This window comes from Heterodontus francisci, chromosome 1, assembly GCF_036365525.1.
Source record: "Heterodontus francisci isolate sHetFra1 chromosome 1, sHetFra1.hap1, whole genome shotgun sequence".
Lineage (NCBI taxonomy): Eukaryota > Metazoa > Chordata > Chondrichthyes > Heterodontiformes > Heterodontidae > Heterodontus > Heterodontus francisci.
This window is the reverse complement of record NC_090371.1, coordinates 255,599,832-255,744,010: the sequence shown is the minus strand read 5'-3', so window position 1 is coordinate 255,744,010 and position 144,179 is coordinate 255,599,832. Positions and strand designations below refer to the sequence as shown.

The 144,179-nt window shown below is 43.9% G+C and overlaps 1 protein-coding gene across 2 annotated transcripts; it reads left to right on the top strand.

Moving 5' to 3' along the window:
* Positions 1-73,421: 73,421 nt before the first annotated feature.
* On the top strand, positions 73,422-141,026 carry il15l (interleukin 15, like). Of its 2 annotated transcripts, none has more exons than XM_068043264.1 (8): positions 73,422-74,517; positions 103,614-103,723; positions 119,995-120,100; positions 120,192-120,218; positions 129,685-129,717; positions 132,408-132,440; positions 134,293-134,433; positions 136,030-141,026. In XM_068043264.1, the coding sequence occupies exons 1-8, from the start codon at positions 74,443-74,445 to the stop codon at positions 136,129-136,131; spliced, it is 627 nt and encodes a 208-aa protein (XP_067899365.1). In that variant the 5' UTR covers positions 73,422-74,442; the 3' UTR covers positions 136,132-141,026. The 2 variants fall into 2 exon arrangements, with proteins under 2 accessions (XP_067899365.1, XP_067899358.1); XM_068043257.1 differs by having other exon boundaries at positions 73,431-74,517; positions 119,992-120,100.
* The last annotated feature ends 3,153 nt before the right edge of the window (positions 141,027-144,179 follow it).

Here is a 144,179-nt window from a genome sequence, read left to right as displayed (position 1 = left end):
CCCGGGTTCAATTCTGGGTACTGCCTGTGTGGGGTTTGCAAGTTCTCCCTGTGTCTGCGTGGGTTTCCTCCGGGTGCTCCGGTTTCCTCCCACATGCCAAAGACTTGCAGGTTGATAGGTTAATTGGCCATTATAAATTGCCCCTAGTATAGGTAGGTGGTAGGGAAATATAGGGACAGGTGGGGATGTGGTAGAAATATGGGATTAGTGTAGGATTAGTATCAATGGGTGGTTGATGGTCAGCACAGACTCGGTGGGCCGAAGGGCCTGTTTCAGTGCTGTATCTCTAAACTAAACTAAACTAAATACTATCAAGTTAGTCCTGTTCCCTCAATCCTATTCCCAACAAACTGCTGATCACCCAACTTCCCCTCCTGGTCCCCATGGTAGCCAATATACAAACATACGAACATACAAATTAGGAGCAGAAGTAGGCCATTCGGCCCCTCGAGCCTGCTCTGCCATTCAATAAGATCATGGCTGATCTGTTCCTGTTTCAAATTCCACACTCCCATCTACCCCCGATAACCCTTGATTCCCTTAGCTAACAAGAATCTATCTACCTCCGCCTTAAAATTATTCAATGACCCTACCTCCACCACCTTCTGAGGCAGAGAGTTCCAAAGTTACACAACCATCTGAGAGAAAAAAATTCTCGTCATCTCTGTCCTAAAAGGGCGACCCCTAATTTTAAAACAGTGCCCCCTAGTTCTGGACTCACCCACAAGAGGAAACATCCTCTCCACATCCAGCTTGTCAAGACTGTTCAGGATGTTATAAACTTCAATCAAGTCTCCCCTCACTCTTCTAAACTCCAGTGAAAACAAGCCCAGTCTGTCCAACCTTTCCTCATAAGACAACCTGTTCATTTCAGGTATCAATCTTGTAAACCTCCTCTGAACCACCTCCAATGCATTTACATCCTTACTTAAATAAGGAGACCAAAACTGCACACAGTATTTGAGATGTGGTCTCACCAATGCGCTGTATAACTTTCATTTTCAATTCCTCTCGTAATAAAGGATAGCATTCCATTAGCCTTCTTTATTACTTGCTGTACCTGCATACTAACCTTTTGTGACTCGTGCACTAGAACACCTAGATCCCTCTGTACCTCAGAGTTCTGCAGTCGTTCTCCATTTAAGTAATACTCTGCTTTTTTATTCTTCCTGCCAAAGTGAACAACTTCACATTTTCCCACATTATACTCCATCTGTAGATTTTTGCCCAATCTCTCCACCAATCTATATCAGTCTGCAACCTCCTTATGTTCTCTTCACAACATACTTTCCTACCTATCTTTGTGTAATCTGCATATTTAGCTACCATGCCATCGCTCCCCTCATCTAAGTCATTGATATAAATTGTAAAAGGTTAAGCCCCAGCACAGACCCCTGCAGGACTCCACAGACACATCCTACCAGTCAGAAAAAGACCCATTTATGCATACTCTCTGTTTTCTGCCAGCCAGCCAATCTTCTATCCATGCTAATATGTTATCCCCTACATCATGAGCTCCTACTTTTTGCAATAACCTTTAATGTGGCTTCTTGTCAAATGCCTTCTGGAAATCCAAGTACAGTACATCAACGAGCTCCTCTTTATCCACAGTACATGTCATTCCTTCAAAGAACTCCAACAAATTGGTTAAACATGATTTCCCTTTCACAAAACCATTCTGACTATTCCCGATTACCTTGAGTTTTTCTAAGTGCCCAGCTAAAACCTCCTTCATGATCGATTCTAACATCTTTCCCACGACAGATGTCAAGCTAACTGGCCTATACTGTTTTCTACCTCTCCCTATTCTTGAATACAAGGGTTACATTTGTTACTTTCCAGTCTGATGAAACCTTTCCAGAATCTAGTGAATTTTGTAAAAGTAACACCAAAGCATCTACTCCCTCATTAGCCACCTCTTTTAAGACCCTATGATGAAGTTCATCAGGACCCGAGGACTTGTCAGCCCGCAGCTCCATCAGTTTGGTCAGTACTGCTTCCCTGGTGATTGTAATTTCACCAAGTTTCTCTCTTCCTTTCACCTCCTGATTTATTGCTATTTCTGGAATGTTTTTGTCTCATCTATAGTGAAGACAGAAGCAAAATATTTGTTCATTGCATCTACCATTTCTTTATTATCTACTATTAGCTCCCCATTCTCACTCTCTAGAGAACCAACAATCACTTTACTTACTCTTTTCCTTTTCAAAAACCTGTAGAAACTCTTGCTATCCGTTTTTACATTTCTAGCTAGCTTCCTCTCATACTCTAATTTCTTTCTCCTGATTAACCTTTTTGTCATTGTCTGCCGTTCTTTATATTCTGACCAATCCTCTGAACTGCCACTCATCTTTGTGCAATTACATACCTTTTCCTTAAGTTTGATGCTTTCCTTAACTTCTTTAGTTAACCATGGTTGGTGGGTCCTCCCCTTAGAATTTTTCTTTATAGTAGTAATATACTTATTCTGAGTATTCTGAAATATCCCCTTAAATGTCTGTCATTGCTTCTCTATTGATCCAACACCCAGCCTAGTAAACAAGTTCACTTCAATATTGCAAATGCTTCTCTCTCTTCAGGTGCTGTCCCTCTCTCCTTTAAATCTGCCGTCATCACCCCTCTCCTCAAGAAAACAACCCTTGACCCAATCTTCCTGCAATCTATTGTCCCATCTCCAACCTCCCTTTCATCTCCAAAGTGCTTGAATGTGTTGTCGCCTCCCAAATTGGTTCCCATCTTCCCCGGAACTCCATGTTTGAATCCCTCCAATCAGGTTTCCGCCCATGCCACAATACTGTAACAGCTATTATTAAAGTCACAAATGACATCCTATGTGAATGTGACAAAGGTAAACTTTCCCTCCTTGTCCTTCTTGACCTGGCTACAGTTTTTGACACAATTAACCACACCATCATCCTCCAACACTTTTCCACTGTCATCCAGCTAGGTAGGACTGCACTTATCTGGTTTCATTCTTATCTATCTAATTGAACCCAGAGAATCATCAGAAATGGCTTCTCTTCCTGCTCCTGCACCATTAGCACTATTGTCCCCCAAGGATCTATCGCCCTCCTATTTCTCATCTACATGCTGCCCCTCGGTGACATCATCTGAAAGCACAGCATTAGTTTTTACATGTACGCTGACGATACACAGCTCCACCTCACCACCACTTCTCTCGACCCTTCCACTGTTGCTAAATTATCAGGCAGCTTATCTGACATCCAGTACCGGATGAGCAGATATTTCCTCCAATTTTCGGTCCTCGCTCCAAGCTCCGTACCCTAGTTACTGACTCCAGTCCTCTCCCTGGCAACAGTCTGAGATTAAATCAATCTGTTCTCAACCTTGGGGCTGCATTTTATTATGGAAACAAGGGGAACCCCAACCCTTCTAGGAGGCCACAGGCTTTACCTGGCGGCATTCCCCGCTGCGGCGGGCCCATCCGCCTTCCGCAAAATTGAGGTGGTGGCAGGAAGAGCCCCTTAAGTGGCCATTAATTGGCGACTTAAGGGCCTCAATCGGCCTGGGGTGGGAAGGCTGTCCTCGGTCTTCCCAGTCTCGGACAAAATGGCATGAGACCCGGGCACTGTCGGGAATGGTGCCCTTTGCCATTTTGTTCCCCCCCCACCTCTGTGCCTGCCCTCCAAAAACAGAAGAAAATTCTGCCCGTGGTGTCACATTTGACCCCAAGATGAGTTTCCGACCTCATATTCATGCCATCACTAAGACTGCCTATTTCCTCTTCTGTGACATTGCCCGACTTCTCTCCTGTCTCAGCTCACCTTCTGCTGAAACTCTTATTCATGCCTTTGTTACCTCTAGGCCTGATTATTCCCAGCTGGTCTCCCAGATTCTACGCTTGGTAAACTTGAGGTCATTCAAAATTCTGCTGCCCATGTCTTAACTCGCACTGAGTCCTATTCCCTATCACCCCTATGTTCCCTGACCTACATTGTCTCCCAGTCAAGCAATGACTGGAATTTTACACGCCCACAAAGAGCGGAATGGTGGTGGGTGGGGGGGTTACGTAAAATGGGGCGGCAGGCTCGTGAGGCCCTTCCTGACCCGCTTCTGCCTCCGCCACCACTTTACGCAGGGCGGCGGTGGCGATAAAATTGTCCCAGGCCAATCAAGACCCTTAAGTGGCCAGTTAATGGCCACTTAAGGGCCTCCACCTGACACTACGGGGATTTTACCCTTGGCTGGCGGGCGGCCCAGGCCCGAGAAAAGCCACCTGTTCAAAATAGGTGGCTTTCCAACGGCCTTGGGGGGGAGAAGCGGCGGCCTCCTGATTGGACACTTTGTACCCAACAGAGGGCTGCCCCCAATGCCCCAACCACCCCCAACGCCCAACACGCCCCCTCATCTCCCCCAATCGTCACCCTTGCCTCGCTGGGGCCTGACCGATTGTCCCCGGCAAGGCCCCAAAAACTTATCTGTTCTCTGTGGCTCCCTGACATCTTCCATTTTCAGCTGGGTTGCAATCCCAGCAGTGGCCACCGCTCCCGGTGGCGCTGCTGGGACAGAGAGCTGCCAATTGGCCAGCAGCTCCATTAGGCGGGACTTCCTGTCTCAATGAGGTGTAAGTCCTGCCTCAGACCAATTAAAGGCCTGGGAACTGAAAAATACGGTCTGGATCCCCAGGCCAGGCAGAGGCAGAGGGAGAGGCAGGTTCGCCACTGACTTTTAAGTCGGTGGATGGCTTTCGGCCGCCGCAGATAAAATTCCAGCCAATGTCTTGATTTTAAAATCCTTATCCGTGTTTTCAAATCCCTCCATGGCCTTGCTCCCTCCCTGTCTCTCCTCCAGCCCTGTAACTCTCCATGATATCTGCGTTCCTCTAATTCTGGCCTCTTGTTCATCCCTGACATTAATCACTCTACTATTGGTGGGTGCACCTTCAGTTGCCTAGGTTCCAAGCTCTCCCTAAATCTCTTTGCCTCTCCACCTCGCTTTCCTCCTTTAAGGCACTCCTTAAAACCTACCTCTTTGACCAAGCTATTAGTCATCTGAGCTAATATCTCCTTTTGTGGCTTGGTGTCATATTTTGTTTAATAATGCTCCTGTGAAGTGCCTTGGGACATTATATTACATTAAAGGTGCCATATAATTATAAGTTGTTTTTGTTGTTAGTCAGCCATAGCCAATTCTTAATAAATCCATGCTGACTGTCCTTGAATAATCCATGTCTCTCTAAATAAGGTTTTATACTGTCTCTCATAATTTGTCCACCACCGAGGTTAGGCTGACTGGCCTGTAATTACTCGGTCTATCTCTTCCTCACTTCTTAAACAATGGTGCAACGTTAGCTGTCCTCCAGTCCTCTGGCACTATGCCTGTAGCCAGACAGGATTGGAAAATGGTGGTCAGAGTCTCTGTTATTTCTTTTCTTGCTTCCCTTAGAATACATTTCATTTGGGCTTGGTGATGTATCCACTTTCAAAGATGCTGAAAACCTTCATAATTCTCCCTTCACTATGTTTATCACAGACAATATTTCACATTCTTCCTCCTTAATTACAATGTCTGCTTCATCTCTTTCTTTTGTAAAAACAGCCGCAAAGTATTCATTAAGAACCGGGTCCACATCTTAGATCTCCACACACAAGTTAATTTTTTGGTCTCTAATTGGCCCGACTCTTTCCTTAGTAATCCATTTGCTCTTTATGTATTTACAACATCTTGGGGTTTTCCTTGATTTTGCTTGCCAATATTTCTCATAATCTCTTTTTGCTTTCCTAATTTCCTTTTATTTCACCCCTGCATTTTCTATACTCCTCTAGGCTTTCTGCAGTATTGAGCTCTTGACATCTGACATAAGCTTTTTTTTTCCTAATCCTAATCTGTATGCTCCTTGACATCCAGAGTGGGTGGGGGGGGGGGGGGGGGGGTGGGTGGTGTCTAGATTTGTGAGTCCCACCTTTTTTCTTTGTGGGCACATATTTGTTCTGAACCTTCTTTAATTCCACCTTGAACTGCTCTGACACTGATTTGCCTTCAAGTAGCTGTTTCCATCCACTTTTATCAAATCACATCTCAGTTTAGTAAAATTGGCCTTTCCCCAATTTAAAACTTTTACTCTTGATCTATTTCTATCCTTTCCCAGAACTATTCTAAATGTAACTGAATTATAATCACGACCGCTCAAATTCTCTCCCATTGATACCCCTTCCAACTGCCCAACTTCAATCTTTCAAACTAAGTCCAGAACTACCTCTTCTCTTGTTAAGCTTGCTACATACTGGCTATAAAAAGTTCTCCTGAATATATTTGAAGAATTCTGCACCTTTTACACTGAATTTATCCCAGTTAATATTAGGGTAGTTGAAATTCCCTACTATTACTTCCCTTTTGTTTCTGCACTTCTCAGCAGTCTTCCTACATATTTGCTCTTCTATCTCCAAAAGACTGTTTCAGGGTTTGTAGTATTCTTCCAGCACTGTGTTTGCCTCTTCTTTGTTCTTCACTTCAACAGTATGGCTTCATTTGATACTTTGTCTGGCATCTGACTCCTCCTCACAGCTGTGATTTTTTCTTTACCCAAAATTGGGATCACCCCCTCCTTTTTTATCACCCTCTTTATCTCATCTGAAAACTCTGTGACCAGGAATGTTGAGCTGCCATTCCTGCCCTTCTTCAAGCTGTATGAGAAATGGGAGGGGAACAAGGATAGATCCTTGGGGGGCACCAGAGATGATGGTGCGAGAGCAGGAAGATAAACCATTGCAGGTGATTCTCCGGCTATGACTGGATAGATAAGAATGGAATCAGACGAGTGCAGTCCCACACAACGGTGGAAAGGCATTGGGGACTCACACTCCCAGAGAATACATCACAGAAAACTGTGGATTTGCAGCCAGTGATTTTCTGCTCCCCAAATGGTCCTGGCCTCCCAGCTCACTCTCGGCGACACACCGCTCAGCCCCTCACTCCCGAGCAGCTGTCTTACTCCCAGAACAGGGATAGTACCAATGGGATAGTGTAGCACAACACCATCCTCCATCGATCAGGATCCACGACGTGACCTTGAAAAATGTAGACCATTTTCAATATCTCGGGAATCTCCTTTCAATGAAGGCAGACATAGATGGCGAAATCCACCACCAGCTTTAATGTGCCAGCTCTGCCTTCGATCGACTAAGGAAGAGAGTATTTGAGGACAGGAGCTCAAAGCCGGGACTATGGTCATAGTGTACCAGGCAGCAGTGATCCCTGCTCTCTAATATGCTTCAGAGATTTGGACAATCTATAGCAGGCACTTCAGGGCACTGGAGAAATATCACCAACTCTGTCTCCACAAAATCCTTCACATTTGTTGGCAGGATAGTCAGTCTAATGTCAGCATCCTCTCCCAAGTCAACATACCCAGCATCAAGGTACTAATCAGCCAAAACCAGCTTCACTGAGTGGACCACATCACTCGCATGCCTGGCACCAGGCTCCCGAATCAACTGCTCTACTCTGAGCTTCATCACAGCAAAAGACTCCCAGGAGAACAGAGGAAACGCTTTAAGGATGTTCTCAAGGCATCCCTGAAGAAATCCAACATACCCACCGACTCAAGGGAGTCTCTGGCCCTTGACTGCTGAAAGTGGAGAAGGTGCATTTGGAAAGGCACTGAGCAACTTGTGAGATTTCGACAGGAGCACATGGAAGCCAAGTCCAGGCAGCAGAAGGAGTGCACAACCCCCCCCAAGTAACTATCCAACTCTTCAAACTATCACCTATCCAACTCTTCAAACACCACCTGCCCCACATGTGGTAGAGTCTGCGGTTCACGTATCGGACTCGTTCGTTATGTTGGAACTCACTGAACCGGAGTGGAAACAATTCATTCTCGGTCTCGAGGGACTGCCTAGGAAGAAGAGGAAGGCTCCCTAAATGCATGCCAGTGATTTCTTACAATGCTATCCCTTTGAGTGCAGTTCCCCATTGGGATTGTGGAATAAGTCATTGAATACAAAAGAAGTGAATGAGAAGTGGCTTGGTGTATTAGAACATTGGACTTTAATCAAGATGATAGTGGTGTGCATTTATATGTGTACTGGTAAACTTTGCTCTAGAGGAAAATTGGGGTGGGAGCAGTTAAGATTGACCCCAGAGCCTGTTTTTCCCAGGAGTGACACAATTATCTGTAGGCAACATGAAGATTTTGATTACACACAAGTTGAAGCATGGGAATTAATTTCAACTGTCCCCACTCAGTGGGAAGCAGATGGCAGCGAGTTGGCGCAGCTCGATTTTCCTAAATTCAATGCTGGTCCACTGCTGCCTGCTTCTGCCTTGTGGGAACAGTTGACATTGAGCCCATGTTTTCATAACCTGCAGGCTTTGAGATACATTTAGCATTAATACTAACTTGGCCCGCACAACTCTTTTCATTCATGTATTAGTCATTTGAGCATGGGAGAATCTGTAGCAACATTATGAAATTCCCCTCGAGCACATGATCAATGATTAAAAAATGTTAATGCGGTCGGCATTGCATTTTACCAGTATTTGTCACATGGATACCAAATAGCAAAACAGTAGTGTGCTTAGGAACTGAAAGCAAACAACCACACATAAAGATACAAGCCCCCGATATTAATCTAAGGGCAGCTTCCGAGTGGGGGGAGTTGGTGCCTTTGTGTGGGTGAAAACCAGGAAACCAACTCAGCGAACTGGATTGTGCATCGGGCAGACGGGAGTTGGCCACTGACGTAAAAGTCGATGGAAAGCCTGCTTCTGCCCAGCCCAGGGATCTGTCCCGCATTTTACGGGTCCCCGGGCTTTAATTGTTCTGAGGCGGGACTTCCACCCTCTTGAGGGAGGAAGTCCTGCCTCATTGAGCTGCAGGACAATCATCGGGCCAGCAGCTCTTAGTCCCAACAGCGCCACTGGGAACAGTGGCCACTGCTGGGACTGCAGCCCAGCTGAGGACATGGAGCCAGGAGGCCAGGCAAGTTAGGGTTGCCTCGCTGGGCGAATCGGTCGCGCCCCGGCGAGGTAAGGATGGTCGTTTGAGGGGTGTGGGGGGGGGGGGGAGGTGTCTCGGGTCCTGGAGTGGTTGGGGAAGTGGGGGCGGCCCTCAATCGGGCACCCTGTGCCTGTTTGTCTGGGCCCCCCTCCCAGTGTGCTGAGGCCACCAGGTTTCACTGGGTGGCCTTTCACGTCTCCCGGGCGCCCATTAGCCATGGGTAAAATCCCCATGGAGGCAGGCTATTAAATGGCCACTTAAGGTCCTTGATTGGCCTGGGGTGGATGGCCCGTTTCTCGCAGCCCCTGCTCCCGGCTACGTAAAGTGGGGTGGAGGCGGGAGCAGGTTGGGAAGGCCTCCCAGAGCCTCCCGCTCAATTTTACGCCAACCCCCTGCCATCATCTGGCTCGCCAGACCTTAAATCTATGCCCCCTGGTTATCACATCCTTACTACTGACATTAAACTAACAGGTCTGTAGTTCTCCCTCTTCTCTCTCCCTCCCTTCTTCAGTAGTGGGGTTACATTCGCTACTTACCAGTCTGCAGGAACCTTTCCAGAATGTATAGAATTTTGAAAGATAACCGCCAATGCATCCACTATCTCTGTAGCCACCTTCTTCAATACTCTGGGATGTAGCTCGTCAGTTCCATGGGATTTATCCTCAATCCAGTTAATGTTTTGAGTACTAACTCTTTATTAATACTAATTTCTTTCAGTTCCTCATTTTCACAAGGCCCTTGGTTCCATAGTATTTCTGGGAGATTTTCAGTATCTTCCTTCATGAAGACAGACACAAAGTAATTGTTCAGTTTCTCTGCCTGCTTTGCCTGTGCTGGGATGAGGGAGCAGTACCACAGGACATGCACGATGCCAATATCATCACCCTCTATAAGAACAAGGGTGACCGCGGTGACTGCAACAACTACCGTGGAATCTCCCTGCTCAGCAGAGTGGGGAAAGTCTTCACTCGAGTCATTTTAAACAGATTCCAGAAGCTGGCTGAGCGTGTCTGCCCTGAGGCACAGTGTGGCTTTCAAGCAGAGAGTTCCACCATTGACATGTTGTTCTCCCTTCGCCAGCTACAGGAGAAATGCCGTGAACAACAGATGCCCCTCTACGTTGCTTTCATTGATCTTACCAAAGCCTTTGACCTCGTCAGCAGACGTGGTCTCTTCAGACTACTGGCAAAGATCGGATGCCCACCAAAGCTACTAAGTATCATCACCTCATTCCATGACAATATGATAGGCACAATTCAGCATAGTGGTGCCTCATCAGACCCCTTTCCTTTCCTGAGTGACGTGAAACAGGGCTGTTTCTCCCTGCTGCTCTCACATGCGTTCAAGTCTTCAGAAGAAGGAATTTTCCTCCACACAAGATCAGATGGCGGGTTGTTCAACCTTGCCCGTCTAAGAGCGAAGACCAAAGTACGGAAGGTCCTCATCAGGGAACTCCTCTTTGCTGACGATGCTGCAGTAACATCCCACACAGAAGAGTGTCTGCAGAGACTCATCGACAGGATTGCGGCTGCCTGCAACGAATTTGGCCTAACCATCAGCCTCAAGAAAATGAACATCATGGGACAGGACATCAGAAATGCTCCATCCATCAATATCAGTGACCACGCTCTGGAAGTGGTTCAAGAGTTCACCTACCTCGGCTCAACTATCACCAGTAACCTGTCTCTCGATGCAGAAATCAACAAGCGCATGGGAAAGGCGTCCGCTGCTATGTCCAGACTGGTCAAGAGGGTGTGGGAAAATGGCACACTGACACGGAACACCAAAGTCCGGGTGTATCAAGCCTGTGTCCTCACTACCTTGCTCTACGGCAGTGAGGCCTGGACAACGTATGCCAGCCAAGAGCGATGTCTCAACTCATTCCATCTTCGCTACCTCCGGAGAATCCTTGGCATCAGGTAGCAGGACCGTATCTCCAACGCAGAAGTCCTCGAGGTGGCCAACATCCCCAGCATATACACCCTACTGAGCCAGCAGCACATGGAAGATGGCAGGATCCCCAAGGACGCATTGTACAGTGAGCTCGTCACTGGTATCAGACCCACCGGCCGTCCATTTTTCCGTTTTAAAGACGTCTGCAAACATGACATGAAGTCCTGTGACATTGATCACAAGTCGTGGAAGTCAGTTGCCAGTGATTGCCAGAGCTGGCGGGCAACCATAAAGGTGGGGCTAAAGAGTGGTGAGTCAAAGAGACTTAGCAGATTGGCAGGAAAAAAGACAGAAGTGCAAGGAAAGAGCCAACTGTGTAACAGCCCTGACAACCAATTTTATCTGCAGTGCCTGTGGAAGAGTCTGTCACTCTAGAATTGGCCTTTATAGCCACTCCAGGCGCTGCTTCACAAACCACTGACCACCTCTAGGCGCTTACCCATTGTCTCTCGAAACAAGGAGACCAAAGAGATTAGATTAGGTCTCAAGGGCTCCTTTACAGCAAGGTTGTTAATTAGGCCTTTGTCATTACATAATACTAAATCTAAAATAGCCTGATCAAAGAACAAAGAACAAAGAACAAAGATAATTACAGCACAGGAACAGGCCCTTCGGCCCTCCAAGCCTGCGCCGATCCAGATCCTCTCTCTAAACATGTCGCCTATTTTCTAAGGTTCTGTATCTCTTTTCTTCCTGCCCATTCATGCATCTGTCTAGATACATCTTAAAAGACTCCATCGTGCCCGCATCTACCACCTCCGCTGGCAATGCGTTCCAGGTGCCCACCACCCTCTGCGTAAAGAACTTTCCACGCATATCCCCCCTAAACTTTTCCCCTTTCACTTTGAATCCCCCCTAGTTGGTTTTTCAACATACTGCTCTAGAAACCCATCCAGGAATTCAACTCCATAGCATTAGTGCTGATTAGGTTTACCCAATCTATATGTAAATTGAAGTAACCCATTATTACTGCATTACCCATGCTACATGCACCTCTAATTTCCTGATTTATACTATGCCCAACATTACCATAATAGTTTGGTGGCTTATAAACAACTCCCACCGATGTTTGCTGCTCCTTACTGTTTCTTAGCTCCACCCAAATTGTTTCGACATCTTGATCCTTCGATCTAAGATCCTCTCTCACTAATATACTGATCTTGTCCCTTGTTAAGAGTGCTACCTCACCTCCTTTTCTTTTTTGCCTATCCTTCCTAAATTATGAATATCCTTGAACATTCAGCTCCCAGTCTTGGTCACCCAGTAACCACGTCCCTGTAATAGCAATTAAATCATAACCATTTCCCTCTATTTGTGCCTTCAAATCATCTACCTTGTTGCGAATGCTGCATGCATTCTGATAACTTTGGCTTTTTAACATTATTCCGCATTCTGATCCTATTTTGATGCTTGCCTTCACTTCCTCTGTTTTCTAATTTTGCTTACTACTTTTCTACTTCCTATTACCAGTTTTGCTTCCCTCCAATCTTCCCTTCCTGCCACACTCAGATTATCAGTTCCCTTATTGCAATCTTGCTCTCTTGCCTTCTCCTTGTCTCTAAATTATCACATTTTCCCTCACTTGATCCCTCGCCCCCACTATTTGGTTTATACCCCTCTCTACCAGCCTAGTTATTGGACTCGCAAGAACACTGGTCCCAACATGGTTGAGGTGAAGACCGTCCCAAGGCACAGCTCCCACTTTCCCCAATACTGGTGCCAGTGCCCCATGAATTAAAACCCATTTCTCCCACACCAATCTTTCAGCCACGCATTTAATTCTCTAATATCTTTTGCCCTACTCCAATTTGCTCGTGGCTCAGGTAATAATCCAGAGATTATTACCTTTGAGCTTCTGCTTTTTAATTTTGCCCCTAACTGCTCATACTGTCTATACCTCTCTCCGAGTCCTATCTATGTCATTGTTATCCACATGGACTATGACAACTGGATCCTCCCCCTGCCACTGCAAGTTCCTTTCCAGCCATGAGCAGATATCTTGAGCCTTGGCAGGCAGCAGAGCCTTCTGAACTTTTCACTCTCGGCTGCAGAGACCTGTGTCTATCCTCCTGACTCTACTATCCCCTACTACCACTACCTTCCTATTTACTACCCCACCCCCCAAACTCATCTGAATGACTTCCTGTACCATGGTGCCATGTTCAGTTTGCTCATCCACCCTGTAGCTCTCACTCTCATCCATAAAAGCTGAAGGAACCTAAAACCTGTTGGACAATAGCAAGGCTGAAGCTCCTCCACTTCTTCCTTCTGTATCCCCTTACCTGCCACACTCACAGTCACACCCCTGCAGTCCCTGACCACTGATCAAATCAGGTGATCCTATATTCTGGGGTGTAACTGCCGTCTGGAACAAAGTCTCCAGCTTACTTTCCCCCTCCCAGATACATCACAGTGTCTGTAGCTTGGCCTCCAGCTCATCCACTCTGAGCTGAAAATCCTTGAGAAGCAGACATTTACTGCAGCTGTTACCGTGTATCACACTGGTGTTCACCAGCTCCCACGTGCTACAGCTGCAACACATCAGCTGCCCTGCTATCTTTATTGTATTTTAATTAACTATTAGATTTTTTAAAAATTAATTAAATAATTATTTTTTTTAATTACTGCCTCTACTCACCAATCACTCGTTACTAATTTAAACCTTAATAATACTAATAAATCTTACCACTTATAAGGTTATATGAGGGTTATTTTTACAAGAAAATTTTATGTTTTTCTAATTTTCCAGCTATTAACACACAGACAAACTCTAACAGCAGTTACTCACCAACTAATCAACTTACGGCTTTCCTGTAATACCACTGTTAGATTTTTTTTTTCACTCTTTCTTCAAAGCCAGCTGCGCCGACCTCCAGCCAGCCTGCCTCTCCGGTCTCCCAGGTAAGTGTAGGCCCTGAGCCTCAGTCTCGATTTATACTCTCCCTCTCCAGTGCACTTCCTCGCAGGTCTGCTGCCTCTCCGATCTCCCAGGAAAGTGTAGGCACCAAGCCTAGGGTTGGATTTATACTCTGCCCCTCCAGTGCGTTTTCTCGCAGGTCCGCTGCCTCTCCGATCTCCCTTTGTTCAGGTACTTTTAAATCTGCCATCATCACCCTGCTCCTCAAAAAAAAAAACTCGACCTCAACTTCCTTGGAAACTACTGCCCCATCTTAAACCTCCTTTCCTCTCCAAAATTCTTGAATGTATTGTCACCTCCCAAATCTGTGCCCCTTTCCTGGAATTCCATGTTTGAATCTCTCCAATCAGGTTTCCTTCCCTGCCACAATACAGAAACAGCTCTTATCAAAGTTACATGTGATATTTTATGTGACAGTGACAAAGATAAACTATCCATCCTCATTCTCCTGGACGTGTCTGTAGTTTTAATTGCACGGTTGATCATACCATCCTCCCCCAAAGCCTCTCCACCATCATCCAGCTGGGTGGGACTGCACTCGCCTAGTTCCATTCTTATCTATCTAATTGTAGCCAGAGTATCACTTGCAATGGCTTCTCTTCTTGTTGTCTCATCATTGCCTCTGGTGTCCTTCAAGGATCTTTCTTTGGCCCCTCCTATTTCTCATCAACAATCTGTCCCTCAGTGATATCAGCTGAAAATACAGCATTAGTTTTCAAACAGAGTCATAGAATTATACAGCACAGAAACAGGCCCTTCAGCCTGTTCCGAAGAAGGGTCACTGACCTGAAACGTTAACTCTGCTTCTTTCCACAGATGCTGCCAGACCTGCTGAGTGGTTCCAGCATTTCTTGTTTTTGTTACCTTCAGCCCATCATGTCCGTGCAGCCTATCAAGCACCTAACTATTCTAATCCCATTTTCCAGCACTTGGCCCGTAGCCTTGTATGCTATGGCGTTTCAAGTGCTCATCTAAATACTTCTTAAATGTTGTGAGGGTTCCTGCCTCTACCACCCCTTCAGGCAGTGTATTCCAGATTCCAACCACCCTCTGGGTGAAAAATAAATTCCTCAAATCCCCTTGTAAACCTCCTGCCCCTTACCTTAAATCTATGCCCCTTGGTTATTGACACCTCCGCTAAGGGAAAAAAGTTTCTTCCTATCTACCCTATCTATGCCCCTCATAATTTTGTATACCTCAGCCTTCTTTGCTCTAAGGAAAACAACCCTAGCCTATCCAGTTTCTCTTCATAGCTGAAATGCTCCAGCCCAGGCAACATCCTGGTGAATCTCCTCTGCACCCTCTCCAGTTCAATCATATCCTTCCTATCGTGTGGCGACCAGAACTGTACACAGTGTGTACAGCTGTAGCCTAACTAGCGTTTTATACAGCTCCATCATAACCTCCCTGCTCTTATATTCTATGTCTTGGCTAATAAATGCAAGTATCCCATATGCCTTCCTAACCACCTTATCTACCTGTGCTGCTGCTTTCAGTGATCTATGGACAAGTACACCAAGGTCCCTCTGACCCTCTGTTCTTCCTAGGGTCCTACCATCCATTGTAAATTCCCTTGCCTTGTTAGTCCTCCCAAAATGCATCACCTCACACTTCTCAGGATTAAATTCCATTTGCTACTGCTCTGCCCATCTTACCAGCCCATCTATATCGTCCTGTAATCTAAGGCTTTCCTCCTCACTATTTACGACACCACCAATTTTCATGTCATCAGCGAATTTACTGATCATACCTCCTCTATTCACATTTAAATCATTAATATTCACGTCTAAATCATTAGATACACTACAAACAGCAAGGGTCCCAGCACAGGTATACCAGTGGTATACCACTGGTCACAGGCTTGCAATTGAAAAAACAATCCTTGACCATCACCCTCTGCCTCCTGCCACTAAGCCAATTTTGGTTCCAATTTGTCAAATTGCCCTGGATCCCTGGGCTCTTACCTCCTTAACCAATCTCCCATGCAGGACCTTATTAAAAGCCTTACTGAAGTCCATGTATACTACATCAACTGCTTTACTCTCTTCTACACACCTCCTCGAAAAATTCAATCAAATTTGTTAGACATGATCTCCCCTTGACAAAGCCATGCTGACTATCCTTGATTAATCCCTGCCTCTCCAAGTGGAGATTAATCCTGTACCTCAGAATTTTTTCCAGTGTATGCTGATGATACCCAGCTTTATCGCACCATTACCTCGCTCAACTCCTCCACTGTTGCTAAATTATCAGACTCCTAGTCTGACATCCAGTACTGGATGAGCAGAAATTTCCTCCAATTAAATATTGGGAAGGCCCACTACAAACTCCGTTCCCTAGCTACCAACTCTGTCCTTCTCCCTAGCAACTGTCTGAGGCAGCCTGTTTGCAACCTTGCTGTCAAATTTGACTTCAAGATGAGCTTCCGAATAGACTTGACTATTCCAATGCACTCCTGGAAAGCCAGTCAAGCAATGCCTTGATTTTAAGATTCTCATCCTAGTTTCAAATCCCTCCATTTCTGTAACCTCCTCCGGAACACAACCTTCTGAGATATTTGTGTTCATCTGATTCTGGCCTTTTGAGCAACCCTGATTTTAATTGCTCCACCGTTGGTGGCTGTACCTTAGCTGTCCAGGCCCCAGGCTCTGGAATTCCCTCCTTAAACCACTCGGCCTCTTTCCTCCTTGAAGATGCACCTTAAAACATATCGCCTTGTGTGGCTTGGTGTTAAATTTTGCTTTATAATGCTGCTGTGGAGCACTTTGAGAATTTTTATTTTGTTAAGATGCTATATAAATGCAAGTTGTTGTTGTTGAAAAGCATAGGAAAATGTAATAACTAAACTAGAGGAATGCAGGAGTGAGACATCAAAGAAGACATTTCTTTCCAACACATTGGGTTAACTGAGCCTGAAAGGTCTTACGTTTCTCTTCCTGTCAATGCCTCAGAAGGCTGTACTCCCCAACTACCTACCCCACCCCCCTCCCCTTCCCATCCTCCTCTTTCCTTTGCAACTATTAGGAAATTCTGCCAGTTGTTGGCTGAAGACCTGCAACCCACTTTAATGAGGAGAACAACATTATGTGAAGCCATTGCCTTAATTTGTTTGCCACTGGATCTTTCTATGAAGGCTGAGGTGACATATGTCACATTAATCAGGCAGCACTCACCAATCAAGTCACTGAATGCTCTATTCATGTATGCATCACAGATCTTCTGACTGAAGTCTGTAATACAAAGAGAATAAGCAGTCCAATTCAATAGATTGGCAAGGATCCCTCAGGTGCAAGGAGCAATTAATGGAACATTTTGCAGCTTTGAAAGCTCCATTTGAAAATTTACTTTTAATAGAAAAGCATTTAATTCTACCAATATTTAGCTAGTGTGTGATGCCAATCACCACCTCCTGCATATTAATGCCTGTTTAGTTTAGTTTAATTTAGAGATACAGCACTGAAACAGGCCCTTCGGCCCACCGAGTCTGTGCCGACCATCAACCACCCATTTATACTAATCCTACACTAATCCCATATTCCTACCACATCCCCACCTGTCCCTATGTTTCCCTACCACCTACTTATACTAAGGTTAATTGGCCATTATAAATTTCCCCATCAACCTGCAAGTCTTTGGCATGTGGGAGGAAACCGGAGCACCCGGAGGAAACCCACGCAGACACAGGGAGAACTTGCAAACTCCACACAGGCAGTACCCAGAATTGAACCCGGGTCACTGGAGCTGTGAGGCTGCGGTGCTAACCACTGCGCCACTGTGCCGCCCATGAAACTTACTGTTGTCCATGAAACTTACAGCATTCTACCATATCAGTCCTGATGACTCAAAGCCATTTATTTGGAGATTCGATTGCTAATCATGGCTAATAACCCCAGCATTTGTAGAATGCTTTTGTGACAGTTTCTTAGAGCAATACGCTGCAGAACCAACTAGGGATAAAGCTTCTTGGATCTCGTATTGTGTAATGAAGCAGGTTAATAAACAATGTCATAGGAAAAGATCCACTAGGAAATTGTAATCATAATACCATTGAATTTCATGTTAAGTTTGAAAGTGACACATTTCAATACAAACAAGAAGTTTAAACCTAACCAAAGCCAATTGCGAAGGTATGAGGGGAGAACTGGCTAAGGTTGATAGGGTAAATTGACTGAAAGGTATGGCAGTAAATGAACAGTGGGAAACATTTAAAGAAACAATTCAAAGGGTTCAACAAAAGTACATTCCGTTCAAAAACAAAAACTCGTCAAGAAAGACCCATCCGTGGCTCACTCAGGAAGTTGAAGAGAATGTTTGACTAAAAGAAGAGGCTGACAATGTTGCAAAAAATAGTAGCAAATCTGAGGATTGGGAGTGTTTTAGAAACCAGCAAAGGGCCACCAAAAAGTTGATAAAAGGGAAAAATTAGAATATGAAAGTAAACTAGCCAGCAATATATAAACAGATTGTAAGAACTCTTATAAGTACATAAAAAGGAAGAGAGTAGCTAAAGTAGACGTTGGTCTCTTAGAGGTAGAGACAGGAGAAATCATCACAGGGAATGAGAAATGGCAGAGACATTGAACAAATATTTTGTGTCTGTCTTCACAGTAGAAGACACAAGTTCTATACCAGAAATAGGCAGTAACCTAGGGGCTAAAAAGAGTGAGGAAATTAAGGATATTGTTATCAGCTGAGTAAAAGTATTGGAGAAACTTGAGGGAATAAAATCTGACAAGTCCCAGGACCAGATGGTCTACATCCTAGGGTTCTAAAAGAGATAGCTGCAGAGATAGTGGATGCGCTGGCTATGATTTTCCAGAATTCCTTAGATTCAGGAATGGTCCCGTGAGATTGGAAGTTGGCAAATGTTACGCCGCTTTTCAAGAAAGGAGGAAGAGAGAAAACGGGGAACTACAAGCCAGTTAGCCTAACATCAGTTGTTGGGAAGATACTGGAAACTATTATTAAAGAAGTCCTAACATTGCACTTGGAAAAGCATAGTATGATTAGAACAAGTCAGCATGGTTTTACTAAAGGGAGATCCTGTTTGACAAATTTATTAGGGTTTTCTGAGGATGTAACTAGCAAAGTAGATAAAGGGAAACCAGTAGATGTAGTATACCTGGATTTTCAAAAGGCATTTAATAAGGTGCCACATAAAAGATTAATAGGCAAGATAAGGGCTCATAGTGTTGGGGTAATATATTAGCGTGGATAGAGGGTTGGTTAACAAACAGAAAGCAGAAAGTGGACATAAATGGGGCATTTTCAAGTTGGCAAGCAGTGAATAGTGGGGTGCTGCAAGGATCAGTGCTGGGGCCTCAGCTATTTACACTCTATATTAATGACTTGGATAAAGAGACAGAGAGTAATGTATCTAAGTTTGCTGATGATACAAAGCTCGGTGGAACGATAAGCTGTGGGGAGGATGGAGAGAGGCTGAAAAAAGATAAAGACAGGTTAAGTGAGTGGGCAACAAGATGGCAAATGGAGTATAATGTAGGGAAGAGTGAAGTTGTTCACTTTGGTCGTAAAAATAGAAAAGCAGAATATTTAAAAGGTGTGACACTGGTAAGTGTTGATGTTCAGAGAGACTTGGGGATACTCATACAAGGAATGCACAAAGTTAACATGCAGATGCAGCAGGCTATTAGGAAGGCAAGTGGCATGTTGGCCTTTATTGCAAGGGGATAGGAGTGCAGGAATAAAGAAGTCTTACCAAAATTGTGCAGGGCTTTGGTGAAACCTCACCTGGAATACTGTGTGCAGTTTTGGTCTCCACATTTAAGAAAGGATATACTTGCACTTGAGGCGGTGCAGCGAAGATTTACTAAATTGGTCCCTGGGCTGAGGGGGTTGTCCTATGATGAGAGACTGAGTAAATTGGGCCTATATTCTCTGGAGTTTCAAAGAATGAGAGGTGATCTAATTGAGACTTATCAGGTTCTGAAAAGGCTTGATAGGGTAGAAGCTGAGAGATTGTTCCCACTGGTCGGGGAATCTAGAACACGAGGACACAGTCTCAGATTAAGGGGCCAATCATTCAGGACTGAGATGAGGAGAAATTACTTCACTCAAAGTGTTGTGAATCTTTGGAATTCTCTACCACAGAGGGTTGTGGATGCTCCATCATTGAATTCATTTAAGGCTGGGTAGACAGATTTTTGGCCTCTCAGAGAATCGAGGGATATGGGGGGTGGGCAGAAAAGAGGAATTAAAGCCCAGATCAACCATGATCATATTGAATGGCAGAGCAGACTCGATTGGCCATATGGTCTACTTCTGCTCCTATTTCTTGTGTTCTAGTGTTCCATTATGGCACCCACAGGCAACAAATATAATCAGGTCCAGATCCAGAGTAGACCATTGGCACTGTGATGTTTTGTTTTAGATGCCTGGATAAATCTGAAGGAGTCATGCAGTACAGTCTAGCAAACACATGCAGAATGATAGTAGTTTGCTGCATAATGGTGGAATGAAGAAAGGATTACTGCTTCCTGAGGCTGAAAACGATGATCATGAAGAAGGAAGTGATAGTCCTCCAATAACTTAATAGGAGGTGATGGAGAGCAGTAGATGCAAGATATCCATCAGTAGGCAGCTAGAGAAAGAAGGCAATAACTTATTGCTGATTGTTTTCAATAAAAAGGTGGTTATAAAGAGAAACATAGTCCTTCCCTCATGATCTCTCCCACATCTCCATCTGTTTCATTAAACCTGCATTCCCAAAGGACTTTGCCTTAGTAATATAAATATCACATTTCATCAAGTCAGTCCATTAAGCTACATATAAGAAAAATGAACTCTGAAGTCGATTCTAACAATTACTTTTTACTTTCCAGTCTACTTTCCAAATGATTACACTAATGTCAAACATTAATTACTTCTTACCATCTGTAAGACTCTTAAATAGGGCGTTTCACTTCCCTCTAAGGTCCTGACCCCATACTAAAGCCTGGCTACCCGACCCGAACCCGACCAAACCCAACGACATATGTTGGGTTCGGGTCGGGTCAGGTCTATATTCTGTGTCCAGTATTCAGGTTCGGGTCAGGTTGGGCTGGACTGTACTGTTCAGCTTTGGCAGTCTTGGTGCCATTTGTCATGTCTGCTTATGTGAAAACCCCAATATAAATACATATTATGTATTAAAACTTAAGTGTAAACAAATTAAAATGTGGGAACACATGTTTTATTTTTCCAGACTGGTTGTAAGTCTGGAAATTTTTCTGAATTGCATTTCTAAGGTAATTGTATTTAAAATGTCTTTAGAGTATTAAATTCAATAACACAAATTAGAGGCTGCCTTCTCTGCCCAAAGGAAACCCAGGAGTAGATTGTAGGGCCCATTTATATTTCAGTTATCGTGGGTGTCAAAATGGTATGAAATTTACTGAATAATTTGAGTAACAGTCATGTGAGTTAAAATTCGCCTCTAAAGGAATACTAATGTCTCATTTTATGCATAGCACATGCTTAAAATATAATTTATGAACTTGTTTAACATTGCAAGTACAGACTTGGAAAAATAGCTGTAGTACCCTGCCCAGACCACCCTGGTTGTAAGCATGTTGATGATTTGTCTGAACTTAAAAAAAAACAAGAATTTTCAAGAATTACAGTTCAGTAGAAAACAGTTGTTGAGCTCAGCCATCTGCTGCAAGGAGACCTGTTGCCAAGCTTCACCATAGGGATGGCCTTAGCACGAGCAGTCAAAGGTTCTTCAACTTTTTACTTCTGTCACCATCCAGCCTAGCACATATATTATGAGTAGTAAGTCAGTTTGTTACACAGACAGCAATCAAACAGTTGACCGAAATATTGCTGAGCAAGACCAGCACTCTCATCTCCTTTCCCACTGAACAGCAATAAAAATATGACGATTGCCCGAGTTCATCAAGCTACTACATTCCCCAAAGTGTAGGTGTCATTGATGTTATCTATTTTGTTGTCTGGACAGTAAGTTCCTGCTCATCATTTGACACCTTTGTTTGCTTCTCCTCATCTGCGCACGTGACTTGATTTGCCCTACCTCTTCAAACTCACTGTCCGCATTCCTTGGAGTGTGTGTAGCTATAGTGATGCTTAACAAACATTGACACACAGCACTGTGAGGTACTGGATTCCTCATGGCCATTGGCAGGATGCCCTTTGAATGATTACACCAGAGACTTTCAAACAGAATGTCCATTGAAAAACACAGTTTGATGTTTTATGGTTCTGTGTTTGCCTGTGTGTCAGTGAGTAAGAAGCAGGGATAAGACATACAAGAGCAGGAAGACTTGACCCCTGAACTTTAGGAAGGTCTCCATCTAGCCCTTCCCTTTTGATGTTCCTGTAGAGCAGGATAGCCTACTTAAGGGAAGTTAAAGACTTGCAATTTCCAAGCCCTCTTCTAATTTGGGTCTGGTCCCTTTTATTTTTCTGCAACCAGTCCTGCAAGCAGAAAAGTTTTCTTCAGATGTTTTAAGTTTACAAGATGACAGACATATGAAGACATCAGTTTGCAGCCATCTTGTGGTTAGGTAACTGAACAAGCATCTTGCATTTCGGGTGCGTGGAATAATTTGCTTTGTGAAGCCGCTTTAAGATATCAAGGCACTAGTTTCAGATGTAAGTTGCAGCCTGCATGTATACCTGTATATATGACTGTGTGTGCTAAACATTTAAAGGACTGCAAAAATGCATGAAAGCTTTGGAGGGCTGAGCAGTAAAGAAAAGTAACTGGGAGATGTACTTGCTTCAAGAAACTACTGGTAACATCTTGGCACCTTTCCAGAGGAATTCTTCTTCCACGTTTGATGTCTGTTCTTTGATTGCTGCAGATAGCAAACACCCGATCACTGTTACATTGAGGTAACTTAGAGTCCAACATTGTTAGACAATCAAAATGCATCTTGTCCAAGAATAACAGTTTTAGACAAAAATTAGCATTCTGCTTCTCTTGTTGCTGACCTCATTAGCACCATGATACTTTATTTTTTTCAAACCCACTAGTATATAGCAGTGGTGCTCAAAGTATTTTAGTTGAAGGACCCCTTTTCAAATAGATTAGTAATCATGGACCCAATCTAAATTGTAATATATAATACTCATAATATGAAAATGATGTCAGTAAATCATGTTTTAATTTTACATTTAAGAAAACAGGTATTTACTTATAGGTATCAGTGAGGTGGGTATCCCTGCTTCTCACTGCAGAGTTTGTCTATCCATGCAGGAGCACTGAGAGCAGGAGCATTGGAAAGAACAGAAGGCTGGTCTGAGCAGGAGCATGGGAAAAGAAAAGCACAGAGGAGCAGGGGGTTAACAGGAGCCCAGAGACAGCAAGAGCACGGAGAGAGGAGCAGGGGAGAGCAGAGCATAGAGAACGCAGGAGCATGAGGAAAGCAAGAGCATGGGTGGAGCAGAGCATGCCTCCAGCAGCTGCTCATTCAATTACTCGATCCTGGTGCCCATACAGTTGCCCACCTGTAAGGTCAACCCTGCATTGCAGATCCCCTGAAAAATGTCTACAGATCCCCAGGAGTTCATGGACCCCAGTTTGAGAACCATTGGCATATAGGACACCAAACTTTAAAAAAATTTTCTAAATGCCTGCAAGCTCCCACAAGCTGCCTGCTGAGACTTGCCACGAATATTAAATTATGAGGAAAAAAGACCTTTCAGTAGGAACAGCTGTGCACTACAGGTCAGGTGGATGTCACACCCCTCCCATCACAAACTCACCCAAGATTGGCATTTATTCTCAGAAATTGTGCTTGGAATAGAATTCTAGTAGCAGTCAGCTTTTCAACACATTTATCTGCTGTCAAAATATGTGGTGTCTGTGGTAGTGGTAGTGGGTTTATGATTTGAATCAGTCCTAGCTTAGATGGTGCTTGATCTATTTTTCTCTATTTACTATTTAAAATGATTTAATTAATTTGTGGTATTGAATTTGCCTGTGACTTGTAAAGATACACTTAATCCAAATGAAGAAAGCTTAGTATTTAGTCTTTGCCCTTGCTATTCATGACTTTATTGTGGATGATTGTAGTGACGTCTTGACTTTGACAGAAACTTAGTTCACAAATGGTGACACCTTGCTCCTGACCTCAGCCTCCCCTCCTAGTTACAGTTTCCACAAAGTGCTCCATCCAAATCACCATAGTGATGGTAAGGCCCTTGTCACCTAACCCATCTCTGTGGATCGCCACCTTGATGTGGTGGAGAGGCTTGTGCATCCCGATGATCCCTTGACCAATGCCATCGGGAGCTCCTTGCTCCTGGTAGGGCTGGCAAGGTCGGGGGGAGGTGCCAGACAAAGTGCTGTCCGAAAGGTTCTCAACAGCAGAATAGGTAAAGGAAGACAGTGCATCTCACTGGTTGCGAAAGTGGAAGAAGGCTGCAGCGTCAAGGAGGTGCTGGTTCATTGTGATTTGATAAGTCACAAAAGCTGAGCACCTACCTGTCAAGATCTTGTGCACAATGATGGCACTCCAAGGTCCCCATGTTAAACAAAGTCACGTGCAGTCTTCTACCAGATTCCATCTGCCAAATCCTGTGGAGATGGAGGATTGGTGACGGGGACAGGGATGTGAAGCTGGGAGTCCCTAGTCAAGAATCTGCACACAGGCGACCGATGCATGAAGGTCATTGGACACCTGTGTTGGGACAGAGGTGTCTTTCGGCAGCAGCATCTTAGACTGAGCAATCTTCTCCAATGGGGAGGGGGCCAGAAAAGGTGCCCTAAAAATAGGCAGTCCCACTTCCTACTTTCTCCTGGCTGAGGAACCACACCCTGCAGGATCACCATCGTTGTGGTCAAAGAAAGAAAACTTTAAATTTTGCAACTTGGAATATTAGAACACTCACAGATAATCTCAAGAGTGACCTTCCGGAAAGCAGAACTTCAATCGTAACATGTGAGCTATCAAGACAGCAAATTGACATCGCTGCCCCCAGTGCAACCCACCTTCCTGGGGAGGGGCAACTGAAGAAACAAGTGAGGGATACACCTTCTACTGGAAAGGAAAGGCTGACAGCGACCCCTGTATCCACGGAATTGATTTTGCAAGCCGGAATAGGATCTTGGATGCACTGCCAGAATTCCTCAAGTGCATAAATGAAAGACTCATGACACTTCACCTAAAGCTCAGCCATAACCAATATGCCACCGTCATTCCGAAGAAGGGTCACTGAGTTCCGAAGAAGGGTCACTGACCCGAAACGTTAACTCTGCTTCTCTTTCCACAGATGCTGCCAGACCTGCTGAGTGATTCCAGCATTTCTTGTTTTTGTGCCACCGTCATTAATGCTTATGACCCAACCCTTGACTCCAATGAAGATGTTAAGGAAAAGTTCTACTCTGACCTTGATGAAGACCTCACTGCCATCCCAAAAGAAGAAAGCAGCAAAACTGAACTGACCACCATAGCTGTATATGAGCTCCAGTCATTGCCCATTCTGCACCAGACTTGATCTCTTCAATTCAGCATACAAGAAACTCAGCCTGTCCTCTGTAGCTAGTCCTGCAGGAAGAATGCATTTAACTTAAAGTAAACAGACATGAAAGGATTAAGCGACTGTACTGCAAAGGCAGTTTGTAAATTGACAATCGCCAGAAATGGGCCAAGTTTCATATCCCAGGAACCAACAGGACTTTTAACTGAACTCCAAAAACAAGCTGGGAATGGATTGAAAAAACACACAACTGAGCAACTTCATGAATATACTTGACAAGAGATAGCTGATGCAACCAGACAACACAATGCTATGCGTCTATCCAAGTTTAAGTGACTCGTGTAACCAGACTGTAAATAGCACTTATAAGCTAAAGAACTGTGGGTACCAGTATGTCTGGGTGGACACTCATATTTCTTGGAATTGCTAATCCCAAAAACTGTTGCTTTAGGACAAAACTCATTCACCAATCTGATGATGCTGATAAGCCAGAATCTTTCCCATCGAAACACCTTCATATGTTAATAAGCTATTCACAAACCCAAGATGTAGAATTGTTGCAAGATTTAAGAAGTTACAATCAAAAGCGGGTGGAATTTGCATCATTCATTGTCACAGGTGTGATTTTTACTATAAGAAACATGTTCAGGGACTTGCAAGGGAACCGCGGGTAGGATTGGTCATCCACACAGGTGGGAACACACTCTGAATGATTGACAGGGTGAGTGCAGTTCTAAAATAAAGGGACAGCATTTGTGAGAATTGATTTAACTTGAAAGGAGCAGGGTACTGATGTTTTTAAGTTATCAGTGGTACTATAAATTGTTAAAAGAATACCGAGTGTACTAGTTATGTGCCTTGGCCATTTTCCCCACCCAGGTCAGGTCGGACTTTAGAGTTGACATGTTTTTTTATTCATTCATGGGATGTGGGCATCGCTGGCTATGCCAGGATTTATTGCCCATCCTACTTAATCCTAACAGCACTGTGGGTGTACCTACCCCACATGGACTGCAACGATTCAAGTAGGCAGCTCACCACCACCTTCTCATGGACAATTAGGGATGGGCAATAAATGCTGGCTTGGCTAGCGATGCCCACATCCCGTGAATGAATTAAAAAAAAAAAATTGCCCTTGAGCCACCTTCTTGAAGTGCTGTGGTCCAAGTGGGGTAGGTACACACACAGTGCTGTTAGGACGGGAGTTCCAGGATTTTGACCCAGTGACGGTGAAGAAACGGCGATATAGTTCCAAGTCAGGATGGTGTGTGACTTGGAGGGGAACTTGCAGGTGGTGATGTTTCCATGCCACTGCTGCCCTTGTCCTTCTAGTTGGTAGAGGTCGTGGGTTTGGAAGGTGCTGTTGAAGGAACCTTGGTGCATTGCTGCAGTGCATCTTGTAGATGGTACACACTGCAGCGACTGTGCGTCGGTGGTGGAGGGAGTGAATGTTTATGGATGGGGTGCCAATCAAACAGGCTACTTTGTCCTGGATGTTGTCGAGCTTCTTGAGTGCTGTTGGAGCTGCACCCATCCAGGCAAGTGGAGAGTATTCCATCACACTCCTGACTTGTGCCTTGTAGATGGTGGACAGGCTTTGGGGAGTCTGGAGGTGAGTTACTCGCCTCAGGATTCCTAGCCTCTGACCTGCTCTTGTTGCCACGATATTTATATGGCTACTCCAGTTCAGTTTTTGGTCAACGGTAACCCCCAGGATGTTGATAGTGGGGGATTCAGCGATGGTAATGCCATTGAATGTCAAGGGGAGATGGTTAGATTCTCTCTTGTTTGAGATAGTCATTGCCTGGCATTTGTGTGGTGCAAATGTTACTTGCCACTTCTCATCCCAAGCCTAGATATTGTCCAGGCCTTGCTGCATTTCTAAATGGATTGCTTCAGTATTATAAGAGGCGAGCTGAGGATTCACCGAGCTACACCTTAAATATTGCCAAAACAAAACTCATATATCAACCAATACCTTATCAGCCAAATATTCCACTTCCTGTATATGTTGAAAGAGAGACTCTGAAATATGTTGAGCATTTCCCATACCTTGGCAGTTACCTCTTTCAAAAGGCCACCATTGATGAGGAGATCCAACACTGGATCATCTGCGCCAGTTCAGCTTTCTACAAATTAAGGCAGCGAGTGTTTGACAACAAAGACCTCCACAAGTCAACAAAAGTCTTAGTATACAGAGCAGTTGTTGTCACCATGCTCCAGTACTGCAGCAAGACCTGAACTGTGTATCAGCGGCACATAAGAGCGCTAGAGAAATTGCATTAGCAATGCCTCTGTCGCAACCTTCGGGTTCAATGGGAAGACCATTGAACAAATGCTAATGTCCTTCTTGAAGCCAGTTCCACAAGTATTCAGGCAAAACTCCTACAAAATCAACTCTGACGGATTGACCACTGTGTCCGCATGGCTGAAAATCGTCTCCCCCACCAGTTCCTGGTTTCTCAACTCTCAAGTAGTCAACGTTCCAAGGGAGCACAAAGAAAATACTTGAAAGACACTCTGCACCTCTCGTTGAAGCACGGCTGCATTAACCATAACAACTGGGAGGAGCTTGCTACCAATCACTCAGAAAGGCAACAACCTGCCCATCAAGTTGCATCATGCTTCGAGTCCCAACGCCTTAATGATGAGGCAGAGCAACTGCAGAGAAGGAAAGTAAAGGAAGCAAATCCTGCACTCTGGATCCCATGGGATCCTTCATGGGACATCCTGCCTCATGTGCCCGAAGATATGTGGGTCAAAAATCAGCCTACTCAGTCACATGAAGACCCATGGCAGAAACTCGCACCCTGAGTAGACATTGTCCTTGACTCGAGGGACAGCCAACACCACATCACTAAAACACAACGTGGTCTCTCCTGCACCTAATCTGGTACCTTCACCTCCTTCAAACATTTCACCTTGTTTCACCCATCTCATCTGACTTACAATCCTTGGTGTCTACTAAATCCTCAAGCTCCAACCCACTTTTCTCCCTCACTTATCATTCCTCCTGTCCTCTCTTGGCTTCTGTTCTGAGTGACTCCTCATTATTAGTGATTTTAATTTGAATCTTACCTCACCTTGTCCTCTATCCTCCGAATTCATTGTCCTCTCTAAACAACTCCCTCCATATAAGCTATTCTACCCATACTCAGCCGCGGGTATGATGCAGCAGCTTCTTCTGCAAGAAAGAAGACGTGTTAAAATGGAAACCTGGTGAGATGTTTTGAAGATGTGCATGTTAGAATAAAGTAGTGTGGATACTTTGTTAAAGGCAGAGGGAATGTAAGGGAAGACACTGTGAGGTCAGTAGCAGGTGCAGAGCATGGCAGCAGCAACAAAAGGAGCTGGAATGAAGTGTGTAGTGTGATTGGAGGAGAGTGAAGGGTATCAGGAGAGGGAAGCCTTGTGAGTGCTGGACCTGCAGGTGGTGCACCATTCAGTAGAGAACAATGGAGTTGAGAGCTAGGAGTAATACCTTAGCAATCCTGGTGTGGTCATTAAACATCTTCCTGCACTGCAGCCAGGTCTTGGCTGCAATTGCCCTGGCATTGACATCCTTTGCTACCTCTTGCCATTGGTGCCACGTCACTTGTCTGGAAACCTTTCGCCCCCTCCCCACACCGTCCCTGATGAGTAGAGCACCTCACAACTTCTATTGACCCTCTGCGCCAGGACCTCCAATGCAACATGAGAAAATCTGGGGACACTTCCAGCTCCAGCAATTCCTGCCATTTTGACTGTGGTAAAGAGATTTCCAGTTTTCTGTAGCTATTGAGCTGCAGGTTGTCTTTAAATCGAATCAGGGAGGCTTAATTTTCCTGCGCCGATTATGTGAGCTGCCAATGAAGGGCACAAGTAACAATGGCAGATTGCTTACTTTAACTAAATGAAGCACAAGCATGAAAATCACCCTGTCTCTTGATAATGTGACCAGACGTGTGGATTGTTTCTTGATTGTAAACCCTTTTGTTCCAAATATCATCCTATATTCACATTCTCTTGTTCTTGCTTTCCCCAAATGATACAATATTTGCAAACAAATATTGTGGTTTATGTTTGTTTTTTTCAGACTAGAGAATGGTAGACAGTGGTGCTCCCCAAGGGTCAGTGCAAGGACCACTGCTTTGTTTTTTGCTATATATTGTTATGGACAGGTGGTAAGGGGTGTGGGTGGTTCCCACTCTTCACCTCCTGATTAATCGCAATCATGGTTTGTGAAAATGATGCTATAATCCCTGAATGTCTTTAGGGTCAAATAAACAGACAAATGACATGTTTTCTTGTAGGTAAAAAAAAAATTATTTGTTATAAACAGATCCCAAAATGATCGCAACACCACTCACACACACATTCACACTCGCACACACTCGCAAGAGAAGATAGATAGAAAAGTACAGGGTAAGAGTTGTTCAGAGTTCAGGTTGCAAATGTCTGTTGTTTCAACAATAACCTGTGGTATCCCCTTGGGAGGTGAACTTTAAAGTTGCAGGCCTGTTTGCTGGTTGTCTGGTAATCGTTGGGCTGTTGCAGTCTCCTGTCGGTTCATTTTGGATTGAAAATGGTGCTGATGTCTTAGGTCACTTCTCACCGGTAGAATAGTCATTTTTACAAAGGCATTTTATTGTCTCTAGCTAACATCCAACTTGTCCCAGCAAGACTCAACTGTATTGGCTGGGACTGATTTCTCTCTCTCTCAGCATTGCTGGAATTCAAAATGGTTTTTTTTATTGTTGTACTGTGTGGCTGAGAACAGACCAGACTGATGTTATTGTCTCTAGTCCTGTCCTGAAAAGACTCCCCCTTTGTTCATCAAAATGATTAGCTTTTAAGGTGAAAGTTATAAGGGTTGGCTTTTTCCATGTTACTTCAGGTTTCAGTCCTAGCTGGGCTTTATAATGGCCTTGATGATGCCCCCATTCTGAGGAGATGAGGGTGGTTCACATTCCATTGGAATGGACGTTATTCAGAGACGAGAAGCCTGAGAAAGGTCTGTCTCATTGCTTTTGAGTATAGCTCACATCTAGGTGTGATTATCTGTCGCATTTCCATGCAGACAGGGCTTAATTGGTTTTCAGTCTTAATAGGCATGGATGTGGATTTGAGTGCAAGAGATGCTGAGGCTCATGTGTATTGTCCTCCATTTTGTTGACAATGTATGTATCAGTCTTTTAAAGTAATGTTCCAATTTTTATAACCTTTCAGTTTGATTCTGTATTTTGATCGATGCTCTTCTCGTGAGTGTCACAATATGAATGACTTGATCTTGGAATACAGAGTAGAATTTCAACATTTGCCAATGATACCAAACTTGGAGGAGTAGTAAACAGTGAGAATGATATGAAGTGCTTTCAACAGGACATAGATAGGCTAACAGAATGGGCAGACAATTGACAGATGGAATTTAATACAACAAGTGTGAGGAGATGCATTTTGGCAGAAAGGATAGGATGAGGGAATATAGACTTAATGGCCCAGTTTTAAACAGTGTAGGAACAGGGGGACCTGGGGATGCATGTGCATCGATCTTTGAAGGACACGTTGAGAGAGTGGTTAGCAAAGCATGTGAGAACTTGGGCTTCATAAATAGAGGCATTAAATACAAAGCAAGGAAGTTATGTTGAACCTTATAAAGCTCTGGTTAGGCCCCAACTAGAGTATTGCATCCAGTTCTGCTCACCACACTTTAGGAAGGATGTGCAGGTCCTTGACAGGGTGCAGAGGAGATTTGCCAGAATGGTTCCAGCGATGAGGGATTTTAGTTACAAGGTCAGGTTGGAAAAGCTGGGGTTGTTCGCCTTGGAGCAAAGGAGATTGAGCGGAGATTTTATGGAGCTGTACAAGATTATGACAGGCTTAGATAAGTTAGACAAGGACAATTTGTTCCAATTAACTGGTACAAGGACTAGGGGTCACAGATTAGAGGTTTAGGGCAAGAGATGCGGGAGGAATCTGAGGAAGATAATCCTGCTTTCATATAGCCATAAAAATGTTTTTATTATTCTTTCGTGGGATGTGGTCATCATTGGCAAGGCCAGCATTTGTTGGCCATCCCTAATTTCCCATGTCAACTGAGTGTTTTGCTAGGCCATTTCAGAGGGCAGTTAAGAGTCAACCACATTGCTGTGGGTCTGGAGTCAAATGTAGGCCAGACCAGATAAGGACAGCACACACGAACATACAAATCTCTCAGAATCACATAATTATAACAGTGCAGAAGGAGGCCATTCAGCCCATCATGTCTGCACCAGCTCTCGGATTGAGCAATTCACCTAATGTCATTCCCCCACCTTCTCCCTGTAACCCTGCACATTCTTCCTTTTCAGATAACCATCTAATTCGCTTTTGAATGCCTCGATTGAACCCACCTCCCCACACTCTCAGGCAGTGCATTCTAGATCCTAACCATGCATTGTGTAAAAAAGCTTTTCCTCATGTCGTTTTTGCTTCTTTTGTCGATTACTTTAAATCTGTGCCCTCTCGTTTTTGATCCTTTCACAAGTGGGAACAGCTATTCCCTATCCACTCTGCATAGACCCCTCATGATTTTGAATATTTCTATCAAATCTGCTCTCAGCCCTCTCTTCTCTAAGGAAAACAGTCCCAACTTCTCCAATCTTCTCATCCCTGGAACCATTCTCGGGAATCTTCTCTGTACTCTGTGCTCTCTCCAATGCTTTCTTAAAGTACGGTGCCTATAACTGGAAGCAATACTCCAGGTGAGGCCGAACTAGTGTCTTATGCAAGTTTAACATAACCTCCTTGTTCTTGTACTCTATGCCCTGATTAATAAAGCCCAGGGCACTGTGTGCTTTATTAACCACTCTCTCAACCTTTCCTACCACTTTTAATGACTTTTGCACAAATACCCCAAAGGTCCCTCTGCTCTCGCACACCCTTTAGAGTTGTACCCTTTGTTATATTGTCTCTCCATGTTCTTCCTACCAAAATGAATGTCTTGTCAGCCATTAGCTCTAATAGTTTTCCCAGCATCTTTTCCCTGGTGATTGTGATTGCTTTAAGTTCTTCCCTCCCTTTTACCTCTAGTTTTTCAAGTATCTTTGGGATTTTTTTTGTGTCTTCTACAGTGAAGACCGACACAAAATACCTGTTCAACGCTTCCGCTATTTCCTTGTTACCCACAATTAATTCCCCAGACTCACTCTCTGGAGGGCCAATGCTCACTTGAGTTACTCTTTTCCTTTTTAAATACTTGTAGATACTCTTAACTTTTTTTTATATTTCTAGCTAACTTTCTCTCTTTTTAAAAGTCATTCTTTGCTGGTTTATTAAATCTGTCCAATCTTCTGAACTATCACTGATCTTTGCAGAATTGTATGCTTTTTCTTTCAATTTGATACTATCTTTAACTTCCTTAATTAGCCACAGATGGTGCATCCTTCTAGAGCAGTGTTGTTCAACCTTTTTATATGGGGGGGCCACATTACAATTTTTCTCTTATATAGGAGACTGGTGAGACAATTTTGGAAAGATAAAGGAATTAAAAATGTATCTTACTATTAATCAAAACAACAACAAATGTGAATTTTTGTGAAGAAGATTTAAATGAGAAGACTAATTTATTGACTTACTTTCTCTTCACTATGTTGGACACTGATTTAGTGCAATACCTGGCATCTTTTTGCTTGCACAAGTAATCAATGATTGCCTGCACACTTCTTGTAGCAATGTGGCGTATTCCGGATAGATGCCATTCTGTCAGGAGTGATCTTGATCACTCTCTCTCCCTCTCTTTCTCTCTCTCCCTCTTTTTCTCTCTCTTCCTGTGTCCCTGCTCTCTGTGCTGTTCCCCGCTCTCTGTGTGCTGTTCCCCGCTCTCTGTGTGCTGTTCCCCGCTCTCTGTGTGCTGCTCCCCGCTCCCTGTGTGTTGCCACCCACTCCCTCTCTCTCTCTGACAGTTGCAGGGAGTGGGAACGCTCAGCAGATGGTTGGTAATTTTTTTTTAAAAGTCGCAAGTCAGTTTCACAGCTGACAGCTGCTGGGAGTGGGAACAGCAGTTTCCCAACTTCAGACAGATTCATGGTTTTGCAGCAGGCTTTTAAACCTAAGAAAGCCTGTTTGTGCTCATTTCTTTGCCTTATAACTGGAAAGCGATGAACAAGGATTTACCAAGGGCAGCACAGAACATGGTGTGTTTAAAATTAAACCCTGTTACAGTAAGACCAGGTGAAGGCTGAGAGGGACTCCTAGGCACCTTCCTCACCTGGTTGTAACACAAGCTAGTAGTGCATTGCACTGTAGTTCATTGCAAGTGCTAACCCTTGTCCCTCCTCCAATATTCTAGATTAATTACACAAATCGAGCCTTGCAGTCATACAAACTGAGAGAACCCTCTAGGAGATACACCTCACTTGTTTGTACCTTTTCATGTCCCAGCACAGAAATCACCACCCTGGGTTTTTTTGATAGTGAGAGGTGTCTGCACAGGATGATTCACCGAGTATAATTGAGCAGGAATAAGTGCAGGTGGAAAGCATGGCCTAAGGAAAAGCTCACTGGAGGACCAGATTGTGTCATAGAGATGAAAATAGTATTGAGGTAGTAACTATGACATATGAACCCAATGAGCATTTATTAATGAGGTTCCACCTGATCCCAGAAGGAACTCTGGTTGCCGAGATTAAGGTCTGGTTGAAAATCTGTATCAGTGGAAATCAAGCAGTAATTCTATGCTTCAATGATTCAGGTCCCAGCCATGGTCACCTTGCAACCAAGTCTCTGTAATGGCTTTCAGGTCATATATATTTATTTCTATTTGTGCTAACAAATCATTTGTTTTGTTTCAAATGCTGCATGCATTAAGATACAGAGCCTTTAGTTCTGTCTTTTTACCATTTTCACAATTCCAGCCTTATCTGCTTGTGCACTCTTAAGTTTGAACATTCTGTCCCTTCCTGCCACACTCTGGTTATCATTACCCATGTTGCCACCCAGCACTATTGCCTTGTCCTTTCCCTTTTGATTTACCACATCTCCCCTCATTTGATCCCTTTCCCCCACTATTTAGTTTAAAGCCCTTTCTACTGCCCTATTTACATGACTCACCAGAACACTGGCCCCAGCATGGTCCAGGTGAAGACTGACGAAATGGTACAGCTCCCACTTTTCCCAGTATTGGTGCCAGTGCCCTATGAATCAAATTCCATTTCTCCCACACCAATATTTGAGCTATGTATTTAACTCTCTGATCTTATTTACCCTACGCCAATTTGCTTATGGCTCAGGTTGTAATCCAGAGATTATACCTTTGTGGTTCTGATTTATAATTTAGCCCCTAGCTGTTCATAATCCCTAAGCAGAATCTCTATCTTCGTCCAATCTATGTCATTGGTCCCCACATGGGCCATGACAATTGGCTCCTCCCCCTCCCAATGCAAGTTTCTCTTCAGCCATGAGCAGATGTCCTGACTCCTGGCACCCGGCAGGAAACATGGCCTTCTGGACTCACATTCTCGGCTGCAGAGAACTGTCTCTATCCCCCTGACTGTACTGTCCCCTACAACCACTACATTCCCATTTATTCCACCCCCCCCCCCCACCCCCCCGCTTGAATGGCTTCCTGAACCACGGTGCCACGGTCAGTTTGCTCATCCCTCTCTCTCCTCCCTTACAGGCTGCAAGAACCTCGAACCTGTTGGATAATTGCAAGGGCTGAGGCTCCTCCACCAGTACCTACTCGATCCCCATGACTGCCTCACTCGCAGTCACACCCCTCGTCCCTGTCCACTGACCAAATCATAAGACTCTGGTTTAAAGGGTGTGATTGCCTTCTGGAACAAAGGCCGGAATTTTGCCTTTAAGAATCGGGTCCCGTTGGGGTCGTGCGGAGGGAAAAAATGGCGTGCGAAGATGTCGGGCCGGGTCCCCGGCGTCATTATGCGCTGACGCAATTTAACCAGCGTGGGAAGTCGGGCGTGATCGAGTTTGTGCTCCCCGCCCGACTAACATCAATTGAGAAGTACTTAAGGTAATCCAGAATCCAATTGACAGAGATTTTACACTACGGATCTGATTTTACGGCCGTTAATCGGGTCGTGGGGCGTGTCGGGAACCCAGCAGGTTCAAAAGGGTGGCAGGCATTGATTCATGAGGGAGTTGGAGTTATAAATGAACTTATTGAACTTTATCCATGCTGATGTTATTCGTGCGTCCTAACAAGGGTTGTAACTTGCAGGTTGTGCAGAATGTTTAATCTGAATGTTATGCACTCTGGAGCTGGATCATCAGATGAGGAGGACAGTGATTCAATGAGTGACAGAAGTACAAATGGTCAGGGGAACATACAGCAAGCTGCATGAGTGCATCCTCGTGCTGCTGGAGGGAGAGTAGTTCGCAGAGTCACCCGGGAGCGACCAAATGTCAGGAGACGTGCCTACCCAGTAGTAAGGGCATACCAAACAGCCTGCAGCTGTTAGAACGCCAGTACAGAAGAAGACTGCGGCTATCACGGGTGACTGTCACATCTCTTTGTGAGATGCTGGCAGTGGATGTTGCATCAAACTGTCTCGGTGGCCATCCGATGCCAGTCGCTCGAAAGGTCACAGTAGCTCTTAACATCTATGCATCTGGCTCCTTCCAAGCCTCAGCTGCTGACTTGTGCGGTGTCTCACAATCAGCAGCACACCATTGCATAAAGGTTGTGACTGATGCATTGTTTCAACGTGCTGACCATTTCATCACATTCAAGACGGACAACACCAGTCAGGCTGAGAGAGCCAGAGGTTTCAGCATTATATCCGGCTTCCCAATGGTACAGGGTGTGATAGACTGTACTCATGTGACCCTTAGAGCACCAGCTGGACAGTCGGGGGCATTCATGAACTGCAAGGGATTCCATTCAATGAACGTTCTGCTCGTCTGTGATCATCGGAAGCGAATCATGCAGGTGTGTGCACGTTACCCTGGTAGTTGTCATGATTCTTTCATTCTCCACAACTCACAGGTGCCTGCAACTTTCAGTCCTCCACACAGAATGGAGGGATAGATACTTGGCAACAGGGGTTATCCTCTGAAGACATGGCTCATGACACCAGTGAGGAACCCAAGGGGTGAGGCGGAGGAACAATACAATGGGAGACATGCGGCCACCAGAGTGACAATAGAGCAAACTATAGGCCTCCTAAAGATGAGATTTAGGTGGCTTGACCGTTCTGGTGGATCAGTACACACCGTCGAGGGTTTCCAGAATCATTGTCGTCTGCTGTGCCTTGCATAACCTGGCGATTGAACATGGAGATGCCCCAGACGATGATCAATGTCAGCGCAATGTGTCATCAGGAAGATGGGCATCAGTCTAATGATGATCAGGGAGAGGAAGCTGAATGTAACTTGGCTCTAACTGCTAGAGAAACAAGGGAATCTCTAATAGGAATGCGTTTCGGTTGAAATGATATAAATCTTCACACATTTCAATCTGATTTATGACATTAATTATTGTGAGGATCTGACAGTGCAAAATCTCTAACCTTTAGGGGGTGAGACAAAGTGAATAACCAATCCATCACATCATGAGGGATGCAACCCAAGTGCGTGGCCTCACATTTGAGACAACTTGAGTTGACTAACTTTTTTTTTTAGTTTAGTTTAGAGATACAGCATTGAAACAGGCCCTTCGGCCCACCGAGTCTGTGCCGACCATCAACCACCCATTTATACTAATCCTACACTAATTCCATATTCCTACCACATCCCCACCTGTCCCTATATCCCCCTACCACCTACCTATACTAGGGGCAATTTATAATGGCCAATTTACCTATCAACCTGCAAGTCTTTTGGCATGTGGGAGGAAACCGGAGCACCCGGAGAAAACCCACACAGTACAGGGAGAACTTGCAAACTCCACACAGGCAGTACCCAGAATTGAACCCGGGTCGCTGGAGCTGTGAGGCTGCGGTGCTAACCACTGCGCCACTGTGCCGCCCTATGTAGTATCTGACTTCAGGAATGACATGTCCAATGATAAAATCTCCAATTTAATCAAATCAAATAATCACATTTTCCAAATCAAATAAATGTACTTCAAGTCACCCAGTGCACCAGTAGTGAAATTAAAGCATTTTCTGAATCCGTTTACGCGTGTGCATGATCCCTCGCCACCAGACTTACCAGAGGCAGGTGGCTGATCTTGTTGCCGCCATGCTTTTGATGACTTGGGCAGATGTCCTCTGCATGCTCGCGGCCGTGAGGGCCCTGGCATCTCAGGGTTCTCATGACAAATATCATGAGCACCCTCTATCACCCCGGGATGTAGCGGTTCACATGTCCCTTGCAGAGGGAGCAAGGAGCTGCAGGATGCATCAGAAGCACCATAAGAGGAGCTCCCATATGCGATCTGCTGCCCCTGTGCCCTCGTGAGGCTCTGGTGGTCCTCAATGGTGGCATCAGAGTACTGAGTGTCCTCAACCTGGCGCAGTCGCATCAGATTATGCTCTCTGATGCTCTGGTCCAGGGAGGCCACACTCGCTCTGAGATCCCGAATTGCATGAAGAACTGGTCCCTCCACTGCTGCCACCAGTCTATTAACGGAGGAAGCCTGTGAGTTTGCTGAACTCATACTCTGGATGGATGTCTCCAGAGTATGAGTCATAGCGGGCAATGTCTCAGGCAACTCTGCCAGATTTCCATGGACCGCATTCTGCACCTGCAACATCGCCCGATAAAAGGATGATCTCAGAGGTACGTTGAGTCATAGCGGGCAATGTCTCAGGCAACTCTGCCAGATTTCCATGGACCGCATTCTGCACCTGCAACATCGCCCGATAAAAGGATGATCTCAGAGGTACGTCATCAGCTTGCGGCTCTGCACTGGCCTGGCATCCCACTCTCCTCCGAGTGTGTGAAGCATCGGCCGACTCTACCTCTGATGGCTGGCCTGGCAACTGTGCTGTGCTCACACCAGTATGTGACATTGATTCCCCAGACACAGTCATCCCAACCGAATATCAGTATCTGCTGTGGTGCTTGGTGCGTCGTGATGATGTGACGGTGCACCCTCTTAGGCGCCCTCCTCCACCTCAGAGGTGGATAGTTGGGCAACGGTAATGCTTCCTGGCACATGCTGGGTTTCACCTGTTGGGAAAAGCATTGTGATCAGTTTCATCATCAATCCAGAGTTAAGCACAGGTTTGTGCCTCCAGCATGGTTACATCTGGGTGATGTTACAATTGAGGGCAACATTCAGTGCATTTGACATTCACCAAACCATTGGCACAGTAGCGCAGCCTCACCACCACCGCCACCCCTCCACCTCTATAATGAAGTGTTACACCACATTTGGATCACTCACTCTCATGGCCTGGTCCACCGGCCTCGCCATCTGCCACGGCGCGTCCTCTTTCCTCCCCTGCTATAGTTAAGGCATCCTCCTCCAACCTGGTGAGGAATGCCTGGGTGGCTACGCTGCCACCAGTGCGTGACCTCCCCCAGGCATTGTGTGCTCTCTTTTCCTGAATAAACAAAGATACTTTTTTTATACATTCTTTCTTTTTTTTTTCTTTTGGGCCTCCTTATCTCGAGAGACAATGGATACGCGCCTGGAGGTGGTCAGTGGTTTGTGAAGCAGCGCCTGGAGTGGCTATAAAGGCCAATTCTGGAGTGACAGGCTCTTCCACAGGTGCTGCAGAGAAATTTGTTTGTTGGGGCTGTTGCACAGTTGGCTCTCCCCTTGCGCCTCTGTCTTTTTTCCTGCCAACTACTAAGTCTCTTCGACTCGCCACAATTTAGCCCTGTCTTTATGGCTGCCCGCCAGCTCTGGCGAATGCTGGCAACTGACTCCCACGACTTGTGATCAATGTCACACGATTTCATGTCGCGTTTGCAGACGTCTTTATAACGGAGACATGGACGGCCGGTGGGTCTGATACCAGTGGCGAGCTCGCTGTACAATGTGTCTTTGGGGATCCTGCCATCTTCCATGCGGCTCACATGGCCAAGCCATCTCAAGCGCCGCTGACTCAGTAGTGTGTATAAGCTGGGGATGTTGGCCGCTTCAAGGACTTCTGTGTTGGAGATATAGTCCTGCCACCTGATGCCAAGTATGCTCCGAAGGCAGCGAAGATGGAATGAATTGAGACGTCGCTCTTGGCTGGCATACGTTGTCCAGGCCTCGCTGCCGTAGAGCAAGGTACTGAGGACACAGGCCTGATACACTCGGACTTTTGTGTTCCGTGTCAGTGCGCCATTTTCCCACACTCTCTTGGCCAGTCTGAACATAGCAGTGGAAGCCTTACCCATGCGCTTGTTGATTTCTGCATCTAGAGACAGGTTACTGGTGATAGTTGAGCCTAGGTAGGTGAACTCCTGAACCACTTCCAGAGCGTGGTCACCAATATTGATGGATGGAGCATTTCTGACATCCTGCCCCATGATGTTCGTTTTCTTGAGGCTGATGGTTAGGCCAAATTCATTGCAGGCAGACGCAAACCTGTCGATGAGACTCTGCAGGCATTCTTCAGTGTGAGATGTTAAAGCAGCATCGTCAGCAAAGAGGAGTTCTCTGATGAGGACTTTCCGTACTTTGGACTTCGCTCTTAGACGGGCAAGGTTGAACAACCTGCCCCCTGATCTTGTGTGGAGGAAAATTCCTTCTTCAGAGGATTTGAACGCATGTGAAAGCAGCAGGGAGAAGAAAATCCCAAAAAGTGTGGGTGCGAGAACACAGCCCTGTTTCACACCACTCAGGATAGGAAAGGGCTCTGATGAGGAGCCACCATGTTGAATTGTGCCTTTCATATTGTCATGGAATGAGGTGATGATACTTAGTAGCTTTGGTGGACATCCGATCCTCTCTAGTAGTCTGAAGAGACCACGTCTGCTGACGAGGTCAAAGGCTTTGGTGAGGTACGTCAGAGGTACGTCATCAGCTTGCGGCTCTGCACTGGCCTGGCATCCCACTCTCCTCCGAGTGTGTGAAGCATCGGCCGACTCTACCTCTGATGGCTGGCCTGGCAACTGTGCTGTGCTCACACCAGTATGTGACATTGATTCCCCAGACACAGTCATCCCAACCGAATATCAGTATCTGCTGTGGTGCTTGGTGCGTCGTGATGATGTGACGGTGCACCCTCTTAGGCGCCCTCCTCCACCTCAGAGGTGGATAGTTGGGCAACGGTAATGCTTCCTGGCACATGCTGGGTTTCACCTGTTGGGAAAAGCATTGTGATCAGTTTCATCATCAATCCAGAGTTAAGCACAGGTTTGTGCCTCCAGCATGGTTACATCTGGGTGATGTTACAATTGAGGGCAACATTCAGTGCATTTGACATTCACCAAACCATTGGCACAGTAGCGCAGCCTCACCACCACCGCCACCCCTCCACCTCTATAATGAAGTGTTACACCACATTTGGATCACTCACTCTCATGGCCTGGTCCACCGGCCTCGCCATCTGCCACGGCGCGTCCTCTTTCCTCCCCTGCTATAGTTAAGGCATCCTCCTCCAACCTGGTGAGGAATGCCTGGGTGGCTACGCTGCCACCAGTGCGTGACCTCCCCCAGGCATTGTGTGCTCTCTTTTCCTGAATAAACAAAGATACTTTTTTTATACATAGTCAATAGCATATGACGCTGTCACCCAAAGGGTTGGTGTTGCATTTCACTGCTGTGACAGTGTTGGGCGCAACTTTAACACCACAGCATCATCATTCATCTCGGACTTGCCCATCATGTATCCCATTTCAAGGCAGCAGACAGGCATTGATCATACAGGGCTTCCACATTGCATCATGGGTACACAAAAAGCCTCCCTTGGCACATAACCGATTAGATAGGGTAGGCGGTGGCGTAGTGGTATTGTCACTGGACTAGTAACCCAGAGACCCAGGGTATTTCTCTGGGGACATGGGTTCAAATCCCACCACGGCAGAAGGTGGAATTTGAATTCAATTAACAAATCTGGAATTAAAAGCTAGTCTAATGATGGTCATGAAACCATTGTCGATTGTTGTAAAACCCATCTGGTTCACTAATGCCCTTTAGAGAAGGAAATCTGCTGTCCTTACCTGGTCTGGCCTACATGTGACACCAGACCCACAGCAATGTGGTTGACTCTTACATGCCCTCTGAAATGGCCTAGCAAGCCACTCAGTTAGGGCAACTAGCAATGGGCAATAAATGCTGGCCTGGCCAGCGACGCCCACATCCCATGAATGAATTTTTAAAAAAGATGAATGAGGAATGCCCCTTACCCGGGCAGAGTGAAGCAGGTCATTGAGGCGCTTGCGGCACTGTATCCATGTACACCTCACAACTCCTCGGCTGCTGACCTCCTCTACAACCTCCAGCCAGGCCCTCTTGGTCACTTCGGAGGGTCTCCTTCTCCCATCTGAGCTGAACAGAATGTCTCTCCTCTCCTCAACGGCCTGGAGGAGGATCTGCAGTGAATCGTCAGAAAATCGGGGGGAAACGCGATTGCTTCTGCCCTCCATCACCTCTAACAGCAATATTTTTGTCTCCCAGTCTTTCTTTGTTTCAATGGATGGAGCCTTTGAAATTTTCAGACCTTAAGACAGTTGTATCTTCCTTTACATCAAATGGGGAACTCACTGCTCTGTTTACAATCAGTAATCCTTTATGTAGGGCTTACAATCAGCCTTCCGCGTATGTGTCCCTGCCCCCAATGATGCTGAAGTTCCCGCCTGCGCGCGCCATTTCTTTTTCGAGTTACGCCGCGGGCCCGCTGATTAGGTGATCAGCGCGTGATATCGGCGGCCAGGCGATGCAGAGCAGGATCGGGGGCTTGACCTGCTTCAGGCGGATCGGCCCCAGGGCCACCGGTAAGTGAAAAATTTCGGCCAAAGTGTCCAGGCAACTTTCCCCCTTCCTGATGTATCACAGTATCCGTAGCTCAGTTTCCATCTCATCAACTCTGGGCTGAAGTTCCTCAAGCTGCAGAGACGTACAGCTGACGTGGTTGCCCTGAATAACACTGTTGTCCGCCAGCTCCCACATGCTAGAGCTGCAACACATCACCTGCTCTGCTTAGCTAACAAATTAATTCATTATTTTCTTAATTATTGCCTCTACTCACCAACTACTTACATTACTAATTTAAACCCTACTAATACTGATAAACCTTACTGCTTACAAATAAAGCAAGATTCAGCAGCATTTTATTTTTCTTCTACTGATGTTTCTTTATTAATTATAAGGAAGCTAATTAAACCACATAAAACTTATTTAAATATTTATTTATGTTTCTCTAATCTCCACCTCTTTATATACACTCCCTAATAGCGGTAGACTCACCAGTTCTTTATACACATACACACATCCTAGCAGCTGTTACTCACCAGTCAATCAACTTATGGGTTTCCTGTGATGTCATTGTTCACTTTTTTCAAAACCATGGTTCACCTGGACTGTGCTCCTCTCTCGGACGCTAAGTGGTGTAGGCTGCGATCCTCGGGCTTTATTTATCTGCTCCCCAGTCTGTATTCCTCCCGCTGGTCCGCTCCTCTTCCAGAAGGTAAGTCATGTAGGCTGTGATCCTCGGGCTTTACTTATCTGCTCCCCAGTCTGTGTTCCTCCTGCAGGTCCTTCCTCTCTGCTCTTCTCCCGGAAGGTAGCAGATTTCCTTTCCGCAAGGACATTAGTGAATCAAATGGGTTTTTATGACAACCGATGATAGCTTCATAGCACCGTTAGTGAGATTAGCTATCAATTCCAGAATTTTATTAATTAACTGAATTTAATAACTAAATTTAACCAGCTGCCATGGTAGGACTTAACCCATGTCCCCAGGGCATTAGCCCAGGTCTCTGGATTAATAGCTTAATGGCATTACCGCTAACCACCATCGCCCCACAATGATCTCTATTAAAGTAGTCTCAAGTCATGACAACAATCACTGCCAAGTATCCTCCTTGTTAACCCGCACATGTATTTATAGTACAGTACTTACTTTCCAACTTTCTATGCCGATGTGAGAGAAAAAGGAATTTTAAAGTATCAGAGAGAATAATTTCCAGAGCAAAAGGGTAACTGACATCCTTACAGATTTTAATTAATATTTGGTTTTTTGAACTACATATAGTTACAACAGTGCTGGACGGGATCATTCTGGATAGATCAGTACCCAGAATCCATGCATATGAACCTAGCACAAATAAGAAATATCTCAGATTCTTTTCTAGCTCTTTATCAGTTACAGTTTGATCCTCCATTTCTGTTCCTGAAGTATTTCCTCCGTATTGAGATTATTTAATACACAGAAAAAAATGCTTAACCAAAAATTCAAACAAAGAAAGCCAGAAACAGGAAAAAATACATCAAAAGGAAACAGACAGGGTCTGGATGGGTGATTGGGTATTATAGATGTCAACAAATATTATTCATTCACTTCTGGGAGCCTCATGTGACTGTAGGCTAACTAACTGGATGTAAGTCCACTGGCTGTTTGTTAGGGTCCTGCTGAAATGATCTTAGCCACTCTCTAAATTCTGTTAACGAATCCGAATTAACAGGTTTGTGCGCAAACCCAAAGCACAAATTAGGAACTAATGTGCTTTTAAGTTGTCAGTCTTACCAGAAAGCCATCAAAGAGCTTAGTGCGAGCAATGTAAATACAGTATAAAAAGGGTTCCCCTTGTCTTCACTTTCCACCCCATCAGCCTCCATATCCAAAGGATCATCCTCCACCATTTCCACCAACTCCAGCGTGATGCCACTACCAAACGCATCTTTTCCTCCCTTCCCCTGTCAGCATTCCGAAGGGATCATTCCCTCCATGATACCCTGGTCCACTCCTCCAATAGCCCCACCACCTCGTCCCCTTCCCATGGCACCTTCCCCTGCAATCGCAGGTGGTGAAATACCAGCCCATTTACCTCCTCTCTCCTCACTATCCCAGGCCCCAAACACTCCTTTCAGGTGAAGCAGCGATTTACTTGTACTTCTTTCAATGTAGTATACTGTACTCGCTGCTCACAATGTGGTCTCCTCTACATTGGGGAGACCAAACGCAGACTGGGTGACTGCTTTGCGGAACACCTCCGCTCAGTCCGAAAGCATGACTGCGAGCTTCCGGTTGCTTGCCATTTCAGCACACCCCCCTGCTCTCATGCTGACATCTCTGTCCTGGAATTGCTGCTGTGTTCCAGTGAACATCAACGTAAGCTCGAGGAACAGCATCTCATTTACCGATTAGGCACACTACAGCCTGCCGGACTGAACATTGAGTTCAATAATTTCAGAACATGACGGGCCCCCCAATTTTACTTTTATTTTTAGTTATTTTTTTCTTTTTTCTTTTTTGTATATATATATATATATTGTTTATTTTATTTTATTTCATCTCAGTTTGTTCAGTTTGCTTACCCACTTTTTTTCATGTTTGTACTTGCAGCTGTTCAATTTTCAGTCTGTTAACACCCTATCTGTACAAATGCTTTGTCTTTCAACACACCATTAACATATCGTTTGCCTTTGCTCCATGACCTTCTGGTCAGCTATTCTGTGGCCTTGTTCTATCTGCACCTTCTCATTTGTTACCTCTTGCCCTACCCCTGCTTTACTTGCTTAAAACCTTTCACATTTCTAATACTTGCTAGTTCTGAAGAAGGGACACTGACCTGAAACGTTAACTCTGCTTCTCTCTCCACAGATACTGCCACACCTGCTGAGTATTTCCAGCATTTCTTGTTTTTATTTCAGTATAATAAGGAATGCGCTGGGGTTGGGGTAGAAGCATATTGTTGGAGAATTGTGAAGAGAACTTACTCTGGATCTGACTCGTGCTACATTTAATCTGGTAGAATTGCATCTGGACACAAGGTACCTCATGTTATCTACCTGTGGTATGATCTTCATTCTACAGATAGTTGCTTCTTGTACCTTAAGGAGTGACATCATCAGTTAGGGTAAAGTCATTCAGCAAGCATCTTTTAGAGATTTATATATTCTCTGAAATTATGTGATGTTGTCTCAGTTCTGAACTCAATTAAAGGCCTTCTGACAGACAAGTCCTTGATGTTTTTTTGATGATTGTGCCAGTTGTGATTACAGAGTGTAGGAAACAATTTGTCATTTAATTCCTAAACGCTCCAAATGTGAATGGAACAAGAAAAACAAGGAAGATGTATATACATGAATACCAGGAACATAAGAAATTAAAATGGATGAGTTAAAAATTATAGTAGATAGAGAGTTAATAGACATCATTGGAGTTACTGAAACCTGGCTTTAGGCAGTGGATTGATGGAGAGGATGATTTACAAGTCGCACCCAAAACAGCCCTCGTGATTTAAAATGAGCTCAGCACAGCTCACTGCTCCATTAAAATGAGGCTGGAGGCCCAATTTTGGGGATACCTTGAGCCTCACCTTGAGTTCAGGTGCAGGAATTGCACCCACATGCCCAAAAATGGGCATGTCTGAATTTCTGAATTTCTTCCCTGGGGGCTAGTGATCATAAAATTCTCAATTTTAAGGTTGAAATGAAGACAGAGCAGATCTTAAAAACTATCAATTGGATTTTAAATAATAAAAACAGGAAATGTTGGAAATACTCAGCAGGCGTGGCAGCATCTGTGGAGAGAGAAGCAGAGTTAACGTTTCAGGTCAGAACTGGCAATGGTTAGAAATGTTACAGGTTTTAAGCAAATAAAGCAGGGGTGGGGCAAGAGATAACAAAATGATAAGACAGGGTCACAGGGAATAACTGACCAGAAGGTCATTGAGCAAAGACAAATGGTATGTTAATGGTGTGTTGAAAGACAAAGCGTTAGTGCAGAGACAGAGTTAATTGACAGAAAAATGAACAGCCCTAGTCCAAAGCACAAACATGAAAAAAACAGTGGGCAGGCACATGGTAAGACAAATGAATGATGAAACAAACTAAAACGAAATAAAAAGAAAAAAGAAAAAATAACTGAAAATAAAAAGGAGGGGCCCGTCATGCTCTGAAATTATTGAACTCAATGTTCAGTCCGACAGGCTGTTCCTCGAGCTTGCGTTGATGTTCACTGGAACACTGCAGCAAGCCTAGCACCGATATGTGGGCATGAGAGCAGGGGGATGTATTGAAATGGCAAGCAACCGGAAGCTCAGGGTCATGCTTTCAGACTGACCGGAGGTGTTGCACAAAGCGGTCACCCAATCTGCATTTGGTCGTCCCAATGTCGAGGAGACCACATTGTGAACAGCGAATACAGTATACTAAATTGAAAGAAGTACAAGTATAATGGATATTAGTAGACATCCTATCCCCAGAGATGGAGACAGAGAAGTCGAGGAAGGGAAGGGAAGTGTCGGAGATGGACCATGTAAAGGTGAGAGAAGGGTGAAAATTAGAAGCAAAGTTGATAAAGTTTTCCAGTTCGGGGCGGGACCAGGAAACGGCACCGATACAGTCATCAATGCACTGGAAAAAGAGTTGGGGAGGGGGCCTGAGAAGGACTGGATCAAGGAATGTTCAACATATCCCACAAAAAGACAGGCATAACTAGGACCCATGCGGGTACCCATAGCAACATCTTTTACTTGAAGGAAGTGAGTGGAGTTGAAGGAGAAGTTGTTCAATGTGAGAACAAGTTCAGCCAGGCGGAGGAGGATGGCGCTGGTTGGGCCTCTGTTCAAGGAAGAAGTGGAGAGCCCTCAAACCGTCCTGGTGGGGGATGGAGTTGTAGAGAAATTGGACGTCCATAGTGAAGAGGAGGCAGTTGGGGCCAGGAAACTGGAAATTGTCAAAATGCCATAGGGCATCAGAAGATTCACAGATGTAGGTGGGAAGAGACTGGACCAGCGGAGAAAAGATAGAGTCAGGTTGGGAAAGGGGCATTCGAAATTTATTCATTTAATTTTAGGGGCTATTTCTTTAAAAATTTAAATATGCCATCAGGGCTGGCTGCCCTTTAAAAATGGCGCCTGCGCCTGCCCACAGGCAGCTGACGCCATTGCCGGAGACGGACTGTGCGATTTTTTCAGCTTGCCGCCAAGATCGGCAGTGGGCTCTTAAAATCCAGCCCAATATTTCATTAAGGTTCTCCTATTTTCCTCCACATCCTCCCTTGGATTTTAAGCTGGTTGACCATGACAGGATGAAATACGGCATGAACGGAATAAAATATGAAAAACCATTTAAAGGAGGAAAGCGCGCGAGTGCTTGCCGCCGCACTGAAGATCACGGCGGCCCCTCAAGATTGCAGGTGGGTGTATTGTAATTTATTCATTCACTGGATTAACATACATCAAGTAGTTTCCTGTCGCCCAACGACAGGGTGCCACCACAGAGCCTCGCCACAGCTGGGAGGATCGGGCCGGGCCCTGCTGGCATCGAGGTCCATGACGGGCCTCATTCTGAGCCATTTTCAGGCCCCCCACCACAGATCACAATGGTGAGAACTTGTTAAAATCCAGCCCATTATTTACATTGCAGAGGCAATTCATCCCAGAAACAAGTCAAGAACAAAATGGGAGAGTAAATCTGACATGAATGAAATGAAAAGTTCTGGAAGGCATTAGAGAGAAGTAGAGGGCTGAATAATATCTGTATTAAAATGTCCAGAGTATTAAAAGAAGTTGGCAATTGCAGAAGTGTTAGTCATAATTTTTCAAAGCTCTCTGATCCAGGAACTGTGCCATTAGATTGCAAAGTTGCTAATGTCACTCCATTATTAAAGAAGGGTGGGAGTCAGAAAGGCAAGTAAATGGAGTTGAGGGGCAGATCACCCATGATCTAATTGAATGGTGGAGCAGGCACAAGAGGCTAAATGGCCCACTCCTGCCCTAATGCTCTGTTGAAAATACCTCTGTAAATATTGTCTACCACAATTTTAAAGTTAAACTGCCCACACTTACCCTTCACACGTTTCCCTGTAACACCAGCGAGTGGCATTCCAATAGGAATTCCAGTGTTAGGATCCTTGCTAAACCGTCACGGTTTCCTGCCAGTATCACCAGTGGGACTTGATAGATGTCGCTATAAATTTCATGCTTGTGGAAAAATTAGTTTCAGGAAAGTTCTCTTGTTGGGCACAGAATGCGAGGTCTGGGGGCTTTACTCCATAAAGTAAAGGATCTCTAAGGATAATAGGAAATTTAGACACTGGAATGCTTTTAATTCATCTTGCCTGTTGGGATCATTGCGCGGAGCCTTTGAAATGGAGTGTTCAGTCTCATTTCCTCGTCACTGATCACCATTTTAACTGCTCACTGCAGTTAGGTGGCTGAGGCACCCATTGGCAGCAGCTGGGATGTCATAAAATTATGCAAATTGTGGTCCCACCAGATTACCAGGACCCAGATTGTATTTTAACCCAGCAGTTCAGCAGCTGTCAGGAGGACAAAGAGGCTCCTCCAAAGTAAACTTTTCTTCGTGGAGCCAGGGACAACACATGTCATTGTGCATTACAGACTAAATTCTATGTTATCAGTTGATCTTGAGCCAACTTTTCTGTGTATTCTGAATCTCGGCAGAAAAGCTGCCCGAGTTAAAGACCGTTCTGCCAAAATCAAAGGGCAATGACACAGTGTAAACACGTATGAAACATCTGAGCAAGGTTTGAGAAAATGCTGTGTCAGTAGATTAAAAGATACAATTAAAACAGAACAGTTCTGGAGAATATTGTAGCTGGACACGTAATCATCTATACGTAATTTTTCAGGAGTTGAAGAGTCATAAAACTCAGGCCCTGATTTTAACTCAGAGGGGAGTTGGGAGCAGGAGGGTCCGATATTGAAACCTGGAAGTGAGTTCAGCGCGTCTATCAGTGGCATTATAACACAGACGCCTTATTATCATTTTGCTGCTGGGTTTGGCGTTGATTGGACGGCTGCAGGTGTGGTGAGGACCCATGTGACATGACCTCAACTTGTGTATTTAAAGGCCCAATCCAAAGTTGGAATTTTGAGGAGTTGGGAGTTGGAAGCAAGAGAAGGCGAACTGCGAGAATGGATTCAGGATGATCAAACGCTGCACCCCACTTCAATAATGCCTCCCTTGATATGCTGGTGAAGCAGTAACCGGAAAGATGGTGTGGCTAATGGTGGCCCAGGAAGTCAGAAGCAGGAGCACATTACTATGCTCCTGGATTCAGTGTAGAAAGAGCTTTAATGACCTAACTAGGCCAGTACAGTTGCACATTCACCTACACCTTGCTGTATGTATCAACCACACCCACCTCACCCCCCTCAGTCTGGCTTGCCAAACCTCCTCCATCATATCACTGTTCATGCCCAATTACCTTTAATGTGCACCCATCCTTCTCTTTTTCTGTACTTCCTCACATTCTCATTTATCCATCCACCACTGCCACTCATCCTTATGCAATTTCCTGCCTCTCCCTGATAGTCAACCTCACCAAATGCACTGTTTCTACCAGCTGAATACATGCCATTACACTCACTTATCAGTCTGCTGTGGCAGGAGTAGAGAACACAAACCACAAGGGAGAGGAAGAGAACCAGAGGTGGTTCCCCGCAGAACACACAGTCGACAACTACAGAGGAGGAAGCATTGGAACTCAGTCACAACTCGGCATTCCTGACCATCAGAGATGGGAAGATAGGGATGTCCCAGCGCCTGGTGACAGGATCAAATACATGTCATGTCACTCAGTGATCTTGACTTGATTTCAACAGTGAGTGAAAGATGATCATCTTCATAATGATAAGTTGCAACATTCTTACCTTGCCAGTACTTATTCATATCTTTTCCCTCTGTCAGGACATTCACACAGCAGAAGCAGCCAGTCGACCACACGGACGAAGAATCCACAGAGGAGCTAATTCGTTCTGTAGGTGCAGTGTCACAGGACTCATGCAAACCATGCACCAGCTCAGATACTCGCATTTTGATGGGACCAATTAGTTGAGTTTTCACCTGGTTGCTCACACTTCACAAGTGAGCAAGAGCAGATGATGGTGGAGACAGGGACAGTAATGGAGCATCCGCATTGGAGGATGACGCCCTCTCCGAACCCTACTCAGCTGGACACAGATGCTTTACCCTAGGGGCTGTCGATGTAAAGGAGAATCATTGAGCAGCAGCAGAGAATATGCAATGTACTGACAGGCCTTCCAAGCACACTGACCATGATTACAGAGAGAATGGAGGAGTCTACCTCAGGCACAAATGGGTTAATGTTGCAGGGCAGTGAAATCATGTCTTCTTGGATAGAGTGGCCAGCTTTGTGAAAGATCAAACATGGCAATCAGATGAGTTCATGCACGTCTTGACCACGTCCCTACATATTCTGGATGCTAACATAATTGCCGCCTTAAATAAAAAGAAATACTTACATTTATCTGGCACCGTTCACGACCACTGGATGTCTCAAAGCACTTTAGGGCCAATGAAGTACATTTTTTGAAATGTAGTCACTGTAATAGTGTAGGAAACACAACAGCCAAGTTGCACACAGCAAACTCCCACAAACAGCAATGTGATAATGACCAGATAGTCTGTTTTGTGTGATGTTGATTGAGGGATAAATATTGTCCAGGACACCAGGGATAACTCCCCTGCTCTTCTTCAAAATAGTGCCCTGGGTTCTTTTATATCCACCCAAGCAGGCAGATGGGGCCTCACTTTAATGTGTCATCCAAAAGGCAGCACCTCCAGCAGTGCAGCACTCCTCCAGTACTGCACTGGAGCGTCAGCCTTGATTTTTGCACTCAATCCCTGAAGTAGTACTTGAACACAGAACTTTGTGACTCATTGTCCTTACAGAGCCACAATGGTCCGCACCAAGCTGCTCTCCAGCAGATTCCTGATCGTCTTTGGTCTTCCTCCATCTCCTCAAATTTATCCATAGTCCGTTTGCGTTCTTTGTCTTGTTCCTCCTGCAGACCTCCTGCACAATGTTGTGCAGGGTGCAGCACACCACAACCATTTTGGAAACCCTGGCTGGTGAGTACTGAAAGGCACCTCCATATCTGTCCAAGTACCTGACGTGCACCTTTTGCATGCTGATGGCTTGTTCAAGAACACATCAATATGGCATTGATTGTAGTGTTGTTGGGCTTCATTGTTTGTGTTTCTTAAGGGTGTCATCGATCAAATTTGGCAGTGCTGCCCCTTGTCTTCCAGCAGACACCTCTTAAGTCTACTTGCAGGTCCAAAGATGGCAGGGAGCTTAGAGTGCTGCAGGATGAAAGCCTCATGGCAGCTGCCTGGAAGTCTTGCACACACCTGCAGAAATATCTTTTTGTGATTGCAAACCAGCTGCACATTGATGGAGCGGAAGCCCTTGTCATTCATGAATGCTCCTGGTTGATATGGGGGTGTCGGAATTGCCACGTGTGTGCAGTCAATGACATCCTGCACCTGTGGAAAGCCAGCCAGGGGTGCAAACTAGGGGGTCCACTGGTTCTGACTGGCATCATGGCACGTCAAGTTCAAATAATTACTGGCCCCGGCAAAGACCATATCAGCCACCTGTCTTATGCATTTGTAGACAGCAGACTGGGAAATCCTGCATATGCCTCTGGCACAGTACTAGAAGGATCTCGGCGCAAAAAGGTTGAAAGCATTGGTCACTTTGCCAGCCACCGGTAAAGCATAGCTGCCAGCTGCAGCAGGAAGCGGGTCGTCTTCTCGGAGGCTGCAGATGTCTGCCACCATTGGGCATGACAACCTGAGCATCCTGAACCATTCATGGCCAGAAAACAGATACAAAAGCAAAATATTGCAGATGCAGGAAATCTGAAATGGAGTCAGAAAATGCCGTGGGAATATTCAGCAGGTCTGACAGCAATGACATGACAAAGGTCATCGACCTGAAACAGTAACTCTGTTTCTGTCGACTCACAGTCAACCTGGAGCTTGCATTCATACGACACTTGTTCAAAAGGCTGTTTCTTTTCAAAAGATTAAAATAATCGGATCAAATTTTCAATGTCTTTTGAGCTAGTATATGAAATCATCAGGACAGAATGCTAGAATCACATCAATCATTCCCTACTTTGTGAATTCATGCCAAGTGATTGTCTAAAGTGCAGGAAAACAAACAAATCACACTCAGCTACTGTTGCATGTGATTAAGGCTGCATCAACAGTAACAGAATTGTTAAGATAGTTCTCCTCTCTTTATAATGGGTAAAATCTTGCTGGAACAGGCCAGCTTGCTCTGCACGATTAACTAGACTTTTCCTGCACCTGTCAGCTCAAATTTAATTTGTCCTGTGACATGCTGGAAGTGTGAGCTTGATAAAGGCATTTGAGACCTTAGTGAATGACAGAACCAACAGAGTATCTCGTTAACCAATGAGATTTAAGGATTGAAAAAGAAACTGGAATGTCAGATAAGGAGGGTGAATTAGTCAAATCCAGTAAAGAAAGAGAAATGAAGAGAGGGAAAGAAAGATTGGATTAAGCAAGAGAGAATGAAGAGACAGAAAAGTTTTTAAAAAAATTAAATCTCCAGGAAGAATATAATACGTGCAGGAATGGGATTGAACAATTTAATTTTTAAACAGAGTGCGGCTTGGGCACAGAGTGTGAAGCTGGGAGTTTGGTGAGTGAGAGAGTTTGGTGAAGAGGGGAAGTAGGTGCTCCTTCTAACTTTTTCAGCCTCCGGTAGTTGGTGAGTTTTCTTCCTTTGTCTCTAAGCTCGGAGAGTGCAACTTAACTCACAAGAACTCACAAGTTCAGTGCGTATCCACTGTAAGGGACTGTGCGTAAGTAGCTGCATAATAGAAAAATATAAAAGTTTTAAATAACCCTTAACTACCTACAGGAGCATAGGAGAAGGAGCTGATTGGTGACTGAGGGTCTGTAATTCAACATTTTACTAGCAGTTAGTTAAAAGTAAGGTTAAGCTATGGCAGGGCAGCTTGGCCGAGTGGAATGTGCCTCCTGTGATATGTAGGAAGTTGTGGACACTTCAAGTGGCCTTGACAAACATGTTTGCAGGAAGTGTCACCAGTTGCAGAAACTTGAGCTCCAAGTTTAGGAGCTCGAGTGGTGGCTGTAGTTACTGTGGCATATCTGTGAGGCTGAGGACTATGTGGATAGCACATTTAAGGACATGGTCACACCACAGGTTAGGAGCATGCAAGCAGAGAAGGAATGGGTGACCACCAAAAAGTATAGGAGGACCAGGCAGGTAGTGCAGGAGTTCTCTGAGTCTATCTCGCTCACAAACCGGTTTTCCATTTTGGAAAGGTGAGGGCGATAGTTCCACAGAGGTATGTAACAAAAGCCAAGTTTGGGGCACCACGAGTGGCTCAGCTGCATGGGCAGAAAGAAAGAAGAGGTGAAGAGAAATAGTGGTAGGGGATTCGATAGTTAGGGGAACAGACAGGTGTTTCTGCAGCTGTAGACATGACTCCAGGATGGTATGTTACCTCACTAGTGCCAGGGTCAAGGATATCACAGAGCAGTTGCAGGACATTCTTAATGGGGAGGATGAAGAGTCAGAGGTCGTGGTTCACATTGCTACCAACGACATAGGTAGAAAGAGAGATGAGGTCCTGAAAGCAGATTTTAGGGAGCTAGGTAAGACATTAAAAAGCAGGAAGTCAGGATGTCAGGAGTAATAAAAGCAAAATACTGTGGATGCTGGTAATCTGAAATAAAAACAGAAAGCGCTGGAAATACTCAGCTGGTTAGGAGGTTTTCTAGGGCTGTTGGGCAGGGTTTAAGCTAATTTGGCAGGGGGGTGGGAACCTGATGGTAGACTCAGATGGGGCAAAATCAGAAATGGAAATGAAGGTAGAAGATTAGTGAGTGAGTCTGGAAGGCAGAGGAAACAAAGGATAGAACATTTTTTAAAAGAGTTTGGCAGTGCTCAAGGGTATATTCTTCAACGCAAGGAGTATATCAATTAAAGCAGGTGGGCCGAAGGCACAGATAGAAACGTGGCAGCATGGTATCATAGCTTTTACAGAATCTGTGGAGAGAGATGCAGAGTTAATGTTCCAGGCCTGTGACCTTTCATCAGAACTGGCAAAGGTTAGAAATGTAATAGCGTTTCAGCAAGTGAAAGAGGGGAGTGGGGAAATGAGAACAAAAGGGAAGGTGTGTGATAGGGCAGAGGGCAGGAGAAATTAAATGACAAAGATGTCATGGAACAAAGGCAAAAGAAGTGGTAATTGTAGTAAAAGACAAAGCATTATCCCAGAGGGAGTGTTAATGGCAGAATGATGAGCAGCTCGGTCCAAAAGCACAAACATGAAAAGCAAGTTTATGACAGGTGCATGGTTGAAAAATAAAACAAAATATTTAAAAAATCTAAAAAACCAGACATGCTCTGAAATTGTTGAACTCAATGTTGAGTCCAGAAGGCTGTATTGGAAGATGAGATTCTGTTCCTTGAGCTTGCGTTGAGGTTCATTGGAACACTGCAGCAGGTCAAGGCAGAAATGTGGGTGAGAGAGCAGGGTGGTGAATTAAAATGGCAAACAACCAGAAGCTCGGGGTCATGCTTGCAGTCTGAGCAGTGGTGTTCCGCAAAGCGGTCACCCAATCTGCATTTGGTCTTCCCAAAGTAGAGGCAACCACATTGTGCGCAGCGAATACAGCATACTCAGAGGACCTCAGAGGTAGCAATCTCCAGATTACTCCCAGCAACACATGCTAGTGAGCATAGAAATAGGAGGTTAGAGTTGATGAATGCATGGCTGGAGAGATGGTGCAGGAGGGAGGGCTTCAGATGCCTGAGGCATTAGAACCGATTCTGGGGGAGGTGAGACCTATACAAGCTGGACAGTTTGCATCTCAACAGAGCCAGGACCAATATCCTTTCCGGGAGGTTTGCTAGTCCTGTTGAGGAGAGTTTAAGCTAATTTGGCAGGGGGATGGGAACCTGAGGGTAGACTCAGATGGGACAAAATCAGAAATGGAAATGAAGGTAGAAAATTAGTGAGTGAGTCAAAATGACCCCCATTATATCATGGTCTGAGTGCATTGGTGGAAGTATTTGATTTTCTGTTCATCTCAATAGGGTGGTAATGAATTTGCATTTCAGGAGCACAGTACGACATCTGTTTGCACAACAAACATTCTCTTATATAAATATACAAATTTAGCTAAGAACACGGTAAAAATTGTTGCCTGAAGATGATGAAAATTCATCAAAATTTACTGATTATGACATTTCTTTCTCATTAAATTTCAGTGAAGGGTGAGCAACACTTGGCTTGGGATAGATAGGGGCAGCAGCTTTATATGAGCTGAAGTTAATGGAGCGTGCAGAATGGGACATAAGCCAAGACAGTATTTAAATAGTTGAATCTGTAGATGACAAAGGCATGGATGAGGGCTTCAGGCAAAGGCGGTCTGAGGAAGGAGTGCAGGCAGGCGATGTGACAGCGATATAAGCAGGCAGTCCTCGTGATAGAGGCACAGCTTGGTGTTGGGTAAGGCACTGAGATTGAAACAGTCTGATTCAACAAGGGACAATAGCTGAGGAAGAGAATGGAATCATTGACGAGGATTATAAAGTTTGTGACAGGGGTTCAGATTAATATCTTTAACCTTCCTGAAGTTTTACTGAAGGAAATGACAGCACACCCAAGACTGAATGTTGGATAAGCTGTCTGACAGCTCGGAGTCAATAATAAGGTAGATTGTGCCTAGACTCTAAAGAGAAAACCTCGATGGACTCAACAGTAATCTTCTCTCGTGTTCTTATAAGCAAGGAACTTATAAGTGATTGGTAAGTGAACAAAAGTGGGTAAGACAGATATGTTGCAATTTCTAAATTCATCTTATTTTAAATTTGCAGTTTTGGAATCCATTATATACAATAAATCTCCGATCGCTAGGCCATGGGCGGCACAGTGGTGCAGTGGTTAGCACCACAGCCTCACAGCTCCAGGGACCCGGGTTTGATTCTGGGTACTGCCTGTGCGGAGTTTGCAAGTTCTCCCTGTGACCACGTGGGTTTTCGCCGGGTGCTCCGGTTTCCTCCCACATGCCAAAGACTTGCGGGTTGATAGGTAAATTGGCTGTTGTAAATTGCCCCCAGTGTAGGTAGGGAATATGGGATCACTGTAGGGTTAGTATAAATGGGTGGTTGTTGGTCGGCACGGACTCGGTGGGCCAAAGGGCCTGTTTCAGTGCTGTATCTCTAAAATAAAAATAAAAAATAAAAAATGTATCTCCATTTCTCTTTCTCAATCTGCTTTGATTGGAAACACAGATTAATTGTTGTGCTGTCCAAACAAACCAGCTGAAAATTGATGAACTGAGAAAATCCATAAGGATGAACATTTTTCCCCACAAAACGTTTTGAAAAAGTAATAAAAATTTCTATTCCGGACAATTAAATATAACAATGCTTCTAGCAATTAACATGTTTTTTTTTTGTTATTATTTTCTCCTTTTTCCCTCCTTGAATCTTTTGCTCGCTGGAGATCACCTCCACCACTAGAGGGTAAGCTAGAGCAGCCCTGGGGGAATGGTTCGAAGATTTTTCTCTCCCTGTCGGCAAAGAGCCTAGTGATTAATTCCACACTTCCTAACCGTTGGCATACCTAAGAACCTTCTAATGATGGGGTCACTGTTCCAACTCCACACCAGATTACACAATCATGAAGTATGCTGGCACACATACTTTGAATTATTGAGATCAAAAAATGTAAAAAAGAAAAATTAACCAAAAATAAAAGTAAAATGGGGGGCCCGTCATACTCTGAAATTATTGAACTCAATGCTCAGTCCGGCAGGCTGTAGTGTGCCTAATCGGTAAATGAGATGCTGTTCCTCGAGCTTGCGTTGATGTTCACTGGCACACTGCAGCAAACCCAGGATAGAGATGTGAGCATGGGAGCAGGGGGGAGTGTTGAAATGGCCAGCAACCGGAAGCTCAGGGTCCTGCTTGTGGACCGAGCGGAGGTGTTCCGCAAAGCGGTCACCCATTCTGCGTTTGATCTCCCCAATGTAGAGGAGACCACATTGTGAGCAGGGAATTCAGTATACTACATTGAAAGAAGTACAAGTAAATTGCTGCTTCACCTGAAAGGAGTGTTTGGGGCCTGGGATAGTGAGGAGAGAGGAGGTAAATGGGCAGGTATTACACATCCTGCGATTGCAGGGGAAAGTGCCATGGGAAGGGGACGAGGTGGTGGGGGTAATGGAGGAGTAGACCAGGGTGTCGCGGAGGGAATGATCCCTTCGGAATGCTGACAGGGGAAGGGAGGGGAAGATGCGTTTGGTAGTGGCATCATGCTGGAGGTGGCGGAAATGGCGGAGGATGATCCTTTGGATATGGAGGCTGATGGGGTGGAAAGTGAGGACAAGGGGAACCCTGTCATGGTTCTGGGAGGGAGGGGAAGGGGTGAGGGTAGAGGTGCGGGAAATGGGCCGGACACGGTTGAGGGCCCTGTCAACAACAGTGGGGGGGGTAATCCTCGGTTGAGGAAAAAGGTCATATCAGAAGCACCATCATGGAAGTTAGCATCATCAGAGCAGATGCGTCGGAGACGGAGAAACTGGGAGAACGGAATGGAGTCCTTACAGGAGGTAGGGTGTTAAGAAGTGTAGTCGAGGTAGCTGTGGGAGTTGGTGGGCTTATAATGGATATTAGTAGAGAACTTATCCCCAGAGATGGAGACAGAGAAATCGAGGAAGGGAAGGGAAGTGTCAGAGATGGACCATGTAAAGGTGAGAGAAGGGTGGAAATTGGAAGCAAAGTTGATAAAGTTTTCCAGTTCAAGGCGGGACCAGGCAATGGCACCAATACAGTCATCAATGTACCGGAAAAAGAGTTGGGGGAGGGGGCCTGAGTAGGACTGGAACAAAGATTCCTGTGGGTGTTGCCTGTAGGACATCAATTCCAGGTTGTGAATTCTAAAATTCTTTTGCAATCGGAGCTGATCTTATAGCACTTTCGATATCTTTGCAGGATCTTTCTGGTCCTCTTCAGATAAGCCAAATGTATTGATTCTGTGTAATCCCTCATTTCAAACTGCTATTAGTATTTTCACAGCCTGCCTTTCTGGTTCTACAGTTACTTGGTCTGTGAAGCATAACTGCATTCTTTGTTTGAAAAGTTTGAACATAGATAGGATATAAATGGCCTTCCAGTTGATGCTGGGAAATTTGGTATCCGTCTTCCTGCTGTTCGTTTGCTTAAAACTTGCTTTAAGACTCTGTACTATTTCCCCTTTAGGAAATTCTGTTATTTAGACTAGCTGCTTGGATTGAGAGGAGCAGGTATTTTATGGGGTTCTGTGTTTATCTTGCTTGCAGCACTTAAGCCTATCTGTTTACACAGCTGTTCACTTGGCAGTTCAATTGCTTTTTTTTTGCTAGAGTTTGTTTATGTTCTTCATGCTCAAGTGGTTTAATGGTATTTCTATAGTTGTGACTGCATGAATGGAAGCTCTTCTTCATGCTTGTGTGATTTAATGAGTTTTTAAAAACTTTGGCTGTGTGGATGAGTCTCTGCAGTGATGGTGGTTTTCCCGCACTTTTTGTAATTGGACACCTAATGTAATGGCGCCGACCTTGATCAGCCCAGGAAGGGAGTCGGATCTTCCCCACTTTTTTTCACAGAGTCCTGAGAAAAAAATCAATTTTTTAAGCATTTCAAAGCTTGTTTTTTTTTACAACCAGTATCCCTTGACTGTCGGCCCAATGACTCACCAGATTTACTTGCAGCCTGTCGTTCTGAGCTCTGTCTTCTACATTTGGGATAAGTTCTTTTTTTCCCCGTTTGAAACAGTATGTATTTTGAACTTTATCTCTGTTGGCTGTCGGAAGGGTCATTTTGAGAGCTTTTTACTTGTGGTCTTCAACTTAGACTTTGTCTTCTCGCCACAGCTGCTGCCATGTAATGAGTTCTTTTGTGTTGTCTGATGCAACATAAATGAGATGCATGGAGTCCAGTTGGTTGAAGATCTCAAACAAGTTTATTACAGCTAAACTATTATACACGGTACAGAGCAAACTATTTACAGAACCTTCCTCTCGATGTTACAGTTGCAGTGACCCTGGCTTTGAGTCACATGACTACATCCTAGTACTTAGCTCATTAGCATACTAAGATCATTAAGTGACATCACTGTTAAAGGTGATCACACAACACCTTTAAAGGCACCCAGGCTATTCGCCTCAACAACTCCATGTGACAGCAAGTTCCACATTCTAACCACTCTCTGGGTAAAGAAATTTCTCCTGAATCCTTTACTGTTTTTGTTAGTGACTGTCTTATGGATCCTTGCTATCAAAGCTCAAGAGCGAAAAATGTTCACTTGGATGAGGTACCAGAGGGGTGTGAGACCATGAAACTAGCACAGTTTGCTGCCTTAAAGAGAGGAGAGGAAAATATGAGACAAAGAAATGGCTCCTCAGGAAAGAATTCATGATCATATTTAAATATGCTTAACTCACTAATACCAGAACCAGCAAAGCACTGCTGTACACAATGGGTCAGAGAATGCTGCGATGGTGCTCGCATGGTGAAAGATATTAATTGGATAGTTTATCTCATCCTTCAGAGCACATTAATTTTTTTTGCCTTAAATTGCTGGACTGTCAAAGTACTAATGCTACCGCGATGTCAATGTGTTACTTGGGACCTCGTGAACATTGGGCCCAAGGGTCAATCTCATTAACCAACCACATGGCACTATAAGAAGCTGAAAACAGATGCCATAACGCAGTTGAGATGTGACACTGAAATGTGGGTGAACTGTCATTTCTGAAATGACCTTAACGCAACCTTTAAAAAGTTACTAAAATTTATTTTAAAAAACTATTTACAACATAGTATAACGTAATTAGAGGGGCTTACACTTTTTCACAGAAAAAAATCTCAGGATGAAAAGAAGAGGTTCCAGAACGTTACAGATGAAGATCTGACTGCTTTCTTGAATGAAGCGGAGAGGAGCCGCTACTGGGAACTGCACGGGAGAGGGTTCCGAGAAAGATCAATATTGTTTTGTGGAAGGAGGTGGCGGTGACCTTCACCACAACCACAACAATACTTTGCATGGTGAACCAGTGCCATTAGATCAGGATAGATAAGGTAAACATTCTCAGATAATTTTAGATCTCCAGCCTTTACACTTCGGGGAGGTCACTTAGTTTACTAATTGTTTGTTCAAGGTTGAAGCCAAAAGCATGTAAGTCATAAAAATTTGTTGCCATGGAAGCTGGCCCTTACAGCGTGAAGAGTTTCACAGCTTTATTTCTGCTGAAGAAAGAGAACATTTGAATGCATGAAAAGAAGCCTCTCACAGTAAGAAACCCAAGTGATAATCTCCCTGTTTTCGCCATGCAAGCAAGATGGCACACACTGCGTGAGAGCGGGTACAGACAAGTGGGATACTCCCTTCCTGGAGGAGCCCTCCCCTACAAAGGGGGGGATTTGCATGGCTTCCACAGATTGGCAATAGGAGGCTGTGTGGAGGACAGAGCCACATTGGTGAAGCAAGGTGACTATCAAATCTTCTTGTTTCGTCTCTTGGCCAGGAGCCATCCAAGGATGAGACAGAAGAGGGACATCTATGATTTGTGAAATGGATGTGTTCCATGGGCTGCATGGTTAAAAACTCTTTCCTGTCAGCATGGTGGGAAAAGGAAATTAGAATGGGAGGATGCTTGTGCAGTATGTGAGCATTTGGGGTGAATTGTCATTTTCCATGTTGCCATTGAATATGAAGATAGCAATTTTTTGATGTGGCAAATGAGCAAGTTGCACCATTGTAACTTTCTGTTCTTCCTGCTTACAGGTCCACAGCAACTGAAGAGGTGGGGGTTGCAGAGAGCACTGAGGCGGTGACTAAGTGTGAGAAGGATAAACATAGTTGGGTGAATGAGCAGGAGGAAGGGGAGGCTGCATGCCCCTGGGGGTGAGCAGGTGAAGTGGCGTAAGTGGGTACTTATATCGGGCGGGGGGGGGGGGGGTGTCATTTAACTGTGACCAACTTCCTGCACCACACCGGGAGCCCACCCTCATCTCCAATTCCTGGCCCACTGACTCCATGCATGACACACATACCTCCCTTCTCATAGGCAGCCACGAATCTGCTGCCTTGGGGCCTGGGAGAGGGGATTCACAATCTGAGGCTGACCTGTCGGCAGGAGCGAGGGACCATTGGGAGGTAGGGGAGATCTGTCCCTGTCCCATGTAAGAAAGGAAGAAGAGGTAGATGTTGGGTCTGGCTCGAGAACGACTGTGAGGAGGGTTATAGGGGTCCAAGAACGATAAGGAAGTTGATTGAGGAGCATCGCAAGCATCAGTGATTTCTTGGGTCCATTGACCACCCCGTGATGCTCCTCTATTAGATGGTGAGCTTTGTTGCGTGAGTAGTTGACTTGTTTGCAGCAAGTACAACTGTATTGCAGCAGATGCTCGATTCTCCCCTTGCAGCGCCACCCACTGCAGGGACAGTCCAGGGCCATGAGGGACATGCAGCTGACGAACAGCAAGGCAGATGTTTCCAGGGCCACCTCCTTCCACCCTCAGGTTTAGTGCCCGTTGCACAAACCTTACAGGATCTGGTTGCTGAAGAAAATCCTCCAGTGATGTAGTCAGCAATCGCGACTACACACGAGGCAGTTGCCTCTAGTTGAGGGCACCTGCTCCCTATGTCCCCTCGCAACAGCATCTGGAACCCAGCTCCCTGATCCTAACCGACAGGCCTAATGCAGAGGCTATGTACATGGCACAAAGATTCACGCATTTGAAGGGTCGAAGTGTAGGAGGGAATAGGGTGCCCCTGTCATGCAGATTCCACCTCTTCCCACTCAGGCTCACTCACAGCTGACCCTCAGGCATGCCTGTAAGGATACAGCAGTATAACTATTGTAAATACTTCAACATTGTTCTTCTTGTTCCCTTTGTTGCTCATTGTTCTTCTATTGTTGTTATTTATTCCCCGTGATGTTGTTGCTGCTATAAATAATTCTGTGAGAAGTCATTTGCAACTGGAATTCACATTTACCAGTGTTGTTCATTATCTTATTAGATGTTGTTTGCCACTTTTTGATAATTTGAGAAAGTTTTACTATTTTTGACTAAATTTAAATTTACACTTGTTTGCAAAGGAGAAGTCTAACACTGCTTTTAAAACAAAGTACAACTGATTACCTCAAATCACAGTTTTACCAGTGTGGCTCAGTTCACGGGCAATGAAGTATGCACGTTCGTTATAGAATTGTGCACTTGTAACTGATAATAAAGTCCTAAAGATATGCACTATTTTTGTCAATTCTTCCTGATGAGAATGTAATTTTTAATTCTCATCTACATTAACTTATTAAATGTTGTTGTTTAAACTTTTGCACAACAGAAGTTCCATTGTATCACTTTGAATTTTGCATTCCCTTCCTTTCGTTGATACCATGATTGTGAATCATTCAACGGACTTATTCAGGACTTCCTGGTCCACTCCAATTCTGCTGGTGGAGTCCTGTGGGGACGGATCTGGCGGCTTTCATTCTTTAAATGACTGAGTCACCTGTGGCTATCAAGCCTGCTGCATCTGTGCCTTCCTTGGGGAGGGGGGGGGGGGGCGTGTGGTGGTGAGGGGCATGACAAATAGACCCAGCAACATCTTGATTGGGTTCTCCAGATCCAATGACAACTGATTGGTCAGGTTAAGGGTCAGCCTTCCTGTAACAACAATAATTTGCATTCATATAGCACCTGGAACATAATAAAATCATAGAAAGCTTACGGCACAGAAAAAGGCCACTTGGCCCAACGTGTCCGTGCCGGCCGAAAAACGATCCACCCAGTCTATTCCTACCTTCCAGCATTTGGTCCGTAGCCTTGCAGATTACGGCACTTGAGGTGCATATCCATACAGGTTTTAAGTAAGTTGAGGGTTTCTGCCTTAACTACCCTTTCAGGCAGTGCATTCCAGACCCCCACAATCCTCTTTCACTTTAAATCTATGCCGCCTAGTCACTGACCTCTCTGCTAAGGTAAATAGTTCCTTCAACACCACTCTACCCAAGTCACTTAAAATTTTATACATTTCAATCATATCTCCCCTCAGCTGTCTCTGTTCCAAGGAGAACAATCCCAACCTATCCAATCTTTCCTCATAGCTGCATTTTTCCAGTCCTGGCAACATCCTCGTAAATCTCCTCTGCACCCTCTATAGTAAAAGCCTGCCCGGGTCTCCAGTTGAAACCTGACCCGAGTCCAACAGAACCACATCCAACCCAAGCCCGACCCAGCCCGAGTCCTTTGATTTTTTCCCATGCCCGACCCAACCTTTCCAACTTGACCACCGGAATAAAGTTGATCATATTAAAGAGGTTGTGCTCTACTTTGGATGGAATCGCTCACTGCAGACTAGTGTGGAGTCCAAATGCACGTTTCCTGCCTTGACGTCCTGGCTGTCACTGCGTCCGACCCGGCCCGACCCGACCCCAGCCCGAATGCCGAACCCGGAAGAGCGACCTGACCCGAACCCGACGCAATTCGTCGGGCCTGATCGGGTTCAGGTCGGGTAGCCATTCTCATCTCTATAGTGCAATTACATCCTTTCTGTAATGAGGTGACCAGAACTGCACACATTACTCAAGCTGTGGCCTAACCAATGAATTATACAGTTCCAGCATAACCTCCCTGCTCTTATATTCTATATCTCAGCTAACAAAGAAAAGGATTCCATATGCCTTCTCAACCACCTTATCGACCTCTCCTACTACCTTCAGGGATCTGTGGACATTCAGTCCCTCACTTCCTCTACACTTTCCAGTATTTTCCCATTAATCATGTATTCCTCTGCCTTGTTTGACCTCCCCAAATGCATCACCTCACACTACCATTTGTCACTTTTCTGCCCATCTGACCAGACCATCAATATCTTCCTGCAGCCTACAGCTACACTCCTCGCTATCTCCCACATGGCCAATTTTTGTGTAGTCTACAAACTTCTTGATCATGCCGCCAAATCATTAATATATACTACAAAAAGCAGAGGACCCAGTACTGAGCACTGCAGAACGCCACTGGAAACAGCCCTCCAGTCACAAAAACACCCATCAACAATTACCCTTTGTTTCCTGCCACTGAGCCAATTTTGTATCCAAGTTGCTGCATTTCCCTGGATCCCATGAGATTTTATATTTTAACCAGTCTGCCATGTGGGACCTTGTCAAAAGCCTTGCAAAAATCCATGTAGACCATATCAACTGCACTACCCTCATCTATCTTCCTTGTTACTTCTTCAAAAAATTCAATCAAGTTGGTCAGACAAGATCTTCCCTTAACAAATCCATGCTGATTATCCTTGATTAATCTGTACCTTTCTAAGTGACAGTTTATCCTGTCTCTCAGAATTGATTCCAATAATTTGCCCACGACTGAGTTTAGACTGACTGGCCTGTAATTATTTGGTCTACCCCTCGCTCCCTTTTTAAACAGTACAATATTAGCTGTCCTCCAATCCTCTGGCACCACACCTGTAGCCAGTGAGGACTGGAAAATGATGGTCAGAACTTCCACTATTTCCTCTCTTGCTTCTTTTAACAGCCTGGAATACATTTCATCCAGCCCTGGTGATGTATCAACTTTCAAGGATACTAATCCCATTAATACTTCTCTCTCCCTATGTTTATCACATCAAATACTTCACACACCTCTTCCTTAACTACAATATCTGCATCGTCCCCCTCTTTTGTGAAGGCAGATGCAAAATATTCATTAAGAACAATACCACCATCTTCCACCCCTCCACATAGGTTACCTTTTTGGTCTTTTATGGGCCCTACTCGCTCCTTAGTTAGCCTCTAACTCTTAATGTATTATTAAAACGGCTTGGGGTTCACTTTGATTTTGCTTACCAATATTTTTTTATGCTCTCTCTTAGCTTACCTAATTTCCTTTTTGATTTCACCCCTCCACTTTCTATACTCCTCTCGGCTTTCTGTAGTATTGAGTTCTCGATGTCGGACATAAGCTTTCCTTTTCTGCCTTATCTTACCCTTTAAGCTCCTTGACATCCAGGGGGCTCAAAATTTGGCCATCCCACCTTTTTTCTTTGTTGGAATATGTTTACTCTGAACCCCTTGAATCTCCCCTTTGAATGCCTCTACTGCTCTGATACTGATTTACCTTCAAGTAGCTGTTTCCAGTCCACTTTCGCTAAATCACTCAATTTAGTAAAATTGACCTTTCCCCAATTGAGAACTATAACTTCTGTTCTATCTCTGTCCTTTTCCATAATTATGTTAAAACTAACTGAATTATGATCACTACCACCAAAATGATCTCCCATTGCTACTCCTTCCAGCTGCTCATCCTCATTTCCTAAAACTAAGTTTGAAACTGCGCCCTCTCTTGTTGGACTTGATACGTACTGGCCAAAAAGGTTCTGCTGAATGCACCTCAAGAATTCTGTTCCCTCAATTTCTTTCATACTAAAACTGTCCCAGTTAATATTGGGGTAATTAAAATCCCCTACTATTACTACCCTATTGTTCTTGCACTTCTCAGAGATTTGCCTACATATCTGCTTTTCTATCTCCCTCTGACTGTTTGGGGGTCTATAGTACACTCCCAGCAGTGTGATTGCCCCTTTTTTGTTCCTTAGCTCAATCCATATGGCTTCATTTGATGAACCTTCCAACATATTATCCCTCTTCACAGCTAGAATTGTTTCTTTGACCAAAATTGCCACTCCCCCTCCTTTCTTATCCCCCTCCCTATCGCATCTGAAAACGCTGTAACCAGGAATATTCAGCTGCCATTCCTGTCCCTGCTTAAGCCATGTTTCTAATAGCTATGATATCATATTGCCAGGTGTCTATCTGTGCCCTCAGCTCATCTGCTATTTGCAATACTCCTTGCATTGAAATCGATACTCTTGAGCACTGCCAAACTCTTTTTTCATTATTTTCTAACCTTTGTTTCCTCTATCTTCCAAACTCATCCATTAATTTTCTGCCTTCCATTTTCATTTCTGATTTTGTCCCAACTGAGTCTACCCTCAGGTCCCCATCCCCCTGGCAAACTAGTTTAAACCCTCCTCAACAGCACTAACGAAACATCCCGCAAGGAACTCAGTCCCAGCTCTGTTCAGCACAACCCATCCAGTCTGTACAGGTCCCATCTTCCCCAGAGCCGGTCCCAATATCCCAAGAATCTAAAGCCCTCCCTCCTGCACCATCTTTCAAGCCACGCATTCATCTGTCTTATCCTTCTATTCCTGTATTCACTTGCGAGTGGCACTGAGAGTAATCCGAAGATTACTACTTTTGAGGTCCTGCTTACTAATTTCTTACCCAGCTCCCTAAATTCTGACTGCAGGACCACATCCCTCTTTCTACCTATGGCGTTGGTTCCGATGTGGACCACGACTGCTGGCTGTTCACCCTCCCCCTTCAGGATGCTGTGCAGCTGCTCAGTGACCTCCTTGACCCTGGCACCAGGGAGGCAACACATCATCCTGGATTCACATCTGCAGCCACAGAAATGCCTGTCTGTTCCCCTGACTACTGAATCACCTATCACTATGGCTCTCCCTGTAGCCCCCTGTGCAGCTGAGCCACCCCGTGGTGCCATCCGGCTGCACTCCCCAGATGAACCATCACTCTCCTCCATATTCAGAACTGAATACCTGTTGGAGAGTGAGAGCCACTCAGGGGTCTTCTGCACTACCTGCCTGTTTCTTTTTGACTGCCTGGTTGTCACCTATTCCCTCTTACCCTGCATACTCTTAAGCTATGGGGTGAACACATCTATAAATGTACTTCCACGTAGCTCTCATCCTCATGAATGCACCGCAGTGTCGCCAGTTGCTGCTCAAGTTCCAAAACCTAGAGCTCAAGCTGCTGCAATTGGCGACACTTCCTGCACTAATGGTTATCCAGGATACGGGAAGCAACCTGGCGCTCCCTCATAGCACAGGAGGTGCACTCTCAAGGTTGAAACAACCCTGCCATTCCTTTATTTATTAGTTGACCCTTTGTTACTGTTAAAAAAAATTAATGTTACCAATACTAAAACACCTTAGAACTATTAATAAAACCTTACTAGTACTGATAAATCCTACTACTAATCAATCCAGTTCACTAGTTAAAATAAACCTGACTCAAAAAAGAAAATACTCACCAGCTACTCACTTGTTCCTTATTATTTATACTTAATTTTTTACTCATTTTTAGTCTGCCAGTTGTTGAGACGCTATAACCCAGCTATTTACAGATACTCGCTAAACAGCAGTTACTCACCAATCAATCACCTTACAGCTTTCCTGTGATATTACTGTTCATTTTTTTTTCAAACTCAGGCGTGCCTGGACTCTTGTCCTGGAAAGTAAGTGCTATAGGTCACGATCCTCGGGCTTTATTTGATTGCTCCCCGCTCCGTGTTCCTCCCATAGATCCCCTTCTGTCCGCTGCTCTCCTGGAAGGTAAGTGCCAAATGTCACAAGCCTCTTCACAGGAAAGCAAAATTTGACATGGAAGGTGATATCAGGGCAAATTACCAAATGTTTGGTTAGAGGTTGTAAGGAGCATCTTAGAAGAGGAAAGAGAGGTAGAGAGTTTTCATGACGGTTTCTTGGAACAATACCTGTAGAACCGACTAGGGATAAAGTTAAAAGCAAAATACTGTGGATGCTGGAAATCTGAAATAAAAACAAGAAATGCTGGAAATACTCAGCAGGTCTGGCAGCATCTGTGGAGCGAGAAGCAGAGTTAATGTTTCAGGTCAGTGACCCTTCGGAATTCTGAAGAAGTGTTGCAAAAAATTGTAAGTCTGAGGATTGGGAGTGTTTTAGAAACCAGCAAAGGGCCCCAAAATATTGGTAAAAAGGGAAAAAATGGAATATGAGAGTAAACGAGCCAGTAATATAAAAATAGATTGTAAGAGCTTTTATAAGTACATAAAAAGGAAGAGAGCAGCTAAAGTAGACGTTGGTCCCTTAGAAGCAGAGACAGGAGAAATCATCACGGGCAATGAGGAAATGGCAGAGGCATTGAACAAATATTTTGTGTCTGTCTTCACAGTAGAGGACACAAGTTTCATACCAGAAATAGACAGTAACCCAGGGACTAAAAAGAGAGAGGAAATTAAAGAAATTGATATCAGCCGAGAAAAAGTATTGGAGAAACTTGAGGGACTAAAATCTGACAAGTCCTCGAGACCAGATGGCCTACACCCTAGGGTTCTAAAAGAGAGAGCTGCAGAGATAGTGGATGCGTGGCTATGATTTTCCAGAATTCCTTAGCTTCAGGAATGGTCCTATTAGTTGGCAAATGTTACATCACTTTTCAAGAAAGGAGGGAACTACAGGCCAGTTAGCCTAACATCAGTCGTTGGGAGGATGCTGGAAACATATTCAGGAAGTCCTAACATTGCACTTGGAAAAGCATAGTATGATTAGAACAAGTCAGCATGGTTTTACTAAAGGGAGGTCCTGTTTTACAAATTTATTAGAGTTTTTTGAGGATGTAACTAGTAGGGTAGATAAAGGGGAACCAGTAGATGTAGTTTACCTGGATTTTCAAAAGGCATTTGATAAGGTGCCACATAAAAGATTAATAGGCAAGATAAGGGCTCATGGTGTTGGGGGTAATATATTAGCATGGATAGAGGATTGGTTAACAGATTGGAAGCAGAGCATAGGCATAAATGGGGTATTTTCAGGTTGGCAGGCAGTGAAGGGTGCCGTAAGGATCAGTGCTGGGGCCTCAGCTATTTACACTCCACATTAATGACTTGGATGAAGACACAGAGAGTAACGTATCTAAGTTTGCTGATGATACTTAGCTCGGTGGAAAGGTAAGCTGTGGGGAGGATGGAGAGAGGCTGAAAAGAGATATAGACAGGTTAAGTGAGTGGGCAACAAGATGGCAAATGGAGTATAATGTAGGGAAGAGTGAAGTTGTTCACTTTGGTTGTAAAAATAGAGAAGCAGAATATTTTTTAAAAAGTGTGACACTGGTAAGTGTTGATGTTCAGAGAGACTTGGGGGTACTCATACATGGAACCACAAAGCTAACATGCAGGTGCTGCAGGCTATTCGGAAGGCAAATGGCATGTTGGCCTTTATTGCAAGGGTATTTGAGTACAGGAATAAAGAAATCTTACTAAAATTGTACAGGGCTTTCGTGAGACCTCACCTGGAATACTGTGCGCAGTTTTGTTCTCCACATTTAAGAAAGGATATACTTGCACTGGAGGTGCTCCAACAAAGATTTACTAAATTGGTCCCTGGGCTGAGGGGGTTGTCCTATGATGAGAGGCTGAGTAAATTGGGCCTATATTCTCTGGAGTTTAGAAGAATGAGAGGTGATCTAATTGAGACTTACAAGATCCTGAAAGGGCTTGATAGGGTAGAAGCTGAGAGATTGTTTCCACTGTTTGGGGAATCTAGAAGGCGGGGACACAGTCTCAGGATAAAGGACTGATCATTCAGGACAGAGATGAGGAGAAATTACTTCACTCAAAGGGTTGTAAATCTTTGGAATTCTCTACCCCAGAGGGTTGTGGATGCTCTATTGTTGAATACATTTAAGGCTGGGATACATAGATTTTTGCTCTCGCAGTGAATCAAGGAAAATGGGGAGCGGCAGGAAAGTGGAATTGAAGCCCAAGATTAGCCATGATTGTACTGAAGGGCGGAGCAGACTCGACGGGCCATATACTTCTGCTCCTATTTTTTGTGTTCATGTGCTTCATTCAACAGACCTGTTCCTTTTGCTCCTCTTCCAGATCATCCATTAACATCAGAAACAGTAGAACACCAAGTAGTTATGCCATTGACCTGCTGTCACCCTCTTCTGAATGTCAAAATAGCTTTATGAGAGCCTGAAGAATAATTTACTACCAGGAGTCAGCAACGTGACACACAAGGACACCAGTGTCCATGGTAAATGATTTGAGGTCCGTGACTGGTAATTTCAGGGACGAGAAATTTTCCATTGCCTTCTTCAGACTGGCTTAAAAAAAATTGCAACCCAGTTTCACAGCTGACAGGTGCTGGGAGCAGAACAGCAGTTTCTGAACTTCAGACAGACTTGGTGTTTTCTAATGAGTTCCGATTTTTTTTTTAAAAAGCCTGCTGGAAAACCCTGAATCTGTCTGAAGTTCAGAAACTGCTGTTCCCACTCGCAGCAATGGTCAGAGAGAGGAAGAGATGGGGACAGAGGGAGGGATGGAGAGGGGGGCAGAGAGAGAGGAAGAGAGAGAGAGGGGCAGAGAAAGAGAGGGGGAGAGAGGGAGGGGGAGAGAGAGGGCAGAGAGAGGAAGAGAGAGAGGGAGAGGGGGAGGTAGAAAAACAGGAGAGACAAGAAAGAGAGAAGGGGAGAGAGAGGTGAGAAAGAAGGGGGAGAGGGGGGAGAGAGAGAGGGGTAAGGAGAGGGAGGGGGAAGAGAGAGAAGGGGAGAGACAGAGAAAGAAGAGAGAGGAGGAGGAGGGGGAGGGAGAGAGAGAAGGGGAGGAGAGGGGGAGAGGGGGAAGAGAAATAAGGGCAGAGACAGAGAGAGGAGCGAGAGGGGGAGAGAGGAGAGAGAATGGGAAAGTGAGGGGAGGGGGAGAGGAGAAGGGACAGAGGGGGAGAGAGAGATGGGGAGAGAGATGGACAGAGGAGAAAAGGAGGAGGGAGAGAGGGAGAGGGGGGAGAGAGATGGACACAGAGAGGGGATAGGGATTGAAAGAGAGAGGGCGGAGAGAAAGAGATCAAGATCACTCCTGACTGATGGACGTCTACCCAGATTCTCCACATCGCATGTGGGCAGACATTGACTGCTTGTGCAAGCAATAACAATACCAGGTATCTCACTAAATAGGGAGAAATATGTTATAAATCAGACTGTGTTTTGATGGCATTGATTGGCTATACACTTAATATACAGATTAATTGCTCCCATGTCTGTAGCTGAATCAATAATCTTGTCAAATGTCAGTGGTGCAACATGTTGGTTCCGATGAAGGTTCACTGACCCGAAACGTTAACTCTGCTTCTCTTTCCACAGATGCTGCCAGACCTGCTGAGTGATTCCAGCATTTCTTGTTTTTATTTCAGATTTCCAGCATCTGCAGTACTTTGCTTTTATGTTGGTGCCTATCCCTGTTCACTACCTGCTGGAAAGCGAAAATCCATAGCTTTGTTATTCCCTTTCTGAACCCCCAAGGTTGATTGTCGTGTGAGGACCATAAAACATGGCATTAACAGGGTTCTTACAACTCGAACTATCAGCCCATAATAGTTGTGGTGAGAATGATTCACTTTAACATGGTAAATCCTGCAATTTCATTGTCGCAATAAACTAATGGTGCGAAGATACTTTTTTATCGTCTTTGGCGAAATTAAGGTGGGTGGAGTGCTGCAACTCGCTCTGTAATTTGTATCGGATCAGAATTCACGGCATATCTCTTCTTCACCACAAATTGCTGGATTTCTTACCACCTAATAATAGTGATGGGTCATAATTTTCCCAGCAATTTCTGGCCCGATGCCACTATCAACTTATACAATACAGCTTCAAAAGTCGCCAAACTCCTTAGTCGCAAATATAAGTAGAAAATACTACAAATATTTATCAAGTCTGGTAACCTTTTTATTTGTATTACCAAAGCAGTAAATTATTAATCCCTTAAACTGAATGTCACAGGTTTCTGGCAGACTGACCATTCCATACATGAACAACCAGCTTGTGAGTCACAGATGTGCCTAACATATTTCCGGTATCCTGCTCTGAGCCATACTTTAAGTTTCTTATTAATTCTCCACTGGGTGGATAAACATCAACTTCACCCCGAGTTCTGATTTTTTTTCTATCGATTATACTCGATCTTTTCTTTTACGTCCATTTTTTTCTGTACAGGCTTTGCTATTTGCTGTAAATAGTTTACATTTTGAGAAAATTGAAATAAATATTTATCAGATGTCTCCAACAAGATGCATTAGTGCTTCAGTGGTAGAATTCTCGCCTGCCACGCGGGAGGCCGGAGTTCGATTCCCGGACAATGCAAAGCATGTTTTCTGGGTGGCGCAGTGGTTAGCACCGCAGCCTCACAGCTCCAGCGACCCAGGTTCAATTCTGGGTACTGCCTGTGTGGAGTTTGCAAGTTCTCCCTGTGACCGTGTGGGTTTTCGCTGGGAGCTCTGGTTTCCTCCCACAGCCAAAGACTTGCAGGTTGATAGGTAAATTGGCCATTATAAATTGTCCCTAGTATAGGTAGGTGGTTGATGGAAGGTGGGGATGGGGTAGGAATCTGGGATTAATGTAGGATTAGTATAAATGGGTGGTTGATGGTTGGCACAGACTCGGTGGGCCGAAGGGCCTGTTTCAGTGCTGTATCTCTAAATAAAATTTAAAAAAAATAAAACAAAGTCAAAGGTCGGCAACTTTCTAAGGTGTAGCGGTACTGCAATTGGAGAATGCCTTGTGCTAATAAAAACAGAAAAGTGCTGGAAATACACAGCAGGTCTGGCAGTCTCTGCGGACAGAGAAAGAGTGTTAATGTTTCAGGTCTGTGAACTTTCATCAGAACCGCATTGTGCTAACTCATACGTCTTTTAGCAGGCGGCAGTTCAATATGTTCAGACTGGCCAAGAGAGTGTGGGAAAATGGCGCACTGACACGGAACACAAAAGTCCGAGTGTATCAGGCCTGTGTCCTCAGTACCTTGCTCTACGGCAGCGAGGCCTGGACAACGTATGCCAGCCAAGAGCGACGTCTCAATTCATTCCATCTTCGCTGCCTTCGGAGAATACTTGGCATCAGGTGGCAGGACTATATCTCCAACACAGAAGTCCTTGAAGTGGCCAACATCCCCAGCTTATACACACTACTGAGTCAGCGGCGCTTGAGATGGCTTGGCCATGTGAGCCGCATGGAAGATGGCAGGATCCCCAAAGACACATTGTACAGCGAGCTCGCCACTGGTATCAGACCCACCGGCCGTCCATGTCTCCGTTATAAAGACGTCTGCAAACGCGACATGAAATCGTGTGACATTGATCACAAGTCGTGAGAGTCAGTTGCCAGCATTCGCCAGAGCTGGCGGGCAGCCATAAAGACAGGGCTAAATTGTGGCGAGTCGAAGAGACTTAGTAGTTGGCAGGAAAAAAGACAGAGGCGCAAGGGGAGAGCCAACTGTGCAACAGCCCCAACAAACAAATTTCTCTGCAGCACCTGTGGAAGAGCCTGTCACTCCAGAATTGGCCTTTATAGCCACTCCAGGCGCTGCTTCACAAACCACTGACCACCTCCAGGCGCGTATCCATTGTCTCTCGAGATAAGGAGGCCCAAAAGAAAGAAAGAAAAAGAGTTCAATATTACCACTTACAGGCAGCGCAGCAGACTGATCCTGGAGACAATTCTGCTCCTCATCTCCCCTCTCGCCAATCTCAAAAAGAATTACTTTTTGTGTATTAGTGGGAACAAGGATGGGGGGAAAATCTACCCTCTCTGATTCCATTTTTGTTCGAACCACAAATCTATTTAAAGTTTTAAATTAAGAACTTCTGCGATCTCAGAGCGACTTGCAGCTAAATAGATCACTTAATAATAACGACCTTCTGTTCCCTGGCTCTGTTCCCACTTATAAACAGTTCTTATCTCCCGGTTCACACAACTGCCTGACCGGCTGAGTGATTTAAAAACACCAATTGCGAATTTTCTTTAATTTCACACAAAAACAAAGTTGGCAATGAGCCCCCAGCAAATGGGATTCTGTCAGTCAATAAACTGCAACACCAAAAAAAAACAGGGAACAACCGGCCTGGAGTCACCAGCCACTCAACAGCAACGTGCATTTAACTAGCGCCTTTAATGTAATCAAACCTTCCCCCACCCCCACCCCCACCCCCACCAGGCGCTTCAGAGGAGCGGGGATCAACACAGGCGATGAACTGGTGACAAACTGAAAGACGCTGCAGCCGCGTCTGTGCGCGGTATATCTTCGTGATATTACGGGCCGTCTCAACTTTCTTCTGTGAACTTTCTCTTTCGCAAGTGTGAATAGTGCAGAGTAAGAAATATCTAACAGCAGAGGGTGCTCCTGTGAGTCCTGATTGTTTCGTCTGCTGCTGGTTCCCCGGTGCAGAGTCGCAGGCTGATGCCAACTTGCTCAGTGTCAGAGTTCTCCATTTAGTGTGAGAGTGAGTGAGGAGCGTCTCCTCAGTCTGGAAGATTCACCCGCACGGAGAGCGGGAGTGGCGTCACTCAGACTAGCGGGACTTTAAAGGGCTCCACAAGCCAGCAGATTGATGGGACCATGAACACCGGCCTGCGGCTACTGCACTCACTAGTGTGAAGAGGCAGCAAAGCGAGCGGATGAACCCTGTACTCTGCATCTTCGCTCGAACTCTCACTAGATTGTCGCTTATGCAGTTCGCTCTATTTACACAGGTAATTCAGGGGTTTTTTGGTTCATAATTTGAAGCTCTCCGTTTAACTTTTTTTTTGGCGGGGGGGGGGGAGTATTTCAGATTATAAGCTTTCTTTTAAAAAGTGCGTGTTTCCTTCCTTTCATTATTATTTTGTTCCATTGACCTGAAGAGTATATGGGTTTAGATTATTTTTTCTTCCTACCACTTCTCCATCTCCAGCAAGCAGGCGCACTGAAGCTGAACTGTTTCCTGCAGGAACCTGCTAACCTCGCTGCAGAGCGGTAGGACTCAGCGACTGGCGACTGCTCTGATTTGCGTGAGGAGTCAACAGACTAAACTGTTTGTTCTTGCACGAAGTAAACTCGATGAAGCCAGTCACTTGTAAATGCTGTAAACGTACCAACTCCGCATTATCAATGGCATATGCTGTTTTTGCATTAATTCCCTAATTGGTGCAAGGGTTCCTCTATTAATAAACATATACTAGAGTAAGAGTCCAGATTTGAAACTTAAAACAAAAACAAGAAATGCTAGAATCACTCAGCAGGTCTGGCAGCATCTGTGGAAAGAGAAGCAGAGTTAACGTTTCGGGTTAGTGTTCAGTGACCCTTCTTTGAAACTTAATCTCTCTTTGGCAGTCATTTTTGATTGGCAGTTAAAATATATGTGCAGTGGCACGTTTCTGCAACATCTGCTACAGGGAGGGTGGAGTCGAGTCATTCTCTCTCCGTTACTGACCTCGTCTGTCAGAACACATGGAAGAATCAACTAAGACATTTTAATCATTTTCATAGAACGTGAGCTTTAAAGTTTTGGCATGTTAGTATTTTCGTTTTTCCCCCCAAATATGCTGCTTTCAGTAAAGACATCAGTGTAAATATTTGAACTTCATTGGGCTCAATTGACAGTGTCTGTTTAGTCCTGTTAAATTCTTTGGGGTCGGCGGGACTCCATGCTGTAGCTTTTCCTGTCCATTAATTTGGTGGAAGTTCGGTGGCAAAAATAAACTATTCAGCAATTTTCTCTTGTATTACTTTAGAGGAAATTCTGAAATATAACGTAGCATTATTCAACTAAAGCGCCTTAAATCTAATTCTAATTCTAAAAAAAATATGGAAGGATACTGTGTAATATTTCGTTCCCGGATTTCAGGACCTGATAAACGGAGTTAGGTGCATTGCTAGTGTTGAATGTTAAGTTTCGGAGCAGATATTGCTTTGGGGATGGGTGGACTAGAGATGATGTGTGTGTCATTGCGATTCCTGTTTGTGTTACAGAAAATGTCAAGTACAGGAGGTCGAGAAAGCTTTTTATGGAAGCTGATTCCCACGGGGAGGGAAAAGATTTAGGATTATAGGGATATTAATACATAGACTTACTTATTAATATCTGTATAATCCTTTTATTTCCCCCCTTCCTATGGGATCACCTTCCTTTAAAAGCTTACCTGGCCTCCCATATTGATAGCTTTAGGCTGCAGGAAGATATTGGTGGACTGGTCAGGTGGGCAGAAAACTAGAGAAGTGTGAGTTGATGCATTTGGGAGGTCAAACAAGGCAAAGGAATACAGAATTAATGGGACAATACTGAGAAGTGTAGAGGAAGTGAGGGACCTTGAAGTGAATGTGAACAGATCCCTGAAGGTAGCAGGACAGGTCAATCATGTGGTTAAGAAGGCATATGAAATTCTTTCCTTTTATTGGCCGAGGTATAGAATATAAGAGCAGGGAGGTTATGCTGGAACTGTATAAATCATTGGTTAGGCCTTAACTTGAGTACTGTGTGCAGTTCTGGTCACCTCATCACAGAAATGATGTAATTGCACTAGAGAGGATGTTGCCAGGACTGGGAAAATGCAGCTATGAGGAAAGATTGGATAGGCTGGGATTGTTCTACTTGGAACAGAGAAGGCTGAGGGGGAATTTGATTGAGATGTACAAAATTGAGAGGGGCCCGGACAGAGTGGATGTGAAGGGCATATTTGCCTTAGCAGAGAGGTCAGTGACTAGGGGGCATAGATTTAAAGTGATTGGTAGAAAGATTAGAGGGGAGATGAGGAAATGTTTTTTCATCCAGAGGGTGGTGGGTGTCTGGAACTCTCTGCCTGAATGGGTAGTAGAGGCAGAAACCCTCAACTCATTTAAAAGGGCTACAAACCAAATGCTGGGAATTGGGATTAGGCTGGGTGGATTATTTTTTGGCCAGCACAGACACGATGGGCCAAGTAGCCTCTTTCTATGCTGTAAACTTTCTATGATTGACATTCGGTAACCACATAAGCATGAATCGCATTGACCTGCACATCATAGCCTGCATCTCCAGTTTACCACCCCCCCCCCCCCCCCCACCTACTGCAATGGATGCACTGTAACTCAACACTTCTCCCTCACTGTAATGCACCAGTAAATCCAATTTAACAGGGCATGATATCCAGGAGCTAAGTATAATAGGGTATCCTTCCATTTTTAAGGTGCTTTAGTTGAATAACGCTTCATATATTCTGGAATTTTCTCTATTACAAAGAGAAAATTGCTGAATAGATTTTCTTGTCCTGGAAGTTCCACCAAATTAATAAACCGGAAAAGTTACAGCATGGAGGTGTCCCAGCTTCCCGCCACCTCCCCCCACCCCACACAGATTTTTGTTTGGACTAAACTGAGATGGTCAAGTGAAGTTAAAATATTTACTTTGTTGTGTTTGCAGCAAGCACGAAAAGCAGCATATTTGGGAAAAAAAACTAAAATGCTAACATGCCTAAACCTGAAAGCTCACATTATGAAAATGATTAAAATGTTATAGTTGATTCTTTCATGTGCACTAACCGGCACAGTCACTAAAGGGGGAGAGAATGAAGGGGACATCTCCCCTCAACATCTGTTCCCCTCTCTATGGCAGCCAGTTCTACTGCTGTAGAAATGTACAGTGCAAATCTTTGAAAATCAAAAATGACTGCCAAAGGTAGCTTAAGTTTCAAAACTGGAGAAGAAACTTAGTGGGATTCTATAGGTGATAGAATCCATAGTGTATTTTTCAATCATTGTGGGTACAGTACCATAGTGGCTGTGTTATTGGACTAATAATCTAGAGATCTGGACTAATAATACAAGGACAGGTGTTCAATTCCCACCGTAGCAACTGGGGAATTTAAATGCAATTAAATAAAATCTGGAATATAATATCAGTAATGGTAAACATGAAACCATTGAATTTTTGTTAAAAACCCACCTGGTTCACTAATGTCCTTTCGGGAAGGTAATCTGCCATCCTTACCTGGTTTGGCCTATATATGACTCCCAAACCCACAGCAATGTGGTTGACTCTGAACTGCCCTCTGAAATGGCCTAGCAAGCCACTCAGTTGTATTCAAGAAGGTGGCTCATCACCTTAATGGCAATTAGAAATGGGTAATAAATACTGGCCTTACTAGCAACACGTACATCCTGTGACTAAATTAAAAGAAATCATATTTCCCTTATAAATGCTAATTTATTTGCAATTTTTATGAGTTGCATGATGACAATATGGTTTCTGTTTAACAAAACCTTCCAGTTCTCCTCACGTTCACATACAGGTACACGATGGGCTTTGATGGAGTAGGTTTCCGGGGCAAGTGTGCTTTCCTTCCTCCAGAATTAGGTTCCTAATAAAGTCATAGCTATGGTGCAGCAATCTGTGAAGACAAAATAGCATATGACCGTCTCTTGGTGCTCCTCTTTTAACTGCCATTATTGAAGCTTAGGCCAGAATTATATCGGTCTCCCCGAGGCAGGATTGGAAGTGATGGGGGCCATGGAGTATTGTGGCGGTGGGGGGGGAGGCGCCATCGCCCAGCGATCTTCCCAATGGCTGACAACAGCCTTCCCACCCAGAGGCCAATTGAGGCACTTAAGTGGCCTATCAACGGCCAATTATAGGCCTCTTCCTGCTGCCACCAGGATCTTACCAGTGGCGGGGAGGGGTCCCTCCACTGTGCAGAGAGAACGCCTTGTAAAACGAGGCACCCTCCCTGCAGGCTTTGGGGAGGAGGGGGTCCCTTCTCGTGGGCAATTTGTGGCCCACAGAGGATCCCCACGAGGAACAACTTTACTCCCTGGGACCCCCTCCCCCTGGACTGAGACCACCCCCTTCCCCCACCCTTTGCCAGTGCCTTCTGGACTGGCCCCACCGACTCCGCCTAACCTACCTCTGGTCTGGGGTTCCAGTACTGGGCTTGGTCCAAGGCCTCTGCAGGACCAGCCGTGGTCACCACTCCCGGTGGTGCTGCTGAGTTGCTGGCCCTCTTTAAAGGGATGGGGATCCCACCTCCTAATATTTTGAATCAAAAAGACTAGGGGATTGATCTGGGGTGGGGGTGGGGGCACGGAAAGGCAGAGGCGAGATTCCCCCCTGTCTTTATGGCCTGGCACTAGGAGGCCGGCCTCCAGCATAAAATCCAGCCCTTATAGTGGGGAGATGTGCTGCATGTCTCTGCCTGCTAACAAAACTGTGCGTCTTGCTCTAATATGGAATTTGAGGGATATGGGGGAATAACATTCAGTAACTTCTTACTACTGAACCTAAATATGATTATGGAACAAAGTTATTGACATCAGGATGGTGAAACCTGTTAATTTAAGCAAATGGGCAGAGATGATAGGAGCTCATGAGCAGAAATTAAACTAGACATCACAGATCAGAAATCAAGATTGTACCAGCTGACAAGTGACTTGTTTGCTAAGCATCAAATAAATAGAAAAAATGCTTACTGTAAAATCTGTACATTACGTTGCACAGTAATATATATTGTAGATTTTAAGCACGTGTTCTTAGGAATACTAGGGAATTATTCAGCTCTCTGAGAGAATTTGCAGGTGAATATGTGTAGAAACATTTAACAATTTTAGCATGGGAGGAGACCATTTACCTGTTGCCTATGAATTTTAGGACCCTTTTAGACAGTCCTAGTTCTTCTGCTTTTTATGTTCCAAATCATTTGGTACCTATTTCAAATAAATCTTTAACAATGGTTTCCACAGATGGCTTAATGGTTGAAATTGCCTGGCTATCCCTTTTTCTCTTTTCTTTTGAATAGTGGAGTAACGTTTGCCACTACAGTTCATTGGCACAGCTTCATCTACAAGGGCAGCAAAGAAATGGCAGAGACTTTGAACAAGTATGTTGTATCTGTCTTCACAGTAGAAGACACAAAAAGCACACAAGTGTAGTAGAACATCAAGAGGCAAAAGGGAGGGAGGAACTTAAAATAATTATGATCACTAGAGAAAAGGTACTAGGAAAACTAATGGGATTAAAGGCTGACAAATCCCCTGTACCTGATGGCCTGCATCCTAGGGTCTTAAAAGAACATAGTCTCTGCCATTTCTTTGAGTGGCGCAGTGGTTAGTACTGTAGCCTCACAGCTCCAGCGACCCGGGTTCAATTCTGGGTACTGCCTGTGTGGAGTTTGCAAGTTCTCCCTGTGTCTGCGTGGGTTTCCTCCGGGTGCTCCGGTTTCCTCCCACAAGCCAAAAGACTTGCAGGTTGGTAGGTAAATTGGCCATTAGAAATTGCCCCTAGTATAGGTAGGTGATAGGGAAATATAGGGACAGGTGGGGATGTGGTAGGAATATGGGATTAGTGTAGGATTAGTATAAATGGGTGGTTGATGGTCGGCACAGACTCGGTGGGCCGAAGGGCCTGTTTCAGTGCTGTATCTCTAAACTAAACTAAACTAAACTAAACTAAACAAGACCATATGGCCCAACGAGCCAGCTTTGCCATTCAATAAGATCATGGCTGATCTCGGACTTCAACTCTACTTTCCGACCTGCTTGCCATATCCGTTGATTCCCTGAGAGACCAGAAATCTGTCTATCCCAGCCTTAAGTGTATTCAATGATGGGGCATCCACAACCCTCTGAGGTAGAGAATTCCAAAGATTCACAACCCTTTGAGTGAAGTAATTTCTCCTCCTCTCAGTCCTAAATGATCGATCGGCCCCTCATCCTGACACTGCCCCCGTGTTTTAGATTCCACAACCAGCAGAAACAATCTCTGTTTCTACCCTCTCCAGCCCCTTCAGAATCTTGTTTGTTTCAATGAGATCACCTCTCATTCTTCTAAACACCAGAGAGTATAGGCCCAGTTTACTCAGCCTTTCATCAGAGGACAACCCCCTCAGCCCAGGGACCAATTTAGTAAATCTTTGTTGGAACACCTCCAGTGCAAGTATATCCTTTCTTAAATGTGGAGAACAAAACTGCACACAGTATTCCAGGTGAGGTCTCACCAAAGCCCTGTACAATTTTAGCAAGACTTCTTTATTCCTGTACTCCAGTCTCCTTGCAATAAAGGCCAACTTGCCTTTTACCTCCTTAATTGCTTGCTGTACCTGCATGATAACTTTCTGCATTCCTTGAACAAGCACACCCAAGTCTCTTTGAACATCAACACTTACAAATTTCCCACCTTTTAAAAAAAAATATTCTGCTTTACAACTTCATACTTCCCTGCATTATGTTCCATCTACCATCATGTTGCCCACTCACTTAACCTGTCTATATCTCTGTGCAGCCGTCCTATATCCTCCCCACAGCCTACCTTCCACCTACCTTTATATCATCAGCAAACTTAGATGAAGAGACAGTGATATATCTAAGTCATTAATATAGATTATAAATAGCTGAGACCCCAACACTGATCCTACTGGCATTCCACTAGTCACTGCCTGCCAATTTGAAAATGCCACGCTTATGCTCACTCTTTGCTTCCTGTCCATTAACTAATCCTCTATCCGTGCTAATATATTACCCCCAACTCCATGAGCCCTTATCTTGCCTATTAACCTTTTGAATGGCAGCTTGTCGAATGTCTTTTGGAAATCCAGGTATACTACATCTACTGGTTCCCCTTTATCTACCCTACCAGTTACATCCTCAAAAAACTCGAATAAGTTTGTCAAACAGGATTTCCCTTTAGTAAAACCATGTTGATTTGTTCTAATCATACTATATTTTTCTACGTGCATTGTTAAGACTTCCTTAATAATAGATCCCAGCATTTTCCCAATGACTGATCAGCTAAGTGGCCTGTAGTTCCCTGTTTTCTCTCTCCTGTCTTTCCTGAGAAGCAGTGTAACAGTTGCCAACTTGCGAATTTTGGGGGAAAAAGTGGGTGCCGAGATGTTGGAGGCATTGAACAAAGAAAATTACAGCACAGGAACAGGCCCTTCGGCCCTCCAAGCCTGCGCCGATCCAGATCCTCTATCTAAACATGACGCCTATTTTCTAAGGGTCTGTATCTCTTTACTTCCTGCCCATTCATGTATCTGTCTAGATACATCTTAAAAGATACTATCGTGCCCGCGTCTACCACCTCCGCTGGCAACGCGTTCCAGGCACCCACCACCCTCTGCGTAAAGAACTTTCCACGCATATCCCCCCTAAACTTTTCCCCTTTCACTTTGAACTCGTGACCCCTAGTAATTGAATCCCCCACTCTGGGGGGGAAAAAGCTTCTTGCTATCCAACCTGTCTATACCTCTCATGATTTTGTACACCTCAATCAGGTCCCCCCTCAACCTCCGTCTTTCTAATGAAAATAATCCTAATCTACTCAACCTCTCTTCATAGCTAGCGCCCTCCATACCAGGCAACATCCTGGTGAACCTCCTCTGCACCCTCTCCAAAGCATCCACATCCTTTTGGTAATGTGGCGACTAGAACTGCACGCAGTATTCCAAATGTGGTCGAACCAAAGTCCTATACAACTGTAACATGACCTGTCACCTCTTGTACTCAATACCCCGTCCGATGAAGGAAAGCATGCCGTATGCCTTCTTGACCACTCTATTAACCTGCGTTGCCACCTTCAGGGAACAATGGACCTGAACACCCAAATCTCTCTGTACATCAATTTTCCCCAGGACTTTTCCATTTATTGTATAGTTCACTCTTGAATTGGATCTTCCAAAATGCATCACCTCGCATTTGCCCTGATTGAACTCCATCTGCCATTTCTCTGCCCAACTCTGCAGTCTATCTATATTCTGCTGTATTCTCTGACAGTCCCCTTCACTATCTGCGACTCCACCAATCTTAGTGTCGTCTGCAAACTTGCTAATCAGACCACCTATACTTTCCTCCAAATCATTTATGTATATCACAAACAACAGTGGTCCCAGCACGGATCCCTGTGGAACATCACTGGTCACACGTCTCCATTTTGAGAAACTCCCTTCCACTGCTACTCTGTCTCCTGTTGCCCAGCCAGTTCTTTATCCATCTAGCTAGTACACCTTGGACCCCATGCGCCTTCACTTTCTCCATCAGCCTACCATGGGGAACCTTATCAAACGCCTTACTGAAATCCATGTATATGACATCTACAGCCCTTCCCTCATCAATCAACTTTGTCACTTCCTCAAAGAATTCTATTAAGTTGGTAAGACATGACCTTCCCTGCACAAAACCATGTTGCCTATCACTGATAAGCCCATTTTCTTCCAAATGGTAATAGATCCTATCCCTCAGTATCTTCTCCAGCAGCTTCCCTACCACTGACGTCAGGCTCACCGGTGTATAATTACCTGGATTATACCTGCTACCCTTCTTAAACAAGGGGACAACATTAGCAATTCTCCAGTCCTCCGGGACCTCACCCGTGTTTAAGGATGCTGCAAAGATATCTGTTAAGGCCCCAGCTATTTCCTCTCTCGCTTCCCACAATAACCTGGGATAGATCCCATCCGGACCTGGGGACTTGTCCACCTTAATGCCTTTTAGAATACCCAACACTTCCTCCCTCCTTATGCCGACTTGACCTAGAGTAATCAAACATCTGTTCCTAACCTCAACATCCTTCATGTCCCTCTCCTCAGTGAATACTGATGCAAAGTACTCGTTTAGAATCTCACCCGTTTTCTCTGACTCCACGCATAACTTTCCTCCTTTGTCCTTGAGTGGGCCAATCCTTTCTCTGGTTACCCTCTTGCTCCTTATATATGAATAAAAGGCTTTGGGATTTTCCTTAACCCTGTTTGCGAAAGATATTTCATGACACCTTTTAGCCCTCTTAATTCCTCGTTTCAGATTGGTCCTACATTCCCGATATTGTTTCAAAGCTTCGTCTTTCTTCAGCCACCTGGACCTTATGTATGCTTCCTTTTTCCTCTTAGCTAGTCTCACAATTCCTCTTAGCTAGTCGCACATTGGTTGTGATCTCCCAAAATTCTCTGGATTCTGCAAAGGTCCCAGCAGATAGGAAAACTGCAAATGTAGCATCTCTGTTCAAGAAAGGAGGGAGACAGAAAGCAGAAAACTATAGGTCAGTTATCCTATCATCTGTCATTGGGAAAATGCTGGAATCCATTATTAATTAGTAGCAGAACATATAGAAAATCATAATGCAATCTGGCTGATTCAACATGGTTTTATGAAAGGGAAATTGTGTTTGACAAATTTATTAGAGTTCTTTGAGGTTGTAACAAGCAGAGTGGATAAAGGGGCACCAGTAGATGTAGTGTATTTGGATTTCCAAAATGCAGTCAATAAGGTGCCACTTCAGCGCTGGGGCGTATTTGCAATCTATGTTAATGACTTGGATGAAGGGACCAAATTTGCGGATGATGCAAAGATAAGTAGGAAAGCAAGTTGTGAGGAGGACAGAAAGTGTCTGCAAAAAGATATCGATCGATAAGATATAGGCAAAAATTTGCAGATGGAGTATAGTGTCATAAAGTGTGAGGTTGTGCACTTCAGTAGGAAAAATAGAAAAGCAGAATATTAATTAAATTGAGAGAGACTGCAGAATGCTGTGGTACATGAATTACAAAAAGTTAGCATGCTCATTTTAAAAGTGGCTGCACACATTTCTCAATGGCCTTTCTCCTAATATGATTTCCCATTATACTGACTGGAATTGTTTTTCTTAAATGCCCTCTTAGCTCTCTCTTTGTTTCCATTTGCAGATTATTATATTTCTGATGAATCTTTTGTGTTTCTTTCTTCAGCTTTATCATATGTGTGTTTATTCATGAACTTAAACCCTGTATACAGCTTGTTTTTCCTTATTCGGTGAACAATCTCACACTTAAATATTTCCTACAGTTGCTCCACTATTTTACCAGTTGGTGGCATCTCACCACCACCTTCTCAAGGGCAATTAGGGATGGGCAATAAATGCTGGCATAGCCAGTGACGCCCACATCTCATAAATGAATTTTTTAAAAAGTTAACTATTCCTTTCAATTTATCCAGGCTCTATCTTCTTTCATTCTTGCTGTACTCCAATTAGTCAATTATATTTTTGACTTTTTCTTTGTTTCTCTAGTTTAACTTTAAAACTAATTATATTATGATAGCTCATGCCTAATTTTTCTTCTCCGATCTGTATGTAGTTCATTACCCAGAACCATCCTTGTAAAATTTATGTACTAACTCAAAGATAGTCCTGAATGTATTCTATAAGTATATCCCCAATTAAACCACCTACTCAGATGTGTTCTCTGAATTTATTTATAGTAATTGAAGTCCCCCATTATTACTGCCATATTATTTCTACAAACCTTTCTGAACTGCTTACATTTCTTCAATTTCTTTCAAGTTGACAGTCTGTAATGGACACCTGGCTTTTTGCATGTTCCTTTTTTTTTATTCCTTGGCTCAATCTGTAGAGATTTTGGGACCAATTTTAACTGTGTATTTTGAAAGAGTTAAAATTGGGCCCCTTATCTCTCTGCTATTTGCAATATCTTTCCTTTCTAATGCTGAGACCCCTTCATTTATAAGTAATATCATATCTGCTCCCTTTTTTTTCTTTCCCTTACTTTTCAGAGTTTTCAGCTAGTAGTTTGTTTCTAGTTCCCCAAGGCAAGAACTTATGTAACTTTTGGTGATTGTGATCTCATGATGTTGGTGTTGTTGTACTTCTTGGTTGCAGAGATCACGGGACTGGGAGCTGCTATTGAAGTAATCTTTTGAGTTGCGTCATTTCATGCTATAGATACATATTGTGACCACAGAATGGTAGATGTTCAGCTCACTGTCGGGGACGAGCAAGTAAGCTGGCTGTTGTGTGTCTTGAGTGTTTTGCTGCAATATGTTCGATGAGTTGTAGTATTCGATTACATTTCTGAATTGAGCTTTGTAATGATGAGGAGACTGAGGACTCATTCCATGAGCCACTTGCCACTGCTTCTAAACTTTTCTTATAGTCAGCATGAATATGGCTGGTCCAATTAAGGTCCACTTAGTTGTGTCCCCAAGATGTTGATTGTCCAATAAATTCTTTTCACAAGGACATTGGAGCTATTTGGATTCAGATGAGCTCGATCTTCTCTGTATAGCTTTTACTTTCCCTAGAATTTTTTCAAAGATCCAGGAATCTGAAGCACTCCAATTTGTGCCATTTCCTTAAATCATGCATTGATGCCTATAATCATAATCTCCCTAAATAGTGCAGAATGTGGCACCATAAGTAATCCTGAGATTACTGTCCTTGAGGTCTTTCTGTTTAGTCTAGATCTTAACACCTCAAGCCCATCTGAAAGACTTGCATGTATTCATATATTAGCTGAGACATGAAGCATGACTCCTGGCTGATTACCCTTTAGAAAGCTTTTCCACACTCTGCATTATTTTCCTAAATGTACCACTTGGGAGGCAACACACATTTTGGGACTGCCAGTTGAAGCTGAAAAAAGCTCCCTATCCTTCTAATTATGAAGTACTCCACAAGCAGCACTCACCTTTTGTACTTGTTAGTGTTGCTCTTTCTGCCCCGGTAATGATTTACTTCATGGTGTTTTGGTGTTGCTTCTGACTACCCTCTTATGCAATCTCCTTGTCGACCCCATAGGTAAAAAGTACAATGTACCTATTAGATAAATTAAGACTTTTAAAAAAATTCTTTCATGATGTGGGCATTGCTGTCTAGGCCAGGATTTATTGCCCATTCCTAATTGCCCTTGAGAAGGTAGTGGTGAGCTGCCTTCTTGAACCACTGCAGTCCATGTGGTGTAAGGTACACCCACAGTGCTGTTGGGAAGGGAGTTCCAGGATTTTGACCCAGCGTCAGTGAAGGACCATTGATATAGTACCAAGTCAGGATGGTATATGGCTTGGAGGGGTGCTTGCAGGTGGTGGTGTTTCCATGCATCTGCTGCCCTTGTCCTTCTAGATGGTAGAGGTTGCTGGTTTGGAAGGTGCTGTCAAAGGAGCCTTGGTGAGTTGCTGCAGTGCATCTTGTAGATGGTACACACTGCCACTGTGGTGGAGGGAGTGACTATTGAAGGTGATGGATGGAGTGCCAATCAAGTGGCTGTTTTGTTATGTTCAAGCGCCTTGAATATTGTTGGAGCTGCACTGATTCAGGCAAGTGGAGAGTATTCCATCACAATTCTGACTTGTGCCTTGTAGATGGTGGACAAGCTTTGAGGAGTCAGGTGGTGAGTTATTCACCACAGAATTCCCAGCCTCTGACCTGTTCTTGTAGCCACAGTATTTATATGGCTGGTCAATGGTAACTCCCAAAATGTTGATAGTGGGGTATTCAGCGATGGTAATGCCATTGAATGTGAAGGGGAAATGGCTGGATTCTCTCATTGTAGTTGGTCATTGCCTGGCACTTTTGTGTGGCATGTTTGTAACTTTCACTTCTCAGCTTAAGCCTGAATGTTGTCCAGGTCTTGCTGTATATGAACACAGACTGCTTCAGTATGCAAGGAGTCACAAATGGTGCTGAGCATTGTGCAGTCATCAGCGATGGTTGGGCTGAGGCCACGACCCTGACAAACTCCTGCAGTGATGTCCTGGAACTGAGATGATTGACCTCCAACAACCACAACCATTTTCCTTTGTATGAGTCCAGCCATTGGAGAGATTTACCCCTGATTCCTATTGACTGATGCCACACTCTGTCAAATGCTGCCTTGATGTCAAAGGCAGTCACTCTCACCTCACCTCTGAAGCTCAGCTCTTTTGTCAATGTTTGGACCAAGGCTGTAATGAGGTGAGGGTCAGAGTGGCCCTGGTATAACCCAAACTGAGCATCAGTGAGCAGGTTATTGCTAAGCAAGTGCCGCCTGATCACACTGTCGACAACACCGTCCATCATTTCGCTGATGATCGAGAGTAGACTAATGGGGTGGGGGTAATTGGCCGGGTTAGATTTGTCCAGGTATTTGAGTACAGGACATACCTGGGCAATTTTTCACATTGTCGGGTAGATGTTGAAGCGCAACTGGAACAGTTTGGCTAGGGGCATGGCCAGTTCTGGAACACGAGTCCACAGTACTATTGCTGGAAAGTTGTCAGGGCCCACAGCCTTTGCAGTATCCAGTGCCTTCAGTCATTTCTTGATATCAGGTGGAGTGAATCGAATTGGCTAAAGACTGGCATCTGTGCTGCTGGGGACTTCAGGAGGGGGCCGAGATGGATCATCAACTCGGCACTTCTGGTTGAAGATTGTTGCAAATGCTTCAGCCTTGTCTTTTGCACAGAGGTGCTGGGCTCCCCCATCATTGAGGATGGGGATATTTGTGAAGCCACCTCCTCCTCTTGTTTAATTGTCCACCATTCACGACTGGATGTGGCAGGACTGCAGAGCTGCAGATCTGATCTGTTGGTTGTTGGACCATTTAACCCTCTATGGCATGCCACTTCTGTTTGGAACGCATGTAGTCCTGTGTTGTAGCTTCAACAGGTTGACACCTCATTTTGAGGTATGCCTGGTGCTGCTCCTGGCATGTCCTCCTGCACTCTTCATTGAACCAGGGTTGATCTCCTGGCTTTATGTTAATGGTCGAGTGGGGAATATGCCAGGCCATGAGGTTACAGATTGTGGTTGAATTCAGTTCTGCTGCTGCTGATGTCCCACAGTGCCTCATGGATGCCCAGTTTTGAATTGCTAGATCTGTTCGAAATCTATCCCATTTAGCATGGTGATCGTGCCGCACAACACGATGAAGGGTATCCTCGATGTGAGGAAGGGACTTCGTCTCCACAATAACTGTGCGGTGGTCACTCCTACTAATACTGTCGTGGACAGATGCAACTGTAGCTGGTAGATTAGTGAGGATGAGGTCAAGTAGGGGTATCCCTCTTGTTGGCTCCCTTAGCGCTTGGCACAGACCCAGTTTAGCAGCTATGGTCTTTAGGGCTCAGTCAGTAGTGGTGCTACTTTGCCACTTCAGGTGATAGACATTGGAGTTTCGCACCCAGAATAAATTCTGTGCCCTTGCCACCCTCAGTGCTTTTTCAACATGGAGGAGTACTGATGCATCAGCTGAGAGGGGTGGCAGTAGGTGTTAATCAGCAGGAGGTTTCTGTGCCCATATTTGACCTGATGACATGAGACTTCATGGGGACTAGAGTCAATGTCCGGGAGTCCCAGGGCAGATCCCTCCTGACGGTATACCACTGTGCTGCCACCTCTCGTGGGTCTGTCATGTCGGTGGGACAGGACATACCCAGGGATGGTGATGGGGTGTCTGGGACATTGTCTGTCTGTCTGTAACGTATGATTCTGTGAGTATGACTGTGTCAGGCTGTTGCTTGACTAGTCTGTGGGAGAGCTCTCTCAATTTTGGCATTGTGTTCCTTGCATGAGTCCAACAACATTTATATTTATTTAGTGTCTTTAATGTAGAAAAATGTTCAAAACACTTAACAGATTGTTGATTAAAATAGACACTGAGCCAAAGGAGGAGATGGTGACTAAAAGCTTGATAAATAAGTGGGTTTTAAAGACTAGACTTCAAAATTCCTTCCTTCCACAGCATTTGGAACATCTTGAGCTTGTGATGAATGCTATCTAAATGCAAGTTTGTTTTTCTTTTCATTTGCATAGGAACAAGCATTTCCTCTAACACTAACTAGTCTTGTCTACTGGCCTTCAGATAGTGGAAGAATAAAAACTTGATCAGGTCTTGGAATTCACCCTAAAATCTACAAATTGGTTAAAGTAAAAATAAAAAGTAGCTAACAGCGGAAATTTAATACTGCTGATTTTACTTGGTTACAGAACTTTTCATTTGCATGGCTTCAAGTACAAAAGTAGTAAAAGTCACAAGTCATAAAACTTCTGAATCTGTGCTAGTTTCCACAGTAAAAGAAATAACTTGCATTTATATAGCATCGTCCACTGTCCCACAGCCAATAAAGTGTTTTTCAAATGTAGTCACTGTTAAAAGGTGGCAGTCAATTTTTGCACAGCAAGGTCCCACGAACAGCAATGGAAGAATCATTAAGATCATGGGAAGTAGGAGCAGGAGTAGGCCATTTGGCCCGTCGAGCCTGCTCCACCATTCATGGCTGATCATCTACCTCTACTCCATTTTTCCCCACTATGCCCTTATCCATTGATGTTATTAGTATCCAGAAATCTATTGATTTCTCTTTTGAACATATTCAGTGACTCAGCTTTCACAGCCCGCTTGGCTAGACAATTCCAAAGATTTGCCACCTTCTGAGTAAAGAAATTCCTCTTCATCTCAGTCTTAAATGGCCTGCCCCTTGTTCTAGACTCACCAACCAGAGGAAACGTACTATCCACATCTACCCTGTCACACCCTTTAAAAAATTTTGTAAGTTTCAATGAGATCACCTTTCATTCTTTGAAACCCTAGAGAATACAGACAAAGTTTCTGCTATCTCTCCTCATAAATCAATCCTGCCATCCCAGGGGTTAATCTGGTGAACCTCCGTTGCACTCCCTCTATGGCAAGTCTATCCGTACTTAGATAAGGAGACCAGACTGTCGACTACTCCAAGTGCGGTCTCACCAATGCTTTATACAATTGCAGCAAGACATCTTTACTCCTGTACTCAAAACGCCTTGCAATGAAAGCCAACGTATCATTTGCCTTCCTAATTGCTTGCTATACCTGCATGCTAGCTATAAGTGACTAATGAACAAGGACACCCAGGTCCCTTTGGACATCAATACTTCCCAACCTCTCACCATTTAAGAAATATCTTTTTTTTTCTACTAAAGTGGATAACTTGACACTTCACATTATATTCCATCTGCCATGTTCTTGCCTATTCACTTAGCCTGTCCAAATCCCCTTGAAGCTTCCCTCCATCCTCCTCACAACTTATATTCCTCCCTATCATCAGCAAATTTGGAAATATTACATTTGGTCCCCACATCCAGATCATTTATATAGATCGTGAACAGCTGTGACCCAAGCACTAATCCTTGCGGAATCCCACTAGTAACAGCCTGCTATTCTGAGAATGACCCATTTATTCCTACTGTCTGTTTTCTGCGATTAAACAATTCTCAATCCATAGCAGTATATTACCCCCAATCCCATGTGCTCTAATTTTGTTTACTAACCTCCTGTGTGGGACCTTATCAAAAGCCTTCTGAAAATCTAAATATACCACATCTACTGGCACTCCTTTATCTATGCTACAAGTAACATCCTCAAAAAAAACTCCAACACGTTTGTCAAACATGATCTCCCTTTCATAAATTCATGTTGATTCTGCCCAATCATATCTCATTATTTTCCAAGTGTCCAGTTATCTCATCCTTTATAATAGATTCTAACATTTTCCCTACTACTGACATCAAATTAAAAGGTCTGTAGTTCTCCATTTTCTCTGTCGCTCCCTTCTTAAATAATGGGGTTACATTTGCTACTTTCTAGTCTGCAGGAACCCTTCCGAATCTGTAGAATTTTGATAGATGACCACCATTGCATCCTTTATCTCTCTGTAGCTACCTCCTTCAATACTCTAGGATGCAGCTCATCTGGTCCAGGGAATTTATCAACCTTCAATCCAATTAATTTTTCGAGAACTACCTCTTTATTGATACTAATTTCTTTCAGTTACTCATTTTTACAAGGCCCTTGGCTCCCTAGTATTTCTGGGACATTTTCTGGGTCTTCCTCCATGAAGACGGACACACAGTAGTTGTTTGGTCTCTCTGCTATTTCCTCATTCTGCACCACAAACTCTCCTGTCTCCGCCTGCAAAGGACCCACATTCGGCTTTGCTTTTTTTTTCCTTTTCACATATCTAAAGAAGCTTTTACAGTCTGCCTTTATGTATCTAGCTAATTTGCATTCATATTCCCTTTATCAATTTCTTGGTCCTCTTTTGTTGGATTCTAAATTTCCCCCAATTTCTTTTTCTGGTGACCTTATGAGCCACTTCTTTTGACCTAATGCAATCTTTAACTTCTTTTGTTAGTCACGGTAGATTAACCTTCCCTTTTGGGTTTTTGTATCTTAGAGGAATGTATATTTGTTGTAATCCTTTTTTAAATACTAGCCATTGGCTGTCTACCGTCAAATGTTTTAATGTATTTTCCTAATCCACCATAGCCAACTTGCCCCTCATATTTTCAAAGTTTTCTTTGTTCAGATTTAAGACCCTAGTTTCAGTATGAACTAGATCTCTTTCAAACTGAAAGTGAAATTCTATCATATTATGGTCACTATTTCCTAAGGGCTCCTTTTATAGCAAGGTTATTAATTATACTTTTCTCATTACATAATACTGAATCTAAAATAGCCTGACCTCTAGATGGTTCTTCAACATACTTCTTCAGAAACTCATCTCATACTCCAGGAATTCAACCTCCACAGCATTAGTGCTAATTAGGTTTATTCAATCTATATGTAAATTGAAGTTGCCCATTATTACTGTATTGCCCATGCTACATGTAATTTCCTGATTTATACCATGCCCAACATTACCACTACAGTTTGGTGGCCTATAAACAAATCCCACCAATGTTTGTGCCCCTTGCTATTTCTTAGCTCCACTTAAATTGATTCTACATCTTGATCCTTCAATCTCTCACATTAATGTACTGATCTTGTTCCTTACTAACAGTGCTACCTCACCTCCTTTTCCTTTTTGCCTGTCCTTCCTAAATGACGAATATCCCTGAATATTCAGTTCCCAGTCCTGGTCACCCTGTAACCATATGTCTGTTATGGCAATGAAATCATACCCATTTACCTCTATTTGTGCCTTTAAATCATCTACCTTGTTGCGAATGCTGCATGCATTCAGATAGAGTGCCCTTAACTTTGTCTTAACATTATTCCTCATTCCGATCCTATTTGATGTTTGCCTTCGTCTCGCTTACTACTTTTCTACTTCCTGTTACCAGTTTTGCTTCCCTCCAATCTGAGCTCTCTCTTAGGTTCCCAACCCCCTGCCAATTTATTTTAAACCCTCCCCAACAGCACTAGCAAACATCCCTGCAAGGATGTTAGTCCCGGTCCTGCTAAGGTGCAACCCATCCATCTTGTACAGGTCCCACTCCCCCAGAACAGATCCCAATGCCTCAGAGATCTGATGCCCTCCCTCCTGCACCAATTCTCTAGCCATGAGTTCAATTGCTTAATCCTCCTATTCCTGTGCTCACTAGCACCTGGCACTGGGAATAATCCTGAGATTACTGCTTTTGAGGTCCTGCTTTTTAATTTATTTTCTTGTGCCTTAAACTCTGCTTTCAGGACCTCATGCCTCTTCTTACCTATGTTGTTGGTACAAATGTGGACCACAACCTCTGGCTGTTCACCCTCCCCCAGAAGCCACTGTGTGACATCCTTGACTCTGGCACCAGGGAGGCAACATAACATCCTGGTGTCATGTCTGCAGGCGCAGAAACACCTGTCTGTTCCTCTAACTAACTAGTGACTCACCTGTCACTATTGCACTTCCACTCTTCTTCCTCCCTTCCTGTGCATCTGAGCCACCCATAGTGCCATGGACTTGGTTCTTGCTGCACTCCTTTGAGGAGCCATTGCCCTCACCAGTATCCAAAATGGAAGACCAGTTAGCAAGCGAGATTGACTCAGGGGACTACTGCGCTACTTGCCTGGTTCTTGTAGATTGCTTGGCAGTCGCCCATTCCCTATCTGCCTACATGCCCCTAAGCTGTAGTGAGACCACCTCCCTAAACATGCTATCCACATAGTTCTCTGTCTCGTGGATGCACCACAGTGTCTCCAGCCGCTGCTGGAAATGACAAGACAAATGACCAAATGTTTTAGTGACCATTGGTTGAACGGTAAATTATTACATGGAATATACAGCAGAGACAGGCCATTTGGCCTCACCAGTTCATGCCAGCGTTTATGCTCCACTTGAGCTTCTTTCCATCCTTCGTCTAACATGAGCTGCATAACCCTCTATTCCCTTTGCCCTCATATACTTATTTAACTTCCCTTGTGGCACAATTCTATATTCTCACCACTCTCTGGGTTTAAAAAAAAAGTTTCTTCTGATCTTGGTGACTGTCTTATATTGATGGTGTCTAGTTTTGCTCTTCCCCATAAGTGGAAACACTCTCTGTATTTATGCAATCAAAACCTTTTCATAATTTTAAAGACCACTATTCGATCGTCCCTCAGCTTTCCCTTTTCAAGAGAAGAGAGACCCAGTCTTTTCATCCTCTGATGGGTTTTACCTTGCAGTTCTGGTATCTTCCTTTTAAATTTTGTATGCACACTTTCCAGTGCCTCTATATCCTTTTTATAATATGGTGATGAGACCTGTACAAAGTATTTCAAGTGACATTTCTTAAATGTGGTTCAACCAGGATTCTATACAAGTTTAGCTTAAATTCTATACTTTTCAATTCGATCCCTCTAGAAGTAAATTCTAGTGCTTGGTTTGATTTTGGCCTTATTGACCTGTGTCACAACTCTTAATGATTTGTGGTTTACTCCCAGATCCCTTTGCTCCTGTATCCTGTTTACATTCTTACTTTTCAAGTAAGATGTGACCTCCTTATTTTTCTTACCAAAATGTAAAACCGTACATTTCTCTATGTTGAAGTTTTATTGCCAATTATATGCCCATTCTGCAAGTTAATTAATGTTTTGCAACCGGCCAGCTATCCATTCTGCGACTTGTCAGCTGACTCCACCAATGTAGATTCACTAGGTTGGCCAGGACACCAGGAGAAATCCTCTGTTCTTCAAAAGCTACAGGAATGTTTTGAGTTCACTCAAAAGGCCAAATGGGACTTTGATGTCTCATCCAAAAGATTGCGCCTCTGATAGTGCAGCATTTTCTCAGTACTGAAATGAAGGATTAGCGTTGACTGTGTTCAAGTCTCTGGAATGGTGCTTGAACCCTTGTCATTCTGACTTGAGCATGCTGCCACTGAACAAAGGCTGATGACTCGAGTGAACCAACAAGAATTGAAGAGCTATAGTAGAGTGCCAAAATGTTAAGTCATAAAAAAAACAAATGGAATATTGAGTATTATGGGAAGAGATATAGATGGTAAAACTTGAGATGTAATGGTGAATCTATATGAAATTTAAATGTCCAGTTGGAGGACTGTCTGCAGTTTTGGACTGCACAATATAGTAAGGTTGCTGCGGTGACAGAGGATATGGTGTAGATTCACTAGAATGTTGTCTGGTAGGAATAACTACAAATACAAAACAAGACTTGGGAAAAAAAAAGGGCCATTTTAGTTAGAACTGAGAAGATTACAGGGTGATTTGATAAGTGCTTCAAATTATGAAGAGATGGGACAGTATATGAAAACGGACTGCTTCTAGTAGTGGAGGGTCTAGAGTGAGAGGGACGTAGATATTAGATTATCTGTAAGAGATTTAGGACCGAGAGCAGAAGAAACATTTTTGCGTAATTGGTTTTGAGCTGTACAATGAACAACTGGGGTTGTTGATTGGAGCAGTGATCATGTCAACATTTAAGTATAGGTTAGATATGTTAGATTGATGGTAAGGAGGATATAGGGGCAGACACATGGTATTTGAGCTACTGCTGATATGGAGGATAAACACCACCATGTGCTGATTGGGTTGAACGGCCTGTTTGTGTTGTAGTTTCTGTATAATTCGATGTATTCTAAGGCCTGGGCTGTGAGCTGGAAATCACCCCTCCCAGAAAAATATCTTGTGGGTTATCCCCTGTGGCAAAAAACTGTCACTCACTCCAGGTCAGTTCTCGGTCATTTATTAATCTACATCTTGCAGACAAATCGGCAACATCTGAGCTACCCAATAGATACTTGACCCAATCCATTTTCACATCTAATCAAGATTTTGCCTTAACTTGATTGTTCTTAAGCAATTTGTGACAGTTGATTTCTATATGCATTGAAATCAAAATGAGTTTGCAAGCAAAAATTGCAGCGTTTCTATAAATGTTTCCCATACAACGGTAATTTCCAATAATCCATAGGAAATCCTAGATTCTAATCCCAACCCAAGGAAACTTAAATCTGCAGTAAAATAAATTCATATGCCCTAGCCGTGTCTCCTAAGTAGGTATTAAAAATAGAGATTTCCTTGAACTTCCTATTTGTCACAGCTGAGTTATCTAAAGCCAAAAGGTATTATATCTAAGCTTAATATGTCCAGTCACTAGGGAGCAGCAATCAACAAGGGTAATAAAATTTTGAGTCATATGGTCAAAACAGTCACATGCAAGTTAAAGGCTGTGCTGCTAAAACTGTGCACTGTTCCAGCCAGACTATAACCAGAGTATTGTCTACTGGTGGTCACTGAGACATAAGGGTGATATTCATGCCCTCAATTTGGTGCAGGAAAGAGCACTAATGCTCCAATTTTAAGTACAAGATTTTGTTTCAGATATGGAAAAGCCTACATTGAGATGCCAATATTTTGTTAGTGTTACTGGCTACTGAAGCATATTGACGAATAATGCTGCAGAGAAAATGAATAATGCAAAAATAATGGGAAAGGGTGGGTGGTGAAGATTTAAGGTAAAATGCAGCTAAAAGCATTGCATTAGTGGTAGTTAATTATTTTCAAGATGACTGTATTCCAGCCTGAGGAAAAAAAATGAAGCAAACCTATCTTGTAATCTTAGCAGATGGAATGACAAGAATCCTTTAGTCTCTGGGTAAAGAAAGTAAGAATAACATCATCGTAAAGTAACGGGTAGATTAGACCAGAAGTGGCACTCATCCTTTCACCATAGAAGTAACGTGACTCCAGAACGGTAATGTAACTACATTAAAAATCTTTCCATCTCTAATAGTTCTGAAGCAGTTTTTTTGAGAATTAGTCGGATGCAAAATTAGAATCTAAAATGGAACGAGAAAAGTCTTGCTTGTACTTTAACATGCGCAATGACTAATTGAATAATGTTGGTCAGTTAATATGCATGAGAAAGTTAGAGTTCATTTAGTTAAGTTATCTCTCACTAGGACTACTACTTGTATGAAGGATAATGGGAGCAATTACTTGAATGTTATTTAAAACAATGGCACTAATATAAGTTGTTATCTGTGCCATGTAAATTTATTTATCCTGCTTTAAGCCATTCATGGGATATTGGCCATATAAATAAGTCATGTGTATAAGAAAACAAATTATGGCTTTCGAGCTTAGAATTTCATCTACTTTCCATATACAATAAAATGCAATAGTTTTAGGACTGAGAGCAGGAGAAACGATTTTTTTTGGCAGGGTCTAAAATTTTGGCCATGTCTGCTAGGAGCAAATTGTCAAAATTCAGAGCAGGAGATATTTCATGTGGTATGTCTTTATAGTCATTATCTCTTGCTGACGGATTGAAAATGTTGTTTTTGACATGAATGCATTGTGGAGATGCATCATAGTATGTTGACATTATCCTGCACTACTAACTTTTTCTTCAATTTTATGCAAGTGATTTCTTTGCTCCACAGTCAAGTTGTCAGCTGCTAACTTTTCATTCTTTAACCACCACCTCCTGACGGCAGTCATTGCTGCTGTGTTGTGGTTTTGAGTGCAAGCAACCATCAGATATTTTGCCTATGTAACCATTAAGTGGTGTGACTTTGGATAGTAAATGTTGGTGGGCTGTTTAACTGTGGGTGCGGCCCTGTGGTCACGCATAGAGGAAGTGTTTGAGTCTCGGAATTTAATGTGGTGCCTGACTTGGCTGTTCAGTGACCCAAACATAAACTGATTCCACTAAAACAATAGCTACAGCTCAGCCATCAACCAATAAAGTACAGTAGTGACTGAATTGTGACTTATTTCATGGCTAGACGCAGAAATATCAAGGGGTTGACGGTGTGCAATTCAATGTATTTCTAACGGCCAGTATGTTTGTTATAGTTCTAAAAAGATGATGAATGTTTGATAATCAGAATCCAAATTGTTCTGAGCACAATAATAAACCTGCAGCATTTGAAATACACATTGTTAACTGAGTTCAATTTAACATAGTTTAATAAAATTTAAGATCATAAGATGGAGGAGCAGGAATAGGCCATTCAGCCCCTCGGGACATTCAATAGGATCATGGCTGATCTGATTGTAGCCTTAAATCCACTTTCCCGCTGGTCCCCCATAACCCTTGACTCCCTTGTCGATCAAAAATGTATCTAACTCAACCTTGAATATATTCAATGACCCCAGCCTCCACTGCTCTCTGGGGAAGAGAATTCCAAATATTAACAATTAATTTCAAAGATTGCAGTATGTGCTGAGCAAAGTTAACCTTTGTAGTCTAAATTTTCTGCTCATTGATTATGAATTTAGCAACATATAATGGATACTTTTAGTGTGCATTTATAATGTGAATTAAGTTACTATGAAAAACTGTAGCTCCTCATCAGGTAGCTGACTAAAAAATAAAAAAGGAGCAACCACAAACGTTTGGAAATCTGAAATAAAAATTGAAAAAGCTAGAATTACACAGTAGGTCAGCTGGCACCTTTTTTTTTAAACCAAAGTACAAATTCACACTTTTGAAGGTGTATCCTTCTTCAGGATTGAAAGATAAGCATGCATTGTAGAAAGGTTGGAAAATAATTAGAAAAAGGATTATGGGAGTGAATCACCAATTGCTGAAAGAGAGTTGCTGGGTTTGCAGCTCCCTTAATCCATTAACTCCCTTCCTCTGATTGGTACATCTCTTTTTTTTTTCCCCCCCTTTCATTATATACTAACTGGTCTTTTGCAATTGCTCAGTGAGCTTCAGAAATAGCATCAGAATAGTTCTGTAGATGCCTAGATTACTTAGAGGAATGAGTTTGCCAATGGTGAATTCTACCAAACCTCAAAAAGACCGTGTGCACTGTTCTCCAAAAGAAGCAAGCACAAAGCATGGGATGTAAGGATTGATTTTGACAGTGGCACAATCAAGACCAGCAGAGTACAGAGGTTTCTGGGCATAACTTTCCAGAAGAATATAGCTTGTGCACAGCACACACTGACTTTTCCACCAGGGAATTAATCAGGCTGGGCCAATTGCAAGCCTACAGTTGAAAGAAACATGAACCCAACCTTAGCGTTACTGAGACTGTCAAAACTCACATTTGTCCAATCATGGAATATGACCATTCAGACTCGTGCACAGACAGTTAGCATCAATATTATAAACAGTCCAGAACAAGTGCAATGAGGGCAGCATATTGCTTCCCATGCTTTATATGCTCAACCGATCAGACAAAATTTGTGAACTCCAAAAATTGAAAGCAAGGCCTCTGAGATTCTAGCAGATGTACCTGCACAGGCCAGGGCTATTCCACTATTCTCACACTGACGATGGAAGAAGGACAGATCCCATCCTGGTACATTCAACACTCTACTGCCTGTCTGCTAGCTTTAGGTGGTTGGACCTTGGCAACATTCAGTCACAGAGAGGAGGACCCTGCCATAGAGCCAGCTGAACCTGTGGTGCTGGAATCCATACACCCATCAGAACTACCCATTACAAATTCTGGAGTTTCAGATATAAAAATAATGCAAAAATGGTAATAAATCCTGGACTATGCTCAGCCAGTTCCTGTTATTTCTAATGATTAATAGTTTTGCAACAGTTCGTTCTCTTTTTAGCATTTTCTAAATTGTATCTCTGGAATCTACAGTAAGTTATCTGTAATCTTTTTGCTTGATTTAATGGTATTTCTTTCACAAAAATATAGCACCTTGCATAGATTCCTTTGGCATAGTTTCCAATAGCTACTTTCAAAAGTGAATGATTTTTAAAATGTTAAGCCACTAAAATTGATCATCACTTCAGATAATCAGACCATTCATAACAACCAAGTTGGTTTTAGTCAATATAATCAATATAATCCAGCTATGCAAATATATCCCAGAAACTAACATTTTCAATATGAAACCCTTCATAAAAGCACTTGCATGTGCAGCATGATATACTATTGCTGCTAATGCTGTCTTCAGGATCTGAATGTATATTGTGGTCTGCCACAAGATCAAGAATGATCAATCCTTTTCTTTTAATTTAGCTGGCTCATTCACCTTACTAATACAAACTTGGTACTGTCTGCATTATGTTACCAATACCAATTGAAAAGATGAATTGCAGGATTAAACTCTCTTTTATGTATATGTTTTGAGTAGAGGGCTTTTAGAGCCTGATTTGAAGTAAAACCTTTTCTGTACTTTTTTTACTGTCCACCCAAGGGTGCTGAGGTCATTGGCAGCCCTAGCTGAGACTAGCTAACTGTAAAAACAATTGTAATTGTAACTAAATATTGCACGTTACAACATAAACCGAAAGGATGGGGAAGGAAGAAGGGTGGGTGGGTCAGCTGTACTAATTAGAGACAACGTAATGGAAGTAGAAAAAAAGGACACCATTAAGAAGGTTAAACCCAGAATCTGTTTGGATTGAAATAAAAGATGAGGGATCAATCATACCTATCTTCTTCTTCTTTGGCCTCCTTGTCTCGAGAGACAATGGGTAAGCGCCTGGAAGTGGTCAGTGGTGTGTGGAGCAGCGCCTGGAGTGGCTATAAAGGCCAATTCTAGAGTGACAGGCTCTTCCACAGGTGCTGCAGATAAAATTGTTTGTCGGGGCTGTTGCACAGTTGGCTCTCGTCTTGCGCTTCTGTCTTTTTTTCCTGGCAACTGCTAAATCTCTTCGACTCGCCACACTTTAGCCCCGCCTTTATGGCTATCCGCCAGCTCTGTCGATCATTGACAACTGACTCCCACGACTTGTGATCAATGTCACAGGACTTCATGTCGCGTTTGCAGACGTCTTTAAAGCAGAGACATGGACAGCCGGTGGGTTTGATACCAGTGACAAGCTCGCTGTACAATGTGTCCTTGGGGATCCTGCCATCTTCCATGCGGCTCACATGGCCAAGCCATCTCAAGCGCCGCTGGCTCAGTAGGGTGTATATGCTGGGGATGTTGGCCACCTCGAGGACTTCTGTGTTGGAGATACGGTCCTGCCACCTGATGCCAAGAATTCTCCGGAGGCAGTGAAGATGGAATGAATTATATCGTCGCTCTTGGCTGACGTACGTTGTCCAGGCCTCACTGCCGTAGAACAAGGTACTGAGGACACAGGCTTGATACACTCAGACTTTTGTGTTCCGTGTCAGTGCGCCATTTTCCCACACCCTCTTGGCCAGTCTGGACATAGCAGCGGATGCCTTTCCCATGCACTTGTTGATTTCTGCATCAAGAGACAGGTTACCTGTGATAGTTGAGCCTAGGTAGGTGAACTCTTGAACCACTTCCAGAGCGTGGTCACCGATCTTGATGGATGGACCATTACTGACGTCCTGCCCCATGATGTTCGTTTTCTTGAGGCTGATGGTTAAGCCAAATTCGTTGCAGGCAGCCGCAATCCTGTCAATGAGTCTCTGCAGACACTGTTCAGTGGGGGATGTTAATGCAGCATTGTCAGCAAAGAGGAGTTCCCTGATGAGGGCTTTCTGTACTTTGGCCTTCGCTCTTAGACGGGCAAGGTTGAACAACCTGCCATCTGATCTTGTGTGGAGGAAAGTTCCTTCTTCTGAAGACTTGAACGCATGTGAGAGCAGCAGGGAGAAGAAGATCCCAAACAGTGTAGGTGCGAGAACACAGCCCTGTTTCACACCACTCAGGATAGGAAAGGGGTCTGATGAGGCGCTGCTATGTTGAATTGTGCCTTTCATATTGTCGTTGAATGAGGTAATACTTAGTAGCTTTGGTGGACATCCGATCTTTGCTCGTAGTCTGAAGAGACCACGTCTGCTGACAAGGTCAAAGACTTTGGTGAGATCAATGCAAGCAACGTAGAGGGCCATCTGTTGTTCTCGGCATTTCTCCTGTAGCTGGCGAAGGGAGAACAGCATGTCAATGGTGGATCTCTCTGCTCGAAAGACACACTGTGCCTCAGAGTAGACACGCTCAGCCAGCTTCTGGAGCCTGTTTGAAGTGACTCGAGCGAAGACTTTCCCCACTATGCTGAGCAGGGAGATTCCACGGTAGTTGTTGCAGTCACCGCGGTCACCCCTGTTCTTACAGAGGGTGATGATATTGGCATCGCGCATGTCCTGTGGTACTGCTCCCTCATCCCAGCACAGGCAAAGCAGTTCATAGAGTGCTGAAAGTATAACAGGCTTGGCACTCTTGATTATTTCTGGGGTACTGCCATCCTTCCCAGGGGCTTTTCCATTGGCTAGAGAATCAATGGCATCACTGAGTTCCGATTTTGTTGGTTGTTCGTCCAGATGAGGGATCAATCATACCTATAGGGGTATACAAAGTCCACCTAATAGTGGAGAGGAGGTGGAGGAAGAATTATATGAGCAAATATGTGAAATGAGTAAAGGTCATCAAATGATCATTGGAGATTTTAACTAGCCCCAAATAAACTGGCAAGAGATAGGGAAAGTGTAAAGGGAATTATGTTTTTAAGTCTGTATAGGATTCCTTCCTTGCCCGACAACAGAGGAATCGTAGAAATAAGTCAGGCAGCATCTGTGGAGAGAGAAGCAGAGTTAGCATTTCAGGTCTGTGACCTATCATCAGAACTGGCAGAGATTAGAAAATTATTAGGTTTTAAGCAAGTGAAGCGGGGGTGGGGGGAGTGGAGCGGGGGGAAAGAGAACAAAAGGGAAGGTGTGTAGTAGGACAGAGGACAGGAGAGATTAAATAACAAAGTTGTCATGGGACAGAGGGAAAAAGTGTGTAAATGGTTGTGGTGAAAGACAAAGCATTAATCCAGAGAGAGTGTTAATGGCAAAATAATGAGCAGCTCTGTCCAAAAGCACAATATGTAAAAACCAATTTTAAGGCAGGCACATGGTTAAAAAAATAAAACACAATAATTTAAAAACAAAAGATAAAATGATTTTAAAAAATTTTTAATGTAAAAACAAAAGGCCAGTCATGCTCTGAAATTGTTGAGCTCAATGAGTCTGGAAGGCTGTAGAGTGCCGAATCGATAGATGAGGTGCTGTTCCTCGAGCTTGCCTTGCGTTGATGTTCACTGGAACACTGCAACAGGCCAAGGACAGAAGTGTGGGCATGAGAGGAAAGGTGTGTTGAAATGGCAAGCAACTGGAAGCTCGGGGTCATGCTTTCGGACTGAACGGAGGTGTTACACAAAGCAATCACCCAATCTACATTTGATCTGTCCAATGTAGAGGTGACCACATTGTGAGCAGTGAATACAGTATACTAAATTGAAAGTACAAGTAAATCGCTGCTTTACCTCGAAGGAATGTTTGGGGCCTTGGGTGGTGAGGAGAGAGGAGGTAAAAGGACAGGTATTATAACTGCTGCAATTGCATGGGAAGATGCTGTGGGAAGGGGATGAGGTGTCAGGGTGATGGAGGAGTGGGCCAGGATGTTGCGAGGGAACAATCCCTTTGGAATGCTGACCGAGGAGGGGAAGGGAAGATGTGTTTGGTGGTGGCATCACGCTGGAGGTGGCGGAAATAGCAGAAGATGATCCTTTGGATGTGGAGGCTGGTGGGTTGGAAAGTGAGGACAAGGGGAACCTTGTCGCCATTATGGGAGGATGGGGAAGGGGTGAGGGCAGAATTGTGGGAAATGGGTCAGACATGGCTGAGGGCCCTGTCAAACACAGTGGGGAGGAATCCTTGGTTAAGGAAAAAGGAAGACCTATCAGAGGCGCTGTTGTGTAATGTTGCATCAGCAGAACAGATGCATCGAAGACTGAGAAACTGGGAGAATGGGATGGAGTCCTTACAGGAAACGGGGTGTGAGGAAGTGTAGTCAAGGTAGCCATGGGAGTCAGTGAGCTTCACAGTTAAGTTCCAGCCAAGAACTTCTCCAAGTAGAAATTAATGGCAAATGTTGTTTTATATTAGATAAATGTTAAAGTGAAGCAGTAAATATTTTTGCACAACTGTTTTTCTTTTCATATCTATATTTAACTTTTTTCTCTGCAGAGAAGGCAAGTGAAGCGAGTTTGTTTCTACTGTTACCTCCTACTTAGTCTGGACTGCCATATTTTCACATTCATAAACACTGAGACTGGGATTTCACTGCTCTTACTATGGTAACTTTTTATTTATGAATACAGTTTATCATTAATGAAATATGCAATAATGTCAAGTACTTATTAAAGTAGTGAAATGCATGCACAGAGAAAATGTCCATTTTTTACAATGTGTTCATGTCCCTATCTCTGATGAAGAGGATAACTGGTTACCTGTTGCAATGCTGTACTAAGTGAGAGAATTTCAACTTTCTTTCCTTTTTGATAAATATACATTGGTTGCAGTCGGTGACATGAGATGACTTTGCAGGATAAAACACATCTTGTGGAGAAATCAGTTAAAAGACTAGGAGTAGTTTCAGATTTTTGATGCAAAATTAAATCCTATTAAAATCAAAAACACATTAAAGGACATAACTTGGTGACATCAGGTAGACAGCTCAAAGGATGAATGAGTTATGTAGAACTACCTTTCTCGATAGCTTACTTTCCTTAACTACCAAATCCTATTCTTTCCTTTGTTTGTACTGCATATCAACTGTCTTTAAGATTTTCTGTGTGACTATGTTGTTCTGTGCATTGTTTTTGATTTGTTTTGTTGATTAAGACAGGTTCTTTATATTCACAATGTATTTTGGCCCAACAATTGGATGTATTGCTTTTAATAACTAGACTTCTTTCTTATTGAAATAAATTGTTTGGTCCATTTTATAGCATTGCACGTTTGTCATAATACAGCATGTTCCTGTCTTTCTTCATTCAATATTTTATCTTTGCCAGCAGTTTTTTTAATTGGTGTCATGCTAGGCCCCCACCTGCCAAGAATGTGGCACATTAATTTTGTCAGGAACATTGATTTTTAAGCTGTTACTGGAGTGAAGAAAGGACTTGTTAAACAGATAAGCCGTGGCTGGCAAAGACATTTGCATATTAACAGACAGTGTTTGGAATGACAAAGCAACCATTCCCTGACATTAAACCTACAATGGATTTTTGATCACCAGACATTGAAGATGGGGGAGCTCACATTCCAGGTTGACTGCTAAGATGGCCAAATACACAAACGGACAGCTAGTCACATGACTAACCTGCTGGGAAACCTGAGTTTTTTGAATTTGTACTAACAGTTTGGGGAGAACGTCTGTTTGCACCTGGACTGAGAAGATCTCTCTCCTGTCTGCTCCCATCTCTTTCTCACATGCCTCTGAATCCACTGAAGACACGTGAGCTCCAAGAGAGAAAAGTCCCCTACAGTGAACATGGTTTAAGGAGAATACTGCGCCTGAATGAAAAGCAAAATCTACCTGCAATCAAGGACTCTACAGTGAGCTCGAAGAATCGTAATAACAATTCTTCAGATATTGCCTCAAACTTTTCCATTTTATTGTTTTTTCTCTCTTCTGTCTCTATTTGCATGTGTATCGCGTATGCTTGATAGCGTGGGCGTGTCGTGTATCTGTAGGCATTAACCGAATTAGAGTTTAAGTTTAATAAATTTCAATCTTCTTTAAACCTAAGAAAGCCTGCTTGTGCTGGTTTCTTTGCCTTATAATTGGAAAGCGGTGAACAAGGATTCACCAAGGGGAAGCTAAAAACAGTGTGTTTAAAAATAAAACCCTGTTACAGTAAGACCAGGTAAAGGCTGAAAGGGAACCCTAGACCTCTTTCTCACCTGGTTGTAACATTGTGCATATGTATATGAAGTCTTTTTGAGTTGGTCTGAAACCCCCGTGTCAAAGGAGTTGACCTCCAAGACAAAACAGGAAATTGAAACTGGCAAAACATCTAAATTCTGATGATCTGGCAAAAGGCTTCGTTTCACTTCTCACTTGAGAGTACAGTGCATCAATACAGCGGTTTTTGACAAAAGAATGAAACCAGCTGAAGCCTCGAATTTTGCGGATTGCATCTTCACTGAGTCTTGCATTCCTACAAAGATTAATTGATTCATATGGATCTTATACATACATGGTATAGTAAACATTTTGGGCTGGATTTAACGTTCCTGCCCACGAAAAAAATGGTGGCCAGCATATGGGGGCCACGTGCTGCCATTCCTCCAAGACCTAGCTCATGATGATAATACGCCGGCAGGGCTGCCCCCCCCCCATCACGTGGTTGTGGCGGGCTCTGCAACGCCAGGAACAATATCAACTGTCTCTGCGCAGACGCCGGTGCCATTTTTAAAGGGCAGCCAGACCTGCTGCTGAATTTGAATATTTAAACCTGTAACTACTGCCCCGTACCACCGCCCCCCCCCCCCCGCACCAAAAACACTTGCATAAAATAGTTGCCCTCTCCTCCCTCAAAACACTTGCAATAATGATTTGACCCCTCTCCCACCCCTTCCCAAACAGTACAAAATGCAGAGATTACCCCTCCTCCCCCCTCCCCCAATACTATTAATGCAAATTTGACCCCATTTCCCCAACCCCCCCCGCCCCCCAGCACCTTGGTGGTGCCAGCTTTCCCTGGATGGGAACGTGAAGGCGCGTGTGTGCCGGCCACCGCGTGAAAGATCCCAGGCAGCGGGTAAGATAGCTGTGAATGTTATTTAAATGTACGCATTCCCTTCATTTAAATATTTAAAGTTTGGGTTCCGCCAGGGCCACTCAGCTCCTGATCTCATTACAGCCTTGGTTCAAACATGGACAAAAGAGGTGAGGTGAGAGTGACTGCCCTTGACATCAAGGCAGCATTTGACTGAGTATGGCATCAAGGAGCCCTGGCAAAACTGAGGTCAATGGGAATCAGAGAAAACCCTCCGCTGGCTGGAGTCATACCTAGCACAAAGGAAGATGGTTGTGGTTGTTGGAGGTCAATCATCTGAGCTCCAGGACATCACTGCAGGAGTTCCTCAGGGTAGTGTCCTAGGCCCAATCATCTTCAGCTGCTTCATTAATGACCTACCATCAATCATAAAGTCAGAAGTGGGGATGTTCGCTGATGATTGCACAATGTTCAGCACCATTCGTGACTCCTCAGATACAGAAGCAGTCTGTGTAGAAATGCAGCAAGAGCTGGACAATATCCAGGCTTGGGCTGATAAGTGGGAAGTAACATTCGCGCCACACAAGTGCCAGGCAATGACCATCTCCAACAAGAGAGAATCTAACCATCTCTCCTTGACATTCAATGGCATTACCATCGCTGAATCCCCCACTATCAATATTCTAGGGGCTATCATTGACCAAAAATTGAACTGGAGTAGCCATATAAATACTGTGGCTACAAGAGCAGGTCAGGGGCTAGGAATCCTGAGGCGAGTAACTCACCTCCTGACTCCCCAAAGCCTGTCCACCATCTACAAGGCATAAGTCAGGAGTGTGATGGAATACTCTGCACTTGCCTGGATGGGTGCAGCTCCAGCAACACTCAAGAAGCTCGACACCATCCAGGACAAAGCAGCCCGCTTGATTGGCACCCCATCTACAAACATTCGCTCCCTCCACCACCGACGCACAGTGGCAGCAGTGTGTACCATCTACAAGATGCGCTGCAGCAATGCACCAAAGCTCCTTAGACAGCACCTTCCAAACCTGCGACCTCTACCAACTAGAAGGACAAGGGCAGCAAATGCATGGGAACACCACCACCTGCAAGTTCCCCTCCAAGTCACACACCATCCTCACTTGGAACTATATCACCGTTCCTTCACTGTCGCTGGATCAAAATCCTGGAACTCCCTTCCAAACAGCACTGTGGGTGTACCTACCCCAAATGGACTGCAGCGGTTCAAGAAGGCAGCTCATCACCACCTTCTCAAGGGCAATTAGGGATGGGCAATAAATGCTGGCCTGGCCAGCGACACCCACATCCCTGAATGAATATAAAAAAAAAAAAAGTTGGGCCACAATGGAGCATCATCGCCACTGGGAAAATGAGGCCCAGCACTCTTTGAGTCAGGCTTTGTGGCAGGCCACTGCTGGTATGATCTTACGGCACCCACCACCCCCCCCACCCAACCCCCCACAGAGCCCGACCTCAGGAGCTCAACAAAATCCAGCCCTTTGTGTGTAGGATATACTTCATACAGGTGTTGAACTTATTTCCAGTAACACCTAGCCCATAATATCCCTATCGTTACAAAAACAGTGCATCCTCTGAATAAGAGAGTGATGCCACTAATATCTGTTAATTCATATATTTTTTGTAATTTATATTCAATTGCAACTAAAAATATTGATAGGTTTTGAGGGTTTGGTGGAATAGTATGTAACTGTTAAATCCGGAAAGCAGGTTACTGCAAGTGGGAAATTATTAGTCCTTTTAGCACCAAGAGTATAGGTGCATCGATCTTTGAAGGTGTCAGGACATATTGAGAGAGTGGTTGGCAAAGCATATGGAATTTTGGGCTTCATAAATAGAGGCATAAAGCACAAAAAGCAGGAAGGTTTATGCTGAATCCTTTTATAAAGCTCTGATCAGCCTTCAACTAGAGTATTGCGTCCATTTCTGTCACCACACTTTAGGAAGGTTGTGAGGGTCTTTGAGAGGGTGCAGAGGAGATTTCCCAGAATGGTTCCAGGGATGGGGGAATTTAGTTACAAGGTTAGGTTGGAAAAAACGGGTTTGTTCTCCCTGGAGCAAAGGAGATTGAGAGAATATTTGATAGAGGTGTATAAGATAATAGGCTTAGATAGCCTGCAGCAGTTCAAGCTCACCACCACCTTCTCAAAGGCAATTAGAGATGGGCAACAAATGCTGGCCCTGCCAGTGATGCTCAAATCCCATGAAACAATTATTTTTAAAAAAAGATAAGTTCGATAAGGAAAAACTGTTCCCATTAGCTTATGGTACAAGGACTAGGGGACACAGATTGAAGGGTTTGGGCTAGAGATGCAGGGGAATGTGAGGAAGAACTTTTTTTACGTAGGTAGTGGCAGTGATCTGGAACTCACTGCCCACAAGGGTGATGGAAGCATAGACAGTCAATGATTTCAAAAGGAAATTGGATGAGCACTTGAAGGAAATAAACTTGCAGGACTACGGGGATTGTGTCGGGAAGTGGGACTGACTGGATTGCTCTGCGGCGAGCTGGTATGGACTCAATGGGCCAAATGGGCTCCTTCTATGCCCTAAATGACACTATGACCATGAAAAATGTGTTTCCTTTGAATTTTAGAAGACAAGATCTGGTTACTAGAACTGCTGTTAGACTGTGTAGAGACTAGACAATTGTATAAAAATGCAAAATTGTAATGGAGCCATGGCTGAAGGCTACAGATCCTCTTGCTAAACTACAGTGTAGTAAAATGGCATTTATTCAGTTTATTGTGGTGGCAGAATGGCTGGTATACATATTGTAGAGTGATTTATAAAATAGCAGACAAAGCATATGCTCTCATAGTAGTAATTTCCCAAGAAAAGAATATTGTCATTGAAATGTGATGGGAATCATTGGTACAAGGCTGCACTGCTTAAGCAGCTACAATTGTTGCACATTTCACACAAATGCAGCATATGATGGATTGGACAGTTTCAGGACTCAAATAAAAAGTGCTGTTTTCAGAGATAGTTCACTGCAGATAAACCATTGGAGTTCAGCCCTAATGTATGGAAGGAACCCATTTGCAGAGAGGTTTAAAGTTTGGTTATTTTTGTGATGGGCAATTAATTTTTATCTTGGGTACTACATACAGTAAAATCTCTGATCCAACATAAACAGTTGTGATTAGTGTAGGCTGTAAGGATCTTAATTGAACTGGGTTTGAGCAGCCTGCACCCATTTCAGGAAAAACTAAGTTGATATTAATTGACTGTCTTATTCATAGAGGGCAGAAGAATGGCTGGTATATAAAGTATCCCTAAGTTCAGAGGTACATTCCCACAGCAGCAGTGTGATAAACCATGTTCAGACAGTGAAGGAGCATGATTGATCCGAACACTAAGTGGGAAAAGATTCTGTTCTGCAACATTTGACATCTTTCACCGAGCAGTAAAATTTACAGCAGTTTTGAATTTATGAACTGACTGGTGAATTAGATGCAATAAGTACATTAATAGAACACATTATAGAAACGTGTGTGTTAACTTTTGATCATCTGCTATCTCAAATCTCTATCATGACTGAAAAGGCTGATGGTTGAATTAAAATTTGATGGTGAGATCAGGAGCAGCATGGGATAGTTGAAACTGTCTGGGGCAGGAACCTGCTGCAAATAGAACTTGTACATTTAATGAGGTAATTGTCAGATGTGAACAAGTGTTGGTGGGGAGGGAGCGAGTGTTGGTGGGTTTGGGGTTTAAGGGAGTGAAGACCTGCTTGCACTGGGATTATGGCCTCTGCAAAGTACCAACAAATTCTGGTCGATGGGGATGTGAGTCTTCGGCTCTACCTTGCCTTGTCAAGGGAGTGTGTCTGGGGAGCTCCTGGGCAACTCAGTGAATTCTGCCTTGTATGACCTAGGAGTTGGTGTGCATTCTGTAAATGGATGACCCCAGAATGATCCCGAATAAATTGATTACTTTTATTTACAGCACTGAAGGCTCCCTCAACTGAAGGTAAATAAACTACTAGATTTCTTCAGCCCTCTATTTAAGTCTTCTAAGAGCAGATCAGTGTGGGCACCACTGATGGTTTAAACTTAAAGGCAATAGCAGCCAGCCACGACCAAATAAATTACCCCTTTCCCCCCCACTCCCCCCGGATCTGCAGCCTTCCATTTAGGTGGTTTTGGCAGCAGAATAAGCCCATCAGAATTTCAGCCTCCTAGTATTTAAAATTCATAGTTGTGTGGAAAGAAGCATGAAACTAAACCATGTAGTGAGTAGCATTGTGCTGAAAGTGTTTTTTTTATCTTGTAATCTGAGTTAGATTGCATTTATTATGAGCTGTGCAGTGATTCACTTAGTCACTGGAAGACTGAATAGCTGAAGTTTTTCAGTATATAATTGTTTTTGACAAATGTCAAAAGCTAAATATATTGGCTACATTTTTCTTTTGAGATATACTGGATTTGTTGTTGTTTGCATTTTAGTTCCTCCATATCCAGGTGCATTCCCACGAGGGAGTAAGGTAGGGCAATGAAAGCCACAGCTCCCTAGATGACAAAAGAGATAGAAAGTAAGATGAAGCCGACAAAGGGGACATATGACACATGTCTGGTTGATAATGTGAGAACCAGGCTGAAATATAGAAAGTTCAGAGGGATGTGAAATAGGAGGGGCAGAGAGAGTATGAGAAGAGACTGGCAGCTAGCGTAAAAAGGATTCAAAAGTCTATAGGTGCATAAATAGTAAAAGGTAGTAAGGGGAAGGGTGGGGCTGACCAGGTACCCAAAAAGAGACTTGCACGTAGAGACAGAGGGCATGGTTGAAGTACTAAATGAGTACTTTGCATCTGTCGTTACAAAGGAAGATGATGCTGCCAAAGTTATAATGAAAGTGGAAGTAGTTGAGATACTGGATGGGCTAAAACTTGATAAGTTAATAAGTCATCAGGACTCCCTGGGATGCATCCGAGGATACTGAGGGAATTAAAAATGAAAATTGCAGAGGTACTGGCCATAATCTTCCTACTTAGATGCCGGGGTTGTGTCAGAGGACTGGAGAATTTCAAATGTTATACCCTTGTTCAAAAAAGCGTGTAAGGATAAAGCCAGCATCTACAGGACAGTCAGTTTACCTCCGTTATGGGGAAGTTTTTAGAAATAATAATCCAAGACAAAATTAACTGTGTAACTTGGACAAGTTGGAATAGTTAAGGAGAGCCAGCACGGATTCGTTAAAGGCAAACCGTATTTAACTAACTTAATTGAGCTTTTTGATGAGGTAACAGAGAGTTGGTGAGGGTCATGCTGTCGATGTAGTGTGTATGGACTTCCAAAAGGCATTTGATAAAGTGCCATATAATAGGCTTGCCAGCAAAGATGAAGCCCATGGAATAAAAGGAACAGTGGTGCATGGATACAAATTGGCTAAGTGACAGGAAGCAGAGAGTGGTGGTGACTAGTTGTTTTTAGGACTGGAGGAAGATATATGGTGGTGTTCAGGTATCGGTAATAGGACCACTACTTTCCTTAATATTTATTAATGACTTGGACTGGGGTCCATAAGGCACAATTTCAAAATTTGCAGGTGACACAAAACTTGAAAGTATTGTGAACTGTGAAGAGAATAGTGATGGACTTCAAGAGGACATAGACAGGCTGGTGGAATGGGCTGACACTTGGCAGATGAAATTTAACGCAGAGACGTGCAAAGTGATACATTTTGGTGGGGAGAATGAGGACAGGCAATATAAACTAAAGGATATTATTCTACAGGAAGTGCAGGAACCAAGAGACCCTGTGGTATATGTGCACAAATTGTTGAAGGTGGCAGGGCAGGTTGAGAAATTAGTTTAAAAAAAGGCATGCGGGATCCTGGGCTTTATAAATAGAGGCATAGAATACAAAAGCAAGGAAGTTATGATGAACCTTTATAAAATACTGATTCAGCCGCAACGGGAATATTATGTCCAATTCTGGGCACGGCACTTTAGGAAGGATGTGAAGGCTTTAGAGAGGGTGCAGAAAAGATTTACGAGAATGGTTCCAAGGATCGGGGACTTCAGTTATGTGGATCGATTGGAGAAACTGGATTTGTTCTCCTTAGAAAAGCGAAGGTTGAGAGGAGATTTGATAGAACTGTTCAAAATCGTGAGTGGTCTAAACAGAGCAGATGGAGAGAAACTGTTCTCACTGGCGGAAGGGTCGAGAACCAGAAGGCACAAATTTAAAGCGATTGGCAAAAGAACCAAAGACGACATGAAGCAAAACTTTTTTACGCAGCAAGTGGTTATGATCTAGAATGCACTGCCTGAAGAGTGGGAGCGGGGGTAGAGGCAGATTGAACGTAGCTTTTGAAAGGAAATTGGATAAGCACTGGAAGGGGAAGAAAATTTGCAGGGCTATGGGGGAAAAATTGGGGCAGTTAAATTTCTCTATCAGTGAGTCAGCATGGGCTCAATTGGCCAAATGGCCTCCTTCTATGCTATAACCAATCTATGATTCTGAGATATCCCTAACTGGTTAATGTTATGAACAATTGTCACTTTTTCCTGTTCAAAGCTAGGCAAAGGATCGTGGTTTTGGACAGGGGGTTGGTAGAATTCATTCGTATTTATTTTCTCCCACTTTTCTTCACTTTATGCCTCTCCCTTTCTACCCTTGTGAGGCTGCTACATTGAAGCTTGCTGTTCAGTTAATGCTCGATGCGCTAGTGTGTTTTGGGTATATGAGTGGCATCATCTCCAAGAAAACCATTATGCACATATGTTCTTGTAATAACAACAAAAGAAAAAGAACATAAGAAATAGGACCGGGATTAGGCCATTTGGCCCCATGAGCCTGCTCCGCCATTCAATAAGATCATGGCTGCTCTGATGGTGGTCGTAACTCCACTTCCCAGTCTGCCCCTCATAACCCTTGACTCCCTTGTAGATCAAAAATCAGTCTAGCTCAGCCTTGAATATATTCAATGACCCAGCCTCCACTGTTCTCTGGGGTAGAGAATTCCAAAGAATAGTGAACCTCTGAGAAAAGAAATTCCTCCTCATCTCTATCTTAAATGAGAGACTCCTTATTTTGAAACTGTGTCACTAGTTCTAGTTTCCCCCATGAGGGAAACATCCTCTCGGCATCTATTCTGTCAAGCCCCCTCAGGATCTGATATGTTTCATTAAGATCACCTTTCATTCTTCTAAACTCCAATGAATATAGGCCCAAACTGCTCAACCTTTCCTCATAAAGCAACCCCTTCATCCCAGGAATCAACCTAGTGAACCTTCTCTGAACTGCCTCCAATGCAAACATATCCCTCCTTAAATAACGAGACCAAAACTGTACACTATACTCTAGGTGCAGTCTCACAAATGCCCGGTACAGTTGTAACAAGACTTCTCTACTTCTGTACGTATATCCCCCTTGCAATAAAGGCCAGCATTCCATTTGCCTTCCTAATTACTTGCTGTACCTGCATGCTAACTTTTCATGATTCATGTATGAAGACACCCAGATCCCTCTGTACTGCAGCATTCTGCAGTCTCTCCATTTAAATAATATTCTGCTTTTCTATTCTTCCCACCAAAATGGACACTCACATTTTTCTACATTATACTCCATCTGCCAAATTTTCCCCTCATTTAACCTTTCTATATCCCTTTCCAGATTCTTTGTTTCCTCCTCAAAACTTGCTTTCCTTTCTATCTTTGTATCATCAGAAAATTTGGCCAGAATACATTTCAGTGCCTTCATTTATGTCATTAATCTAGATTGTAAGTGGCTGAGACCCAAGTACTGATCCTTCTGATACCCTGCCAATCTGAAAATGACCCATTTATTCCTACTTTTTGTTTTCTATTCATTAGCCAATCCTCAATCCATGCTCTTATTTACCCCCAATCCCAAGAGTCCTGCAAGTTATTAACAAAGTTATACAAATTAGCCAACTCTTGTATAAGGCTGGGAATTCCTTTTGATGCACAAATCAGTGGTTAATGGTATAATGCTAATTGTTTTCAGAAGTAAGCTTGTGCAGTTGTTTAAACTGTTGGGTATATATAGGACATGGTTCTATATCCTCATTGCCCTTGTTGAGGTATAGGATATTATCATCTATCCTATACCTGAATACAAGTTTAAGGAGTAGAGAACACTGAAATGTCTGATTGATACTCTATTAAGTCAATATAATAAAACATAATCCCTTACATGCAGTATATATGAGATATAGTACCAATATTAGTCGTATACATCAGGAGCTGCCTTTGGTGATTACAGTAGCCTGAGAGAGAGATTGAATTCCCCTTTTCTTTTTCTCCAAGATTCAGAATGTCGTTTTCTTATATGTTTCATTACTTGGAGAAATGTGGGTATTGTTACGGCAATGCTAACTCTGTGTTTCCTTTTGATATAACCGCTATCCTTTGTTGTGTATGCTGTTGATGCCTTATCTCTTCCAATCTTCATTGCAAAGGAAATGTATTCTCTTGTCTAGACTGACTTCTTCACACTTCTGCCTGCAGTGATTAATAAACATCAGACAGAATTTTCCCAGTCTCTTGGAAGCGGGTTTGGAGGGCAGGAGGAGAAAGAAAAATAAGAAAAATCATGTGTTGGGCCAGTTGGCTGGCGTGTTCCCCCCCCCTGGCCACTTTTCCCAGGGTGGGTTGGTAGAGAAGTTGGAAATTCCCACAGCTGAGGCGGGAAGGCAACTGAAGTCATTGTGTGTTGGCATCCTTCCATTTCCATGGACAGGTAGCAAACAATCCATTTAGGTGGGGTGTCTTGGTGATCGTCGTGAAGGCCAGTCCTCGAGAGGCAGGTTCTGCCACAAGTGCTGCACATGAAGCTGCCAAGTGACACTGTGAGTTGTTTTTGGCTTTGGTGCCTGTTGCCAAGCTGCTGTAGCCACTGGTCATTGTGGTAGTGCACGCCAGTCCACAGGATGTGTCGTCCTTTCCCTCTTTCACCGGCTAGTGACTCCTAGATCTGATAGTTGACATTTAGGGCCTTTGTGTCATGCTTGCAAGCATCCTTGAAGCACAGCGTTGGCCGTCCCACTGGTCTCTGGCCCCAGCTACCTCACCATACAGAAGGTCCTTGGGTATGCAACCATCTTCCATCCTGCGGATGTGTCCGATCCACCAAAGCCGCTCTGTTTGATTAGCGCCGACACACTTGGGAGGACTGCCGCATTGTTGTTATTACTATTATTGTTTTTAACTGAAGTCATTAAGGAGACAAGTAAGAGAGAATTTTCCAGTGAAGACCTTCTTTCCCAGCAGGGAGCAGTCTCCTGTTGTGTCTCCAACCTGGCAGTTAGGAGAAGGTGAGAGCACAGCGGGAGGGACTGCCTGAGTGAAACTGACAAACTGGGAAGGCATTGATCAATTGCACTGAGGAGCTGCAGAAATGACCAGGCTGAGAGGCTGCCTTACAAAGCACTTCTTCTGTCAGAAGGCATGTCACCTGACCAGCACTTCATCCACCCTCAGCTGCCCTTCCCTGCTGCCAGCCTTCAGAGTGGCATGGGAGCAACTTATGCAGCTACACTCTCCCCCTCTGCTGACGCTCTAGGGCAGGGGGCTTCACCAGCAACAGCACCAGCTGCCTTCTCCGCAACCACATGCCCCTCCACAGAGCAGAGGGGATGGCCACAGAAATGCAGGTGGAAGGAGGCGAAACCCCCAACAGAGGGCTTACATGCAAAGGACCAGCAATCCTGATGTGCGAGCACCAGTGCCTCGTGAGGCTCAGCCTGTCGCGAAAGATTGCTGTTGACATTTTCATCCTCATGGTGCAAGACCGCCTTCCGAGTGGACGAGTCGGGCATGCATTGACAGTGGCCGGCAAAGTGCCAGTCACTGGAGGCCCAACCGCCCTGCGTCTCACAACCCAGCATCTGACTGTTCCCAACTTGTGTGATCTCTTCTGTAAGGAGAGAAAGCAGGGAGGTGGAGTGTTAGGAATGGTTTGTGTTCAGAGGAGTAACTGCGAGGCATGGGTATGAGAGGGCAGTTGGCTGAGAGTCATTGTGAGTGTTGGCTGCGCAGATGGGCATCTGAGGTACCTGCAGAGAAAGGAATGTGTGGAGCAGCAAGGTGCCTTGACCTGAGAAATGCTGTGCAAGTAAGAGTGTGGGGCTTGGAACACTGCCTCAGGTCCTGGATCCTCCTGGTCCTGGATCTCCTGGTCCACTGGCTCCAGATTAGAGGAGCCACACTGCTACTGCTGCTGCTCTCTTCCTTTGCCACTTCTACCCTTGCCTGGTTGGTTGAAGAAGGGGCCCTCTGCCTCCTGCCTTTAGAAGATCTCACCTTGTTGCAGCCCCTCAGCTTCCTCAAGTGGACATTCAGGTAAGAGTGGAAGACCCAGGGATTCAGCCATCCTAGGTCTCCTCACAATTTCTGTGGGTGCTACAGCCTAAAAAAACCCAAGTCTTTGTGAACTTCTTTGAAGCATGCTACTGTCCCTTTAATTAGAATTTCTTCCTCTGACAAAATGGCTGCGTCATCCCACCCTCCCTCCCCAACTAGTCGAGAAGCCAGGAGGTGGGTTCTTAATTGCTCTTTGCCAGAGCAAACCAACTGGAAGGCCTGTTAGTCCAGCAATTGGGATAGTGACCCAATAATGGTCCCAATGTCTGGAAAAGAAAAGTCAGGAAAATTCAGCCCATCCCATCTGGAACCATTCTGTGTCTCTAGTGTGTTTTAAATTCTCAATAATGGCCCTAAGTTTGTAGAAAAATTAACAGTGAGGCTATCAGAGCTCACTGATAATTAAGGAGTCAATCGGAGAACAGCTTCCAGCATCTGCACATGCGCAGTTAAATGTGACATTCAGGAAGTTGCTGTCTGATTTGCCCTGCTCCTCTACAAGCTTCGCTACAGCAGTTCTTCACTGAGAGATTTGGCATTCAAACACGTGAAAGACATGAAGTTGCATTGCTAACCCACTAGGCACCTACTAAACATGGCAGAAAAGTTTAGAGCGTATCCATTCAAGCTTAAGTGGATTTATAATGTGTTCAGACTTACAGCCAAACAACCTCTATGGCACTGAAAATTAACTTTTATTAGTGTGCCCTATCAATACTTCAGATTTTAATTATTGTTGGAGATTTAAAAATTTAAATTTCTACTTTTTCTGTCTCTTTTCTTTCCACCTTACTTTTCCTCTCTCTTTTTATTTCAGTCCCTGTACATGATTTTCATTGAATTAACTATTGTAACTTGGGCTTCCTGGTTTAGACTCTGCATGCCTCAGTAAGAATTCTTCAATCTGATTGGTTGAAGAGACAAGAAGTAGCTTACCCTGTTCACACAGGTCCCAGATCCCCTGTCGGGGGCACCATGCTGCTTTGACTGTCTAATAATTGCAAATTGCAGTATAAAAGCCCACAGAAGTTCTAGCTGATTCTATTTGAAATATAAATTTTAAATTAACAATCTAGACGAGCCTACCCTTGGGACATTACACAATTTTTCAGTGTAACTTATCCTTGAAGAATGACCATCATTGCCATCCAGAACCAAGCCTCTGGAAGAAGATTCTGAGGGGGCTTGACAGGGTAGATGCTGAGAGGCTGGATTTCTGTGGCAACCCAGATTATGATTTTATGACCTACCTTTTACAAAAAGAACTGGATAATGGGAGATAACTCAGGGATCAATGGCCTAGCAGATCTAGCTCACCAATTGTAGGAACATCGGCGGCACAAGGCCTCAATCCTGAAGCGGCATTGACAATTGGGTTGTTACAATGTCAACAGCGGGTAAGGGATGAATAGGGGGAGTACAATTGGGCCGGGGAAGAAGTGGTGATCAAGGGGGGAGATAGATGTAGCTGAATTTCTAGGCTAATAATCCTGCTTGGAATGCGAGATGTGTGATCTGTAATGTGTATTAAGTCAACGCTTAAGATCGAAAAGTGCAGTTGCAATGCCAGATTGGAGCCCTGGAGTTGGTCAGTGTCTCTTTTCTCTCTCTCTCTCTTTCCTTTCTCTATTTCTTCATTTTCATTTCTGACCTTTTCTTTCTTTCCCTTCTATTTTCTCTCTTTCTCTTCCCTCCTGTTCTTTCTCAGGTGATTCCAGCTTTCTGTGCCCCAATCCATTGCCAATCAATGTTAGAACTGCAACTTTTGGAATACGTCTTTCACCAGCTAATCTACATCAACATTTTGTATAGCACCACAACAACCCAGATTTTTTATTTTGAAAAATATTCTCTTGATGGTAACATTACTTAAGTTTTAGGCCTTTTTGGATTGCTGCTATAACTTGATCATTAATAAGAGGCTACCCAAGACTCCTCCAATTTCCCTCTGAAATGGCTTGCTATGAAGTGTGCAAAAACATTGCTGAAATAGTTGCTCTCCTTCCCACTCTCTGGACATGGTACTTCCATGTACAGTATGACTAACATTGGGAACTGAATGGTGTGCGGAGCTACAATTGCTGACTCACATTTGAGAACATTGCTGTTGATATATCACTGCTTCCGTTTGGTATATCACCAGATTGTTAGGGATGCAGGCTTCCCAAAATAAATAAAAAAAATGAATAACGTAGCCGAAGAAGTTGACCCTACCATTGAAAATGTTAAGCTTTTCCTGTATGTATATGTTTACTTAATAAACAACTACCAGGATTCTTTGCAGTCTTTCATTTTCACAAATGTTTGAAATTTTCAAATAAATTGGTCAGACACACCACATCTTCGTGCAACTGCTGGGTTTTTGTCCAGTAGTTTTTATTTATTCATGGGATGTGGGCAATGCTGGCTAGGATAGCATTTATTGCCCATCCCCAATTGCCCTCGAGAAGGTAGTGGTGAGCTGCCTTCTTGAACTGCTGTAGTCCATGAGGGGTAGGTAAACCTACAGTGCTGTTCGGAAGGGAGTTCCAGGATCTTGACCCAGTGAGCAGTACTTTGACTTCAGAGTGATTGTTTAGACTGTTGCCTGATAAGTTGCTCTTTGTCCAGAACACTTTGGATTCCCTTTTCAGTGACATGCTGTGTTGGTGTTGCTCGCTATTGGTTTAGCTTGCTTTCATCTGGCCTGGAGCAGTTATTCTGACTAATCAATGACAGTTTCTCTCTCCATACAATGTTCCTGGCATTTCCAAACTGCTAAAGTACAGCATTTTCTCTCATGTTACACATCACTGTAGCAGATAACCAATAAGCAGTAACCAAGGAAGTCAACCATGCACACAGTGATCAAAAAACACTGAACCGTTCTGCTTTTCATCTTGCCACTTTATCAAATAAAACACAAAAAGGCCAAAGCCCAATGACTGTTTGTTTGTTTCTATTGCTCATTTTCATTTACTAATCTAAAGTGCAAATAGCCAAATTTGAATTCTCAATCTGCCAGATTTGGCTAACATATTGGACAATACTGTTGTACTGAATGATTTCTTACAGACGTTGTCATATCTAAGAAAATTATATTAAATTCAAATCAGAAGTGTACAGCATTTAAACCTAGACATTTTTGGTGGAGCTTGTATCAATGGGTAATTGAGTGTTTTATGTGTCCAAAATGTGTTAAAGTTTGCCATGCTGTTTGCTTCAAGATGGGGGGAGGTGTGTGGAGTCCTGATTTAACTGTGTTTTAGCACAATTAACTTATAGTGATGTGCAATGTGAAGTTAAACCAGAGTAGCACGGCACATTTTATACAAAGTTCAGGTCAAGGTCTTAACATATTTCCATGAATGATATTAGTAATTGCACATGAAATGGTTGAGTCACAGCTATGAAAAAAAACAGCAGTCCAGAGGTTAGCTGATAATTCTGATTTTTTCACTGTGCTTTTTTTTTCTGCATTCCCCAGCAGTCTTGCTGTGTGTCTCCCAAAAGCAGATGCTGCTGACCATTATAATGCAAGGAAATTGAAGACAGCAGAGTTGGCTGAAATGTTAAAAATAGTGAAAAGTTTGCAAGTTAGTACTCAGTGTATTTCTAAAACCATTTCACTTGTCATTCTATATAAAATTGTCTTCATTTTATTGAAGTTTGTTTTTTATTTTTTAGAAACCAGTGGAGGACAAGTATAAAAATGTAAGTATGACCCCCACGCCCCCGCCGCCAATTGGGAGAAATTAAGGGCTAATGTTGATTTTAATATCTACAGTGCGCCAACTGTCAACTTTTAGCTGCAAGATTAATTGGGGCATTTGAAGTAAGTTGATATATGAAAGTCACATAGTCAAACTCATCTAGGAATGATTAATTAAAAAAAAAATAAATAGCACAACTGAATGGGGCCTCTATTTCCTGTGAGCGTGAAGAGGGAGAGCACTATTTCATCTGAATGTGTTGAACTGATCCACTGATGACTCCGTTTTCCTTTAATTCCTCGAAATAACTTGACAGGGGAGGCAGTGACACAGTGGTAATATCAATCGACTAATAGTCCAGAGGCCCAAGCTAATGCTCTGGGGAAATGGGTTCGAATCCCACTACGGCAGATGGTGAAATTTGAATTCATTTGATAAATCTGGAAATAAAATCTATTCCAATGGTGACCGTGAGACCATTGTCAATTGTTATAAACACCCATCTGGTTTACTAATGTCCTTCAGGGCAGGAAATCTGCTGTCCTTGCCTGGTCTGGACTACAGGTGATTCCAGACCCACAGCAATGAGGTTGACTCTGAAATGACCTAGCAAGCCACTCAGTTGTATCAAACTGCTATGAAGCGTAAGAAGAGGAGTGAAATCGGATGGACCACCAGGCATCGACCTAGGCACTGGAAACGACAACAGCAAACCCAGCCCTGTCAACCCTGCAAAAATATCCGTACTAAAATCTCAGGGCTTGTGCCAAAATTGGGAGAGCTGTCCCACAGATGACTCGAGCAACAGCCTGACGTAGTCATATTCACGGAATCATACCTTACAACCAATGTCCCAGACACCACCATCACCATCCCTGGCTATGTCCTGTCCCACTGGCAGGACAGACACACCAGAGGTGTTGGGAGGGAGTTTCACTGGGATTCCTCAATATTGACTCTGGACCTCATGAAGTCTTATGGTAAGGAAACCTCCTGCTGATTACCACCTACTGCACTGTCCTCCCCCCCCACCCCCCCCCCCCCCCCCCTCCCCGCAGCTGATGAATCGGTGCTTCTCCAGATACTCTGGGTGGGCAACTTCAATGTGACTCAGTAGCACCGCTACTGACCGAGCTGGCGCAATCCTAAACGACATAGCTGCTAGACTGGGTCTGCGGCAGGTGATGAGGAACCAACAAGAGGGAAAAATCTACTTGACCACGTCCTCCCGAATCTACCTGTCACAGATGCATCTGTCCATGACAGTAATGATAGGAGTGCTACTGCACAGCCCTTGTCGAGATGAAGTCCCGTCTTCACATTGAGGATACCCACCATCATGTTGTGTGGCACTACCACCGTGCTAAATTAGATAGATTTCAAACAAATCTAGCAACTCAAAACTGGACATTCATGAGGGGCTGTGGGCCATCAGTAACAGCAGAACTGTAATCAACCACAATTTGTAACCTCATGGCCCGGCATATCCTCCACTCTACCATTACCCTAAAGCTGGGGGACCAACCCTGGTTCAATGGAGAGTGCAGGAGGGCATGCCTGGAGCAGCACCAGGCATACCTAAATATGAGGTGTCAGCCTTATGAAGCTGCAACACAGGACTACTTGCATACCAAACAGCGGAAGCAACATGCAATAGACAGGGCTTAGTGATCCCACAACCAATGAATCAGATCTAAGCTCTGCAGTCCAGATGCATCCAGTCGTGAATGGTGGTGGACAATTAAACAATTAACAGAAGGAGGCCCCACAAATGTTCCCCATCCACAAGGATGGGGGAGCCCAGCACATAAGTACAAAAAACAAGGCTGAAGCGTTTGTAACTATCTTCAGCCAGAAGTGCCGGGTGGATGATCCATCTCGGCTTCCTCCTGAGGTCTCCAACATCACAGCTGCCAGTCTTCAGCCAGTCCAATTCACTCCATGTGAAGTCAAGAAATGGCTGAAGGCACTGGATACTGCAAAGGCTGTCGCCCCTGACAACATTCTGGCAATATGCTGAAGACTTGTGCTCTAGAATGAGCTGTGCCCCTAGGCTGTTTCAGGAAAATTGGCCAGGTACGTCCTGTCTACAATAGCAGGACAAATCCAACCGAGCCAATTACCGCCCGATCAGTTTACTCTCGATCATCAGCAAAGTGATGGAAGGTGTTGTTGACAATGCTATCAAGCAGCACTTGCTTAGCAATATTGTGTGCAGTTTTGGTCTCCTTATCTGAGGAAGGATGCTCTTGCTATAGAGGGATTGTAGCGAAGGATTTCCAGACTGATTCCTGGGATGGCAGGACTGACTTATGAGGAGAGATTGAGTCAGTTAGGATTATATTCACTGGAATTCAGAAGAGTGAGGGGGGGATCTCATAGAAATCTATAAAATTCTAACAGGGCTTGACTGGGTAGATGCAAGAAGGATGTTCCTGATGGTGGGGGAGTCCAGAACCAGGGGTCATAGTCTAAGGATATGGGGTAAGCCTTTCAGGACTGAGATGAGGAGAAATTTCTTCACCCAGTGAGTGGTGAGCCTGTGGAATTCGCTACCACAGAAGGCAGTTAAGGCCAAAACATTGTATGTTTTCAAGAAGGAGTTAGATATAGCTCTTGGGTCTAAAGGGATCAAAGGATATGGGGGGAAAGCGGGAACAGGTTACTGAGTTGGATGATCAGCCATGATCATAATGAATGGCGTAGCAGGCTCGAAGGGCTAAATGGCCTAATCCTGCTCTTATTTTTCTGTTAATAACCTGCTCACTGGCGCTCAGTTTGGGTTCCGTCAGGGCCACTCAGCTCCTGACCTCATTACAGCCTTGGTCCATGCATGGACAAAAGAGCTAAACTCCAGAGGTGATTTGAGTGGCAGCAGTGTGTACCATCTACAAGATGCACTGCAGTAACTCACCAATGATCCTTCGAAAGCACCTTCCAAACCCGCGACCTCTACCACCTAGAAGGATAAGGGCAGCAGATACATGGGAACACCACCACCTGCAAGTTACCATCCAAGCCACACACCATCCTGACTTGGAACTATATCGCCGTTGCTGCACTGTCGCTCAGACAAAATCCTGGAACTCCCTTCCTAACAGCACTGTTGGTGTACCTACACCCAAGGGCTGCAGTGGTTCAAGAAGGTAGCTCACCACCACCTTCTCAAGGGCAATTAGGAGTGGGCAATAAATGCTGGCCAAGCAAGATATTTTTGACTAGCATTTGGGTGAGTTTATTGGTTCTTTTGTCTCTGTACCTTTCTCCCCAGCTGCTCCATTTTAGCATATTAGTTAATAAACGGTTATTCAGTGGGCTGGATGGTGCAGTAGATTAGCATGTTGACCTTCATCTCTGGGATTTGGGGTTAAATCTGGTCTAGATTATTGAGTCCTGTGCTGATTGTATCTGAATTTAATTCATTGTGAAGGATATTTCAGCTTCAAAAGTTTTTTTTACCCACACTATCTGTTTAGTTTTAGTTTAGTTTAGAGATACAGCACTGAAACAGGCCCTTCGGCCCACCGAGTCTGTGCCGACCATCAACCACCCGTTTACACTAATCCTACACTAATCCCATATTCCTATCACATCCCCACCTATCCCTATATATTTCCCTACCACCTACCTATACTAGGGGCAATTTCCAATGGCCAATTTACCTATCAACCTGCAAGTCTTTTGGCATGTGGGAGGAAACCGGAGCACCCGGAGGAAACCCACGCAGACACAGGGAGAACTTGCAAACTCCACACAGGCAGTACCCGGAATTGAACCCGGGTCGCTGGAGCTGTGAGGCTACGGTGCTAACCACTGCGCCACTGTGCCGCCCTGTTTGTATCCTATGGGAAAGCATCGTTTGTTGTCCATGTGCCTCTGTTATTTAGATGAGGCAGAAAACCGTTTCAGTACCAAGCTAAGCAGATGTCAGGATCTTGGGCAAACCCAATTCCAAACAGATTTGGCTAACTGAATTGAGGCGTGCACTTATTGGCTGGTCAAAAGTTGCTAGGAAAAAATGCAGCAAATTCTGTTGATAAGGCAGTTTTTGATCAATTCCACTTCTTAATAATTAACCTTTCTAGCTGGTAAGTGCTTTGTCACCTTTGTTCTTTAAAAAGATTTAACTCTTGGGATTTCCAGTATTTTGTACTACTTTGGAATAATTAATTTGTATGTGAGTATGAATTATTGAAGGTGGCTGTTAATCATTCACCAATAGCAACTATGACCTTCCTTAACAAAAACAAGAAATGCTGGATTCACTCAGCAGGTCTGGCAGCATCTGTGGAAAGAGAAGCAGAGTTAACGTTTCGAGTCAGTGACCCTTCTTCGGAACTGACAAATATTAGAAAAGTCACAGATTATAAACAAGTGAGGTGGGGGTTGGGCAAGAGATAACAAAGGAGAAGGTGCAGATTGGACCAGGCCACATAGCTGATTGTTTCAGATTTCCAGCATCCGCAGTATTTTGCTTTTATTATATGACCTTCCTTAGCTATTTTATGTGAAAGTCAGTTGCCTGTCCTTTTTTGTCGTCTTGTACCTTACACCTTACTTACATTGCGTGTTTAAATTTCCTCAATCTGTCCTGCCTCCGAAGCCAGGAACTGAGGTGTGAATCACAAAACCTTTGTATGCTGGAGTGTTGAGAAAGACTGTCGAACAGGTTATCCCCTTTATATGTTTAAAAATGTAAAGGGGACAGGGTTCCAAGTGGTTGCCTTCTCTTTTCAACCTCCCCACACACCCCGTCCCTGAAATAGTGACAGGGTATTTCTTTCTATGTGTGGTTGAACTGCATTTAAAATTAATAACCAAGTTCATGCATATGACTGACTTTAATGAGTCCATTGTCAGACCTGTTTTTCATGAAATCGCACAATGTAACCGGACTTCTGTAACCGTGCCAGTAAAGCATTTCCAAAAATATTATACTGAGGTAGTTTTCACCTATCAATGGCCTTTTATGTGTCTTAATCATATAATTTTCAATTGTCTTTATTGAGCTTCCCCTTATTGTCCTTTTCTATCTCTCATTGTTTGTATTTCTTTCTCACTCGTAGGAAGAAATTTGATGCTGTTCCACTGAGGCGGGGAGAGCATATGATCGGGTGGGATGGAGGTGGGGGGAGCACCTTGTCACCTCTGCCGTAATTAAGTCTGGGGCAGAAAGGACTGTGAATGGCCTTCCTGCCCCGCCGCCAATCGAGGCCCTTAAATGGGCAATTATTACACAATTAAGAGTCTCATCTGCTGTCACTGCAATTAGTCGAGCGGTGGGCGGACCTGTCACCACATGGCAAGAAAAACCGTGCAGGTTGCTCGTTGGCTCCGGGATGAGGCGGGTCTTCATTAAAAGGCACTTAGTGCTTGAACGAGGGACCCAGCATCGGGAGGGGGGGGTGGGTGCTGCTGAGAGTCAGCCCCCTGTCCTTGCTGCCGGCCCCCTACACACCTCTCCCCTGCAGCCCCCATCCTGCGAGACCCCTCCCACCCTGACCTACCTGTGGCCTGGGTCCAACACCGCTCCTGGACCTCGGGTGTGTGCTTCACCGGCAGCAGCCACTGCTTGCGGAGTGGCACATGCCCAGTTAAAGAGTTACTGGCCTCTGATTGGCAGCGGGACTTCTGTCACCAGGGTTCTTGATTCTATGGAAGGCCAACCGTGGTCCAATTAGGTGCCTAATTGACATTTGATTCAGCGGGTCTCCCACAGAAGGGGCGACGCGGGATTCTTGGTGGCACTTTTGCCAGTGGTTGAAACCCCTGTCGCCCACATAAAATCCCAGCCTCTCTGTCTGTTTATCTCTTTCTCTCTCTCTTTCCCTCCCTTCACTATCTATCTTCTTACTTTACCTTTGCACAACGTATCCTGTTGTCAGCACTGTTAAATAAAAGCACTGTTTTTAAAAAAAGCTATCCCAAGCAGAAAACCGTTTTAGTAACTGATTCTTGTAAAGGTTTCTTTCTTTTCTTTTCTTTTGGGCCTCCTTATCTCGAGAGACAATGGATACGCGCCTGGAGGTGGTCAGTGGTTTGTGAAGCAGCGCCTGGAGTGGCTATAAAGGCCAATTCTAGAGTGACAGGCTCTTCCACAGGTGCTGCAGAGAAATTTGTTTGTTGGGGCTGTTGCACAGTTGGCTCTCCCCTTGCGCCTCTGTCTTTTTTCCTGGCAACTACTAAGTCTCTTCAACTCGCCACATTTTAGCCCTGTCTTTATGGCTGCCCGCCAGCTCTGGCGAACGCTGGCAACTGACTCCCACGACTTGTGATCAATGTCACAGGGTTTCATGTCGCGTTTGCAGACGTCTTTAAAGCGGAGACGTGGACGGCCGGTGGGTCTGATACCAGTGGCGAGCTCGCTGCACAATGTGTCTTTGGGGATCCTGCCATCTTCCATGCGGCTCACATGGCCAAGCCATCTCAAGCGCCGCTGACTCAGTAGTGTGTACAAGCTGTGGATGTTGGCCGCCTCGAGGACTTCTGTGTTGGAGATACGGTCCTGCCACCTGATGCCAAGTATTCTCCGGAGGCAGCGAAGATGGAATGAATTGAGACGTCGCTCTTGGCTGGCATACGTTGTCCAGGCCTCGCTGCCATAGAGCAAGGTACTGAGGACACGGGCCTGATACACTCGGACTTTTGTGTTCCGTGTCAGTGCGCCATTTTCCCACACTCTCTTGGCCAGTCTGGACATAGCAGTGGAAGTCTTTCCCATGCGCTTGTTGATTTCTGCATCTAGAGACAGGTTACTGGTGATAGTTGAGCCTAGGTAGGTGAACTCTTGAACCACTTCCAGAGCGTGGTCGCCAATATTGATGGATGGAGCATTTCTGACGTCCTGCCCCATGATGTTCGTTTTCTTGAGGCTGATGGTTAGGCCAAATTCATTGCAGGCAGCCGCAAACCTGTCGATGAGACTCTGCAGGCACTCTTCAGTGTGAGATGTTAAAGCAGCATCGTCAGCAAAGAGGAGTTCCCTGATGAAGACCTTCCGTAATTTGGACTTCGCTCTTAGACGGGCAAGGTTGAACAAATTGCCCCCTGATCTTGTGTGGAGGAAAATTCCTTCTTCTGAGGACTTGAACGCATGTGAAAGCAGCAGGGAGAAGAAAATCCCAAAAAGTGTGGGTGCGAGAACACAGCCCTGTTTCACGCCACTCAGGATAGGAAAGGGCTCTGATGAGGAGCCACCATGTTGAATTGTGCCTTTCATATTGTCATGGAATGAGGTGATGATATTTAGTAGCTTTGGTGGACATCCGATCTTTTCTAGTAGTCTGAAGAGACCACGTCTGCTAACGAGGTCAAAGGCTTTGGTGAGATCAATGAAAGCAATGTAGAGGGGGCATCTGTTGTTCACGGCATTTCTCCTGTATCTGACGAAGGGAGAACAGCATGTCAATGGTCTATCTCTCTGCACGAAAGCCACACTGTGCCTCAGGGTAGACGCGCTCGGCCAGCTTCTGGAGCCCCCGGTCAATAAGGTTCTGTCCCACCACAGTCTACCTGCTTCAATGGGTGCTTGGAGCTCAGGATCATTGCCCGAAAGGTGGACTGATACACTGCACCAAACAACACGAGAAAAGGAAAGAAGGTACCAGCCTTTCGCTTTGCAAGCTGGAACGTCAGAACTATGTGTCCTGGCCTGTCGGAAGACCTTACACAAATCAACGATTCTCGGAAGACCACCATCATTAACAACGAGCTCAGTAGACTCAATGTAGACATTGCAGCACTTCAGGAGACTCGCCTCCCCGCGAGTGGATCTCTAGCAGAGTAAGACTACACCTTCTTCTGGCAGGGCAGGGATCCTGAAGAACCAAGACAGCATGGAGTGGGCTTCGCCATCAGAAACTCCTTGCTCAGCATGATAGAGCCTCCCTCAAATGGCTCGGAACGCATACTGTCCATCCGACTGCTCACCACCTCTGGTCCAGTACACCGACTCAGCATCTATGCTCCAACACTCTGCTCCCCACCTGAAGCTAAAGACCAGTTCTACGAGCAACTCCATAACATCATTAGCAGCATCCCCAACACCGAACACCTATTCCTGCTGGGGGACTTTAATGCCAGGGTTGGGGCCGACCGTGACTCATGGCCCTCCTGCCTTGGGCGCTATGGCGTTGGAAGGATGAATGAGAACGGGCAGAGACTGCTTGAGTTGTGTACCTATCATAACCTCTGCATCACCAACTCGTTCTTTCACACTAAACCCTGTCACCAGGTTTCATGGAGGCACCCAAGATCACGTCGTTGGCACCAGCTAGACCTCATTGTCACAAGGCGAGCCGCCTTAAACAGTGTTCAAATCACACGCAGCTTCCACAGTGTGGACTGCGACACCGACCACTACCTGGTGTGCAGCAAGGTTAGACTCAGACCAAAGAAGTTACATCATTCCAAGCAGAAGGGCCACCCGCGCATCAACACGAGCAGAATTTCTCACCCACAGCTGTTACAAAAATTTCTAAATTTACTTGTAACAGCCCTTCAAAACACTCCCACAGGGGATGCTGAGACCAAGTGGGCCCACATCAGAGACGCCATCTATGAGTCAGCTTTGACCACCTACGGCAAAAGTGTGAAGAGAAATGCAGACTGGTTTCAATCTCATAATGAAGAGCTGGAACCTGTCATAGCCGCTAAGCGCATTGCACTGTTGAACTACAAGAAAGCCCCCAGCGATTTAACATCCGCAGCACTTAAAGCAGCCAGAAGCACTGCACATAGAACAGCCAGGCGCTGCGCAAACGACTACTGGCAACACCTATGCAGTCATATTCAGCTGGCCTCAGACACCGGAAACATCAGAGGAATGTATGATGGCATGAAGAGAGCTCTTGGGCCAACCATCAAGAAGATCGCCCCCCTCAAATCTAAATCAGGGGACATAATCACTGACCAACGCAAACAAATGGACCGCTGGGTTGAGCACTACCTAGAACTGTACTCCAGGGAGAATGCTGTCACTGAGACTGCCCTCAATGCAGCCCAGCCTCTACCAGTCATGGATGAGCTGGACATACAGCCAACCAAATCGGAACTCAGTGATGCCATTGATCCTCTAGCCAGCGGAAAAGCCCCTGGGAAGGACAGCATTACCCCTGAAATAATCAAGAGTGCCAAGCCTGCTATACTCTCAGCACTACATGAACTGCTTTGCCTGTGCTGGGACGAGGGAGCAGTATCACAGGACACGCGATGCCAATATCATCAGCCTCTATAAAAACAAAGGTGACCGCGGTGACTGCAACAACTACCGTGGAATCTCCCTGCTCAGCATAGTGGGGAAAGTCTTTGCTCAAGTCGCGCTGAACAGGCTCCAGAAGCTGTAAAGGTTACTGTGGTAGAATTCCATGTACATCATTTTACCTCCATGTGAAGATAAAAGGGTTACCCCATAACTAAGATTTGTTACAGACATTTTAGAAGAATAACTTTTGTCTTTTCCTTTTTAGGAATCACTTTCATATCATCCTAAAGGTGTTACTGTAAGTATTAGGCACTAGAATGTATTTTCTGCACAATTAGGACAAATGAAATTTTGAACCCTTTTGTTGTGTACTTTATTGCCTTATGGAATAATAAAACTGATCACATTCCTATATATTAGCTACTGTCCTAGCATTAGTCGCCTGTCTAGTGTCTATGTATTTGTGCGTGCACAAATTCCTAGGTCTGCATTTATAATGGAACTGTCTATGTATACTTGTCACAGTATAATTGCATCCTCCCAGGAAGAGTGCAGTTACGAGGTGCTACATTTACAAAGGTTGTTTCCATTATAAATGTGGACATAGGAATTTATAATGGAAAAAAGTTGGTAGGCATTGTGCACAGATTTAAGAGAGGGCAAAGGTTAACAAATGTAGAGGAGAGATGTGCAAACAATAGTGAGAAGAACAGAGAGAGAGAAAGACACTTGAACATAAGAGAAATAAAAATGAGTGAAGCAATATTAGCATTATCCATATCCTTACTAAGAGACCGTAAGAAGCTTAGCATTGTCTTTAGTGGGGCCTGTTCCGAAAACCAGTGAATTGGATGGTTCTGTTGAAATTTGTCACAATGACAAGTGGATTGAGCAGTGGTGTTTGTCCCCAATGTTCCTACTGATATTTATTGATTGTTATACTCATATTTTCACCCATTACAATTGCTTATATTAAGTTCTACTTTCCCCTTTTTCCACCTTTTGGCATGCTTCCATTCTTAGCAGCAGTGACACCCAACTCCCACACTTTAACTAGCTCCAATAACGCCAATGCTAAGAAATTTGAAAATGAATTCAGTTTGTTAAATTACTAATTTAACTTCTATAAATTATCAATGTGCATAATTTGTTGCAGTTACACACCCACCACACAATGCTGCCAGAATTCTTCTTCAAGCATCCTTCCATTCCTTCACTTTACTCTGAACCTTCTCCCTATACTACAGTCCCTATTACTGAAAATTAACTACCCTTTTCATTAACTCACTAACAACCTTACACAGTATTTATCCTAAGTTTGGCACCACTTCCATACTGATCCACCTCTATGTTACAACTGAGGTTGGAGAAGTGCACTGTCTTTTCTAGTTCCACTTCTCCACAACATATTTTTAACTGTTTACCTAGTTACCGATACGGTCAATCATAGACTCTACTCTTTATCCCAGAATAAAATACACCAACCAGGTCTCTTTAATAAACAACAAAATTATCAGTTTATTATAAAACGAGACATAACCAGTAACGAAGCAAAGCATTAAGACAGAGTGAAATATGAAAGTTCCCTTTTACCTTAGGCCCTCTCTCATACAAACACACACATATACACACACACCAGTTAACAAAAAAAAAAAGAGATTTTCTCTTTAGAGCTCTGTTCTTAAAAAAAAAAAGACGAGAAAGAATACTTTGACCAAATACTTGCTAATTCTTGAAATAAAAGAGAAGATATGGAAAGATGTCAGTTGTCCCTTTTTAGTTTGGCATCCCAGATTTGCATAGATGGCTGTCACTGGGATCTTTCTAGAACAGTTCTGTTCAGGCAATGTTGATCAATTTGGCAGGCTTTCTCTAATTCTTAGACTTGGTTCTCAAAAAGTTTTCAAAGAGATGGAAGAGGGTGCTGATGGTGACTGCTCTCTTGGCTGTTTTTTTCCAACTGCATTCAAAATAGTTCACAGCCCGACACACTGCAAAACGAAAACAAAAACAATATCTCAAGAGTCAGGCCTCCTGACCCCTATAAATCTTGACCTGTCACTTCTCCGTAAACATTTCCCCCAAGTCAAAAAGCTCCTGCTGGGTATTTAACTGAAGACAGGTGACTTCCAGTAAATCTTATTTTCAAACAAGACCTCTGTGTCCTTTTCAATGACCCCAGTGAAAACGAATCCATGGAATCTTTTTCAGTTTTCCCAAATAAAACAATGACCCTAATTCTAAAATACGAGTCTTCAAAAAAAAACTAACAACAAATATAGAAGCAACGTCATAACATCTACCAAATTCTAATTACCCAACACCACCCACTGAATTGATCACTACTACTCTAATTCCTAAATACTCACTAATATTTGATGCACCTAATCAGATTTTCATTACCCATTTTCTTTGTTCACTAGACTCCTTAAATACTAACAATCCCCTCCCCAACTATGCACTATTTTCCAAACTACTCACTACCCACCCCCCCCCCCCAATGCCTCATCTCCATCTGCTACTTCTATAATCTTCCCACAGTTCTTTCAAATGTACTAAACCTCTCCCACAAACCATTTTGTCTCAACTGCAATAAGCAATGTTGAAACAGATCCACTTCCTTATAAAAGATCACTATTCGTGGCCAATGCAAAGGGAGTTCAATTGTGTGTGTGTGTGTATTTCTGATGAATCATGTATATTTTACATGTGTTGTATGCTATTAGAATGAGGAATTTGATTGGTGAACACTCTTCACTGTTTATCCTCTCACTATACCTCCTCACAACCTGTCCTGTTCTGTTAAACAAAACCATTGTTTATTTTTTAAAAAACTATTGAAATAGCTGCAGATGGTAGAGTTCTACATACACCATTGTACTTGCACATGAAGATAAATGGGTCAGTACACAACAAAGCTTTATTAGAGACATTTTAGAAGAATAACTGTCTTATATTTTCATCAAGGCATATCTTTTTTTCTTTTAGGAATTGCATTTATACACTCCTGAAAATGTACCTGTAAGTATTAGGTGCTAGAATGCCATCATTTTCTGCACTAATAAGATGAACTGAAAGTATGAACCCTTTTATTGAGTAGTTTATTGCCTAGTGTAATAATAATTAATGGAATAATCAAACTGATCATACAGTTCTATGAACTAGATAGCTGCAGTCATAAAATTGGCTTTCTATTTAGGTTGTACGTGTGTGTGTGTGTGTGTGTGAATGACAGGGTGGTGGGTTGTAGGATGTGTGTGAGTTTCTGTGTCCACATTTATAATGGAACTGTCTATGTATAGCTAAATTTATAATCTATAATCTCTTAATATCACATACTAAAAGGTCAGATTCCTCCCCTCCAAACTGCTAGTTTGGTCATTTCATTGAAGTGTTCTAAATGTCTCTGTATGGGGAAAAATATGTCATCCTGTCTAGTAATGGCCGATCTGGGTTCAACAACATCCAGAACTGCAAATGAATTAGCTTGGCTGTAACACCTTGCTGGTCTCCAACATACTACTGCCAAATGCAGGACGTTGGTAATTTCTGCTACAGGGTAGGATTTCTTATAATCTATGTATATTATTGTGCATCCCTTGGAGTTGTCCATAGTATGGCCCAATTGGCTGTACAATAGTTCTATGTAGGCACCTGTATAGTATTGTGTATTAAAGTTAGGGGGAGGGTTGATTACTTGAACCTCTTACTACGTGGCACAAATTTGATTATATCTTGGCATAATTTGAGGACATTAACTAGTTTTATGACAGCAGAAATAGTTACTGATTCCCTGACATTGAAACTGATCTGCCTCATAATTCAGTACAAAGTTTGGGGAGAGTAGAACTCTGCAGTAGCAGTGCCATTATTCAAATGTTCAAATGGGTAAGAAGGCCAGGCTGTTCACAGGTGAGGTGCTGGGAGTCTGCCATACATATGGAACCATACACCAGGTATCAGTACCTATAAAAGGGGAGAGAATGAGAAAATTGGGGGGGGGGGGGGGTGAAATTACCATTCCCCAAGCATTTCCTTTTAAATATTGCTTTAGCTAGTTTTAAACAAATACTTTGACTCTAATATTGAAGGCAGGAAATTGTAGGTTGTGGAAGATGGATATTAAAAACAAGGGGGCGGCGCAGTGGTTAGCACCGCAGCCTCACAGCTCCAGGGACCCAGGTTCAATTCTGGATACTGCCTGTGCGGAGTTTGCAAGTTCTCCCTGTAACCGCGTGGGTTTTCGCCGGGTGCTCCGGTTTCCTCCCACCACAAAAGACTTGCAGGTGATAGGTAAATTGCCATTGTAAATTGCCCCTAGTATAGGTAGGTGGTAGGGAATATGGGATTATTGTAGGGTTAGTATAAATGGGTGGTTCTTGATCGGCACAGACTCGGTGGGCCGAAGGGCCTGTTTCAGTGCTGTATCTCTAAATTTAAAAAAAAATTTTTGGCTCATGCCAAGTGCATGTTTTCACCTAGCGTACACTTAGAGATGCTTTTTGGATTCATTTTTTTCTCCAATTTGATTCTGAATTGCATTGATTCAGATCAGGTCAGACTGAACAAAATCCCTGCTCGTTATTCAGTGTGTTAGTGATTTGAAACTGTAAAGCTTTACCGTCAAGTATATAACATTGTCATTCTGCCTTGTCACTGCAGCTGATTCTGAGATTGAGTGTGAGGTGGTACAGACTGTAATAAGTAATCAATTCTTTCATTATTAGCCTTTCTCAAATAAGGACCTATAAAAATTACCAATTTTATTAAAAATGGGGGATGCAAAACCTTGTAAGTAATGTAAGTAATGAAGGTACTTCATTCTGATAGACCAGAATTAAAGAAGTAAAATTTAATCTTTTTTTCCCCCTAGAGTTACTGTTTTGAAACTGCTTTCAATTGCTTTATTAAAGAAATGCGTGTTTTGCAATATGAATTCTCAATGGACTCGTTCGAATTAAAAAATGTGAATATATTAAACAAAAATGCGAAAACATTTTCTAAATTTAGTCTGGTAAGTACTTGAGTAACTTTTTCATATTGTATTTGTGGGTGGGGGGGATGCGGGGAAAGCTTGTATATCTTCATTTAACTTGGTAAATTATCTGCTGTGCAGACCTCTTCAAGCTGCCAGGGGATTGGTCAGGGAAAGTAATTGATAAACATTTATCCAACCTCTCAATAAAAGCAAGAGAAGCTTCTCCAGTCCAGTCTCCATCCGACAGTAGAACACACAATTTTAGCAAGCCAAATATGCAGTGTCATTTTCTTTCCCTTAAGTCACCAAAGTGACCGTTTTGAAACTGCGTTCAGTGCTCCAATAAAGGACTGGATGTTTTAGCCATCTTTGAGGCAGTCCAGAGAGAAGCAGAGAGAATGTTCTCTTCTATCCATCATGAAATTATAAACAGGTTCTTTATTCAGGAATTTAGCACACATCCACCTGACAAACTCAAAGCTAGCTCATATATGTTCAACCAATTAACAAGACAACTTGATTCAAATTCATTTTAATGTCTAACAGACGTATGCAAAGGGATGCTTCGTTACAAGTTACTGCTCGTAAATGTCCTCCTGTTTGACTCCAAGTTCTTTATTTATTCTTTCATGGGATGTGGGTGTCACTGGCAAGACCAGCATTTGCTGCCCATCCCTAATTGCTCTTAACAACTGAATGGCTTGGTAGGCCATTTCAGAGGGCAGTTAAGAGTCAGCTGCATTGCTGTGGGTCTGGAGTCACGTGTCGGCCAGACCAGGTAAGGACAGCAGATTTCATTCCCTAAAAAAACATTTGTGAACCAGCTGGGTTTTTAGGACAATCAGTGATAGTTTAATGGTGCCCTTACTGAGACTAGTCTACAATTTCACTTTTTTTTTGTTCCTAGAATTTATCCATTGAATTTAAATTCCACCAGCTGCCATTGGTGAGATTTGAACCTGGGTCCCCAGGGTATTAGCCTGGGCCTCTGGATTACTAGTTCAGCAACATTACCACTGTCTCCTGCCCCCATTTCAGTTTGACCTGAATAGAATTATGTTGCACTTAATGGGGGAAGATTTCTGCTATTAGTTATGTACGCTGAAATCATAAAGCACATGCATTAAGACCACATTTACAATGTCACTATAAATAGCTCAGAGCAGGAAAGTTTCTGCAATATCAGCAACTTTTTGATTCCTTTCTACTTTTCACCAGACTTGAAATATTTCTTCATTGTCTAAGTTAGGTTTAGCAGTTTGCTATCAAAAATACATTCAAAGACTCGGCCCAAAGGTATTGCAATTTAGTTGGATGTCCCCTTTGAGTACCTTTTTCTATTTGATTTATTTTTGACCAGCACTGATCTGATTTATTTTTACTTCCCCACCCCCTCCTCACCTATCCTGCTTTGTCTGTCTGTGTGTCTGTGTCTAACTTCTTACAGCTCTAATGGTTACAATTTAATGTTGTACCATTGTCATTTAGGCTATGTGCAGTATTTTAAAAATAAGCCTTGTTGTATTATAATAAGGTGAAGCACTGTAATTGTGCACCTTGGGATGTTTAATTTCATTACAGGTGCTAAATATAAGTCACTGTTTTAGTTCTAAATCTCTGTTTTTAATGTAGCAGAAGAAATGTACAATATGTGAAGAATGCCAAGAAACAAATGCAACATATTTTCTAAAGGCCTTTGAAGCTCTTCTACAAAAGAAGAATAAAGGGTTGTAATAGTTCTAGTATCAACCATGTTGTATGGTATGCAAACAGTGAATTGTGAATAGCTATTTTTATAAATGCTGATTTTTGTGAATTTTATATTTAACTTAACCTCCTTGTATTGTATGTAAATATACAGAATTTCATGTTTATATTGTATATATGTTTATAAAACTGTTGCTGAATTTTATTTTCTTTATACTTGTAGTTTGTATTATGTAATTCATAGTTTCAAGTTATGTACAATGCACAGAATCTGTATGAATTAAATGCTGTATACTTTTCACTAATCCAGTCATCAAAGATATGTGGACTATGGCAGAACCTAATCAAACGATACCAGTTGTTGGTGATTTAATGAAGCTGTGGGCCTGGGGGAAGAGTTATAGCAGTTACTGTAGGCCCAGCTGTTTCAAAATCAGATTCAGATAACATAGAAATATATTCTAACGTGCAATTAATTTAAAATTGCTAGGTATTACAAAAAGAGGTAAAAATTAAGGGTGCATGAACTTCCTCCCACCCATTCGATTTTGATCTGCAGGCAAAGGATCATGGAATTATACAATTCAGAAGGAGGCTGGCTATTCAGCCCAACATGCTGTGCTGGAATAGGCAGGTTTCCAATAACACACACAATGTGACCAATGTGGTATGGCTCCCTTTTGACACAATTGATGGTATTTAAGGGTAAAGCTGCTTCTGTTCTTTTTGGTTTTAATTTATTTCTACATATCCTGAACTTTTAAATTGTGCGCAAGCCATTCATGTTTTTCTAAAAGTGTCACAGTTGCAACAGCTAAGAGAATGCCTCAGATTTAAACTGCTTTGCAGTGAATAAGTCAACGAGTGACATGAGGGTCTGGGCTTTCAAATCATAACACTGATAGTAGGCCATTAATTTCAATGGGGTACAGTTGACTTTATGATCAGGAAACATAGGCTTTTTACAATATTGTTTCACTCTTCATACAATCATGAAGTCTAGAAATTCTTCTTGCAACATTCAACTAGTTTGTGCTCTGTGCTGTAATCTATATTTAAATAATAAAAAAATGTTGGAAATGGCTTTATATTTAAAGCAGACACTGCAAAGAGGGGGAGATAAACTAAGTTGGTAGTCTATCACAATTTGAGTTCAAGAGCAGGATTTCTCATCTGGGCGTCTGCAGCCCTTTAGAGGTCCATATGAAGGTTTCAAGCTGTCCACAGTAGCTCCCTGTCTTCGCAGTGCAGACAATTTAAGGTAAATATATTGCTGATGCCTGATGGCTACAGTACCCAGGGCTCAAAGTTTTACTTTCCTGCCCCTAGTCACCAATCAACACCAGCACAATATCCACTTTAATCCCCTACACAGCACAAAAGGCGTTGGAAACCACTGCTTGGCCCCAGAGGCTGTTAGTCATTGGTCCAGTACTGTGTTGTCAAGGAGACAGCATCCAATCGCAGCAGGCCTGTTCCGCTTGGCTCGCTAGTAATGGACAAGAGGCGACGCGAGAGCTGCTTTCGTCATCAACATTGTCGGTCTCTGTGCTCTTTCAGCTCCACCGACAGTCTACTAACCTCAGTGTAACTTAAGCATAACTAAGCCAGGATGCACATTGAGCATGATGTGTGTGCATATTTGTTGAAGATACCTGCACGTCTCGACAGAATTGTTGCTCAGCACCAGCAACAAGGTCCACATTAAGGGCTGGATTTTGTGTGGCCCCCTGAGGCAGGATTGGAGGCGGGGTGGAATAGAATATCACAACTGGTGGCAAGGGGGTGGTAGCATGGCGGAGGACCTGTCATCTCCCTGTCGTCCAGTGATCTTTCCGGGGGCAGGATAGGTCGATGACCTTCTGCCCAGAGGCCAATTGGAGGCCCTTAAGTGGCCTATTAATGGCCAATTAAGGGCATCTTCCCACTGTCGCTGGGATTTGTCCAGCCACGGGGGGATGCCTTATAAAATGAGACGCCCTCTCTCCCTGCGGGCTTGGGAGGGGTGGTCCCTGCTTCATGGGCAACGTGTGGCCCATGGAGGACCTCTACTGGGAACAATTTGGCCCCAAAAAGAGGTGTCACCTGGTGAAGCTACAATCCAGGACTACTTGCATGCCAAACAGCGTGCGAGAGACAAAGCTAAACGATCCCTTAACCACCGGATCAAATCGAAGCTTTGCAGTCCTGTCACATTCAGTCGTGAATGGTGGTAGACAATTAAAAACTGGAGGAGGCGGCTCCACAGTATCCCCATCCTCAATGAAGGGGGAGCCCAGCACATCAGTGCAAACAATAAGGCTGAAGCATTTGCTACAGTCTTCAGCCAGATGTGCCAAGTTGATGATCCATCTCTGCCTCCTCCTAAGGTCCCCAGCATCAGAGATGCCCGACTTCAGCCAATTCAATTCACTCCGCATGATATCAAGAAACGACTGAAGGTACTGAATACTGCAAAGGCTATGGACCCCGACAACATTCTGGCAATAGTACTGAAGACCTGTGCTCCAGAGCTGGCCGTGCCCTAGCCAAGCTGTTCCAGTACAGCTATATCACTGGCATCACAAAAAGCAGGACAAGTCCAAACCAGCCAATTACCACCCCATCAGTCTACTCTCAATCAGTAAAGTGATGGAAGGTGTCATCAACAGCGCTAACAAGCGAAACTTGCTTAGCAACAACCTGCTCACTGACGCTCAGTTTGGGTTCCGCCAGGGCCACTCCACTCCAGACCTCATAACAGCTTTTTCCAAACATGACAAAAAGAGCTGAACTCAAGAGGTGAGGTGAGAGTGACTGCCCTTGACACGAGGCAGCATTTGACCGAGTATGGCATCAAAGAGCCCGAGCAAAACTCGAGTCAATGGGAATCGGGGAAAACTCTCCGCTGGTTGGAGTCGTACCTAGCGCAAAGGAAGATGGTTGTGGCTGTTGGAGGTCAATCATCTGAGCTCCAGGACATCACTGCAGGCATTCCTCAGGGTAGTGTCAGAGGCCCAACCATCTTCAGGTGCTTCATCAATGACCTGCCTATAATCATAAGTGGGGATGTTCGCTGATGATTGCACAATGTTCAGCACCATTCGTGACGACTCAGATACTGAAACAGTCAGTATAGCAATGCAGCAAGACCTGGACAATATCCAGGCTTGGGCTGATGTGTGGTGCGAATGTTACTTGCCACATAAGTGCTAGGCACTGACCATCTCCAACAAGAGAATCTAACCATCTCCCCTTGACATTCAATGGCATTACCATCGCTGAATCCCCCACTATCAACATCCTGGGAGCTACCATTGACCACAATCTGAACTGGAGTAGCCACATAAATACCGTGGATACAAGAGCAGGTCAGAGGCTAGGAATCCTGTGGCGAGTAATTCACCTCCTGTCTGCCCAAAGCCTGCCCACCATCTACAAGGCACAAGTCAGATGTGTGATGGAATACTCTCCACTTGCCTGGATGGGTGCAGCTCCAACAACACTCAAGAAGCTTGACACCATCCAAGACAAAGCAGCCTGCTTGATTGGCACCCCATGCACAACATTCACTCCCTCCACCACCTAGGCACAGTGGCAGTAGTGTGTACCATCTACAGGATGCACTACAACAATGCACCAAGGCTCCTTAGCACTTTCCAAACCAGTGACCTCTACCACCTAGAAGAACAAGGGCAGCAGATGCATCAGAACACCAACTGCAAGTTACCCTCCAAGCCACACACCATCCTGACTTGGAACTATATCGCCGTTCTTTCACGGTCGCTGGGTCAAAATCCTGGAGCTCCCTTCCTAACAGCACTGTTGGTGTACCTACACCACATGGACTGCAGTGGTTCAAGAAGTCAGATCACCACCACCTTCTCAAGGCGAATTAGGGATGGGCAATAAATGCTGGCCTTGCCAGCGATGCCACATCCCAGGAACGAATGAAAAAAAAACTTTACGCCTGGGCCCGTTTCCCCGGGACTGAATGACTAAGGGGCCACATTTAAAACTAATATGCGAAGGAATTTCTTCTGAGGGTGGTGAATCTCTAGAATTCTCTACCTCAGTTGTGTCGGCTAGGTCACTAAACATATTTGAGGTAGATAGATTTTTGAAATCTCGGGCAGTCGAGGGTCATGCGGAGCAGACTGGAAAGAAGAGTTGAGGCCTGGGACAGATCAACCATGATATTATTGAATGGCAGGGCAGGCTTGAGGGGCTGAGTGGCCTACTCCTGCTCCCATTTCTTATGTTCACACCTCCCCTGCCACCATCTGGAGGTTACCAGTTAGCGTTCTCCATAGTTAGTGCTTTCTACAGATTTACATATCCATAGCTACACCTGTAAATGTTCCCGTGAGTTGCATCTATGGTAAAATGATGCAACCCAGAGAAGGTAACCAAGCAATGAACCAGCTATAAAGCTATACATTTGTTTATAATCCAATATTTGCAGCATTTTTTTTTAATTTACGTAATAAGTGCTAAATTCCTTGTCTATAGTTTGTTAGATTTTGTCTTGGTGCAGCAATTTTCAATTGGGCATTCACATTGCCACCTGAGTTATTAACTGTTTCAATGTTAACCCATTATAGCTATTTTTAATAACCGCCGTATGCAGGATACTTTAAGTCATAAGAAATAGCTTAACTGTATGGGGAACAGCATTTTCAAAACTCTGCCTGTCTTTTTAGAACAGGATTTAAAAAAAAGGTAGATTTACAATATGACTGTTGACCTATTAATGTTTATACAGCAACATGTAATGAATTTCATGTTTCCCCCATATAATGTGTAATGTTCCTGAAATAGGATGGAAATATGGGTTATTCTTCATGAAACCTAATCCTGTGCCAAAAGATGTCATTATTGATCATGTTATATGACTCCTACAGATGTGGAAATGTATTTTAAGTGTTGAAAATTTTCCAAAGTGGTAATTCATTTAAAGATTCCTGCTTTAACACTATTAAATACAAATATTTACATAAATGTTTTCATCTGTAATTTGTATTGGATTCCAGTCGTATTTGCCCAGTCTTGCGCTTGGCCCTATATGGAGGAATTATTTGCCCACATGCTAAATAAATATCATTGTTTTCTTAGGACAAACAGAAAGCAATGTTAAGATTATGTAGCGATGATTAGGAGAACAAAAAATCTCTGATCATTCTGGAGAGGTATTTTAAAATAGGGTCCATCTTAAAACAGAGTTTCCTGGGGAAATGCGTGCCTTCAGTTTTTGTCACGTTCCCTATTCAGGAACAAGCAGTTGGATTTCTTCTGGATTCTTCTGTATTTTGAAAGAGAATCTCTTTCAAACAAAATTCTTTTCAAATAATGAGACGAGGTTTACCATCAGTTTTCAACTTTGTTCATAAAAACAAAATTCAGAAGTAATTTAAATTAGAAAGACCAACTCCTCCCAACCTTTTTCATTAGAAACAATATAACAATAAAAATTAGTGTCTAAGAATGATTGTGATAATTATTTTAAATTTGGAATAATACCTGCTTTTAATTTTGATAGTGTATAACCATTATACATAGAAACATAGAAAATAGGAGCAGGAGTAAGCCATTCGGCTCTTCGAGCCTGCTCCGCCATTCATTGTGATCATGGCTGATCATCCAACTCAGTAACCTGGTCCCGCTTTCCCCCCCATATCCTTTGATCCTTTTTGCCCCAAGAGCTATATCTAACTCCTTCTTGAAAACATACAATGTTTTGGCCTCAACTGCTTTCTGTGGTAGCGAGACAATTTGTGAAACTGGATTCCAAGTTCATCGCATGATGGGTGCAATCAAGAAACTAAAACTTGCCCATTTGTATCATTAATCAGACCTAACTGTATGCACAGTACCAATACTGTAATACCCAATATAATATAACACCCAAAATGCAGGAGATGCTGTCGGATCCAAGGCAGTGCAGAACTTCCATCGTAAATTGGCATCTCAGTAAATTGTTGACTCAGTCATTTAACACCAGGAGAGCTGCACAGGCTGTGTGTGTGAATACAGTTTTCATACCTCAGATACATTTGGAGAGCAGAATGTGGTGTAGGGGGTCAGAGTTAAACTCAAAGTGGGCAGTGAAGATGGGGAGGCTGGAAAATACCTGGAGGGGATAGTGAAGAGGAGTGGTTGGGGTTGGAAAAAAAATACAAGTTGCATTTATATTTATAAAAGCAGAAAAGAGACAGCGAGGTATTATGAGGGAATTCAAGAGCTTAAGGCTGAAGCAACTGGAAATACAGCCAACAATGGTGGAACGATTAAAACTGGGGACATGCCAGATGCCAGAATTGGAGGAACGCAGGGATCTTGAAGGCTTTTAGGGCTGAAGTAAATTACAGAAAGGAAGAGAAGAGAAGACATGGAAGGATTTGAAAACAAGGATGTGAATTTTAAAATTGAGGCATTGGTAGACTGGGAGCTTATGTAGGTCAGCAAGCTGTGCCTATGGGACTTGAAGCGAGTTGAGATATGAGCAGCAGAATTTTGGGTAAAATCAAATTTATGTTAAATTTATATCCAGGTTTAGTGGTAACAAAAGGCATCAATGAGGGTTTTAGCAGCAAACAAACAGAGGCAGGGGTGGAGTAGGGCAATATTAGAGGTAGAACTAGGCAGTCTTATTGATGGGGGCGTATATATGGTTGGGAACCCATCACTAAGGTTGCTGACACTTTGGCTCAGTTTCAGATGGTTGCCAAGGAGAGGGATGGAATTTGTGCCTAGGGAACAGAGTTTGTGGTGGGGACCAAGGACGATGGCTTTAGTCTTGACAATATTTTGTTGAAGGAAGTGTCTGCTCATCCAGTACTGGATGTTGGACAAGCAGTATTACAAATCAGTCAGAGAGGTCAAGAGAGGTGGTGGTGAGATAGACCCAAGTGTCAGTGTACATGTGGAACTGGACATGTTTTCAGATGAAGCTGCTACAGGCTGCATGTGCATGAGAAATCACTGAGGGCCAAGGCTGGATCCTTGGGAAACTCCAGAGGTACTGGTGCAGGAGTAGGAAGAGAAGTCTTGTAGATGATTCTCAGGCTACAAACAAAGATAAGAATGGAACCAGGCTAGTGCAGTCCCACCCAGCTGGATGACGGAGGTGAGGCATTGGAGGGCGATATGGTCAATTGTGTCAAAGGCTGACAGTTGAGAAAGATGAGGAGGGATAGTTTACCATGGTCATAATCACATAAAATGTCATTTGAAACTTTGATAAGGGTTGTTTCAGTACTGTGACAGGGATGGAAACCAAAAGTGGAATTGCAGGAAAGATGGGGACAGATTTGGAAGGCAGTAACATGTTCAAAGATTGGAGAGGGAAGGGACTTTGGAGATGGGACATCAGATTGCCCAGTGAGTTTGGTTGGGGGGGGGGGGGGAGGTGGAGGAAGGAGAGAAGCAGAGGCAGCTAATGGATGGATTCTGACAAAAAAAGTGCATAAGCTTGTACTTGTTATTGGAGGGGAGGGTGGAGGATGCAAGGGAGAGTGGCATAAGATGACAGTTAGTAGTGGAGAAAAGCTGGGTGTTATCTTTGCATTCTTGGATGATCTGAATAGTGAACAGTTTTAGTAAACAAAAGCTGGGTACAACTCTGCTTCTCTCTCCACAGATGCTGCCAGACCTGCTGAGTATTTCCAGCATTTCTTGTTTTTATTAAAGCTGGGTACAGTAGGGATTTTAAAATTGGTCCAGCTAGGATTTGCAATGAATGAATAAGCTAGTTTTTTTGCCATAGATATTCAAGTCTGTGGCCTTTGAACTTGAGAGCAGAGATGAGAGCCATACCAGGGGAACAATCAGGGTGAGTTAATTTTAATGGGCAAAGGTGGAGGAGAGAGTGGGATTAAGCAGATTGGTAGCTGCAGAAATGTCATGATGCATTGGGGGGTGGGGGTGGGGGGGGGGGGGGGGGGGAGGCATCAAAGTCTACAGTGGGGAATTTGAAAATGCAGTTGTAAATAGCTTGAGGGAGAATTTGTTCCAATCAGACAAAGGAAGTAGCAATGGGAGGGGGAAAATGGGCATGTGGGTGGAGAGTGATTCAAGGAAGGGATCAAAGATGACCT

Coding starts and splice junctions, on each gene's coding strand:
- il15l (XM_068043257.1), top strand. CDS start 74,443: ATGAACCCTGTACTCTGCATCTTCGCTCGAACTCTCACTAGATTGTCG. Junction 74,518..103,613: donor AGTTCGCTCTATTTACACAG/GTAATTCAGGGG, acceptor TTTTCTCTGCAG/AGAAGGCAAGTGAAGCGAGT. Junction 120,219..129,684: donor TGGAGGACAAGTATAAAAAT/GTAAGTATGACC, acceptor TTTCCTTTTTAG/GAATCACTTTCATATCATCC.